The sequence below is a fragment of the Leptinotarsa decemlineata genome, unplaced genomic scaffold (assembly GCF_025532065.1).
Source record: "Leptinotarsa decemlineata unplaced genomic scaffold, Ldec_3_MD MMD2_tig00026282_RagTag_RagTag, whole genome shotgun sequence".
Classification (NCBI taxonomy): domain Eukaryota; kingdom Metazoa; phylum Arthropoda; class Insecta; order Coleoptera; family Chrysomelidae; genus Leptinotarsa; species Leptinotarsa decemlineata.
In genome coordinates, this window is record NW_027412668.1 from 3,053,380 (window position 1) to 3,197,558 (window position 144,179).

The 144,179-nt window shown below is 35.9% G+C and overlaps 3 protein-coding genes across 3 annotated transcripts in view; all 3 read right to left on the reverse strand.

The window, feature by feature from the left end:
- The window catches only part of lms (lateral muscles scarcer), a 17,548-nt gene extending 5,734 nt beyond the window's left edge, over positions 1-11,814 (reverse strand). The window contains exon 1 of the mRNA XM_074179618.1: positions 11,175-11,814. Coding sequence (XP_074035719.1) covers positions 11,175-11,490 — 316 coding nt within the window. The 5' untranslated portion in view covers positions 11,491-11,814. The remainder of the gene's footprint in view (positions 1-11,174) is intronic.
- A 12,240-nt stretch (positions 11,815-24,054) lies between these two features.
- Positions 24,055-34,349, reverse strand: LOC111513719 (uncharacterized). The gene is made up of 5 exons (XM_074179619.1): positions 33,990-34,349; positions 29,498-29,625; positions 28,824-29,033; positions 26,093-26,170; positions 24,055-24,937 (listed from the first exon to the last, which is right to left on the reverse strand). The coding sequence occupies exons 1-5, from the start codon at positions 34,030-34,032 to the stop codon at positions 24,737-24,739; spliced, it is 660 nt and encodes a 219-aa protein (XP_074035720.1). The 5' UTR covers positions 34,033-34,349; the 3' UTR covers positions 24,055-24,736.
- Positions 34,350-62,246: 27,897 nt separating this feature from the next.
- On the reverse strand, positions 62,247-116,689 carry exex (motor neuron and pancreas homeobox extra-extra). Its single transcript, XM_074179620.1, is given in 4 exon segments — positions 62,247-62,929; positions 68,572-68,741; positions 116,060-116,436; positions 116,438-116,689. Coding segments are annotated over 4 exon segments (876 nt in total). The 5' UTR covers positions 116,515-116,689; the 3' UTR covers positions 62,247-62,677.
- Positions 116,690-144,179: the final 27,490 nt, after the last annotated feature.

Here is a 144,179-nt window from a genome sequence, read left to right on the forward strand (position 1 = left end):
ATTGTATACTGCTGTGTCCTGTAACTGGGTCTAACGCCTGTTTGGACAATAAAAGTATTTTTTTATTATGCCGACTTTAATATTATAACATAAATCTACAGTTTCGAACTAATATCAGACAATATCATGAAATATTCCTTTGAGAGTTATGTTAGCTGAAATATCAACCTTTGATTTGTTGTTGAGTAACAGTTGGAACGTTGTGGATCGAAATTTATAGTTGATCTCACCCGAAATGTTTTTATGTTATCACACAAAAGACACAACATAAATATCGTAGTAGTTTTTGTCGCAGTCGGTATCTCAATTTCCAAGCATAGTATTTCAACACACATCCGAAACTCGTATCCAGTCAAAATTAATGAATGGGACAATATATTAATCTCTGTTTAGACAGAAGTGTCGTGTAACGGCAATTAGTCGACGGGACGGATTGCGACCGATAACGGCTACAAGTCGAATGTAAAAATAACATTGAAGACCGATGCTAGCAACGGAAGCTCTGGAGTAGAGGAACAGTTGACAAAATTATAGAAATTGCAGTGGAATCAGAGTTCATTCCATTTTGAAGTAGACAGACACTAGGGATACAAATTAGATTCCCCAAAAACAAATTATTTGCGTCATATAACAACTCAAATATTGTGGTTTTGATAGTGCTGCCTTATTTCTCATCTGGTCTTATTTACTTGGTCGATCCCAAAAAGTTGTTGATGGTCATCCCTACTTACCCTTTGATTTTCTATCAGGAGTACCACAGGGTTCCATTTTGGGACCTTTATTGTTCATTTATACTACTGACATTATCTCGACCATCAAGAAATGTAAAATACAGGCGTATGCTGATGACATAAATGCACTTTAAAATCGATAAGTATGCTGAGGCACAAAATCTCTTCAACACTGATCTTGATTTGATCAATGGACTATCAAGTGAACATGATTTGAAAGTTATTCCTAATAAAACACTGATGATGGATTTCGGATCGCAGAAGAATCGTAAATTTGCAGAAAACAATTTCAATTTAGAACTAGGTCATACTATTTTGACTCCTGTCAATACAGCTGAAAACTTAGGGGTGATGCTTGACACTGATCTTAGATTCACTAGTCACGTTAAAAATTTGATGAAAAAAGCTTGTATATCATTGAAACTGTTATACTGTAATCGTTTTATTTTCAGCCAACCTCTAAAAAGAATGCTCTGTGATAGTTTGGTACTAAGCCATTCCAACTACTGTGACTTCATATATGGGCCATACTTATATGACTCAAATAAAAAAAGAATACAAAAAGTGCAAAAATTCTTGTTGCCGCCTAATTTAAGGACTTCGTAAGTATGATTCAATTTCTGAAGTCTTTAAAAACTCTCGCTGGCTCAATATGAAAAACCGTATGAATCACAAATTATCATTTTTATTTATGTTCCTATTTCGTGGTACCAACAATTGTCTTTTTATTAATGTATGTTCGTCTGCATCATGGAGTGGTGCTTGTTAGAGTAGCTCATAGTTTGGAAGCTGAAAATTATTTGAGTTTAAAAGGAGCCACCCTGTATGAACTTCTATACAATCTGTTACCTATAGGTTTCACAGGTGTTTTTGTAAAGTATACTTTAAAAAATCTAGTTAAGTTTGAGTTCAATATTCTCTTCATTTTGTATTCGTCTCATTCTACAATAACAATTACCTACCAAGTGAACTTAGAATTGGTGTTTCTGTTTTTGTGTGTCAAGTTCATACTCAACGACCTAAAACACGGAATCGATGATAATTTGACTGATGATACATATTTGGATATATTGTAGAATCGAATAATACCGTGCATCAATAGGGCAATTGAGAAGGATTTAAATTTATTCGAAAACGAAATAGTTTTTCAGCAGGATGGTGCACCTCCTCATTATGCAGCTCCAGTGCGACAATTTTTGGATGATCATTTTCCTGGCCGGTGGATTGGCAGAAGACCTACAGAATGGCCAACAAGGTCTCCTGATCTCACTCTTGTAGATTGATTTCTATGGGGTCATTTGAAGTCTAAAGTGTATGAGATAGAATCAACAACATCAGAAGATTCGAGAAAGAATATCATGATGCATTGCAGAGAAATAACTCCCGAGATTCTCAACTATGTGAGGGCGGCAAAGGAAGCTCGTTTGTACCATTGTATGGAAGTTGGTGAAAACGTTTTTGAACATTTACAATAGAAATGTTTTTCTCTTCTCATTGTCCAGTCATCAGATCTTGATTCAAGAATTAATAAAAAATCTCTTTTCCTGATTTATTTTTTCCCACATTTGTCTCTAGAACGAATATTTCAAAATGTGACCTCCTGTATAATTGTTGACCTGTTTTCAAGCACTTGAATAACTTTCTTACCGGTAGAACCTTCGTCAATCAGGTTTAAAATCTGTTTAAAATCTGTTTATCAGCTGTTAATCAGCTGTCACCCCCATACGAACGATAACTCTCAGAAGTTGAGAAATTTGCGAGCCAAGGACTAACGGTCCATGCAAAAACGGCTTTTATCGACTTTTTCAAATCCCGAGCACAAAAGTTTTATGCTGACGGAATCATTTGACTTCTATTCTTCAAACGGCATTTTTGGTGGAGGACTGAATATTTTATACTGTTTTTGTGGGTTTATAACCTTCCAGAATCTAAAAAAATGAAAAAAGTTATTTAGGCGAAACTTCAAGACCCGTAGATGTAAGAGAAAATGAACATCGTGAATATATAAAAAGAAGGCAGATGGCAGGGTCGGGGTTAGCGTAACATATTTTGAAAACATCTGTTGGTGACGCCATAGAATGGAATGGAACAAAAATCATCACAAAAGAAACTCATGGAAAAATTAGAAAACTGAAATAATCCTATATTCTCTTAGCAACTAACAAGTGTTTTCGAATAGTCCTGTGCAAATTTATCGTACCTGGTTGCCATTACTGAGAAGGGAGCTTGAAAATATGAACCTTAACTGAAATGAATTATCAAAAAATATCCAGTATGTGTGTTTATGTAGACTTGTGTCAAAAGAAAGTAGTTTGAGGCGAGGTTTTCAATTTGTACGTAAAATTCATGAATACGATACGTTTTTTTAAGAACAAAACACAAGCACTACATATATGGTAAATAAAATTGGCCCCAGAACTGTGCCTTGGGGGACTCCTATAACAGTTTCTTGTGTATCACTCAAAATGTCATCAATTTTTACACACTGAAGTCTATTGGCGAGAACAAGTTCAGATTATTGTTTTCAAGGACAAAACACAAGCACTACAGGAAAATCCTTAAGGCACTCCCAGAGCGGTGCCTGTGCTGGAGATTCGAACCATTTGGAAAAACATTCTCAGGAAGTTTATTCCACATAAACGCAGTTCTCCACATGAAAGAGTTCTTGAACAGTGAATTTCGAGGTGTACTGAGTTGAACCTCAAATCGATGAGCAGTCACAGTCCGTCGCGTATAATCTCTTAAAAAAATCTGTTTTTCCGTTAATCAGCTGTCGCCCCCATACGAACGACAACTCTCAGAAGTTGAGAAACTTGAGCGAGCTGAGGACTAACGAGGTCTTACCTTTTAACGTGTGATTCCTAACGCGGTTGCAGAATCATCCCGGCTTTAACCAGATGAATTCTCCTGAGAAAAAATATCTGGTCTAGGCGGGAATCGAACCCACGTGAGTCGGGCGCACTACCACCGCGGCCATATTAATAATAATAAATGGACTTTATTCATCAACATACATTGTTTATAAAGAAGAAGTAGATACAAAAATCAATGAAAGGGCGAAGTTCAGCCGATGTATTATAAAGAAATATAAAAATAATTACCTAGTATACCTACATTGATAAGTGAGTAGTTCATGAACCTTTGTAAAACTAAGAAATAAAAACAAAGGCTATGTGAAAGTAAATATTAAAAATCTATTTAGCTTAACTAAGGTAAAGTATATAGCAAAACATACACAACATAGCAAAGCATAACATGAAAATATTATCTATCCAGAAGACTTCAGATATGTTTTAATAATAATAATAATAATAATAATAACTTTCTCTCTCTTGAAATTATATATGCAGTAGTGTCTGAATTCACTGGGCAGAGCGTTATATTGTTAGATAGTTTGTTTGTAAATAAAACTACGAGAAAAGCAGGCTGTCGAGTGTTTTGGAACGATGAAAGTGTGACGGTTTCGTGTCCTCGAATTATTCTGAGACTTGAGAGTTTTATATCTTTCATAAATATGGAATAAATATGGAATAAATGAGGAATTTATGTGTATTGACGAGCAGGTGGAACTGCCAGGTTTCAGCAATCGGTAACCAACCTGACTCCTCGAACTTGAGGGATATATGGTCGAATTTTCTCACACCATAAGGAAGACGAATGCAATTGTTTTGTATTTTTCGTAAGCGATTTACATCAGTTTGTATCAGAGCAGGCCCGTAGATTATATCGCAATATGCTAATCTAGATAATATGAGGGTTTCGCAAAGTTTCAACTTCAATTTGGAAGTCATAATATCTCTACTTTGATAGAGTTGACGTAAGATACTGTATGAGCTACGACAAAGTGAATTTATATGTTTGTGAAATCTCATCTCAGCATCTAGCCACAAGTTCTTGCTTTCTGTAATTATTTGTAGTAAGTCTTGTCCAAGTTTGATTTCAATTCTTCCTTTAATTTCCCACCTTTTGTATTTCGGGCTAAAAAGTATCAGCTGAGATTCTTTAGAATTCAATTTCAGGTTATGGGCTATAGATAGATCCAGTAACTTCTGTAGATCGCTGTTAATTTTTTCCATTGCCACCTGCCAGTTATTTGAAGGGGATCGAGAGGGAACTGAGTGTCATCTGCATAATGATGAACTGTGTAATGATCAATTATCTTATGAAAATCAGATACATATAGAGAGAACAGAATGGTGCCAAGGATAGAGCCCTGAGGTACTCTATAGTTAACAGGTGAAGCACTAGAACACTTTCCATCCAGAAATATTGACTGAGTCCGATTTCTGAGGTCACTTTTCAATAGATTTGCAGCCCCTTCACTAAATCTAAGCTTATTTGAAAGTTTTTTTTCAACTTTTTAGTTCGATGTTCTTTAAAAGCGTGTTTTTTTAGTTTTTTAAACTATATTGATTTTTCAGTTTCGTATGCTATAAAAGTGTGTTTTTTAGCCTTTTTGAACTATATTTATTTTATCTGAACTTTGGGATCAATCAGCCGTATATTGTTTAGAAAAATGACCATTGAGTGAGTTCGAATTATATCAAGGAGGTTACGGACAGCGCCATCTGTCCGCGAATAGATCAATCAATAATGTCAATATATCAAGGAGGTTACATACAACGCCATCTGCCCGCGATTAGATGAAGCAATAATGTCGATAATCCTGTCAAATACAGATCCAGAGCTTGAGAGTTACAAACAAACATACATACATACAGGGGAAGCTAATATAAAGCGTGTAAAAACGGACAACATTTTTTTAAAACCTAATATGTTATCATTGTCTTTCAATAATAATTTTCAATTCCATATTGACTCAAAAATGCTATTACACTTCAAAAAAATATTAATCATCGATATTTTCATGCCCAGAAGTTACAAACGACAAAGAAAACTCCAAAGAAATACCTCAATCATCGCTCGTATCGGTTGCCAAGACCTCTCCGAAAAAACCGAAACAATTGCATGCAAATAGGTTTTAAATAGCACAACAGAGCAAGAGTTGACTGCTAAGTAATTAGACAACGTTTAGTGTCACTTTGTCTTCTGCTACGCTTCTTGCCAATTAGGCGTTGATGTATGGAGGCAGGAGGTGTGAGGAGAAGGTCTGGCATGCGAGCGGGCTTGGGGAATTTTCGAATTTGTCTGAGGTTATTTTTATTCCCGATTTCGAGATTGTGAGTTATTTATGCGTGGCGTTCTGGTAATTATAGGGAGATAAGGAGGCGATGTGATATTTTTTGTTGTGAACATGATGAAGCTGATAGTGGACGTTGAAATAAGTAGTTTTAGCATTCGGAGTAGTTCTTCGATAGTAAACTGTAAGGCTGGTGACATACTTTGCGATTTTCGAGCGGTTTTTCCACCGCGGTTTTTATTTTTGAGCCAACCCCTGCATTTGGATGGAACATGATAGTGTTTGCGATTTCTATAATCTGTTCAGAAATGAGAGAGACTACAGCAGTATATATATATATATATATATATATATATATATATATATATATATATATACAGTGTGTCTCACTTCTCATGGAAACACCTCCGTATCTTCCGTAATCTTACTACTACTACTTTACCTGAAAAAATTTCAGCTCTGAAAAATTAGAATTTGTCTCTCTTCTTATGAAAACACCCCCGTATCTTCCGTAATATTCGAGGTGAAACGATGAAACTCTCAGGACTGATGGAAATGCTCAAAATACCTGATGACCTGAATGGGGTTGGCTAAAGTGATATACATTGTCCGCCACTCGCGATGGAACACCCCATTTTTAGGTAAAACATATTACGACGCAAAATAGTTCGCTTCCAATACCTGAACCCCTTCATTCTATCTGGAGAGTATGAAGATTCTGTGAGATGCTATCATCCATTTTGAGCCTATCTGAGGAAAATGTCACAGCACCACATTCTCAGATTATCGAGAGAATCTGAAGCAGTATATGAAAAATTATCGATGGCGGCATCTATTATAACTGAAGAAGATATATTTATATATATATATATATATATATATATAATATATATATATATATATATATATAATATATACTGTATTTAATCCAAAAGTAGCTATAGTGTCTTGGTAGAAACCCATATCCTGTCTGAAGAGAGAGAGAGAGAGGTAGTCTTTGCTGACTATAGTTACGAACAATTCCTTGGAGTTATTTGGGATAGCAGCGAAGCGCAAGTGTACTCTTATAACATTATATTTCCAATATTTCGACAATGGTTATTGTCATCATCAGGGAGCTGAGATGATAGATTTTGAATTAATACAGAACTTAAGTTAATAGACGAATATGAATACGAATATGAAACAATGGTCGAGGATCAAGAAAAAATTAGCCAAAGAATACAACCGTAGATGCTTCCTCCTTAGATGCAAATCACTAAGATTTCTCCCAGAGTATATATATATATATATATATATATATATATATATATATATATATATATATATATATATAATATATATATAAAGTATTGGATAGTGGGGTATTGCAGCAAGTAAATGAGTACTCTTTTAAGTTAGTCAGGGAAAATCTTTTGTGAGGATGGTTACATTGATGTTGAAGAAAAAATGTTGATACATTGGAGAAGATGAAACTTGATATACAATTCTAAATGCTTGAGATGCACGCATGATGTGAATAAGGGTCTGACGAAAAACAATATTTTAAAAAAATAATCTCAACCATTTAGAATTGTATATCAAGTTTCATCTTCTCCAATGTATCAACATTTTTTCTTCAACATCAATGTAACCATCCTCACATAAGATTTTCCCTGATGATGGAAATAAAATTTTCCGAAAGCTTGGACTAACTTGAAAGAGTACTCATTTACTTGCTGCAATACCCCATGGTCGTATTATCATAATCTAATGAGTAGAGCCTCTCAGACAATACTGAACGAACAGCAGCGATTTTTTACAGCTCCTCGGATTCCGAGCGACAATCGGAGTGCAAGGGCGACCAAGTATAAGTAGGACCTAGGTAAGCAAATGGGGCCTGACGGTGTTGGCTATTTTTCAGTTGCGTTTCGAGCATCGAAGTGAAAACTTTAATTCGTAGCGTAACAAATCACCCTTGTTTGTGAGACAAAAGCGAGAATGTACTACAAATATGTATTTTGTTTTTATGTATTTCCCCTTCAGTTAGAAACCCGGAATGTCAGAAAATCGCTCGGAAATCGCGGACACTGTCAGGTAGGTACTCACTGTAGCGATTTTCACCCAGCAATTTCCGCTCGGAAACCGCGCTGGAAAGAACCGCTCGGAAATCGCGACGTATGTCACCGGCTTAAGGCGAAACTGACAGGGATCAAACTTTCCGTTAAAATACAAAAACACGTCAATTTTGTTTGTGAAGGGTATAGTCTAATTGACGAAATCTTTTTTTCGAAGTGAAATTTTGTTCAGATTGAAAGTGACATATTTTTGGGGAGTTTAATTTTTGTATAAAGATGGTAAAGGAGAGATACAATGTAAACCGCAATGACTTCATCTCAACGTTTGTGAATAACCGTTAGTCTGTTTATCAGCCTCTAGAGTAAATATTACTAAATATCACTATCATATAATAATAAATGACAGTAATATGATATTACAAAACCATCTACTGAATAATTTCAAGATTATAAAACATAAATGTGAAGACAATTACAACTGAAGGTATATATTCTGAAATGTATATTACTATTGGATGCAATTTTTTTGAAAAGAAATTAAGATAGACCGAAAACAATATCTCAGGCACTGGTTACTATTGGTATTCCACAAGGGTGCATTTTTGGACCACTGTCTGTTGTAATATACATCACCACTTATCTCTGAACACTTTATTGAAAACTTTATCGGAAATTACTTTGGATTTGGTAGCCTTCAACTCTAGATTATGCGGGGAATAAATGTCAAATAACTTCTTTGAATCATCATTATTTGTATCAATTTTCTGCAATACAACTAAGTATCATCAGCATATTGTTGTATGGAACAGTTCTCAACAAAATCCCCATATATGTATATTGAAAAGAGGAGGGGACCAAGTATCAAGCCTTGGGGTCTCAGTAGATGTATATATTGTGAACAATTTTTTAGTAATTCTTAACTGGCGATAATGAAATATTATCAAAGCCAAAATTCTGAGAGTTTATGGAGGGTAGAAAGGATACAAATGGGTCAAAGATCTGATATTTCTGAGACGTTATTTACCTACTTCAGGTATGGGACTTAGCTGTTTTCCATTGAGAGGAAAATACTTCTGCAGGTTTATAACAATTTTTTTTTAAATAAACAATTGAAAAAAGAATGAAAAAAATTTTTTCAAAACCTTCAAGAAAAATAGAATTTGATTAAAAAACGGTTACTTAATTTTAATATTTAATCACAAAAAATATTTTTTAATTAACAAACGCATATTACAGCAACAAAGAAATTTTTTTAGGAAATCATTTTTTTAAATAATGATTTTTTTCAATTAACATAATTTAAAAAAATCGAATTGCTCACAAACAATGTATTCGTTTATAATAAATTTATTAACAATAACAGTAAAAAAAAAGTAAGTAGTTTTTAACCATGAGACAATAAAAAAAAAAAAAATGTGTTATTTTCAATTTATAATTTTCAATTGTTGAAAAAAGTAGAAAATAGTATTTTTTTTTATTTTGGCCACGTAATCTATTTTTTAGCCTATTGAGAATAACTTCAAAAGAAAAAACATGCCTGATGAAACATTATGTTTCATGGGCAAATAGTACAAAGGATTTTATTGGTACGTGCAATAGTTTGGAAGTTATTATAATTATAAAAGCGGAGTAGCGGATGAAAAAGACAAGTATCAAGGTATGACAAAATTAAAAGTTTTGTAAAAAAATAAAAAAAAATGTAAAACACACATTGCTACTTTTATTACAGAATGGAGTATTGAAAAAAATTAAATGAATTGAATTGTTTATAACAATTTCTTTAAATAAACAATTGAAAAAAAAACAATATTTTTTTCGAAACCTTTAAGAAAAATGGAATTTATGATCAAAAAAACGGTTACTTAATTTTAATATTTAGTCACAAAAAACGATTTTTAATTAACAAATGCATTTTTCAGCAACAAAGAAATTTTTTTAAGAAAGCATTTTTTTTCTAAAAATCATGATTTTTTTTAATTAACATAATTTAAAAAAAATTTCGAATTGCTTATAAACAATGTATTCGTTTATATTAAATTTATTAACAATAACAGTAAGAAATGAAAAAAAGTAAGTAGTTTTTAACCATGAGACAATGAAAATAAAAAAAATTATTTTTTTTTTTCAATTTATAATTTTCAATTTTGATAAAAAAAGTAGAAAATAGCATTTTTTTTTAATTTTGGTCACGGTAATCTATTTTTTAGCCTATTAAGAATAACTTCAACAAAAGAAAGAACATGCCAGGGTTTTAGTGGAATAATTATAGGGGTTTTTATATTAACTTTCAATTCAAAAAAAGTTATTAATTAACAAATGCATATTTAATGTTAAAATTGAGATTAAAATTTTTTGACTGCGGATTATTGTTTATTGATGTATACCAACATCACATGAGTTTTTTCATTCCTTAATATTTGCATTTAGAATGTTTGAACAATTTTTTTTGTTTTTATGTCAGAGTGACGGAATGCGTGCGGAAGCCATACTACCCGTTTTTGCTCTATTTTTAGGACTCTGTAAAAATTATAATTAACTGGATACAGTTTTCGGAAGTCGGGACTTTTTTTACGCAAATTTATTGATATTTTCAGATCTTTCAAATTTCCAAAATGTTGAAAATTTTCGAGATATCCAAAAAAAAGTAAAGCTCAATTTTTTTTCACTTAATTGCTTATAACTTTTGTAATTTTTTTCAGCGCCTTTTCATACGAATCTAATGAGACCTCGGTCGTAATTTTTGGACCCGTCTGTAAAATTTCACAAAAATAAGCAAAAAAAGTACATGTGAAGCAGACTATCATGATGGTATTCAGATTTGCTGCTGAAGAGGCAAGTGTCTTAGGTATGACAAAATGGTTTAGACTTTCACGGCTGAGGTTTTCAGTGTCGTTGCTTTTCGAGTTTGAAAGCCGTGGGTTTTTGGAAGAAATTCCAAAAACCCACGGCTTTTAAACTCGAAAAGCAACGACACTGTCTTAGGTATCCTGAAACATCGGATATCCACCAGTGAAAATGACAGTTTTTACCGAAAACCTGAGCTTTCCTATGATATATTTACTCTTTACCAAGTTGAACTCAGATATATTTAAGACAAGTTTGACAAAGGTGACCCCATAATTTGTTTCGTCGAATGCCAATATTGCCATTTATCATTAAGATTTTTGCAGATTCGAGCAGATAATAATTGCCTACAGACGAACACAAGTTGTAAGTTACTCTTTTTTCCTCATTCAAAAAACTTACCTTCCGTGATTTCTCTCCGATAAAAATCCTCAGTGGTGGAAACTTCATTGTCTTCCATCTTCCTCGAGTCATCACCACGCGTTCTCGTTTGTTTTTCTGCACTAACAAGCCGACTGTCCAAATCAGTTTGAAAACAAAAGCCATGTTCACTGGAAACTTCAAAAGGTTTTCCCAACTCTTCGATTTTCGCTTCAGGATTTCCACCACCACTATCAGTGGTGGAGAGCAAAGAGTCTATGGAAAACTTCACGGTGTTTTGCGATCCCCTTTTCAGTTCACTAGAATTTTCCGTTTTGTGGTCACTAGATATTTCCATGTTTTCACTTTTGGAAACCCCCACAAGAAACCTGTTACTTTCACGCCAATTATGTATCTGAAACAATTTTTAGCGCTGAAAAGCCTGTGGGCAAATCGTTTCTCTCTGTGACTTAAGACGACTTGAGCTGAAACCGTTGTTGGGCCAATAGAAGCTGACGGGGCGGGGTTCACAATGATTTGTTGGGCAGGCGTTTTATAATTAAGATAAATGTGGCTGCAAGCACATGTTAAATTTAAACATAATTTTGTTTAGTTTGTTTCAAAAGTAAGTAGTGCGTGGGGAAATATCTGATCTATGACAAGCGTTTGATAGATAGGCTAGTTGGATTTTTGTTTCATATAGAGCGCCAGTGAAACATATTAGAATGTTTAAAAGTTCTGAACGATGACAGACTATGAACTTTTATTCTGGTTATTTCTTTCAAACCGATAATATTATGAAAAAATTCATTGCTAGGCAGGCCACCAAAACAGAGTTTTACAGCTATGAAACGCTTCTTCCCACCAGCGATAAAATCAACAGCTTGAAATTACTATCTATACCCTTTCCATCCAAAAAATAGAAGTGCTACACGTGATCCCCCAGACAAGGCTGCTTGTACAGAGTCGCACTAAGGAACGACCGATTTTTTAAACATAATATGCGACTGGGTGTAGGAAAATTATTCAAAGTTGAAGTTATGAAGAAAACAAAAGCAATTTTGTGTATTCAGAGAGGATCATACGATTAATGTTCAACCTAGACCACAGAAATGGGAGTTTGAAATGGCTGAAAGCTTATCTAGAACAGCGCAAACAAATCGTTCGACATGGTACGGAGTCTGAAGTAGGACACATTCAATATGGCGTCCCTCAGGGCTCGGTTATTGGCCCATTACTTTTCTTACTGTATATTAATGACATCACTAAATTGAACATCTCGGCAAAAATTACCCTCTTTGCGGATGACACCACTGTACTGTGGCATAGTAAAACACCACAGCAACTGTTTAATAAAATAGAAAAGGATATGATAAAGCAATGGTGTGACTCAAACTTTCTTGCTCTGAACTAGCATAGTCACTTTCCGTTGCAGTCTTCCTGATATACCAATGTCAAATGAACTAATAACTAATAAATCACAAACGAAATTTCTTGGGTTCGAAATTGACAATAAATTGAAATTTGAATGTCACATAAAATCTTTGTGTAAAAAACTCGCATCAGGTTGTTACGCAGCATTAATTATTCAATTCAATTACTTCTTGCCATTAAATCATATTGCCAGTTATTCAATTATTATGGACATACATTCAGAGTGAAATATCAATTTTGCACCCAGAAACTAGAAAAAAATTAAACCATTTTCCACAAATATCGATATATTAGTTCGAATAACAAATTGGACTAAAATTTGCATTGAAATATTATTATAGTGATATGAGAGAGGCGTTTAAGCGTAGAAATTAAAACAATAATGATAAAATGATAAATTCCTTTCATCATTTTAGACCGATTACTCAGATTTTGAATCACTGCTACTGGAAGAATCTTCATTAAGATTAATAATAATCGCAACATTTTCATTTCTACTTTTTCTTTCAAATGCCTTATGAAATTTTTCCATTTTTCAGCGGTAATATAGGAAATAGCTTCACTAAAAATAGTTTTGAGATAAAATTTTCTTTTTGGCAACATAGTTTTTTATGTCCGCCAAATAAGCAGTATAGGATTGAACTCGCAGTGGTAAGGGAGAAGACGTAATACTATTTTTTATGTGCTTCAGCAATTCCTTCAACAAAATGTATTTATTATATTTGGTTTTATTTTCATTCACTATCCTTAAAAGTTCTGCCTTTTCCATGTTATCTTCGAATCGTATACTTTTCAAATGCCTGTAGTAGGAATTTTTTCAGATTTTCTGGAGCGCGGTCTAAACAATAACACAATTTTCTTCTATAATCTGTTCAGAAATGAGAGAGACTACTACAGCAGTATCTGTGTTTGACGAATGTCATACCTTTACATAAATGTCATTTTTCAATGGGTAGGTATGATGATTTCATAATCTTTAGCTTTAAGAAAGAGTTATTGATTGATACAATTTTCATTTTTTTATTTTCATGTTTAGAATCTGTTTTTCCGTTAATCAGCTGTAGGCGGTATAAATAGATATTCCTTTGAATTATACTGTAAACAGACACATCGTACCCATCAATAATAAGACCTACTTGGCTTTTTAGCGGGGTTATTCGTGATATTCTTCATTTTACTTCGAGAGCGCGTTGAATAAACAGCTATACAACATGGAAGCTAGTTGTTCGGGAATCGTGAAGCATCCGAAATTGTCACCATTAAATATAAATGAAAAATGTATTATGAATGTATATAATTATTTAAGAATACAATATCCGCCCGAAATAAAAAGTAAGGAGGAAGTAGTGCAAAAATGCGCAAGTATGACCGGTGTCAATACATCGACAATTTTTAGAATTCTCAAGGAACTCAAGGAAAACAACAACTTTTTCAACCCGAAAGTATCCACTGGTAGAAAGTGTTTGGTTATCGATGAAAAAGTGAAGAATTCTAATAGGAGAACAGTACCCCTCTTTTACATAAAAAACGAAATACCTACATTAAATAAAGTTTCGTCAGTTATTCGTGAAGACAGTTTTTTCCTGATATAAGAAGAACTCGATTATGGAAGATATTACACGAGCTGAATTTCATTCAGCAATAACTTCTGTTGTCAAAATCATCGATGATATCGTCATAAGTAATCTTGTTCATTAATTCTGACTCTATGCAAAAAAGAGCAAAGATGTTCAATTTTTCTTGGCTCAAGGTCAATCTCAGATGATTTCTTAGCCTTTTCAGACAAGAAAGGCTTCTCTCGTTCAAAGTATTCGTGAGAGGAGTCATCTATTGTTAGCATTTCGTTTCGAAAAAAATTATAAGCTCTCCTTCTAATAGCGTTTAAATCAAAATCGTCTACCTTATCTTTGATTCTCTTTCGTTATTGTTTTGGAGCCAAAAAAGAATACTTTTGTTTATACCCTCTCGTAACTCCAAAGAAACTTGAAGGAAACACTCCAGCAATGTTTCTTACTTTCCCCGCGATTTCATCAACGGACAATGAAGGATTTGCTTCAATTTGATTTTTGTAAATGTTCATAATAAAATTTCTTTCTTTCAATCACCGTGTGGCACTGTCAACATTTCAAGTGTTTTTGAGCACTTTAATTCCAAGACCTACTCAGACCTCTCGCCGATCGACCACCATTTTCTCAAGCACTTCCATAACTTTCTCACATGTGGAATCTTCGCCAAACATGAACATGCTAAACGGCCTTCGTCGACTTCATCGAATTCCGAGCACACAATTTGGTAAATATTCGTTTTGAGGGCACCCGGCGATTTTGAAAAAATTTTTGAGTGTACTTACTTACGAATTCGAAAGAAGAAAGCGGCGCTCTCCCTTATTTACAAAGATACCACCGTTCAAATTTCAGAAAAGGGCAACTTTTCAGCCTTTTTTTTCACAAGATAAACTATTTAAAAATACAAGCATTTATTCACTATGCCACCTTTACACCTTATTCCTCCTTCCTTGACACTTTTCACTTCAATAATAAACATTTTTCTTGTAAAAAACTTAATTTAAAAACGAATGCTTCTTCTGATGACATTCTTCTATTTCTAGGTTAGTTACTAGTGACATTTCAGAAAATAGCAGTTGGTATTTGCCGCCGCCTACTATTTCAAATTCGTAATACACCACCAAAAACCAATTTACGATCTAAAGATGGAAGGCAAAAAACATTTGAATTACTTTAGGAATATTGGCAGCATCAGTCGTACCAACTATGCCATTAACCTTAAAAACGTAAAATGTAGAGGTATATAACAAAAAAGCAGCTCCATACATTTTTTTAAATTTTTATTGAAAACTGTCGATTGTTGAAGTGAAAAGTGTTAAGGAAGGAGAAATAAGGTGTAAAGGTGACCTAGTGAATAAATGCTTGTGATTTTAAATAGTTTATCTTGTGAAAAAGGAGGCTGAAAAGTTGACCTTTTCTGAACTTTGAAGGTCCGTGACTTTGTAAATAAGGGAGAGCGCCGCTTTTTTCTTTCGAATTCGTAAGTACACTCAAAATTTTTTTCAAAATCGCCGGGTAGCCTCAAAACGAATATTTACCCAAAAATGTAATATTATATCATCAAATGAAGTAATGACAAATAGTTGCATTATGAGATTTCGTAAAAATCACGCGAAACTATTTTGTTTTTTGAGTAATGTATATTAGGGTTTAAATAAGCTCAGCTGAAAAAAACATGACTAACTTAACTGTTTTCTCACACAGCAGGACACTTATATTGAAGCATGTTTTTCAAATAATTAATACAGTTTATCGAATGATTTTTACTTTAAAGGGTTTTACAAAATCCGCCACACGTGTTTCACTATTCAATTATTCAAGCATGTTTTACAATCCAAGTTGGCGTTGTTAGTAGATGGTCCAAATATTTGTAAACACCTTATTTTCATATAAATACCTACTACTTTGTTTTTCGTAAACATAACCAGGTTTTTTTTCTTGTACCTATTGCTCAGGGTCTATTCGTTTTGAAATCAGTTCCAGATGTCCCTGTAAATCAATAGAAAAATAAATCAATGATAGACAACTTCTGTTAAGGTGGTTGAAATGGGACCAAATTGTCTAGGAATGCCGATTATTTCAAAGAAATTGCAGGAATTTCACCGATCTCGAATTCACTTGATGCCATCTGGATCGTTGGCGCCTCTTCCCCATTCATTCTTTTCAAACTTGAGTTTTCCATTCATAATTATTTGCAGAAGATGATTCATCTTTTTTCCAAATTTATTTCTAGGTAGGTATATCAATTTCAAGTAGTAACAGAAATATACATTATTATACATGTTATATCTGAGAAAACTCGCGTCCTTCATGATATTTTCTAAATCCTAATCAGTCTAGAAAGGATGTTTCATACAAAATAAAAATGATTCGATTAACTTTGAATGGACATTGTTTTTGTTGCATATTGTTTAAAATTGTAAAGCAAATGAAACAATTAATTCTTTACGTTCATGCAAGAAAATAAAACTTGGTTGGACTACATTCTATGAATAAACTATTCTTTTTTTATACTCATAACATTTTTATTGCACTTTTCTGTCATTCTACTACAATATTTCGTTATAATCGCAAACATAAACCTAAAGAGCAACGTCATATTTATAGCAATGTTAGGCTTTTTCTAAATACATTCTACATTTTTCTAAATGAATTAACATTCATTGCCTTTCATTATCAAAATCAGTCACAAAAGTACTTTTCAAAAATGTTACATTGAATGAGTATAGTCTTTTGTCATCTGCAGCGTTACAGTGAACTTGTATATTCAATTTGTAGGAGTTCCTTCCGAATTGAAGTTGTTTTTGGGGGCCATTCTTCTGAAAATCAATATTTTTGGCGCAGTCGGTAGGATTTACCTCACTATTTTAACAACAATAATTGCATTTTTCCGATCTGTATCAACAGTTTATTTACAGGGATAAACGAGAAGCGGTTGGAAAAAAACAATTCGAGAATATCCAGAGCTATCCGATTAAATTTGTGTTGTTCTGGTCTGTATAAATAGTTCATTGACAATAAATACAAAAACCGGCTTGAAGGAAACAATTTGAGAATACCTGGAGTTGGGGAAAAGCATCGTAGAATCTCCAGAACCCTTATGGAGTACTACATCACCAAAACCAGCCTAGGATAGAAATAATTAAAATTCCTGAATGAGACTGGTCGATACCTGATGAAAATCCATATAAAAACGTAGTAATTAGATTCATAGTGGAAATAAAATGGAGTAAGTTTTTTTTGCTTGTTCACAACAAGATTTCCATTGCTCGAAAAAAAAAACACTGTTCAAATAAATTGTCATAATATTGCATAACATCGTTGAAATTGAGTAACATTTTCATTTGCCACGTAACCTTTCAATCAAGCCCAAACCAACTCAATTGGATCCAAATCCGGGTGACATAGCTGTAATCGTACAACGTTTTGTATGAATTTTGCATATTGCATTCTTTGGTCAATGTCATTGTTATTTTGACGATTTGTTTATTATGATATGGAGCACTATCTATACTTAACGCTTCTCAACGGACAAATTCCGAAACACGTTTCTTATAATTATAAAAATTCATCTTTTTGTGATACTCACCTGTATTGAAATTTGATTTCCTTTTTTTCAAGGGCATAACACAAGCACTGCAGGAAAATATTTGAGGCGCTCTTCCTCTTCAAGAGGAAGTTTAATCTTCCTATTGAAGATGATTACTTGGCGATCGAAACACGTGTTGGTGTTGGGAAAGAACTCCAGTAATATTTTTTTCTCAATATATTGTTCATAATTTCTCTTCTTTGTCCACTAAGAACTTTTTTTCTGTTCACTGTTCAAAGGCATTTTTGAAGACAACAAATAACTCACAGTTCACCACACAGAATAATTTCTGCACTTACTGTACTGAGATGATGTGCGCTACATGAGTTCCTCGATGTTGATGATGATCATTGGTGAGTGATCATTGGAAGTTGCTGTCAAAGTATCAGCTACATTTTAAACTATGTGCAGCACTTGATGAGATCAGTCAAATTCCCCGTTGTTACCACCAATACAGTGCATTTTTTTAATGCCCCCCTTCCTTTTTATTTTTTTAACGTGTCAACTTAAAAAATTGAAATTTGGGATGATAATAATAATAATAATAGCGTTTATTGCCCAACAGTTTCCCATTTACAGAGCAAAACTAACATACCTGAAGGATTGATACTATTTGATATAAGATAAATACTATTTGATATAAAAAACAAATGACTTATAGGTACAAAAAATATCGATGTTAGTAGAGAGCTTGTTCGCATTACGACACATCAGATTGATTGGCGATTTCAACATTGCGTTAGTTTGTGCCCTCTTCTTCTTTTTTCTAAGGCTACAAAGTCAAATCTGCATAGCAGATCAGGATAATCAAAATAGATTCCTAGATTCCTAATATCCTCAACTCTTTCCCATACAATGGTGTCGATGTAGTAAGGAAATTCCAGTGTATTAAATTTTCTACTGAATGTGACAATTTTACATTTGAATATATTCAAATGGGAGCGATTCTTGAGACAGCAATTTTGTAAAAGATCAATCTCCTTTTGCATACTGTTACCATCATCTAAACTGTTTATAGATGTATATAGTTTCGAATCATCAGCAAACATTAATTTATTGCAAGTTATTGAGTTGCACAGATCATTAATAAATGGTTAAAACAATAAGGGACCCATATTGGATCCTTGCGGGACTCCGCTGGTTGCTAAATACACATCTGAAGAGAAGCCGCGATAATATGCATCAATTATTGCATGAATGCTGAATTTTGAAGTGAAATTGACAGATGAAACTTTCAAAATGGCGACTGGGCGCCATCTGGAAAAAAAATTAAATGGAAAGGGGGTCTTGTGACACATCATTTCGAAGCTCCTGACGAATACTTCTCAACCCTAAAATATGAAGTCAATATCTTCACCTACTACAAAATGGCGGAACAGTCAATAATTTCCTGAAGACAAACACATTAATATCGATATTTCTAGAAATATTCCTTTTCATATGCCAACCCTATAAGGTTTGTTGAGTTATTTTTTGTTTATAAAAACGACAAAAATGACAGTATGACAATGAACATAATTATTCAGTTAGAATATTCTCATTTAGTTTTCGGTTCTACTAGTAGAATGGTACCACGTCAAAAATCTATCAATATCAGGAAACCATATTGTAGGACCTCTATTTATTGATAAAAATTCAACAGGGAAACTGTATTTGAATATGCTGGAAACTACTGTTGAAGTAAGAAACTATTTGGATACTACTTTTCCCAGTCGTTGGATTGGCCGTCGAGGTCCTACAGAATGGCCAGCCCGCTCGCCAGATTTCACACCTTTGGACTTTTTTTATGGGGCTATTTGAAGCGAAAGGTGTACGGCTTCAATACTGGATATACGGCAGAGAATAATACATATTTGTAGATATATTGATGTTACTGTGTTCGAAAATGTTCGGCGTGAAATATCGGATAGGCTGTTCATATGTCAAGAAGTTCAAGACAACCATTTTGAGTATCTTCTGAACTGACCTCAAGGTTATTACCTCATATTATGTAGTTAAATGTCAATATATTCAGGCAATTATTAAAAGTTCCCCATTTTGTAGTAGTTGGGGTTGTACTATTCTGGGGTTTTGAAGCATTTGTCAGGAGCTTCAAAAATATGTGTCACAAGACCCCCCTTTCCCTTTAATTTTTTGCCCAGATGGCGCCCAGTCCCATCCTGAAAGTGTCATCTATCAATTTCACTTCAAATAAATTATTCAGGCATTAACTTCATTATCACAAATTTCAATATTTTGAGTTGACAAGTTCAAAAAATAAAAGGGGGGGACATTAAAGAAATGCACTGTATACCTAACTGTTTCACATGAAGTTCAATAAAAGTAACACCCCGTATACAAAAAACCAACAACCCACGATCATTTGCCAAAATAATGAATTCCACCCAAAACACGACACCTCATTATAGTGAGGCCGTAATTTCGAATCATTTAGCAAATATTTTTGATGCAATCAATCATCAATTAACATAACTCTCGACAGTTTCTTGGCATGGCAAAAGATGCGACACACTAAAAGGATACGCTTGATTAGCATCCGAGAAGGCTTTTGTTTCCATCGCTTGCAGATGTCAAAGGAAGACCTGGGAAATATTCTCGTCGGGGTGCTGAAAGTCAGATTGGCGCCACAGGGAGTTGTACAGGGTGTTTGGGAATTGAGGGGTAAGTTACTCGTTGTCAGTATGTTGATAGAATTATAATTAAAAAAAAGAATTGTGTGTATAGTCGAAGTAACCGGTATTGAAATGAACCGCTGCGAAATAGTCCACGTGGACTGCAGAATTGGCGGTTCGTATTGAATATTTTTTACCAACCGAGTTACGGTGACGAATAGATGGTTATCGGGGATGGTTATCGCCGTCGCGTTCAGTTCAGGAACTGATCGCGATTTAAGTGTTGAAATTTGATATTGGTGCAGTTATGATTACTTATCTGTTTAAAATGTGGCGTCCTTGGACGAGTACTAATAATAATAACGAGGATGATAACAACGCAGACTTTTTCCTGTGTAGTGATTCCAATAGCGATGGTGAACGATGCAAAAAAGAGATACCAGGGAAACAAACTAGGGGAGACCGGGGCTACAATTAACAAAAAATATATTTTTTAGTTGTAGCTAAGAAATAATTCAACATTTAGACTTGATTTTTGAGATACATGATGCGAAAATCATTAACGTATTACGCAATGATCTCAAAACAAACTTAATAGTACGATGCCGTACATAGAACGCTTTTTTCCCAAAAATGGTGGTTGTTAATTGTTACCTCAGGTTTGGGGCTAGAATTAACAGGTATGGGCAAGTATTAACAGAAGTGGTGAAAATTAACATAGGTTATGCTGACTAATATAAAGAAAAATAAATATATCGAGGACATATTTTTTTATCAATGAAAGTGTTAATTAATACAGCTTTGCATGGAACTCGTATTCCTATAAACTCACAGTAACAAAATCACAAAATATCTGAACATAAACGAAATCTCAAAATACGGTTAAATATCTCAACGTAACAAAGTGAAATCTCTCTTAAATAACTATTTATCAGTCTTGAACAGGACATATTTTTCATATTCAAACTTTATTGGACATATTATTTAAACATCATATGATGAGGTAGAAAATGGCACATTTTTTATCTTTTTCATCTGCAATGAACATCGTTAAACTTGATTATTATCGTCTTCAGACTTAAACAAGGTATATAAAATGTAGTTTAATAAAAAATCAACAAAAAATTTCAAGGATTAGGCACTATTTCAAATACCTACGAACTGAAAGAGTATCTATTCGTATTCATCATCTGAATTACAATTCAAACAACAGAATGCTGTGATATCACCTTTGATATATCCTGCTTGGGTCCAGTCCTTGCAAGAGATACATTCGATCCATTCACGACCTGATGTATCTTCGTTATAGGAGGAACCGCAAATTATACAAAAATAGTCATCATCATCAATAGAGCTATTGCTTTCATGTAATATCCTTTTCTTCCCTTTTCCTCCTTCACCTTTTCCCTTAACTTTTTTGTTTTCTTTATTCTGGTGTTCTTATGTGATCTTCCTTTTTTTCTTGTTTCTAATATTATGTTCTTCTTCTAGAGCAGGGGTCTCCAAACTTTGAAGCCTTCGGGCCATAATGATTTTTTCAGTTTGTTCCAAGGGCCAAATTCTGCCCTTAACTATATTTCTAGACTAGGATAGTCGCAAAGTGCGTGACCTAAGCAAACTTACGCTTTTTTTGCATTTCAATTATTATTGTGTATTGTGATACTTAACGACATCTAGTGGCGAGTAGTGGTACTATGTACTATCTTTTTCAGCTACCCGCTAGGTGGCATTAGGCGTAATTAAATATTTGGGATTACCGCGTTGGATCGAGAAAGTTCTGGTTCTAGCTAGTGTATTCCGATCACCTCGAATGGCAGTAATAATTGCATATAAAAAGGCTAGCGGCGCAACTGTGAGTTAGTCTGCGTAGGAAAGGCGAAAGAAGCGAAACTGTCTATTGTGAAATAAAATAACACCCTCAATGAAAGTATTTTAATTTGACATATTGTTTTTATGTGTGATTTGTTTTATGTGATGTGTGATTTGTTTGTAGTGTAGTTGTTTGTAGTATGGAACTTTCAGTATTTTGTGATTGAGTCCAGTAATAAGGCACTATGTTTAATTTGTAATGAAACCATAGGTGTTCTCAAAGACTATAACATTAAATGACACTTCCTGTTACTCCAAGTATACAGGAAGTTTGCGTAAGAAAAAATTGGAAGCTTTGAAACGCGGACTCAAATCGCAGCAATCTTTGTTTACCAAAGCGAATACTGAACAAGTCTGCAACTCGCGCCAGCTTTCGTGTGGCTCTTGAAATCAGAAAACGTGGCAAACTATTCACCGATGGAGAAATGATGAAAGAATGCTTGATTGCAGTAGCCGAAGAAATATGCCCCGAAAATGCCATTAATAAAAAGAACCTTCGATGGAGAAATTTGAAATCTATAACAACTGATGGAGGTAAAAATAAACGAGTGGTTACACTTGCGTCAAAGGCTGTAGAAAATGATGGTGGTTCAAAACCATTAGTCTTACATTGTATCATTCATCAACAGTCCTTGTGCGGAAAATGTTTGGATATGTCTGAAGTTCTAAAACCAGTCATATCAATTGTTAACTTCATCAGATCCACTGGGCTGAATCACCGAAAATTCCGCGAGTTTGTTCAACATATTGGAGAAAATGATTACTAACATATCACACATAAAAACAATAAGTCAAATCAAAATACTTCTATTGACGGGTGTTACTTTATTTCATAATAGACAGTTTCGCTTCCTTCGGCTTTCCTAAGCAGACTAACTCGCAGTTGCGCCGCTAGCCTTTTTATATGCAATTATTACTGCCATCTCGAGGTGATCGGAATCACCTCGAGATGGCTAGAATCAGAACTTTCTCGAACCAACGCGGTAATTCCAAATATTTAATTACGCCTAATGCCACCTAGCGGGTAGCTGAAAAAGATAGTACATAGTACCACTACTCGCCACTAGATGTCGTTAAGTGTCACAATACACAATAATAATTGAAATGCAAAAAGCGTAAGTTTGCTTAGGTCACGCACTTTGCGACTATCCTAGTCTAGAAATATAGTTAAGGGCAGAAATTGGCCCTTGGAACAAACTGAAAAAATCATTATGGCCCGAAGGCTTCAAAGTTTGGAGACCCCTGCTGGAACATCGAAGAAAGGTTAGAGATTTGTTTCTCTTCTATGGGTACTTTCATGGAATGTGTTCAAGCGACTTGGCATATTTGATTCCACCAAGAGCGGTACGTATCAGAAATACGCGACGGACTGTGGCTGCTCTTCGTTTCAAGCTTCAACCCAGTACACCTCGAACTTCACTGTATAAGAATTATTTCATTTGGAGAACTGAGTTAATGTGGAATAAACCTGAGAACGTTTTTCCAAATGAATTTAATTTCCAGGGATTCAAATCCAACGTGAATCGCTACTTTCGCTCTACAAGCGCGTCAAGGATTCTCATGTAGTACTTGTGTTTTGTCCTCACAAAAAAATGTGTTTGTTTCTAGTGCACATCAACACCAGGGTAAATACCGCTTTTTTTTGATTTCCCTATCCCTACATCTCTCTTAGCTTCTGCGATAGGAATCGCACGTTGAAAGGTAAGACCTTGTTAATCCTTAGCTAGCAGAAGTTTTGACTTTTGAGAGTGTTCGTTCGTAGGGAGACGACAGTGTTTTACGGGAAAACAAATTTTGACAGATTCTTCAACGAATTTTTGTATGTTTTCAACGTAGAGGAAAATGAGACAACATTTTTAATATAAATATTTATTCACTATCCTAAAGTTCGTATAAATAATAAACATCTCTTGAACAACAATATCTAATCAAAAGTTGACAATACCAAAAAAGAATATCAAATCGATCATTGCAAAATAATGTTAGATATAGTAGATAAGTAGATATGTGAGTTAATTGATTGATTAACCAATAATATTACACAGCCATCAACTCTGCGTTATCAAAATTCCCGACAAAAAACTAATCACAATTTCGTCTTGATTAAAAGAGTCAGGGGCGTGCGATATTATTTATAACGGGGTCAAATAATACAATAAAATGAAACTGATTTTTATACCAAATACATTTTGTACAGTTACATACAATTCTTGATACAATTGACAATTCATCAACATAGTTATTATAATGATAGTCATTATTTTAGTAAGTCAAAATAAAATTGAAAATATATTTTTTAACAACCTAACAAGTGTTTGTCTTTAGTTCTAATTTAATATATTATTTTACTAAGTCAGAAACTTATACTTTAACGAGCATAAAAAGTGTGATATTGACAAAAAGCCGGGAGTTATACAGTTTCAATTAAATTCGGTTAACAAGTACAAAAACAGTAAACTTCACCGAAAACTTCTATACTTACAAAAAGTTTGTTTCTAACCTCCCTCATGAAACAAATAGAATACTAAAACAATATCAACAACATTTTGAGCTGACCGAATTACCGTGGGCGATACTATTGATGCTTAAATTAACAGTCTCTTCGTTGGCAGTGTCGGTTGCTTCTAAATCGCTAGACTTGGCCATAATGTCATCATCGTAAACCTTGAGAGTTTGAAGTTGTCCCGACAACTTCAACAGTTCTTGGGCGATTTTTTCGAAAATCAAGCCGACGCCCTGCAAATGATAAAAGTTTTGAGTACATTCGAAAAACAGACAAAAACTGACTTATCCTGATTTTTCATTATTATCATTTTCACACCAGAAGACTAAATGAAATCTAAACACTGACTGTTTTATTGAAATTGCAACTTTAAACTTGGACTTTAACCATAAATAGGCTTGTTTCATGATTTTTGCTTTACAGTTCATTTGATAGTAATTTTGAATTGAAAAATAGTTTAGTTTGTTTCAGCTCTCTAAATAGCGTTGTTTTCCCGTAATTAATTATTAAAAATCGGATTTTCTAGGCCCGTGACGTCACGGGCCTAGTCCCGCTTCTTGTTCGATGGACCAATGGAATAATACAAATAATGAATATTGCCAAATTGTAAAATTCACGGAGCGTATAAACAGTTTATAATTCATTCGTGATTCAAAGTAAAATCATACTCACTTCCAATAACTCAATCTAAGAAGAAAGTGTAAGAAATGCATTGAAAGTGAGAATTAATTATATGCTGAATTATATGCTGAAAGCGAATTCAAGTATGATAGGAATAGAATGCAAATTATGAAGTTCCAGTGATAAGATTTTTTTTCAATTGATATTTAAATTTTGTAATGGAATAGCGCTTCTTTATTTTCTCCGGAATTATTGTTAGAGAATTTTCACGGTACTACAATGGACCAACTCGGGAAGACTACGAAGTGGGACATCTAGATTTTCGAATTCAAACCTCAAACTCAGGGATAACACTGATTGTTACAAAAAAAAATATAGTCATGAATATTGAAGTTTCTTGATTCATTTGTTGTCATATGTTCACACAAATAAAAAAGTATGCTCTTCATAATGTCTAAAAGATTTAAAAATATTTAATTCAAACCTCAACTCAGTTGCATGCATTTCCATGAGAAAGATCAGCTTTCTAGAGAATCCGAAAGAAGCGAAGGAATGAGAAATGAAATTCTTCAACTCAGATGATTTCACTCGTAAGTATATGAATTACTTGTGTTTATGTATTACATTTCTATAGGATTTTCTTGTTTTCCCTTAGTTTGGCATCGACGCCAGTGCCACCTTACGGCAAGCATTTCCCGGAATAACAAAACATGAAACGAGCGATTAATATAGCCTGTCATTTGAAGAATTTTGTATAGTTTACTTACCTGATCAGTCATGGCGGAACTTTCGAAATAGAAGGCTCCTATACTTTTAGAATATTGCAAAGCTTCCTCTCTTGTCACCTGAAATCAATTTGACAGTAGCAATACGCAATCTATGGATATTAAATTTTTATGAATAACGGAGCAAATCAAATATTGACCCACTTATTATATCCAATATTATCCATCCTTGCACTTGGTTGCGCCGATGGGGCGTAGAAAAACGTGTACACGATTAGCTTTGAAGTGATGTGCCCACAAACACTTCCTTTTTTGATTTATACCACACTCGATAACATCTATGTCTCAATTTATACCCTGGACCCGGAAATCACACAGGTAGCTATAGCTTCCTACGTGTTTTATTTCTTGGGTAGTAAGGGTATTATGACGTCGAGGTCTCAATATTACTACTCACCAGGTCTCGGAAAAGTGTGTCACTGGATATTTTTCTCATTTAGATGGGAATATGATCGAATAGTTTTTTCCATTATGACATAGTAAACTCCTGATGAGTGATGTTGAAGAAATAGGGAGCGTGATATTGTAAGTGGGACGAGTATCGTAACTTGACCGTAACTCAAAATTTTTCTTGTAATTTTTTACGAGGCAAAATTTCTCTAAAAAAAACAGCCCGTTTTTGAAGAACGAAAATAGAATTTATCGATGTAAATAATGTCTGATCTTGTTTAGTCTAGTTCACATGTACTTTTTTTTAACATTTTTCAGCCCTGTCCAAAAATTACGACCAAGGTGTCATTCGATTCGTATTTTTGCCTAGAAAGTTTAAGGAAAGGTCCGAAAACGCGCCGATGAAAATTAGAAAAATTATAAACAATTAAGTGAAAAAAAAAATGGGGCTTTAGTTTTTTCTTAATATCTCAGAAAATTTTCAAAATTTTGTAAATTTGAAAAAGATTTGAAAAGAACAATGAATTTGCGTTTAAAAAAAATCCCGACTCCCGAAACTGTATCTCGATTATTTATAATTTTTACAGAGCCCTGAAAATGGAGCCAAAAGCGGGTAGTCTGGCCTCCGCGCGTTTCGTCACTCTGACATAAAAACAAAAAAAATTATTGAAACATAGTAAAAGGAAATATTAAGGAATGAAAACATTCATGTAATGTTGGAATACATGGTTTCTTAAAAAAAAAACTTTGTTGTTAAAAAATGCGTTTGTTAATTAACGATCATTTTTTGCAACTGAATATTGAAATTAAGGAACCGTTTTTTTTAAATCATAAATTCTATTGTTCTTTGAGGTTTTGAGAAAACTTTTTTTAATCTTTTTTTAATTGTTTATTTAAAAAAAATTGTTTTAAACAAATTATTATTATTTTTTTTTGAATGAAAAAGACAAGTACAAAGTATCACAATATTGAAAGTTTTATAAAAAATAGAATAAATTAAAGAAAAATACATAATTACTTTTATTATAGAACAAAGTATTGAAAAAAAAATTGTTAATAACAATTTTTTTAAATAAACAATTAGAAAAAGAATAAAAAAAGTTTTTTCAAAAGCTTAAAGAACAACAGCATTTATGATTAAAAAAAAACGGTTTTTTAATTTTAATATTTAGTTGTTAATTAACAAAGGCATTTTTTAGCAACAAAGAATTCTTTTTAAGAAACCATTTTTTTCTAAAAATCATGATTTTTTTCAATTAACATAATGCAAAAAAAAAATCGAATTGCTCATAAACAATCTATTTGTTTATAATAAATGCATTAACAATAGCTGTAAAAAATTTTAAAATATTATTTTATTATTATTATAAAATATTAAAAAATATTATTAATTAGTTTCCAGCCATGAGACATTGAAACAATAAGAAATAAAAAAAAAATATGGAATGTATTTTTTATAAAATTATAATTTTCAATTGTTGATAAAAAAATAGAAAATAACAATTTTTTTTAATGTGGCAACGGTAATCTATTTTTCTGGCTATTAAGGATAACTTCACCAAAGGAAAAAAATGCCAGGGTTTTAGTTTAATAATTATAGGGATTTTTATATTAACTTTCAATTCAGAAAAAGTTATTAATTAACAAATTTATAATTAACGTTAAAATTGGGATAAAAATTTTTTGACTGCGGATTATTGTTTATTGATGTATCCCAACATTACATGAATTTTTTCATTCCTTAATATTTACATTTAATATGTTTAAATATTTTTTTTTATGTCAGAGTGACGAAAGGCGCGCGGAAGCCAGACTACCCGCTTTTGGCTCTATTTTCAGGGCTCTGTAAAAATTATAAATAATCGAGATACAGTTTCGGGAGTCGGGACTTTTTTTACGCAAATTCATTGATCTTTTCAAATCTTTTTTCAAATTTCCAAAATTTTAAAAAATTTCCGAGATATTAAGAAAAAACTAAAGCCCCATTTTTTTTCACTTAATTGTTTATTACTTTTGTAATTTTTAGCGGCGCGTTTTCGGACCTTTCCTTAAACTTTCTAGGCAAAAATACGAATCGAATGACACCTTGGTCGTAATTTTTGGACAGGGCTGAAAAATCTCACCAAAAAGAGCTAAATCGAGTACATGTGAACCAGACTAGTTCGACTTACTTGAAAAAAGAGGAGGGGAAGTTTTAGATCCGCTCTGTGAACAAGGGCATAGTTCGTCAATAACCATTGACTATCTTTTTTTACTAGTCGTGGTTTGTGTCAATAGTTTCCAGATTGTGTAGAGAAAGGAGTTAGTACGATAAGATACCTACTGTTCTTTGATCGTTTAAATCGGTTTTGTTCCCAACAACACACAGCACCATGGTCTCTTCGACATTTCTCTTGACTTCTTGCACCCAAGACTGCATGCTTTCAAAGGAACTGGCCGACGTTATATCGAAAACCAACAGAGCTGCGTTTGCGTTTCGATAAAACATGGGGGCCATCGCTTTGAATCTTTCTTGTCCGGCTGTATCCCATATCTGAAAAATACAACAAAAAAGATTAACCATTTGGTCTTCCGCGGCTGAGGGTTTCAGTCTGTCAGTATCTTTATTCAGGTTTGAAGGCCTTCTATTTTTGGAATGTCTTCCTGACATTTCGCTGGCGTGAGTGACTAGCAGAGGTTCATACATTTTCAGTTTATTTACGATGACAGGAAGTCGGAACTGATGAAATTCACCAGGAAGAGACTTCTCACGCCCCTACTGTATAATGTGGATAAACTAGTTCGTTGCTCATAAAGCACTCATCATCGGAAATTCAAGACATTCTGTATATTAGTGGTTTGCTCATCAAGATCTGATCTAGCTTCACGGACCTTGATGTTATATTATTCACGTTGAATTGTATGAAACACTCGATCTATGGATTTTGCCATCGTCTACTCCAGATCTGTCACCTCTAGATTTTTCATGCAGGTATATTGAAATGCATTTCACCTTACCTGAAGTGTTACTAAATGATCTTCCAACTTTATCTTAACGCTAAAGAAAGAAGCACCAACTGTCGGCGCATTGTTCTCAGTAAAAGTATTTTCTACATATCGTGTCACTGTTGCAGTTTTACCAACACCTGAAATATAAAGAAAGATCATTATCATGCATGTCTCCAAACTTTTCTCACAGAAGTTTTTCTGTATTGCACTATGCAATTAACCGTTATACAAGTTATGTTTGAAACATAAGGAGAATTTTAATTTTCATCAAAAAAACATTATTTATTCATCAATTTCCATTTTGTCCCCTTCAAAGTAGTCCCCCTTAAAGCCCCCATCCATCAAACAGCCCCCCGTCGGTGGGACTGTTTGATGGTTGTGCAAACTGTTTGAGTAAAATCGATCTGAACTGTTCCAAGTTCCAAGGTGTTTCAATTCATCGTAGTATGTTAATGGTCGAGTAGAAAGTTATTTTTCTACTCCCGTACGTGAAATAGTACTTTCACACACCGTTCACGAATCGTAAAATGTAATTTCGCGCCCTTGTGCGTGAAATTATTTTCACGCCCTAGGGCGTGAAATAAACCCATAAGAATAACATAGTACATTCAAGTGTTTTTATTACCAGTGCGTGAAATATACTCATAAGAAATACATTGTAGTCTATCCATAAGACCTAATACATGAATATTTCGCTGATAGGCGGCCTTAGTGCATCTTTTGTTTAAGAGCAGCAATAAATCATGAATAAACTGTCAAAATAGCTTGATCATTATTGTTGTGAGCTCATTGTTGAGAGTTAATTATTAATATTTTAACATTATATTATAATGGATTCTGATCATTCAGATATACGAAGTACCCCGCCGGATGTTATGGATGCAGCCAATGAGGCTAGTAAGACTTTATTACCCCAAAAATCATTGAGCGTGTATGAAAATACGTATGAGAAATTCATGGCATGGAGGAAAACAAAGAATATCAATTCATTTTCTGAAAACGTAATATTGGCATATTTGTCAGAATTATCCAAGAACTTCAAGGCAGCAACACTTTGGAGTAATTTCTCAATGCTCAAAAGTACCATCAGCATTAAAAAAACATAAATATTGACTATCCTAAGGTACGTGCTTTTTTAAAAAGGAAGAGTGAGGGATACGTTCCCAAAAAATCCAAACTTTTGGAGAAAGAACAAATACTGAAGTTTATACAAGAAGCTCCTGACGAAAAATTTTTATTGACCAAGGTAAGTTTAATGTCTCACGGTAGTATTAAATAAATAGAAAATAATATCTATAAATAAAGTAGATCCTAATAAGTATAGTTGGCCAAATCAGATATATTATCTAAAACTATGTTAATGTGATATCTAACTATGATCTTCTAAATTATTTTAAAATGGGCGTTGAGAATCGCGTTTTCACACATATATTTGTAAATACAAATGGTTCAGCGGTAGTGCGTCGGCCTCGCGCGCCCAAGGAACTGGGTTCGATTTCTGACAGCCATTTTTTTTAGTTTCTATATTGTAATTTCTTTTTCTTTTAGGTTATACTAATATTTGGACTTGCTGGAGCTCTTAGAAGAGATGAACTGTATAAACTGAAATTAGATGATATTGAAGATTTAGGTACAATACTCATAGTAAACGTTCATGATACAAAAACCAAAATCTCAACAAAATTTACCATCACGGAACATCTTGAATTATACCGAAAATATACGCACTCCGTCCGCAAAAATACGCAGAAAAAAAATTATTTATTAATTATCAAGGTGGAAAATGTACCTGCCAGATCGTTGGTATAAATAAAATTGGTGAAGTTCCTTCGGTAATCGCAAAATACCTAAATTCACCTCATGCTGAACAATATACAGGCCACTGTTTTAGGCGGTCATCCGCCACGTTATTAGTAGAAGCTGGAGGCGATTTGCTTACCTTAAAAAAACATGGAGGTTGGAAATCCTCTGCAGTGGCAGAGCATTATATAGAAAACTCAATTACTCAGAAAATTGATGTGGCAAATCGCCACTACTTCTATCATCTCAACTTCCAAGTCAAGAAACACACTAATAGAAAAATCAAATGCTGCAGGTGTAAGTTTTGGAATGGTCACAGGTTCCAATATTACTATTAATAATCATTATTATTCCACATCAGAATGAAAACCAAAAATAATAATCTAAGTATAAGAATTAATTGTTAATTTTATAATATAGGTACTTACTAATTATTCTGAAATTCAATAAACCTCTTTAAACTAATGGTGCTTAATTTTCTCTGTATGGTCGTAGAAAAAGTATAGTGTGCAACATGTGCGTGAAGACTTTTTTACACTCGCGTTGTTTGCGACACTCGCCTGAGGGCTCGTGTCGCAAATTCCACGCTTGTGTAAAAAAGTCGATTTCACGCACTTGTTACACAATATACTATTTTGATTTTTATTTCAGTTTACTGACGTTTACTTTTTCAGAATATGACGACAAAAGAAGGTGAACGGCGAGAATTTTAGAGGGAGTTTATTGAGTGCTATGGCGGTTCACCCGAACTACGGAAATTTAAAAGTGACGAGTATAAAGTTCTAAATAAGACTCCAGCTGAGCTGAGATGGCAGTTTGTAATTTCAGCTCTTCAAAGGAGGCCCCGCTTACAAGGCTTCTCATAGTTGCCAATAATCTCAGTTCTGGAGATATTGCTTCTCTCAGGATGGTGGTGATTTTCTGTATGAAGGGAGTAACCATTTTGAGTAACTTGCTGCACGTAGCTGCATCCATTCTAAGGTAGTTTCTGTAGTTCGCAGCTGAGATGTGCCTGAGCTCTGTGACCTAGCATGACCAAATTTGTTCCTCTTCAGAAGCCAACTCTTCACTCACATGTTTGGTCTTCTTCTTTTTTTAGCACGTTTTTCTGTCCCCATTGCAAGGATAATCGCAGCACAACAATCGTCCGTGTCTGACATGCTCATAGGATGTTGAAAACGAAATTGATGTTGGCTTGCACATCGGGTTGTAACGTGGATGGGTTCACGTTGGTGCAAACAGCCATTTGCAAAAACACCAAATTTGCGCAAATTGTTTGACCCCAACCAAGGGGTTTTTAGATATAATACACTTCTGCCAGTGTTTTTTCCAATCCTCAAAGCAGTTTTGGTATGCACTTTTTGGTATGTCCTTAAGCTCTCTCAGTATTCGGTTCTTACATGGGTCTATTTGATCTTGGGAACAGGAAAAATTCGCAGGGTGCCAAATCTGGTGAATACGGTGGCTGAGGTGTTGTTTTTGGCCAAAAAAATATGAACAAGCAATGCCGAGTCAGCAGGTGCATTATCGTAATGCAAAAACCATGAATTGTTTTTCCACAAAACCGGACGCTTTCTTCGTATTGCTTTTCGCAAGCGGCGCATAACACCAAAGATAATACTCCTCAATGATCGTACAACCATGTGACAAAAACTCCTGATGCACTACGCCACGGTAATCGAAGAAAACGGACTTTGGTTTCGATGTCATAATCATATACCTTCTATTTGTCATCAGTTTTCAACCTTTTGGGCAAATCTGGTTCGCCGTTGACGTCATCCAACAGTTCCTGAGTGATACTCATGCGACGGTTTTTTGGTCAAAATTCAGCAATTTTGGAATGGACTTCGCTGCCACACGCTTCGTGCCCAAAATTTCCGAAAAAATTTCATAGTATGAGCCAACCGATATGCCGACATCTTCAGCAACTTTACCACTAGTGATTCGACAATTCTCCACAACAATTTTCTTCACTTTCTCAACATTTTCATAGGTTGTGTATATGGTGGGGCGTCTAGGGCTATCATCGTTATTTACATCTGCTCGACCTTCTGTGAAAAGCGTGTACCATTTGTAAACATTTATCTGACTCAGAGAACAATCATCGTTTGCCAATGTCAAAATTTCAAGTGTTTAAAGCACTTCATTTGATTCAACTGATGCAAATTATTTGATCTAGCAAGGTCAATTGGAATCAAAATAGTGTTAACCACATTTTTGTGCTATGAAATTCATTAAAGAATTATAACTGACCTGACTGATATTGTGAGCACTTGTGTTTGACTTATTTTGAAAAGATTAACTTCGCCATTTTGTATATAACATTATTTTTGAACTCTCAATATTCCCCACAGTTCATCAATTAAGTATTACTTTTACAATAAACAATTTTCTTACATAAATAATCCTACATCAAGTGAAATGTTTTCCGTTAACAACTAGGTACGCAATCATTAGATATCAGTATCTAACGATTTCTAAATTCCTGATAATGAAACGGTCATTTATATGATTTGCCACTATAATCTTATCGGTTTGATATTGCACCCATTGAAAAAAATATAACCTCAATTGGATTTATTAACAATGAAAGTCAACTTCTTCAACAGGCTTCAACAATTACTGTGACTGAGACATATTTCTCAAATTCTATCAAAAACAATTTCCTAATGAACCAATATTTCGAAAGTAAATCACTCACCTTGGTACCCTAGTACCACAACTTTTCCAACGATGTGTTTCATTCTTCGCTAACATCAGTTTCCTGGTCAAATTGTAAAAGAAATCACTTTTCATCTGAAAAAACTTGTGAAATCCCTTCTCACTCGAGGGGGTTCCTATTGTTTATTTACATGAGTCAAATGTTCCATAACCACTAACTTTCATTGTTTTGACATTTCCTACCACAACCTGTACTTGAAGTCACCGAATCATGTAGTCACGTAATGAAAACAGATACCTCCACCAAATTCATTTAGGTATTCAGTGTCAGTTTGCTATAACTTGTCGAACTAGGTTTCGAACTGTATACTATTATTTAGGTAGTGTAAAGGAATTCAGGAATGATAATTGAATGTATAACACATGACATACATTATGTGTCTACCATTTCGTTACCTTTTTCACAATTCGTTGTTGAAGTTCCTTTCAGTATTTAGTGCCATCTTTGACTGACGTGCTGAAGCTTTTTATGGAGAGGTTTATGTGTCACTGTAGCTATCAGTTCATCTGATGTACCATAGATGGCGACAGTGATACATAGACTTTAGACGTATTGTTCCGTATTTGATCAATTTGTAAGTAAAGGAAAATTTCAAAATAGTTGATGTGGCTCTGACATACATCAAACAGTGGAAAAAAATCCTGGAAACTCTTCAAAATAGCATACAATTTGAATAATCTCTAAGAAGCCTGGGATAATCAAATTTCAACACTGTACCGCCCTCTCTGTGCAGAAGTGGAACCATGGGTTGTAATTATCTATTTGTCAGCCAGATACCGCCCGGGGTCTGCTTTCTAGCGGGTTCAAAAATTCTACATTTACAATTTTGTATTACGGAGAAATTAAAATTTAATTTTTAATTTCAAGCAATGCTCACAACCTACCTGATTTGTTTTCTGTTTCTCATTAATTTTGCGGAAAATTCATCAGCAATAATATCGATGGTAAGTGCTTATTCACTGTTATTTCAACTATGTATGATATAAATCGAAAGGGGTATTAATTTTTAGCAGAGATTAGTTTTCGAGTACATTTCCAAATAGAAATGGAAAAGAAATCTCAAAATACTTATCTCTCCCAACTTCCTACACGATAGGATCTGGTAAATGTTTGCCGGAAAACAACTACTTCCCCGGCTAATACCACGCTGGATATTGAATCATATTCGAGGTTAGTCTCGTAGATGTTTCTCCTTCATCCAGTAGCAGGACCGTGGTGAAATTATTTGATTAGATCACCGGTTTCGAGGTATTATCTCTCATCAGTGCAGGAAAGGTCCGACCCAAACAGCAGAGTGCCTAGGCCTGAAATAATGTCATCGTTGAACTGAGAGAAAGATTTGTGAACTTATAACAAGACATCTCAATATCTTAATCGAGACTTAATAGAATGATAGGATATTTTTGAGTCGAAATGAAACATTATCCTGATTAGTAGAAACTTCATTGAAATCAGAAAGAATACGCGACGTGCAGTTAATTTATCTAGCCGTGTGAAGCAAATTGGGTGACTCGAGTGCCTGCTCTATGGTCAAGGTACGATTGATTTCAACAATGAAATCCTGATGTTGAAAATTCAAGTTTAGTCATTAACTTGCCGCAACGGATATTCCAATATAAATTTTTTTTATCAAGCTGAAAATCATAAAATCGTATAATGTACTTACATAAATAATAGTTTTAAAAAACTAAAAAAAAAAAACAGGCTTTAATAGCAACACGAACTAAAAAATAAAAAATAATTCGAGACTGATTTAAAATCATGTTCAACATCGATAATAAGTTCTATGTTTTGATGTAACTCATGACTCTCAATGAATAGATTCATTCTTATTTCAGACAAGAATGAATCTATTTACAGAAAAATTATTGTGTTGTGAAAGAGCGTGGGATGCTTTAAATTATATTTTTATTATGGCTCCAAGTATTTACAACAATCTTCCTCTTGAAGATGATCACTTGGTGATCGAAACGCTTGTCGAGGTTTTAAAATAACGATTTGGTGTTGGGAAAAAACTTCAGTCAAGGGTTGATATATTTCGGAGCTTGCGAAACCTGGTGAAAATAGCTTTCACACAATGAGTTTATAATAATAATAATAATCTCGAATGTATCGCGGGTTTCGGGGGCTACGGTTTAAAAAATAACGTGCGAGTAACAGAGTTGACATGAGCGTCCCATCTAAGACATTGGTCTATACTATAACAAATTTCAATTGAAGGTGATTCATTAGCAACGTCGCACTTAAAGTAACCAACGGATAATCCTCTTACCAACCCTGCAGAGGCGTACCAATATGATATTTTTATTTATTTGAACACATAGGTAATTACGTAAAACTTGTTATAGAAGGTGGCGCTATCTGGTGTCAATGGTAAAACTGATTACATTTTCTTATTATGCCTAATACAGTACTTCAAAAGAACAGAAATAGTTACAAAATAATTATTATGTTCCTTTTATATAGAAAGAGAAACTACAAAGCAAAGAAATATGTTATGCTTATGAAGTTTCAGAATCCATTGACTCGTCCGAAGAGGAATCCCCAGTCACACTTACATCAATTATTATTAGGTCGAAAACAGTGTCTACCATCCTGTCCAATCTTTACATTATCTCTTCTTCCTCGATCATATGGGCTACAGCATTAGCCCAATCTTCTTTCCGTATCCGTTCCATTGCGAGTTCTAATGAACGTTGGATATCAGAAATTTTATATGTCACGTTTTCACGAGCTACGTAACCCTTAATTTGAGCCCAGATTTATTCTATCGGATTTAACTCGCAATGGTGAGGATAAAGTCTCAAAATGGTGATGCCTTCAGCACGAGCTATTGTATCCACCACATGCTGGCGATATCTGTCACGATGCTGTTTAATGACACTCATAAGCTCGGCCTAACCAACTCTGCATGTCTGATTTTCTGGTGGTCATAGTTGGCAGCTGTTCTACTAATAGGCTGTGATAAGAAGCGTTATCCATTACTATATTACCGAATTTGGCTCGACTCGTGAAAGAAGGGATTCAAACCATCCTTCAAAGCGTTGAGCGTCCATGTCTTCGTGATATTCCTCCGTTTTTTTGGTAAAAAAATTAGTGCACTATCGTCTAAAAAGCCACTCTTGCTACCTATATGGGCAACAATTAGTCGTTGCCCTTTACCCGTTGGTATGAATTCTACATACATTGTGATTTATATATCCTTTTTGAAATATTACTATCTACCTAGAAACTAATAATATTTCAAGAACTAATTAATGACAGTTATACCTGAGTTTAACGAACATTTATACCTGAGTTTAATGACTAGGTCAACTAATTATCTCACAATAAAGAGTGAATGTGATGAAAATCTATGATAATGTATTTTGAAAAACAAGTATCGGCCAACTCTATCTTATATTTCAAAGTTAATAAATATAACAGTCTAATAAATATAATAGAATATATTTAATAAATACAAAACAAAGTCACCTTCACAAGAAACAGAACACACTACGCCTATGCAGATAAGGACGTTTGATAATGAAGAAACCGAATGACTAGTTATGGCATTTTAAGGACGCAAATACGATAGACCTGCGAAGTATTCAAAATGAAAATCAAAATCAAAAAATTTTTATTTCCGTAGACCTAGGGAAGGCATGGAAAAAGTCACATAACTCAGTACAATTACAATAAGGTCACAATCATAAAAACAACATCATAAGACATATTATATAACATTTAGACCATAGAAGGGATACAAAAATTAAAATTTAAAATTCCAAATCAGACTGAAAAAATTCATCAAGCGAATAAAATACCTTTTCACATAATAGTTTCCGAACTTTTTGTTTAAAGAGCTTTACACTAGTTATTTTTTTAATGGATATTGGGAGCTTGTTGTACAGTTTTATTGACATGATATGAGGTCCATTAGTCACCTTGGCTAACTTATGACTAGGAATTAAAATGTTATAGTTTTTTCTCAGGGTGAAGCCCGAAAGAAGACATGTATCATCTCTGTTCTGAAACTTGGAGCAATTTGATTTAACGTAGATTACGCAATTAAGAATATACATGCAAGTAACAGTTAATATATTCAACTTTGCAAATAGTGGTTTACAGGAATCGAGTGGTTTTTTTAAACAAATTGTTCTAATAATATTTTTCTGGAAAATTAATAAGTCACTGATTCTATTGCAGTTGCCAAAACAAATAATACAGTAATTGAGGGCAGAGTAAACATATGCATAATAGTAACTTTTAAGAATTTCAATAGATACAAAATTACGCAGATTCCATATAACGAAACAGTGTGTCGCTAATTTTTCAGTATGAAATCAATATGATGATTCCAATTGAGTTGGGAATCAATAAAAACTCCGTAAAATTTTTTATAGTTTACCTGTTCAATACTTTCAATCTCAGACTTAACCAATACACTACAATCAATTTCCTGAATTGTAAAGAGAATGGTGTTGGTTTTAAAATTATTTAGAATCAAGCCATTCTTAGAACAATAATTTTGCATGTTGGATACAGCATCATTTGCTCTTACTGACAATGTTTCACATTCCGAACCACTGACAGTAAAAGATGTGTCATCAGCAAATTGTATAGAGCACTGTGGATGATTAATTTTTAAAGGTCATTAACAAATTGTGTTGATCAGTTTACCGATGTTTCAAAGTATTTAACGAACTGGTTCACCTATTCGCTCGTACATCCTATCGATATGCAGAAGCTAACTTGTTACGGGTGGTAAATCTTACGGAATCATCTTACTTTTCAATTATTTACAATGGCGATGCATAAACAATAAAAATGACCCCGGTGAGAATTTAGATTTCAGTTCAATTTGTATATGAGTTACTTTCAATTGAAAATTGTCATACTAGATAGTTATACCTAGGTATTTTGTTTTCTCAACACGCATTATCACGCATTATATAAAATAGTTTTCTTGTACTTTACTGTCAGAAATTGGTGATCAAACCACGTTACTATTTTCTTGTGGTCATTTTCAACTATTTGAGATTGATCCGGTTTTCCCAATGGTATACGATAGCTGCGTCATCAGCAAAACTTAATTATATTTTCACATGAGTTTAAAGTGATCAAATTGTTATTATACAGTGTGTACCAACAGAGCCGTTTTTGAATATAAAAAGTAAGATTTTTAAAAAAAGCTCGGACACGTCGATTTCTAATTAAAGGGGGACACCTTTCAGATTAATCAGATTTTTTGTAGTATGTCCCCCCTCGGAGAGGTGCGTCCGACGACCCTTATTTAGATAGGGAAAGTAGGTCGAGTGGCACCTTGTTTTAAAGGTCTTTTGAATACCTTTACATCTCTGTTAAAAGAAAATTTTTGTTACGATTAGTTTTCGAGATAATTTGAAGATTTAAAGGTATTTTTATTGAGTTCAACTCTTTTTAAAATAAAATCAAATTGTTTTTTGCTTTTTATGACAACCTGCTAATACGTGTCCATTTGATTTCATAAAAAAGTAAGAATTATTTGTTTATTACGAGAAGATTTTTTCGGGGGATGGGTTTTAGTTACCACCCTTACATTTTTGGTAAATTGAGTGGCACCTTCTAATAAAGGTTGCCTTTTGACGTGGACATTTTTGCTTCTGATAAAAAAGTGAATCATACTAAAAACATACCTACACAACGAATACAACCTGCTGATTTCCTTGAATGCTGATGACACAGAAAAGTTTAAAAAACTGTTTTTGGGTTAATAAATCCCAATAATTGTTTTTAAAGCACACACAAAAAAAGTAACACCTAATAAGGGTAACTCACATAGGAAATTTAGAGTAAATAAATGTTCAAAATGTGCGCCATTTTGCTCCATGCAACAATAAAGATTTTGTTCGAATTTTGCTCTTACATTATTCAACATCTCAGGAGTTACGGCTCGGCATTCATCAATAATTCTACGACGTAGTTCATCCAAATTGGCTGGCTGTGTAGCATAAACTTTAGACTTCAAATATCCCACAAAAAGTAGTCCAGTGGTGTTAAATCTGGTGATCGTGCTGGCCAATCAATTGGACCTCTTCTGCCAATCCATTGTCCTTCAAAAAAATCTGTTTCCAAAATCGAAAACCCTCAGAAGTCGAAACTTGTGCGAGCTAAGGATTAACGAGGTCTTACCTTTTAACGTGTGATTCCTAACACGGGTTGGACGATAGCAAGTGAAGATCGATCGTTCAGACTAGGGCTTGAACCACCGACCAACACGACAGTCAATTCAAGTGAGTGAACAAAGCACCCACGCCAAACCGCTTGGCTACAGACTTCAAAATGATTATTCAAAAAATTCAGAACCTGCTGGGCATAATGGGGTGGTGCACCGTCTGGTTGAAAATGGATAAATTCATCTTGACATCTTGGATCCTGTTTAATTATTTCAACTATTCGAGGTTGTATTACCTTGGTTGGCTACGCTTACATGAACCATTCAGTATGTGAAAAATATTTCGGATATAGTTTTGCTTGATATCTATGCACAAAGAATTGAACAGATCTAACTTTGGTACGCCTTTTTTCTACTTGGAACCCTTAATGTTGGAGAATATTTCAGAAGAGTCAAGTACACTTTTTCACGAAAAGTTTTTCGAAATTCCACTTCTTTATCTCAAAGACCTAAAGAGTATAGTGGAGGTAATATTCCGTTCCTCTTTCCATACCCTCAAAACTCATACCCGATTCCTTCCTCGTTCGACATTAATATCATCATCTGAATGTAAGTAAAAGGGATCGTCAAGCACATTTCCCTAATTCGATGAAACAAATTGCGAAAAAGGATCCCCGAAATGCGTCTCCCAGTCGAAAAAAGACTCGACGAGCATCTCCCCAACGCCGACTTGGTCCTTATAGGCAGCCGAAAGAAGCGCCAAGATGGTTCGACAGCCTCGTCAACCCCGTCACATTTCCACGGAGGAAAATCTAGCGTCCCAGGGCGTAGGTTGATTGGTAATTGTTTCCCGGCGGCTCTAGACGTCCAATCAACGAGCGAGAGTAGTGGTGCAGAAAACGGCACTCTGGATCCACTCCTTCGGAATAACAATGACCGTAGATGACTATGATCAGGGTGTAGATGGCAACTTGAGAGGATTGGATATTTGATAATGCCTTTAAGACATCGGAGAGAATGTATTTCGAGATGATCGAGTGAGTGGTTTTTTTTGGATGAATTGTGGTTTTGTATCATACTCGTATATGACGTTATTATTACTTTTGAGATACATTTTTGCTGTTGTGTTACACGAAAAGAAGCTGAATAAATGGAGGTTTATATTCTAACACCACGCTATTCGTGAAAATTCATTACTTGAATATTCAAATGGTCTATTGAGGCTGGTTACTTGTTTCTTGTAGATGTCCTAACTGTCAACTACGAACTGCCATATAAAGTACAATGTGTTCCCTTCATTATTAGAAGAAGGACTCAATCGGTGTCTCCCCTTGCAAAAAATCAAAGAAAACCCATGGAAAACATGGATAACTCCCGGAATTAGAACCTCAGCTGCAAACTTGAGATAATAATAAGCAGGGATGGCCACTAACACCCATGGCCTTTGGTGAGTTGCGACACCACTTACCCGAGCAACTGGTGCAAAACCGGACCGACAGCCCAGGCGCACCCGGGAAGGAGAACTCTATTCTCCCTCCGAACACTTGGTTCCCAGTGATCAGGGAAGGGGCCCCCACAATCGACCCGCTCGGAGGGGTCAGAGGCAAGGTGGTGGGGCCCATAACGATGATTTGCCTACTAATGACAACCTTGGCAATGAAAACGGACGCTTTGAGTGAACGCATGAGCTGAGAGATAGCCTTATGCATTGCTACGAGAGTAGTGAGCCCGCGCAAAGAGGGTACATAGCGAGATTGCATGCTCTGTGGTGTGAAACACATCCGGAGCCTTCTCCGCCCAAAACCTCAGGGATTATGTATCTTATCTTCGGCGGTAGGGCTATTTAGCTCCTTTTCAGAGTGCTAACGAAGTGGTAGAAGTGACAGTTCTACCACCCGTTGGCACGGCTGGAGAGGAGACTCGCGTCATACCACCAATGGAGACGACAATCAGAACACGCAGGGCGCTCCACAGGATTAAGCCCCTGAAGCCACAAGAACTGGCTCGTTTGGATGCGGAGGTTCATAGTGTTCTAACAGAAGAGGCTGACATCTGGCAAATCAACCCCGCCGTGTATAACGTCGTCCAATCGCTTTCCGAATCGGAAGGACGAAATCCCGGCCTTGCGGTTCGAAAGATTGAACGGCGTGTACACAAGATGGAGGCTAAGATTACGTCGGCGAGACAACACGCGTCTCGTATCCAATGTGTGATAGATTACAGGGCGGCCAATAGGCCTTTCACGCCCGCAGTGCGGCGAATAGCCGCCAATCTACGACGTATCCATCACACTTTAAGCCAAGGCGTGCTGCTGACCACCAAACAGCACTGCCTTGATAGGATACGAATGCTAGTGGCTGCTAAGAAGTCACTAGTGAGGCGAGCGAGAAGTATCGCGGAAAACCTTAGGTTCCGCGAGGAACCTTCTCGCTTATTCCAAGAGCCTCCACGTGTTGAGGATAATCCGCCGACCGCTGATCAGGTGGAATTCTTTTGGAAGGATATCTATGAACACCCGCAGCCACTCAACTTAGACACTCCAGCCCTAACGCAGTTTGAAGCTTTCAACAGAGAGTTTCGACAGCCTGAGTTCAATGAACAGCGCAATCCGATAACCCCGGATGACGTTCGAAGGGTCCTTGTTGGTTCCAAGAACTTTGCTGCTCCAGGCCCAGATGGGCTGAACATTTATTGGTGGAAAAAACTACCAAGTACTCACCACCATCTGGCCAGAGTTTTCAACTCATGGCTGGATGGAGAGCAGCCAATTCCGGATTGGTTTGTCGAGGGGCGGATCGTTCTTACCCCTAAAAGCGAAGATTTGTCGATTCCTAAAAATTACAGACCGATAACATGATTGAATTCGTGTTATAAGTTGTTTACAAGCATCTTATACACACGAATACTCACCGCAGTTGACCGAGTGTTCGAACGGATATATGAGCAGAGAGGGTCGAAGAGAGGAGTCGCTGGATGTGAAGAGAACCTGCTCATCGATAGATGTGTAACTCAGGACTCGATACAATATAAGCGTAACCTCTCCATGGCCTGGATCGATTACCGTAAGGCAGATGCCTTGCGGTACCCGACAAAATAGTGAGATGAATTGAACAACTGATACCACTTTGGCGAACTCGCTTTACCATAACATCTGGTCAAGCAAGAGTCCAAACAGGGTGGGTCATTTTCAGAAGGGGTGTATTTCAGGGTGATTCCCTCAGTTCCCTTCTCTTCTGCATCTCACTATTGCCATTATCCGTTCCGCTCAGAAACACTCGAGGGTATAACTGTGGCATCCCCGGAAACCGGCGGCACAAGGTCACCCATTTATTTTACATGGATGATCTTAAACTTTATGCCTCTGGAGAGAAGGATCTCCTTCAGTCCTTGAGGGTGGTGGAAGAGTACACGCATGCTATCGGTATGAAATTCGGGATAGACAAATGTGCAATGGTCCATCTCAAAAGAGGACGATGCGGGGACTACGGAGAGGATGTGCATGTTACACCATCTGGATGCCGGAGAGACGTATACTTACCTCGAGGTGGAACAACGCCACTCACAAGAGGTAACAGCAGTGAATAACTCTCTCCGCGGCAAGTATCAGCACAAACTTCGACAGATCTGGTCATCGGAACTGTCGGGGAAAAACAAAGTTGCTGCAACAAATATGCTTGCCATTCCAGTCTTACTCTACTCGTTTGGAGTAGTGAAGTGGACTCGGGAGGAGCTGTATTAACTCGAAGTAAAGACCCGAAAAATGATGCATCTCAATAGGAGTTTGTATCCCAAATCGTCCGTTTCACGGTTGTACTTCCCCCGACAACATGGAGGCCGTGGACTTTTGAGTTTGAAGTGTCTACATGACAGAATGGTGCTGGATACAGCCTGTAAAGTCGTCAGGAGTTCGGATCCCCTTCTCTGCATGGTCCGTGACCATGAGAGAGCAGGAATTGGAGCATTTCTCTTTAGGGCAGCTGCCCGAGCAGCTGATGAACTCGGTATATTTTTCGACACTAAACGAGGTGACCGTAACTCTGTCACCGAGTTGGAACCTGTTCGGCAAAAAGCTCAGATAAAAGCCGCAGACTCTTTCCAGATCACTCTGTCACGATGGTTGTTCTGATTATTGGAGTCCTTGGTGGAATGATGTCCTCTCTATTCTCTAATTTTAAGATCATACCGGCTTGCCGCAGTAAGGCAGAAATCTTAGCCGCACAGATGCAGAAGGTTGTCATTCTTGGCTCACTGCGCTTGCTCAGGACACATGATTCTCGAACCCAGTGATCACTTACCCCACGGTGTGGGAAGTGGTCATTGGTTGATAATGCTGGCGCGCCCTCCCGAATGTATCGGGGCTTCGGGGGATGGGCCTGACCAGCGCACACTACGGTGAGATAATAATAATAATAATAATAATAATAATGTTTATTGTGCAAAAACAAGTTTTATACACAAAGAGGAAAGGGTTCTCCACCACCACCTATAATTAAGAAAAAAAATAGGCATACAGTAAGACTATAAGTAACAGTTACAATAGACACAAAAATAATATAAAAAATCTATTGGAGATAATATAAAAGATTACAATCATTTTTGAACATCTAAGAAATGAATTTTCAAAGATTTTTTGAATTGATATATAGACAAATGAATATACGGTAATAAATTATTTAGATACTTCGGTCCAAAGTAGGAAAAACATTCCTCAAATTTGGTGGTAACATGATATGGAATGGTAAATGTATCTTTTATTAAATTGATAGGATGATTATCAGATCCATTACTAAATAATCTGAACAAGTAATTAGGAGTTTTGCTTTCCGATTCCGATTAGTTTAAGTAAACGATATAGTGCAACCTAGCTTCCAACAATCATTTCTGATCTGTATCACAATAACTATATATACAGTGTCACCATTAAAGTGCGCGCAATATGAAAAACTTTTTTTCGAAAAGTTGCAATAAAGTTTAACTTCGGCACTTGTTTGTGCTTCAAACTTAATCTAAAATGATGCGGCCAACTGCGACCCACTGACGTTCAGTGTTTGTCAAATTCAACTTTTTTTTTGAAAAAAATTGAAAAACTGCATTTCTAGATCGAATTTAACAAAAAGTTACTTGAAAAAGTTGTGTCTACGGCAATTTTATATGCATATGCCAAATTTTATGCAACTAGGATAAAGTTTCAGTTCGTGTTTCAGCGTTAATAAAACCATTGTTTGAAGAGAAGTTTCATTCGATGGTTGAGGAGTATTTTAATGATTATCTTTTCATTTTATTATCTGTGACTAATTGAGAAACATCAAACGAAATCTGTTTTACAAAAATGAGTGATGAACAAGAAAACCACGTCAGTTTCCGTTTGAAACAGTTTATCTCGAAAACGGTTCAAAATAGAAATAGTATTATCTGAACAAAGTTAATCTAAAATTGGATGTAGAGCTCAAAAATGTTTAAATATACAGGTGTTCCATTTGAAAAAATTGAGTTCCACTCATTTTTTCATGAGATCGAAGTATCTGCAGTTTTTGATGACCCTGTATGAGGCAAATGAAAATATGACTCGGAGAGAAGATCCGCATAGTATCACTCCACTCCATTTCAAATTTGATCGTTTTAGTGGAAGAGAGTTCAAGATTATCAGCATTTATAAAAGTTCATGTTTGGTAAAAAAAATATCGAAATTAATTTATATCTTCTAAACGGTGATAGGTAAATAGGGAAATAGTATATGAATTTGTTGACAAAGTGATGATGAATCATAATATGATATTATATACGGGGTGTTCCATTTGAAAAATCAAAGAAGCCGCTACTTTATAGTAGAAGCAACAACGCCGCTTCGTCTGAAATATTTTGGGCGTGTAGGTCATATTGATTTATGCATACTGTGAAATTTTCAGGTTGATCCGTTGAATAGTTTGTCAGAAACGGCTAATTAACGCTCATCATGAAAAGCCCTCTATGTTTATTTAAGAATGCTTATACACCTGACTTGCTACAAACATGAGAATGTAATGCAGTTAATAAACCATTCTATTCTAAACTATTCTATTCTTATCTTGAAGTTGTGGAAAAACAGTTCATGGCTTTTGCATCACGATAATGCACCTGCTCACTCGCCATTGCTTGTTCGAATTTTTTTGGCAAAAAACAACACCGTAATCATGCATCAGCCTTTGTATTCACCAGATTTGGACTACTGCCGCATTTTTCTGTTCCCAAGATTGTGTTTTGCGACGATCGAGTAGATGAGAACCGAGTTCAAAGACATGAAAGGACGACAAAAATGAGAATTCACTGTATTTTTCGAACAGACCTCGTATGTGAAAATCGTAACGATTTTCAGAAACATTTACTTATTGCGACCGTAATTATTTAGAACTATTTCAATCCATCTACAGACGTCTTACACAAACCATTAGATACATGACCGATGTTTTGCAAAAACGCAATGTCTACCGGGCAATGTCGCGACGAATATTCATTCCATCACATAACTATGAACGTTCCCGATATCCCATCTCTCAACCCGCAACCGAACATCAGGATAACGAGTCGAGAATCAATCTAGTTGAAATCGCGAGAAAAATACCCCGGAACGATACTCTTCAGCCGGTATCGTCCCGTTTTTCCTCGAGGAAAAGCGTCGGGCCGAAGTACATTTATTCCGAATAGCAAACACCGATTCGTACATTTCCCCGGAATGAATTGTATGTATTACAAGTCCATATCGTTCTCGGCGTAATTTGCTAAAAGGTTTTGTATAAAGTGGAGTTCGCGCTTAACTTAACAAGTGATTCGATATCATGTATAAATGCATGAAGTATACTCCGAGAGAAAAGTTTTGAAGGGTGGCGCGGATCTTCGTTTAGGAGATTTTTTTTCGTTGAACTCTTTTGGTGGAATGCATATAAATATACTGAAAGATAAAAAACTTCATCGCTACGAAATTAATTGGGAAATTTCATGCTGTAACAAACTCAAAAGCTGATATACTAGGAGAGACCGGGGTTGGAAGTCACATTTTTTGTCTTTCGTATTTTTAGTGTACTTTTTTATAAATAATCAATGATATTTTTACATCAGTAGATAGTGTTTTTATACTCTTTTGTAAAGAAATGATTTTTGTTCTCCAACATCATCCATAGAGGAAATATAACAATTCTTATGGAAGAGGAAAACTGTGACTTTCAACCCCGTGCCAGGGATGGTTGTGACACTATAATAATAATAATAATAATAATGATTTTCACTAGTTCCGACTTCCATTGTCTACTATATAAAATGATTTGAAATCCCTGAAACAAGTAAAAAAGAATAATTAAAAAAGAATAGTTGAAAATAACAATTATATTAAGCAACAATAAACCTGAAATGAAATGATAGTGAAATAACCTACAAGTAAAAATATAATAATTGAATAAATAAAAATTAAAGGAATGAAAAAAGAAAATAATAAAAAAAAATAAAAAAGTGTAGAGATTCCAAGTCACGTTAGTTCACGACGTTTCGATTGTTGGTATCTACAATCGTCTTCGGGTGATGACTGGGCCAATCGAAACGTCGTGAACTAACGTGACTTGGAATCTCTACACTTTTTTATTTTTTTATTATTTTCTTTTTTCATTCCTTTAATTTTTATTTATTCAATTATTATATTTTTACTTGTAGGTTATTTCACTATCATTTCATTTCAGGTTTATTGTTGCTTAATATAATTGTTATTTTCAACTATTCTTTTTTAATTATTCTTTTTTACTTGTTTCAGGGATTTCAAATCATTTTATATAGTAGACAATGGAAGTCCGAACTAGTGAAATTCATCACGAAACATTGTCAATCATCTTCAAACAAATAATAATGATAATACAACACAACAAAAACATTTTTTTTGAATGTTTCCTACACTAAATTAGTCAATTCCTACTAATTTTGGGGTGATAAAAACGAAAATAACAATGAAAAATTTTTATTAGCTCTGGTTTTTGAGATACACAGTACTTAATCTTAAAGAGTAGTTATACTATACTTGAAAAGTGAAAGTACATAAAACAATATTGTTATGTTTCTTTTAGAATATTTTAAGTACAAAATTAATAAAAAAAAAACATTATTCTTAGTGTTTTGACAAATAAAAGAAGTTTGTACCACCAAATTTCATTAAGTAAGTCCATCCGATTTTTGACGCTGTCTGTACTGAGATATTTTCACATCATGTTTTAGAAGATTCCACTGTTGTAGTCTTGACCCTAACAGCTCAGCCTTTTCCTTAGACAAGCGAAGATCTCTTATAAGGTCACTCAACTCTGCTTGACTAATTCTGTGCGGATCACTAGACCTATCGCTTACCTCAAAATCAGGGTCATAGGATGTAGAAGGATGGGTTGCTCCTTCTAAACAGTCTTCATCACCTTCCTCTAAAATTTCATAGTTTTGGGATGGAGAAGGGACTGGCAAATTGTCTGAGTGTGGTACAGGCCGAAGAGCAGATGGGAGATTAGGGTATTTAACCGTTCCTCTTTTCTTCATAGATAAACCTTGCTTAATGGGAGGAGTTACGCAGAAATAACAGTCGTCTGTATGATTGGTAGGCTCACGCCAAACCATAGGTACTGCAAAAGCCATTGCCCGGTTTTTTATTTTTCAGCCACTCTCGCAATATGACGGAACAAGAATTACAACATATATGAGGACCCATGATTTATCTTGGTCCCCAACTTTCACACTAAAATAATGTTCATAGGCTGTCTTAACGATAGGTGTCATTTTACGTTTCTGAGCCTTAAATGTTATTTCACACACATATATAGCAAAAGCTATCGACAGAATTCACACACTTTCGAGGCATTTCAGATCAGCACTTAAATTAATTTAAAAATCAACTTCACACGATAATTTCAATAGCAACCACGTGCGTACAATTGACAAACTCATATAGGTTATGTTTACTACTTAAGAACAGCTGATGAGAGGGATGTTATGTAAACAAACATGTGTACCAACTGTTGGTGATGAAATATTTCATTTGTTGAAAACTCAATATACATATATATATATATATATATATATATATTATATATATATAATTATATTATATATATATATATATATATAATATAATGATACTATATCTTGAAAACAAGAGCTAATATATAATTTTTATGGTCACTTTCGGTTTTAACACGTGGAAATACATTAAAATCATCTAATTTCAACCCCGAAACAAAAACTTTGTTGTGTTGTATAATCGTTCTTTATTACTTTCAAATAAATATATACAAAAAAATAGATGAAAAATACTGATAACTTTCCTAAGTATCAATGAAAATAAAAGGCGAAGTTTATTTTTGTGAAGTGTTGAACACCATCAAAAATATTCTGGGGCAGGTAGTCACATAGTTGATTGAGAGGTATAGTTCAAGTAAACGATATAGAGCAACAGCTCCCCTTTAATAATATAGTTGGGGAGCTAACTAATATCGTTATTCAATAATCATTTCTGGTTATATACGAATCACAATAACTTTATAATATATATATAATTTTTATTTGTGAAATTATGAAACAACAACATAAATTAATTGGCGCTCCGGGGCGCAACTGGCCTAATCTGGCTGGTTTAATCTTCCTTTTTGAAGATGATCACTTGGTGATCGAAACACGTGTCGAAGTGTTATAAATAACGATTTGGTGTTGGGAAAAAACTCCAGTAATATCCATCAATTTCACAAACTACACTTAAACGATTTGATCTCCACTAACTTTATTGAAAATAATCATAACATGTTTCGCTAAAACATTAGCTTTTTCAAATGATTAATCATTTGAAAAAGCTAATGTTTTAGCGAAACATGTTATGATTATTTTCAATAAAGTTAGTGGAGATCAAATCGTTTAAGTGTAGTTTGTGAAATTACTATGGATCTTCATCAAGTAACGGCCGAATCAATCAGAAAAAAAAAAAAAAATATCCATCAACTTTTAGACATAAGTATTTCAGGAACTTCCTTTGCACGCTCTCAATTGATGTTTTTTGAAAGTCGTAAACTGGTTTCCATAACACAGAGCCATACTCTCTGTGTTATGGAAATGTTCCAAGTTCAAGTGCAGGAACGAGTACAGGTACGAATGAAGGTACAAATACAGGTACGAATACAACTGATTGCCTGACAAGGCATCAATACGCTTTACGAAGCCTAGAAGGTAGTCATCGGAGAGCAATCCATGATGGTTGTTGAACTTCTGAAGAAGCTAGCCACTTGCGCCAGCGAAACATCAGGAAGAAATTCCAAAAATCCACGGCTTTCAAACTCGAAAAGAAATGACACTGTTGATTTACTGTCGTATGTTATACCAAGATCTTTTATCCCATGTACACGGTTGATTGTAGTATTATTGATTAAATAATCGTACATTAAAGTTCGCTTTTTTGTTGTAAATGATATTATTTTTCATTCGGATACGTTCAGTAGTAGACGATTATTATTACACCAAAGTTTGATTACATCTAATTCATGTTGTACACGTTGGAAGTCAGTAATGTCGTCGATTTTATAATATAGCTTCAGGTCGTCTGCAAATAGTAGGCTAGGAATATTCAAAGAGGTTGCCAAGTCATTAATGAAAATTAAAAATAAAAGATATCCAAGATCAGAGCCTTGTGGTACCCAGATGTAACTACATACTGAACACAATTAGGAGGTTCATCAAGATCCATACCCAGTGGCGTAACTATACCGTTCGAGGCCCGTGGCAAATTTATCGGATGGGCCCCCTCCCCCCAATATGAAGAAGCTGAACCAACAATAATAATTTTTTTGATTTTATAGTACTTATTTATACAGTTTTACTTGTAATTGTACAATAATAATAAATCACTACATCAAGTAGGTACATACAAACTTTATAATTATACTTGACTTTCTAATAATTCACTTTATATAAAAGTACCTAATTTAATGTACAGTCAGCATCTAATTGATATGGGCATATAGAGTAGTCAAAATTATTTGAAAAACAAAAAAGCAATTTGATATATTTGATGTTTCTATTCCGTGTCTAAAAAGCGAATCGAAAACTAAGAATTTCCTTGGAAAACGAGATGGATATATCTTCTTTATATAGATGGACAAATGCTAAAGCCTTTTCCAGTAAATCAGTATCGTTCAAATTTTGCAAAGTGGCAGGTTGCAGGACATTGAAATTGGAAACAATTTCATTCATTTCAGGGAAACGCAATTTCAGTTGAATAATGATTATGTCTAATACACGATAGAATACGTTCACTTTAAACAGGCTTCAAGGATCTTGAAACGTTATCCTCACAAATTTCATCAAAATGACGTTTTGGGAAATTCAGGGTTTATAGACCATTTCACTGCAATACTATTTGCTTCCGTTTTTAAATCTTCATATTCATGTCGATACTTCTCAAGTTGTTCTAGACAGACTTGCAAACGCTTTGAAGCATTTGACAGATCGATATCTTTAGACTGAAGTACTTTAGAAGCCGCGTCTATAGTTTGTAAGACTTTGCAAAATGGAAAACCAACAACATAATAACATTGTAGTTTCCTATCTTCTTATTCAGCAAGATAGCTTCATTTCTCTCATCTGTTTTGGAATTTAATAAATAGTTTTTGTGAGCGTTTTTTGAACATCAAAAAACCGAACTTTTAAAGCAAACATGGCATCAAAGCGTCCTGCCCATCTAGTTGGTGGGATTCATTGTTTTTATTGTTACTGAATTTGATGATACCCCGGCCTCTCCTTTATTGTCAGATATAAAACTAGATAATATATTCCATCGTTTAATGCTATGGCGAAAAAAATTATAAATTTGTTGTACAGTTTCGAATAATGTTTGTATTTCTATGACCTCTTTTACTGCATCATTTACCACCAAATTTAAATTTTAAGTAGCACAATGAACATAAACCGCATTTGGCTCTATATCTCTTATGAGTTTTTGAACTCTGCCATAAGTGCCTTTCATGGTATTAACTTCATCGTACCCTTGTCCACGGCACTTACAGCAGAAATTCTCCGAACATCCGCAGTAATACTCGTACCAACACGCGTGGCGAGCATTTTATTATCTATCGGATACGTTTTGAAACTGGGTTACAACTTTTTAAAAAATACTTTGAATTTTAAATACAATTTTTTACTTGTGTAAACAACTGAGTAGGTAACAAAAATAAATCAAAGACAAAACTTTTTTTTACTTAACATGTATAATAATAAATGTTGGGAGTTGGGATTCTCCTCTGACCGGGGGCCCCTTTCGGCTGGAGGCCCGTGGCATATTTTGCCAACTTGCCACCCTATAGTTACGCCACTGTCCATACCAACCATACAATGCAGATTGTACTTTGTGGAATAGTAGTATTCTGTTTTACCTGTATCAAAACAAAAAAAACAGTGTTTCATATATTCTACCAATATTTCCTGCTGCACTTCTGCAAAATCCTGCAACCTCTTTCACCGACTGTACTCTCTGTTACAAACTCACCAGGGCAATAAATTATGAGTTTCTCGACCAAAATTACAAAGATTGGGAGCAATCTAAAAGTTTTCAACCAATCAGTAGGGAACATTACCCCTTCCAGGGCCAGCTCGATCGAATCACCCTCTCGCTTCGATTGTTTTACGTATGTTTTATTTGGCCGGAGACGGTGGCGCCAAACTACCGCCGTGCTCGACGGAGAAAGTGGCTTTTTCATCTGTTTTGATCTGCCGGAATGGACGGCTACTTGATTGATTTTGCCTGATTAGGTGGATGGTTAACGATTGTTTTCGGGGATTTTACGGCGACGTTTGTGGATTGGGTTTATCGGGAGATTATCGCATGATTTAAGGGGAGGTTGAAGAAAGCTATTCCGTTGAAGGGACTTCCTTGTTTGTCGTGGTCGTGTTATGGATGAAACGTGGTGCCCTTTGCTGAATTGAACATTGCAAAAGTGAAGGAAATGGTTACTGACATTTGTCGTTCAGGTGTGAGAGAAATAGCTCCTGAAATCTCTACGTCTTACGAATCAGTTCGTACAATACCTGCCAAAATTCCTGAATTTTTGGCTAAAACTCAATCGCGTGAAGATCTCTAAAGAAGACATGTTAGAACAAGTTAGTTCCGACTCCAGATTCATAAAACGTATTGTAAGTGCTGTTGAGACATGGGTTTCCGAATTTGATATGCATATTTCATCAATTCGGACTTCCATTGCCTACTATAATATAATATATATTAATTTAAAATCCCTGAAAAAATCTGTAAAAAAGTTAAAAAGATCAATCAAAAAAATAACAATTTTATTGAACAACAAGTTGTGATGGATACTGGTCTCTACGAACAGAAGATCGAAGAGGTGCTTCAGGAAAGAAAATACACGAGGATCGTAAGATACCCTACTGCATCAATTGAAAGGAAGTTGTAGGTACCAGACTTTAAAAAACAACATGTCTATTTTTCGGAAAAAAAGAAGATCATCGCTAACACCGCATCACAGTAAGCCCCCCCACTTGTATGGACTACTCAAAATCCACAAAAAAGATGTTCCGCTCAGACCGATCATTAGCTCCAGAGATTCAGCCACTCAGCACTTGTCCAGATTTTTACTACCAATAACTAAACCACTGCAAAGTAAAACATTATCTTTTGCGATGAATTCAAGGCATTTAGTTTTACTACTATGGGAAATCGAAGTCAAAGAGCAGAAACAACTAATCAGTTTCGACGTGGAAAGCCTCTAGACCAACGTTCCTGTCAAAGAAGCACTTCAAATCATACAGAAGAAGCTATCCAAAGATGGGGACCTGAAAGATAGAACAAACTTACCGATACAAGTAATCAAGGAATTATTAGGATGCTGCGTACGAAACTGCTACTTCCAATTGAAGGACGAATTCTTTACGCAATATAAGGGACTGCCAATGGGATCGCCACTTTCACCGGTTATAGCCAATATAAATATGGAGTGATTTGAAACTCTGGCCATTGAAGAAGCCCACAAGAAGTCCCGAGACTTTATGGTATGGAACGATGGGAATGCAGAACTAGACACTTTTCTGAAACCCATCAACAACGTAAGTCCTCCCATCTGGAGAAGGAAGTCCACAACGAATTGCCTTTCTCAGACGTACTGGTGAAGAGGACCGACACTAAATGGGAAACATCTGTATATCTAAAACCCACTCACACAGGACAGTATCTGAACCAGAAATCCAACCACCATCAATAGACTAAGAGAGGAATCATCAAGACTCTACTAGACCGTGCTTTCGGGCTCTGTAATACAAAGGAAGGTCTCGAAAAAGGAACTAGGCATCATCATAAATGACCTTCAACGGAATGGTTACTCCATAGTGATAGTAGAACAAGCTTAAGCTAGAAGACAGCAAGAGCTCCACAAGGAAGAGAAGCCGTACTTGTACTTCCCTACATCAGAGGATTATCGGAAAGGATAAGAAAGATTGGGCCCAAGTATAATATCAGGGCTTCAGATCTGGGAACACTATCCGTAGCAGCCTCACGAAAATCAGACCACCAAACGCGGACTGCGATTCCAAGAATTGCATTTACGGATACCCTACGAGTGCGGAGAATCATACATTGGTGAAACTAAGAGGCCATTGAAAGTTCGCATTGCTGAGCACAAGAAACATACACAGCCAGGAGAAACCAGCAAATCCGGAATAGCAGAGCATGTTTGGGCTCATCAACATAACATCAAGTGGGTTCAAGCTGAAATCATCCACAAGGAGGAACAGTGGTTTAGGAGAAAATTCAAAGAAGCCACGTATATGTTTCCAACAACGCATTTAGTCAAGCTAGTGTAGAGATACTCAACTTATGGAAACCTTTAAACAAGCTGAAAACGACCAACTCCCGCTAAACGGTCATCTCCCGCTAAAACAATGAAGCGGGTAGAGGGAAGAGGGGATAGGTGAAAGCACTCGAATGCCCTATAAATAGTCAGATCTCGGAGGAATAAGTCCAGTTGTCACCCGAAGACAATTGTGGATACTAACAATCAAAACGTGACGTAACTTGGTTTGGAATCTTTTAATTTTCAATTTTTTTCAAATAGTTTTGATTTTTTAATTTTCAGCTTGAATTAATAATTCAAATTTTTTTTGGTTGTTGCTTGGATGTTATTTTTATAATATTTTTGATTTTTTCATTTTCAGCGTGTATTAATATTTCAAATTATTTTTTTTGTTGTTGTTGGATGTTATTTCTTTGTAATTTGAGTTTTTTATTTAATAAAATTGTTATTTTTTCGGTTAATCTATTAAATTTTTTTTCACAGATTCTTTCAGGGATTTCAATTCAATTTATATTATATTAGACAATGGAAGTCCGAACTGATGAAATACACCACGAAACATTGTCAATCACCTTCAAACAAGCTTAGTAGTAACTACGCCTCTCCAGTCCACCCCCCCTCCTCCACTTTTCGACATTACCCAGTCGACCAATCACGCGCACAGCGGGAAATTTGAATTGTTCTTGGTTCATGGTTTCAGTGACCAGCGACTGCTGGAAATTTCATGGAAATTAAAATAAAAAATTATTGTTTAGAGGATTGAACCCAGGTCGTTGGTGCGGTAGGCTTGTTCGTTAGCCTCGACACCAACGTGGGATATTGGCGTGTAAATGACGTCATTCAACCTAGCCATAACTGAGAAAAGATGGTCAAGATCGATTAAAAGTGAAGTCCACGTATAATTGCGACTAAATATTAAAACTTTGCAGAAATGCTTCTACAGATATCGACAGGTTGATATTATGATTATGATAGTGACTAGACACTAACTTAAATGAATATGTAAATCAAATAACAGATACAAGATACGGAAATGAACAATGACTTGCGACACTTCACTGATTTACTTAACTTTACTAAAATAAAACAACAATCATTTAATTCAAACTCCACCTTGAATACCAACATGTACACAGTGCATTTCTTTTATTGTTCTCCCCCCTTATATTTTTGAATGGGTCAACTCAAACAATTGAAATTCGGGACAAAGACATTAAGGCATGAATACTTTATTTTGAAGTGGAATTGACAGATGAAACTTTCAAGATGGCAACTGGGTGTCATCTGGGAAAAAAATTAAATGGAAAGGGCTGTCTTGTGGCACATCATTTTGAAGCTTCCGATGAATACTTTACAACCCTAGAATATGAAGTCGATATGTACAATATTCACCTACTACAAAATGGCGGAGCACTTAATAATTTCCTGAAGACAAACATTAATTATCAATATTTCTAGAAATATTCCTTTTTATCTGCAATTCTAACAACCCGATAAGGTTCGTTAAGTTATTTTTTGTTTATAAAAACGTCAAAAAATGACAGTACGACAATGAACATCATTGTTCAGTTAGAATATTCTCACTTAGTTTTCGGTTTTACTAGTAGAAAGGTACCACGTCAACAATCTCTAAAATGGTCAATTGTCGTCCATTGGGAGAAAAAAATTTAAGGCATTCTTCTTATCTCCACAATATTTCTTCAAGTGACGAATGTATATTTTTTTTAAACAGCAATTTTCACAGACAAAATTGCCGTTATTGGAGCGACACCATCTCTCACGTTTTCCGGGAAACACATACCCAATATCCAGTAAAAATTAACGTATGGGCAGGAATATTCAGAAACCATATTGTAGGACCTCTACTTATTGATCAAAATTTAACAGCGGAACTGTATTTGAATATGCTGGAAACTACTATTGACCCTCTTATCATTGGAATCGTCGAAGCGAATCCTAATGAATTCGATATGGATATTGTATTCCAACAAGATGGAGAACCACCACACCTCCAGTCAAGTAAGAAACTATTTGGCTACTACTTTTCCCGGTCGTTGGATTGGCCGTCGAGGTCCTACAGAATGGCCATCCCGCTCGCATGTTTTATTTGAAATTTCCCGTTATTCAGATTCAGAATACCACTTGACCTGAAATTGTTTCACATAAATGCCCATTTTTGTAAACTCAAACTGTTTTGAGCAATATCAATGCAGCCACTAGCAATTGATAAAACTATTCGTCTCACGGACTTATGCTGTTTGCTGAATTTCACTAGTCCGGACTTCCATTGTCTACTATATAAAATGATTTGAAATCCCTGAAAAAAGAAGAATTGAAAATGAATAGCTGAAAATAACAATTATATCAACCAAAATAAACCTGAAATGAAATAATAGTGAAATAAAATACAAGTAAAAATATAACAATTGAATAAATAAAAATGAAGAAATGAAAAAAGAAAATAAAAATAAAAAGTGGAGAGATTCCAAGTCACGTTAGTTCACGACGTTTCGATTGTTAGTATCTAAAATCGTCTTCGGGTGATGACTGGACTGATTCCTCCGAGAGATGACTATTTATAGGTCGTTCGAGTACTTTCACTTATCCCCGCTTTCCATTTTCCGCTTCACTGGTTCCGTGGGAGATGACCGTTTTGGCGGGAGTTGGCCATTTTTCGCTTGATGATGGGTTTACATATGTTGCGTATGTCTACGCTGGCTTGGCTGAATACGTTGTTGGACAACATGTATGCGGCTTCCTTGAGTTTTCTCCTAAACCAATGTTCCTCTCTGTGCAAGATTTCAGCTTGGGACCACTCGATGTTGTGTTGATGGGTCCAAACATGGTCTGCTATCCTGATTTGCTGGTTTCCCCTCGCTGTGTGTGTTTCTTGTGTTCAGCAATGCGAACATTCAATGGCCTCTCAGTTTCACCAATATAGGATTTTCCGCACTCACAGGGTATCCGATAAATGCAATTCTTGGAATCGCAGTCCGCGTTTGGTGGCCTGGTTTTCGTGAGGCTGCTACGGATAGTGTTACCGGATCTGAAGCAGGTTCTGATGTTGTACTTGGAACCAATTCTTCTCATCCTCTCCGATAATCCTCTGATGTAGGGAAGTGCAAGCACTGGTTGTGACGGCTTTTCTTCCTTGCGAGGCTCCTGCTGTCTTCTAGCCAAAGTCTTTTCTACCATCGCTTTGGAGTAGCCATTCCGTTGAAGATCATTTTTGATGATGTCTAGTTCCTTCTCGAGACCTTCCTTCGTATTACAAAGCCCAAAAGCACGGTCTAATAGAGCCTTGACGATTCCTCTTTTAGTCGATTGATGGTGGTTGGATTCGTGGTTCAGATACTGTCCCGTACGAGTGGGTTTTCGGTATACAGATGTTTCCCACTTAGTGTGGGAAACATCTGAAATTGATGGAAGGTATCACGCTGTTGATGTGTTTCAGGAAGGCATCTAGTTCAGTATTGCCTTGGTTCCATATTATGAAGGTGTCGTCAACATATCTCAACCAGACTCGAGGTTTCTTGTGGGCTTCTTCAATGGCCAGAGTTTCAACCCACTCCATATATATGTTGGCTATGACTGGTGAAAGTGGCGATCAAGTCCGAACTAGTGAAATTCATCATGAAACATTGTCAATCACCTTCAAACAAACATGCTGTTTGCTATCATGATATTGCTAAATAACGCGATATTCGTTAAAAAATTAAAATTAATTAAAATTTCATTGATAAAAATGTGAAGACTTCTGATAAATTCTCTCAAGAATGGATTATTTCTTGACGTATCAGAATATTAATTGTCCTACAGTTTTTCTTCAATCACCTCAGTCCGCTTTTCGACATTTTATCGAAAAACATCCTGGTTATAACGATACCCGTTCTTTCCTTAATCTCGTATAATATTATCTATAATCCCTAAAATCTCGAGTTACAACAATCTTATCAACGCATTATTTTCCAATCTATTTTCTATATCTTGCTATGGTCGAATAAAAAAATTAAATTCGAAACTCAATAAATGAAACACCAAACATTTCTCATAAAATTTTATTTTATCTATACGTTACCTCTGCTTATCTTATTACTTGTAGGAACTTCAAATATTTACATGGACAAAACACGTAAAAAATAATGAGGTAGTACTTATAACTAAAGAGATCCAAACTCAATCAAGTCGAATATAAATTAAAATACGAACTATTTACATATATTACAAAATATTCTACAAATGTTGCGAAAATCAAGACGACTGTCAATTTGCTGGAATATCCCGTTCAAAAAAGGGAGAAGCCAAAGTGTCTGTCATTTCTTGTTAGCAAATCCTTTATGCACCAATGGATTTATTAATGTTCACATCCAATAAAAACCAAACTGCTTTTCTAGGATAATTTGTCATCCAAATATCAAAACATCCAAATCCCAAGACAAACTAATTTCAGAATATTCTGTAGCCAAATCTCAACGCACCTATTCCAATTTATGAGTATCCGAATCGAATGAACTAATAGTCCAGGAGCCAGTGTCACTTTTTCATGAGTCATTTTATGCACAATGCAATTCAATCGATAAAGTAGTGTTTATGCTACGGAATACCGAGCGTCAGATCGCGCGACCTTAATAGGTTGAGTCGGAGGAAGCTGCGGAAGACAACCACTAATTAAAAAAGAAAGTGATTTTCTGCACTCCATAATTTTCACAGTTCTTTATTCTTAAGGTATATTCAACTAAAAAAGTCGTCAGACCCTTTTTTTTTTCAGAGATAGATTTTTGAGTATAGAAAATAAATCGCCAGACGACATGAACGTGGTGGAAAGTCCGTCAGTGGGACCGCAAAAGATGCCGCGCGCTTGATTCTTTCCCAGAGCTGAGATCCACTTAGATTGCCCGACTGACGGGTTTTCCACTATTTCCATAACGTCTGACGATTATTTTTGTACTTTTCATGCTACACACTGTCAACTAAAAAAATTCAGACTGCATACTATTACCTCCTTTCAAAATTCAGGATTATGTTACTACGCGTGACTGACGAACAATCCACCCGCAGATCAAGGTCTGACGACTTTTTTAGTTGAATATTCCTTGAGAATAATGAACTGTGAAGAGTATGGAATGCAAAAAAACACTTTTTTTTTTTAATTACTGGTTATCTTCCTGCGCCTTTACTCACAATTACTGGGGAGTCTGACGGTCGGTTTAGTATTCAGGTATATGGGAACAACTTTAATGAGCGAATTGCATTGTGCATAAAATGACGACGTTCAAACATTTCCAATATTTCATTTCGGACAATGATTAGACACCATACAAGTTATCAACATCTATTTTTGTTTTGATATCAGATTCTTTTTTCGTAAACTAAAGAGGCCATCTACTACATGGGCAGCTTCCACCAAGGCAATTAGGTAAAACCCATATTCCAAGGAAACATTAGTGATCCAAGACCAGAGATAATCCAGTCATTTAAGCTTAAATTAGGTAAGTATCTCGGAATTCGAGATACCCAGCTGTAAGTCTGTAAATACTTGTATATTGACACCCTGAAAGTTGTCTCAAAACCTGCATATGGTAGGGTGTAGGCAACTATTAAATTTCAAGGTCAAAGGTCAAAAAAATCGGTTTTTTTGCGCTTTTTTGGAAATATCTCATTTCCTATGGGTTTTTTGCTATTTGTATTTATTATCAATATTGTAGAATACAAAATTCTCTACAAATTTTGTTGAAAAAAATTTTTTATACGGTGAACCGTTTTCGAGATAGAGGGCGGAGAGCGCGCGGTCACAGCATCACTTCAGGTCAACCGGTGCCTCCGGTCGAAAACGCACCATATATAGTTGATGAACTATCGATAAATCAATGATTATAAATATTTGTCAATTTTTATCAACTATTATATTATATTTTTTCATTTTCTTCATGCATTAAATCTATATCTATTCAATAATACTGATAACCGTTTACTAAAATTAAAAAATAATTAAGAGAAAAACATCAAGTGGCTGTGACACAACTTCTGCGCTTTTTAAAAAGGGAAAAAAAATCATTTTTGAAAGTTTTTGAGAAACTGACAAATTTGGATGAACTAGCTGCAGCATTTGAGGAAGAAAATTGTTCGGCCCAGAGATTATTAGAGAGTTGAACTCAAACCTTATTGGCAGTCTATAATGCCCCGAAATCTGTGAAAAGTCTCGATCATCTTCGTTATATGCATTACGTCAAGTCTACAAAACTTAATAAACCTGTGCAGCTTTCAAATATTCCACCAACAAGTGCAGCTGCTCATCAACATTTCAACCGTGTATATTATCAAGTTCAAACTTGGTTAGGACAGTATTTGGAACCCCAGGTATGGGGTTGGGCAATGCGAAACGATTTTCTGGAGCCTATCATGACAATTTTACCACCTGCTCCAGAAGATTTGCTAAATATAAATTTCTGCAACTGCAAGAGTGGTGTGGTTCGCGATGCGGATGCAGGAAAGCGGGCTTGCAATGCTCTTTAGCTTGTGGCCAATGTAATGGGCAAGCTTGTCTCAATGCTCTACCATATCAGAGCGACATTAACGAAGATGGAACCTTTGACCCCGAAATCATGGAAGAACTTGAGACAAATGTCGTTGAAGACGATAATGAAGACCAGTTTGAAATTTACCAGCAGCCAGAAGACGACGATGAAAAGGAAGAAGATGATTAAAATTATAAATTGTAGTTTTTGTACCCTTTATTCCATTTCTTTACTTTCAATAAAAATAAATGTATTCAATGATATTTTTTAATAAAAAGATTAATTCATAATTTATTTTTTTTCATCATGTAAGAAGTTATAAATATCAATTAGGTTAAAATTCAAATATAATTCCTATATTTTCATTAACAATTCTGCAATTACATGGGCAGGTAAGTGTTGTTAAATAAATTAATACTGAATAAAAAGTGGATGAGTTAGGAAAAAAATGATAAAATATAATATAATAGTTAATAAAAATTGACAAATATTTATAATCATTGATTTATCGATAGTTCATCAACTATATATGGCGCGTTTTCGACCGGAGGCACCGGTTGACCTGAAGTGATGCTGTGACCGCGTGCTCTCCGCCCTCTATCTCGAAAACGGTTCACCGTATAGAAAATTTTTTCAAACAAAATTTGTAGAGAATTTTGTATTCTACAATATTGATAATGAATACAAATAGCAAAAAACCCATAGGAAATGAGATATTTTCAAAAAAAGCGCAAAAAACCGATTTTTGTGAACTTTGACCTTGAAATTTAATAGTTGCTTACACCCTACCATATGTAGGTTTTGAGACAACTTTTAGGGTGTCAATATACAAGTATTTACAGACTTACAGCTGGGTATCTCGAATTCCGAGGTGAACTTACTATGATGACTGGACTAAGAGCGCTGTTTTGACCTACTACAGATCTCATCAAATGCAGTCTTATTGGACATTGATGTTAGATCAATACTGTTTCGTTGGTATCTGGATTCATCAGCTTAAAAATCTATTCCCGAGTCTGCTTCATCACTGAGATGGCATTCAAATCAGCTGCCATGAAAATCTAAAAGCTGTGTGATATTTGAATGATTCTCGAGATTTGGATGTGTTGGAGAAGTCTAGTCATACGAGGAACACATCCCGCGACTTGAGCAAAACACACTAGATCTGTAGTCCAAGTGATTTTAAACAACGTAAGGTCTGTAAAGAGTTTCACTTTCTTGAATTTTCCGAACTTCTTGGTTGGTTTCGATGGGCACTGGACTTTCCGTGCTTTCCGGACTAGATATTGAAGGACACGATTTGTAGTTGCTTGGAGGTGAGTTCAAGACGGTTTGTGATTTGCTGGAATCAGATTCTTTGGAGGATTTGGCTTCTTGGTGGGCTTTTTTGCTTCGCTTCCACTTCATTCTGCGGTTTTGGAACCATATTTTCACCTGAAATAAAAATGGATACTATGAGTCTTTATTCAAAAATGTTGGTTAGGTTATAGACAGATAAATATACAGTATTTTCATATTTCTTATTATGTATTTGGTAACGCAGTAGATTAATATTAACTCTAAAGAAGCTAAGACTTCATCTCGTTCGTGGTGCAACATCAAAACCAATGTAGCGGTAATAAATATAATAATATTCCTCATTCCAGTATAATCATAATAGAATGACATTGAAAAAATCAGTAGCAAACATAATGATACAGAACTATAAGTAAAATTATCCAGTTGTGAAAATAAGGTAACCATGAATAGAGTAGAAGGTGAAACCAGAACCTCCAGAAAAAGCACTTTTCTCAAACACCAGAACTGCAATATACTATTCCCGACGCGTGGTCCAAAAGCCGAGTTGATGTATTCAGGAGAAAACTTGATTTTTCAGAGTTATCATGGTTTTTATTCGCAACTGTCAAATCCTCTACCTTATGGAACATGTTGAAAAGTACCATTTCAGTGGAGAAAACTGTAAACGTGGCCACTTTCTCAAAGGTAATTGCATTTGTTGAAAGGTAGAATATTGAGAGAACTTTGGTTTTAACAGAGCAAGAAGACCTGCTGTAGTAAAGGCAATATATATTATGAAAAAGGAAAAAGGATTCAGCTTGTTGGTATCCATAATCCAAAGTTTTGGGGATTTCAGTATTTTGAAATTCAATACACCCATTCCTTTAAACTACACAGCTCATAGCATTCGTCGAACTTCAGCGACGATATTTGCTGATAATGGTGAAAACATCCCAAATTTGAAAAGGCACGGTGGCTGGAAATCTACCAATGTCGCTGAAGGATATACAGGAACTGCACTTACAAACAAAATCAAAAGTTCCAAAATCATTCCGAAATTATCAGATAAAAACAATCAATGTGAAACAGAAATGTTCTTCTTGCTCTGACTACAACAGAAGGCAACATTTGAATATACCAAGCATTCCAAAAAATTCAACCTCTTCAATACAAGCAAATGTCTGAATGATCATTTCCACCGCTCTGTTGGCCCAGTTAAGACTCAATAAAACCGAGTTTTGACGCCGATTAATTACTGCAGATGAAACTTGGATACACCATTATACGCCCGAAACAAAAATACGGTTCAAACAGTGGATTGCAAAGCAGGAACCGGTTCCAAATAATAGAAAAACTGTTTTTTCAGGTGGGAAAATGATGGAGATTGTTTATTGGCATAGTTATGAGTGATATAGCTGCAAGAGTTCTGGCTGATTTCTTATGGAAAAACACGTGCAAATTTGAGTAGGTCCATTCTGTTGATTTTTGGATCCGACCCAGTTCACACGGAAGGGACAAAGGGTCGCGCCTCGTCTCTCTCAGACGTCCATTCCGTGTGAACTGGCCCCGATAGGTGAGACAGAGTCCCAAGGGGGTCCATGCCCTTTGAATATCTCCGATACTCATTCCATCCTGCATCGATTACGTCACACATGTCTCTCTCCCACTCACTAAAGTCTGTCTCTGAAACACTTACCAACGACGCGCGACCTTGAAGTGGGCTTGGACCAAGCTTGCCTATCTACTGATTTGAATTTCCCGCTGTACGCGCGGTAGTTTCTGATTGGTCGACTGTATGACGGCAAAAGTGAAAGAGTAGGCTCTGAGAGTCTAAGGCCCAATTCACACGGAATGGACGTCTGGCAGAGACGAGGCGCGGACCTTTGTTCCTTCCGTGTGAACTGGGCCTAAGGTCCAAAAATCCCCAAAATGGACCTACTCAAAATCGCACGTGTTTTTCAGTAAGGAGTGAGCTGGAACTCTTGCAGCCATTCTACTGTCATGAGGTTATTCCATTCGATTATCTTCAAAAAGGAAAAACCATTACAGGAGCATATTACGCATTATTTCTTGACAAGTTGAAGAGAGAACTTGCGAAAATCGGCCACATTTGTGGGAAAAGGAAATTCTGTTCCACCAAGACAACCCACCATGGCGGATGCCATGGTATAAATTCGGGCATCACGGTTTGAACTGCTTGACCATCCGCCTTACTGACCAGATCTAGTCCCAAGCGACTTTTTTGTTTTCTTATTTAAAAATTGCGATCGGAGGACAGAGATTTTCGTCGAATGGAGGAGCAATCATCATTTAATACAAATGGGAATCAGAATGTTCGAAATTTTGTTTTAGAAAGAAATATAAATAAAGATTTGTGTCTCATCGATATTTTGTTCTACACGGTTTCCGAAAACAGATTTTTTTTGGGCTCGCAGACTTCCAGGACCCGTCTACTGCTCGTCCTAGAATTTTATCTTCTCATCCAAAAAACAGTGTTTTTCGGACTTCTTGCGTAAATTACAATTGTTCAATTATTGTTTCAAAAATTCACTATCTGTCATGTCTGCGGTTTGATTTTGTTTTCTTTAAAAAGACATAATATATTTTCTTGCTGGGCGTTTTTCTGCAATACGACAACCATTTCATTCATCATAAACATATGCACGATATTTTCATATCTGCAAACTTTCAGCGAATGGCGTGGAAAAGTATTTTCTTGCTCCTAAGATTAATGGTGGCGCTGAGAACAAGTACAAACAAACAGACAGAAGGTATATTTCAGGATCAGCTTGACTTACTGCCTGGATGTGACGCCGATTTATCAAATTTCTGCCGCATTTGTCGTGAAAGGGATTCTTGATGAAAATTTAATACGAAATCGGAAAATATATCTCACGTTCGTTATTTTAATTCCAGTTCTGACTGTTTCTAAAGTTTGGTCATAGATTTGTCGAAGAGTATTGGCTCTCTGATAGGAAAGAAACACGCATTACATATTTTCATTTTCAGTGACGGAATGATTATATTCTGAATTGCAGGGGTTATATTTTTAGGAGTGATTAATTTTTGGAAAAGAAAGTTTTTGGCTTTCTACTACTCCATCTCGATACAAAAAAAGATGAGGGAATCTTCCAAAGAAAGAAAGGAAGTAATCAATTTGAAAATAAGTAACTCTATACATGGATGTGTAGATCATGCAAAGAAGTAACTTTCAGACACAAACTGAAAGAAAGTCCTCCTGAAACAGCTACTTTCATATAAACGTTGAATTACACGAAAGAAAAAAATCTTTCGAAACAAATACTTCTATATGAACACTGAAAAGTATTTTTTTCTTTAAGAAAAGTATCTTCTGTATAATTCAGTGTTCATATAGAAGTATTTGTTTCGAAAAAATGTTTTTCTTTCGTGTAATTCAATGTTTACATAAAAGTAGCTGTTTCAGGAGTACTTTTTTTCAGTTTGTGTCTTAAAGTAACTTATTTGCATGAACTACACATCCATGTATAGAGTTACTTATTTTCAAATTGATTACTTCCGTCCTTTCTTTGGAAGATTCCCTCATCTTTTTTTGTATCGAGATGGAGTAATAGAAAGCCAAAAACTTTCTTTCCCAAAGATTATATTCTGCTATTCAGCTAATGCTTTCCTCAGTTTCGACCGGTATTGAACGATTAAAAATACAAATACTATCACTTTGAAAGAGAATTTCATATAGGGCGTTGCGACGAACATTTGACATCTCAGTAACTACTATGAGAAGACGTATGGTCTGAAATAAAAAAAAATGACGGTAATTTTTGAAGAGATGGCTTCTTATGTCCCTTTCTCTCACGCATATGTCAGCGGAACGCAGGCTTCTCCTTTCTCGTCGGACAAACGATCTATGTTTAGTGTGCGTGTATGGGGACTTATAAAACAAAATTAAACAGTTCTGAATCTGTATCTGTAGAGTAGGGAGGATGAGTGTAAGCTCACAGCACTGAGGCCACATGTGACCCATTGTACATCCTCCCGAGGAGTTGTCCTCCTAGGTCATCGTCCATCCTGTCCTTTCCAGGGAGGTGGACAGGTCACTGGGAGAGATCTCTTTTATATCGGCAGGTGAAGGCCAAGACTCGCCGAACACACACTCTCTTACTGACGATAACACCGGGCACTCGCATAGGACATGCCTGCCAGTCTCATCATCCTGTTCACACATCCTGCATAGCGGTGTGTCCACTAGCCCCATGTATTGTGGTTTTCCTTGGTTGACAGTAGCCAGTCAGAAATCCTACTGTTAGGCATAGATTTTTCCTGGTCATTGCCAGATATTTCTTGGGCGCCAGCTTCCCAGGGTCGCCCAAGGTGATCCTGGCAAAATTGCATCCTTTGATTCCATCCCATCTCTTCAATAATTGAGCATGGGTGTAACCTTTGGTTAGTTTCACAATTGTCGACGTCATCAGGCCGTAGATGCCACTGGGTCCTAAAATTCTCGGTCCAGCCGCTTCCTTGGTTAAAGAGTCGGCAATGCGATTATCTTTACTCCTGTCGTGCCCTTCAACCCACCTATAGGATAGTACCAAGGTATTTCACCTCTTCAGAGAAATCTAGTTTGCTTTTGAAGATTTCGGGAGGTTTGAGCCTGATGAACTTCTTTTCCTGGTGAAAAGGACAATCTCAGTCTTGGGATTGATCGACAGTGAGTGTTCCTTACACAGTTATTTTCTCCACTAGTCTACCAAAAACACTTCTTCCACATAAGAATAAAAGTACCGTCTCTCGACACTCGTAGAGCTAACCAAGTTAGCATCCTCAGGAGATGATCAAAACTACGATCAAAAAAAGAGCGTTTCGCCAACCAACTTGGCTTCTTTGTGATATGAAGTAGATTTCAGTGAGCTGTATGGAATGAAACCTTAATTCCTGTTCATGGTTCTCATGCCATGCTTTGTTATTTCCAGAACTTCGGAAGCTTCGAGAAGCCTATTATCATAGCCTTTCTTCGAAGCGTATTGTGCAACACTAGACTTTTCTGGTCTCCAAAATCAGATATGTGACGTGTGTTCTTTGAAACGAATTTTGATAAATCGTTCAGTCTGACCGTTATATATTTTCTCACAGTCCTCACAGCTATTTTAATATATTCCTGATCTTCAGTTTCCCAACATCTTGTCTTCAAGATTAACATTTGTTGAATTTAAACAAATTCAGTGAGTCCCCATCGAATATGGTTAATAAATGGTTGCGTTAATGACCAAGTTAATATTGCGTACGACTGATGTAAACCTCGAAGTAGGAAGCCAAGGAAGCGGCTGGACTAAGAATTTTAGAACTCAGTGACACCTAAAGAGATGGAATGAAATCAAACGATGCAATCTTGCCAGGATCACCCTGGGCAACCCTGGGAAGCTGGGGCCGAAGAAATATTTGGCGATGACCAGGAAAAACCTACCCTTAACAGTAGGATTTCTGACTGGTCACTGTCAACACCTCTACAATATGGGGCTGGTGGACACACCTCTATGCAGAATATATGAACAGGAAGATGAAACTGTCAGGTATGTCCGGAGTTATCGTCAATAACGGCGAGTCTTGGCCTACACCTGCCGATATAAAGGAGATGTCTCCAGAGACCTGTGCACCTCCCTGGTAAGGACAGGATGGATGATGACTTAGGAGGACAACTCCTCGAGAGGATGTACAATGGCTCACATGTGACCTAAGTACTGTGGACCTACACTCACCCTCCCCCCTCTACTGATACAGAGATACAAATTATTTCGATGTATATTTGATTTGATTATACTTACTTGAGTTTCAGTCAACATAAGATTCGTAGCCACCTCGAATCGCTTTGGCCTAGAGAGGTACTTGTTTTGTCTGAATTGTTTCTCCAGTTCCAGGAGCTGCTGAGAGGTAAAGGCTGTCCTGGGTTCTTGTCTTCTTGTCTTGCCAAGAAGGGCGTGACCTGGACCACAACCTGCAACAAATATTTAGGTTGAAGAAAATTGATGATATAATACTAGAAATTGTAGTCGTTCATGAATCGAAAGTAGAATATTTTTAAATAGATTTGTTTTTTCTATTTCCCCAATTTCATACAATTTCCAAATGGTGCTGATGAGCTGATAACATAAGTATTTGTCCCGAAACTTCGAAGTACACAATTGAGGATGATAGTTTTACACGTGAGTGATATTCTATACCAGTTTGTATCTAAAAATATATGTGCATATCTTTTTGAAGACTTTTTTGCAGTTATTTTTTTCCTTTCTTTGGAAGAAGATGGAGAAGTGAAAATACTGATTTTTCCCCGGCTAACAGAGATACCAAACAACTTTGGTGTCGTTAAATAAAAACACCCAAAAAATAGTTAGGTGATTTGCATATTCTAGCAATAGCTAAATTGCATACAGCCTTTAAAGTTAGGTTGATCAATTGATTGATTGATTGATAGCAATTCATTCCAACAGACATTCACCCAATTACAGGAAATGTACAGAGGTGTTGATGAAAATATATGCAAAACAGTATAATTAGTTAAAAAAAAATTGCTACAACTAAAAGAAAAATAAGTAGAAATAGAGATATATCACAAGAGAATACATTTCAAAATAAAACTTTGAGAACTGTGATTAATATCGTACATATCACATATTGAATTATAGTTGTTACAAAGTACTGACACTGGTGCTTTAAAACTGTTATTCTGACAAGATCACAGTAAAATGTCGTTTGGTATCTGGAATTAAGGCGTGGGGTGCGGAAGTTGATCATTTGTAAAAGAGGGGCACACGAGATGTTATTGTTTAGCAGTTTGTGAAGAAAGGAGATTTGACAAAAAGTCGTCGTGTATTCACAGATATTACATTAAATTGATTCAGAAGGATAGAATAGTCGGTTCCCCTCTGAGGATATATTCCTGTTACCTTGAAAGACAGATATTTAAAATTTTTTTTTGAACAGCATCAATATGATGTATGTGGCAATTGTAAATTGGATACCATATTTAACACGCCGTATTCTAGTTTAGACCTCACATAGGCATTAAACAGTGTTATATGCTTGAATTCTCTGGTACTCCTTATAATAAAGCCCAACATTCGATTCGCTGATGAAATAGCCTGGTCTATGTGGGAAGTGAAAGTGAATTTATAATCAAAAGTGATTGGTTGGATTAGATTCAAAATCAGACTGAGAATGAATCTCTATTTATCTTCAAAAATATAATTTCACCATTTTGTTTGCGGACGATACCTTGTTGTCGATATCAGATCCTAACTTGTTGGTTGCAATCAACAAAATGAGCATATCATTAGAAAAAATAGCCACTGATTCCAACATGGAAGAGTTGTAGGTGATAAAAAGGTCTACAACTTTTGTATCTACAATGTTTTCTAATAACTTTAAAATTTATCTTAAAAATTCTAATAACCAAGGTTTTGGCTTTTTATTTTTATTTTCTCAAAAAGAAATTTCAACGAAATTTAATGAAATCTTATCTTTTTATGTGTCAAATACACTGTAATTTTTTTGATTTGAATTATTTATTTTGTCACCTTATTTTGACTCAATTTTATTTTAATCATTATGTAAAATTTCATCAAAAATGTGATTGCTGTAATTTCATTCAGTTAAGAAGTTTATTAATTGAATTCTAATTCTATTCAAATCATACAAAGTCTCATGAATATAAATATAAATGTAAATCGTACTATTGAATTCAGATACTTCATTCTGATTACGTTATCAATTATAATATTTTTGAAAACGTTAATTTTCTCATTTATAAATACTTTATTTCGAATTGTAATCACTTATCCATTAGTTTTTGTCTCTTTGATAGCATTTCTTTATCTAATTATAAACCTATCGAACATGGAGTGCCCCAGGGCTCAGTCCTCGGCACACTATTGTTCATCATTTACATCAATGATCTACCTAATTTTTTACATCCCTATAAGTCAGTTTTATGTGCTGAGGATACTACGCTCATCTTTTCAGGTGACACCTTGCCGGATTTGCAACAGTCTGTAAAAATTTCACTCTCAAGTGCTGAAACGTAGTTTTCATTAAATAAACTAAAACTGAATAATGAAAAAACAAAGAATCTCACCTTTTGTTTGTCTAGCACTATGTCGAGTGATAACAGTGTGAAATTGTTAGGCATAAACATAGATAGTAAATTATCTTGGCAAAATCATACGGATGACCAACGAGGTAAATTGGCCAGCTCAATTTTTTTGCTCCGTCAACTGAAGCCAATTACAAGTTTTCCAACACTCAAAATGTATATATTTTCATTATTTCACTCTGTCATTACTTATGGGATTGTACCCTGGGGAACGCCTCTAGTGCTGTAGATATTTTCCGACTTCAAAAAAAAGCAATCAGGATACTTGCCAATGTGAGTTTTCGTGATCACTGCCAGCCCCTTTTTGCACAATTACGCATATTGCCTTTGCCTTCATTATTCATTTCTCGGTTCTGCTCGAGATCCACAAAAATCGAATGTGTCTGCGCAAACAATCCGATATACATAATCATTATACCAGAGCTGCATGCAATATTCGTACTGATCGTTTTCGCTTAACCAAATCACAGAAAAACTCTCTAAATTATAATCTTTACAACCTGTTACCGCAGGAATACAAAATCCTATCAAACAATAAATTCAAGAAGCGCTTGAAAGAATTTTTACTAACTAATTGTTTTTATTCTGTCAGTGATTTCATGGAGCATTTTCGACATCGCTAGTGTATTTCTATGGAGTGCACTCGCTACTACGACATTTTACAATAGCTAGTAGCAGTGTACTATATTTTAAAATTTTATTTTATTTTATTTTTGTTTCTCTATATGTTGTACTCTTTTTAGACTAACTACAAACATTATGTAATGTAAGGTAGTCAATAAACTTTCATTCATTCATTCATTCGTTAGATTCGATTTTTGCAGTATGTCATTCACTACCAAAAAACTACTTCGATAGCTGAACATGTCGTGATATATTTTTTTTGAATAGAGTTCGTGAAGATCTTCATCAAGTAACGGCTGAATCAATCAAAAACGTATCCAATATATTAGCGAAACAGCTAATAATGTGCTCTCTATACACATCTAAAACCTAATCAATTAAACTCCAACTGAAACAAGTTTTCTCCGTTGAACACAACCAATCGAGAACGACCCCCAATAATCCAGTTAGGCCATGCTGGAACACGAAGACCCATAAACAGAATCAACTTAATTTTCCGTAATTGCATCACTTCGGTCCCTTGCGTCAAAAATGCATAAAAACTAATTGCCTGTAAAAATATTGACTATAATTCTTATGTACCTATTCTTATTACATGGTGCTTTAAATTAGAGTAAATCGTGTTTAACTCAGCTGGAGGGTGGAACGACTTGTGAACAGACTGGTATAAATTAGCAGTGCACTTGGTGTCAATATTTTACAAAAATAACACAGGCCAACAAAAAAAAAGTTTTTGAAAACTCTGTTTACCTTAATACCTGGTTTTTATAGATTTTTGTGTACTGAATCCAAATCTGGTCCTAGTTTTTTTGTATCTCTCATAATTTTTGAGAAATTGACTGTTTTATTTAATTTAAAATCTGTACGCTATATTGTAAAATTATTGAAACACTGTTAAATCACTGTCATGCTTTTTATTTACAGTAGGTTACTTGAAATAATGATACAGTGTTGTAATGTAGGTTTCACTAGTCAGATGGAATTGGTTTATACTTCCTTTCTCTTTTTTCTTTGAAGTTTCTTGTGTAGCTTTTCCTGCGATGAGTGGCTTGTTGAGCTTCACGGTGAAGTGACCAACAGTAGTCTCCCATCATGTTGATGTTCCAGCGGCCCTAGCAACGTTGTTCTATCAATTTAATATCTTGGTGAAAACCCTCACCCTGCTCACTAACATCTCCCAAATTTTCCGGGAAGTAATCAAGATGACTGTTCAAGAAGTGGACTTTCATGCTCATCAAACATCCTAGGTTCTCAAAATTCTTCAACATATTAGCACAATGGTACTATATTCTGGGTCTTTGCATTTCCTAAGAATTATGTAACAACTTGCTTGAATGATAAACATGCTTCTTTCTCATGTATGGTCAATGTGGTTTCAAAGTTTACGTCGAACATCATTTTTCGAATGTCGGGTCCTACAAAAACGCCTTCTTTAAGTTTAGCCTCTGAAAGGTTTGGAAATTTCTGACAGAGATACTTGAAACAAGGTCCATCTTCAGGCAATGCCTTTACAAACTGTTTCATGAAGCCTAACTTTATATGTAGAGGTGGTAAGAAAATGTTTCTGGGATCTACAAGGTTTTTGCGGAGAATGTTTTTCCCGCCAGGTTTTGAAGACTTCCTCACAGGCTAGTTCTTTCTGCAGCAATGTTGATCCCTTGCTCTACTGTCCCATTCACACAAAAACATGGACATTTGTTAAAACCGCCTTGCTGACCAAGAAGCATGCATGTTACTTTAAAGTCACTACATATCATCCAACCATGAGCCGAATAGCCAATTTTATTCAACACTATTTCCAAGTTTTCATAGGTTTCTTTCATATGTACAGAATGGCCAACAGGTATAGATGCATAAGTGTTACTATTGTGTAATAAAATAGCTTTAAAACTAGTTTGTTTCGGAAGAATCAATAAACAGCCTCCAGCCTTCTTTTTTGTATTCAACACCAAACTCTTTGATCAGACCTGGAATGTCTTAGCAGTACATTAAATCATCTTCTTGTTCAAAACATTTCGAAAACTGCTGCTCTGTCTTCCTATATATGCTAGTTCCAACTGCCAACAAGTTCTTTCCTTTTAGTCTAGAACCAAGCAATTCAGCTTTTTCTTTTGTTAACCCAAGATCCCTAACTAAGTCGTTGAGCTTAATCTGAGTAAACAGTTTAGGCTCTAGACTTGCTGTAGCACATTGGAACTCGTCATCATCTTGTTCATCAGAAAACATTTCAGTTTGAACAGAATTCAAATCTTCTGGAGGTCCTTTGTCGGCAAATCTATATCGTGCCCTACTGGTCGGATGGCGAGAATTAGGATAGGGTAGCTTATCTTCTTGTTTTTCGAGTTATCGCCAATAATTTCAATACTACAAAAGAAGAAATCATCAGTGGTTTCTAGGTTCCCTCCATGCCATAGGAACAGTGTACTCAAAGGCTTTTTTCTCTTTTTTTGTCCATTTTCTATACTTGCTCGGCTAATACCAAGCTGGACATTGAATTATATACATTTATTTCTTTCTTCGTAAATTGCATCAGTGATGTAGAATAAAATTCAATGTAAACTACATGAAACTCAAACTGGAAATGGGGCTATGAAAAATTGGTCACAGATGTTACCTCATACAAAACAAATGAACTTTGCAACGACTGTGATAAATTGTTAATAGTTCTATTGCAAAGAAAACGTCTGGAATTGAGTATTATTGAAGGTTCAATCGAGTTTCAATTTGCTACCTTGAGCTGTCTCGGCAATTCTGCGTCCTTTCATGGATCTCGTCAATATTAGGAGCAGGAAAAAGTTGTAGGGGGCCAAATCCGGTGAATACTATGGCTGAGACATGATTATGGTGTTTTTTTTTTGGTATATTTTTCATCACCATCAAAGCAAAGTTTGATGCAAATTTGGAATAAAGCTATTAATTGAATAAACTCCCATATGATACGAATCCAGCGTTTTGTTGAGAGGCAACAAAAATTTTATTGGGCAACACATTCACTTTACCATTCGAATTCGAATGTTATGAGAACGGGGAAAATTCTGAAAATATTTTGTAATATATATGTCTTCATACTTTGTCTTTCTGAATGTAGAATATCAAATTTTCGATAACTGAATATTTGATTTGGAGTTTCCAATTCATTTTGGAGATCAATGAATTTGATAGAATGGAACAAAATAAATAAATTTATCAGGTATACAAATACATATTAAATATAAATCTCAAATCTATTGCTATGAGAGTATGAAGAAACAGCCTCCCAGTTATTTGAATAACATATTTTTCACTTTGATATCAATTGATTTGAAATAATTGAATAAATAATTGAATAGGGAGTTTAAATATCTGTTCAAAATCTGTTTTTCCGTTAACCACCTGTCGCACCCCTACGAATGACAACCCTCAGAAGTCGAAACTTGTGCGAGCTAAGGATTAACGAGGTCTTACCTTTTAACGTGTGATTCCTAACACGGGGGAGTAACACTGGTATTCACAAATATGTACTTACATAACATAATTTGTGAATCTATATATAAAAAAAAATAAATAAAAACAGAACACTCAGTTAGCTAAGAAATGTCTTTTGATTTCTATAATCTGGCAGTTGAATATATCTAGGAAATGACTAATAGAATTAGAGGTATCGCACATTGTATAAACTGGAATTTTTTTCATTATATTTGTACGCGGAGTGTTGAGATAAAATGTGACACTATTCCTAGATGACCGTCTAGGAACCCAAAAATTCAACATATGTAACAGTTGAGAGCAGGTGATGATATTGTTTATGACCTTGAATAAAAAAAGAAATGAATAATATTTACACCTTACCTCGAGACTACAAAAATTGTGAGTTACAAACAATTCATAATAGGGTATTCCAACAGTAGGATACGCGCCTTCAAGTTTAAAAGAGATATATTTTAGGAAGCGCCTCTGTAGGGCTTCTAGTTGATTTATATGAACCTGATGGTAGGGACGACAGATGCATATTCCAGCCTAGATTGACAATAGTGAAATAAAGTAATTTCATTGTTGAAGCCTTTTCGAAGTCTTTTGTATTTCTAACTAAGAATCCATACATGCGATAAGCTGCTGTTAGAGTAGTGTCAATATATTTATTGAAATAAAAAGATGAATCAAAAGTAACACCTAGATCAGTGAGTATGTCAGGACGCTCCAGAACTTGATTGTTTATGACGTAGTTCTGTAAATTCAAGTTCGTTTTTAGTGAGTAATGCATTACATTACATTTGGATATGTTGAGAGATAGATTATTCATCCGACACCATGCAGCAACGCGATTTAAATTCAGGGCGAGACGTTCGCAATCATTAGAACATGTTATATTGTGATAGAGTTTCAAGTCATCTGCGTATAAAAGGAAATTGACATCAATCTCAGCTCCGATATCATTAATGGATATATTGAACAGTAGGGGTCCTAGATTTGATCCTTGTGGTACATAAGATGTGGCTATATATTCGATAGACTTGAGGCCATTGAGTTGGACATACTGCTTACCGTTGTAAAAATACTATTTGAAGAGGGTAATTAATTCGTTGGATAACCCAAAAGTCGAAAGCTTGTTGAGCAGGATTCTATGGTCAAGTCTGTCGAACGCTTTAGAAAAATCAGTGTAGATGATATCAGTCTGAGACTGACAATCAATACCCTCTGCAATACATTGAGTGATTGTTACAAGATTCGTGATGGTTGAACGTTCTTTCATGAAACCATGTTGATTGGGGCTAATAATGTTGCTGACATGACAATAGATTGTCTTCTCAATAAGCATCTCAAACACTTTACAAAAGTTGCATATGACAGAGATTGGTCTGTAATTTTGTATCTCACTTTTATCTCTTTTTTTGAAAATTGGTCAGAATTTCGACATTTTACATATTGATGGTACAGTTGATGTTGTTAAGGTTCCTTGAATAGAAACAACAGCTGGAGATAGACTGGCTTTTATTTTCTTTTCACACATTTTCGTTATCACTTTTTACATACAAGTACAATCCATGGACAAAGCAACTAGGTACAGTAAGTAGCAGAAATAATTACATTCATGACATCTCCTTTTTTATATATATAAGAAAGGTAACTGAACAAGTTTAGAAATACATTAATCATTCAAATAAAATAAAAACATACATGATCATATATTATTTTTTTCAATCAAGATTAACCAAGCCCACAAAATAAGTTATTATTAATATTTCAATCTGTCTGGTTTTTTTATTCTTCGACCATACATTGTTTTCTCGGGTACTTCATACACTGTGTTATCAGACGCGGTCATTTCCAAATCATCATCAGAATCAAAATTATCAACATCAATTTCATTTCTACTATTGACTTCTATATTTTCTGTATTATTTTCACTTTCCATCGGCAAAGTTTCGTTAGACATTTGCTTGCGCGTAAAAAAATTATAACGTTCGTAGGAAAGATTTTTTTTCGGCAAAAAATGTTTCTCGAACATTGCCAGTACAGTTTTTATTGTTTTTTTTCGGTGTCATTCTCAAATGCGAAGGTATTGTAAATAACAAAACCTTCCTCACCTATGTAATGGAGGAGTTGGGCTATTTGAATTTTTTCATCCTTTTTTCCCCTTTCCAAGGCAACTAAGTAATTTTCAAATTTTTGTCTCCATAATTTCCAGTTTTCGGAGATATTTCCCGAAAAATCCATGGGAGCCATCCCTCTGAAATCACTCATATCAGAACTGTTATCAATCACTAATATCACTATTAAATACTACTTGTAATTACCGACTGCGCCATGTTAAGGTTCCTTGAATAGAAACAACAGCTGGAGATAGACTGGCTTTTATTTTCTTTTCACACATTTTCGTTATCACTTTTTACATACAAGTACAATCCATGGACAAAGCAACTAGGTACAGTAAGTAGCAGAAATAACTACATTCATGACAGATGTTTCCAGGCATATATTCATTACAGTTGTTAGTGGTTCAACCAGAGCTGAGGCACAATCTTTAATGATGAATGCTGGAATATGATTAGGTCCCGCAGTAAATTTAGGCTTTAATTTTTTTAGGGCATGATAAACATCTTCAATACTAAAGTTTTTGATTGCTAAGCTGGGAATATCGCTACTATTGTTCGAATGGTCACTTAATGTTGACACTATATAAGAACCACTGAGGGATTATCGAGTAGCTTGCCTTCATGTAATATTTTATCTCCGATTCTATTCGTATGTTTTGACTTGTTAAGGTTAAAATCAATATCAGATGAAACAATTGACAATTCAACTTCTTGATGGTGCTTGGAGTTTTGTTTATACTCATTTTGCGGGGTTTTTGATAATCTATGTAAGCTTATGAGTTATAGAACCACCCTAAAATTTTCTCGAATCCTGCTCAAACGATAATTACAAGTAAACTGAAAGTTACGTTGAAATTAATTCCCAAACCTGTCTTGACTTTCCTGTAACTAAGCAACGTCTGAGAAAGAAGTTGTTGGTGCGAAACAGTTGAACACTGAACCAAAAATGAAACTTCTCCGTGGCAGACAAAGATAACTCCGGATTTCACTTGTTTTTCGCTTCCCGGTCTCTGTGTTTATCTAATTATTCATGACCTTCTCGAATTTGTCAGCATATTGCGCGTATAAAACCTGTGGCCAAAAAGGGCCGTATGTTTGCAGTGTATTTATCACCAAGACCCCTGATTGTGCCATTGTCATGATAATTTAATATCCTAATACATTTAACGACACCCTAATTTAACCCTCGGAGATAGTAACAGCCGCGGGGATAGAGGGAGAGTCGACAGATTTCACGGTAGTTGCACTCTTTCATTGCGATTGTTATCGATTGATTGTTGTTTTCGACACTAATTTGGGAGGTTTTTCCGAAATATACCACAATCATTTTAGCGTTTATTTCTCTGTCTTCTACCGAATCCTTGAAATGTTTCACCATGAGAATGCTATGTGCAGTAATAAATATAAGTCTAGTGGTTCGGAGATAAAAATAAAACATTTTAAAATCACATAAAACAGACAGGAATACAAAAATGAACATTTTGAAATAAATTCTCGAAACATTAATCTGTTCCAAAGTACCTACACCGTAGGTTCTGGTGAATGCCATCCGAAAAACAACTACTTCTCTGGCTAATACCACACTGGATATTGAATTATATCCGACAAAAATTCATGCCTGACCTCACCGAAGTTAGTTAGTCTTGCAGATGTTTGTCGTTCATACATCAACAACACCATGCTGAAATCAGTCGAGTAGATCACCTACAGACCGGTTTCGAGGTATTGCTCTTCATCAGTGCAGGAAAGATCCGACCCAAACAGCAGTGTGCCTGAGACTCGATTAATTTCAACGCCCAAAGCGTAGAAGCCCCAGAGTAGAAATAAGTCAAGAGTTGTAACAAAATGTAACATTTAAACTGTAGAACTTTTATTGAAACAAATTGAAAATGGCATCCCTTTTTGAAGGGTTAAAAGTTTTGCGATGGTTCAAAGGTCAGAATTCCCCCCATTACAAATAAATTTGACGTGTTACTGGATTTTTCGAGAAGTTCTCTTTCTGTCAGTTATACCTTGCGGTAAGTTTTTGATGATACACTCTGTATATGGTTTTACAAGGTCAGCTTAGGTTAGGTCAATAGTTAGTGAGTCTGTTCGACTCTCCACCGCAACCAACAAGAGTATATTGTGGTTCATACCTATTCACACTCAACCAAATAAAATCAATTTCTTAACGGAGCCAATTAATTTATATGATGGTCAGATGGTTGCAGTGCATCTCTGCCGAACTATGGAAACCTAATTCAGTCCTTAGTGGGGCACAAAATATGTGCTCTGCTGTTTCATCATTTTCCAAACAGAGGCGACATACACTGTCTTCCGAGAGTCAGAGTCTCTGCATATGATGATCAAGACAACAGTGACCTGTGAATAGACCTGTCAGATATTGTAGTTCATCCCTATTGTAGTCCAACAACTGTTTGGTTTCACGCTTCGAAAGGTGAATGAACGCCTTGGAGCCAATCCTGGAAGATTTTGCTAGGAGCCCATAAATCTTCTTGCCATCCAGGTGTTCAATATTTGTTTGGCAAAGCCTAAAGCGATGACAATGACATGTTCTGGTCCAATGAAGCTGCTCGCATCACCCTTCTTTGCAAGTGAGTCAGCAGTATCATGGCCTTCCAGGCCAGTATGGCCAGGAATCCAGACCAGAGACAATTTGCTGAGTCTTCCTATTGAAGATCCTCGTTTTTGGCAATTTGCTACCAATTTAGACGTTGCTCGGTAGGAATCAAGATCTTCTTACGCCGCTTGACGGTCCAAGAATATTTTTATTGTCTATCAGGTTGGATTCCAATCTATCCACACATAATTTGAAAGCATATATTTCCTCTTAGGTCCCTAGGCAGGTTGATAACTCTGTCCTGGGTCTGCGACTGAAAACACCTGTACCAGAACCTGAAGGTGTTTGATCTATCTGTTAACCAACAACTATCTGCTTTGATTTTACAAACAATAGAACAAAAACTGTTCAAAGCTCCTCAAACTTCTTGACAAAAGTGTTCAGTTTGATTGAATCGTTCTGGAAAAAAATTGGAATCATCACAAGTTTATCATAATTTTTTATAGTTTCAAATTGTATTTCAAACATTTTTTCGTTCATTTCTCATCCTGTTGTTGTTGAACTTTCTCCCTTGCAATCATGAAACACAAGACTCAAACACATAATCCAAAATGGCCTTTTTCACTAAGTGCATCCAGTCTTAAGCGACAACTCTGAGCAATAAATTTGAGATTTTCTTCGGAAATATCAGTATTCGTCCAGCATTACCAAGAACAATAAATAAACCAGTCCTATTCGACTAAACAATTAGCTAACTGCTTCCCCGTACAGTTCCTCCTTCTCCGGAAATCGTCTCTCAAGTCCGATTGAGCGTCCTAATGCAGGCAATTTATAGGCATTGAGCGTTCCCATATCGCCATATATCAGAAAGCAATCGCTCGAATCGCAGGAGAGCTCTAAAACATTTCGATGATCGTTCAGACCTGATTTACAGCCCAAATTCCACGTTCTCCTGCCATTATTATACTCCGTGCTCCTTTATGGATGTTGTGGAACAATGATTCAAGAAAATTTTACGATGTGCGGTATTTTTATCCCGCTGTATTTCATAAGTGGGCGTAACTCTTTGAGATCAACTCGGGGACGTTTCATTACCAAAAGGTAAACGTTCAAATTCAAAAATTCATTAAGGAAATGTGATTACTGACAAATTATGGAATTATTGAAAGGTCGGTTTTGTTTGATGAAATGCCTGGAGTAAAAAGTTGTCCCAAATAATCACTAGTAGGTCGTTTCAAATGTTTTGCCCTTTTCAATGCTATGTATTTTTGTAACTTCATATCTCAATGAATATTTATTCAACTGTGTTTTATCTCCATAATCAATCATTTGTGAAACTATTATTTTATTCCGATAATCTAATCATTTGTCTCGTAGGTTTCCAAAATAAGTATAGATCTACTTTTGATACAGGTTTTTTATTTCGTCCTTTACTGTCCATTTGCAGAACACCTGAATGAAACAGAGAATGGACCACCAAAACCAGAAAATTACAACGAATATCAACAGAAGACCCAGAAATTAGTACAAGGAACAAGATTATTGAAAAGAGTGTCATTGAAAGATAAGAAGAAGACTTTATAGACGTGAACTTAATAACTTTATAGATGTGGACTTGTCAGATGTCTTCCAAGTAACAACAAATGTATACTCGGAGGGGTGAAGAAATGAAAAATACAAGAATATGATGATAAATGAGCCAGATCCGATCTAAAAATCCGAATAAAAATCAAAGAGCCGAACAAAACAGGCCTAGAAATTAGTACAAGGAACAAGATTATCGAAAAGAGTGTCATTGAAAGATAAGAAGAAGACTTCATAGATGTGGACCTGTCAACTTTATAGATGTGGACCTATCAGATGTCTTTCAAGTAACAAAAAATATATACTCGCAGGGGTAAAGAAATGAAAAATTCAAGAATATGATGATAAATGAGACAGATCCGATCTAAAACTATTAAAGAGCCGTACAAAACAGACCTAGAAATTAGTACAAGAAACAGGATTATTGAAAAGAGTGTCATTGAAAGATAAGAAGAAGACTTCATAAATGTGGATCTGTCAACTTTATAGATGCGGACCTGTCAACTTTATAGATGTGGATCTGTCAGATGTCTTCCAAGTAACAAAAAATATATACTCGCAGGGATGAAGAAATGAAAAATACAAGAATATGATGATAAATGAGACAGATCCGATCTAAATCTTTCAAAGAGCCAAACAAAACAGACCTAGAAATTAGTACAAGGAACAAGATTATTGAAAAGAGTGTCATTGAAAAATAAGAAGAAGACTTTATAGATGTAGATCTGTCAACTTTATAGATGTGGACCTGTCAGATATCTTCCAAGCAGCAGAAAATGTATACTAGCAGGGGTGAAGTAATGGAAAATACAAGAATATAATGATAAATGAGCCAGGATCTAAAACTATCAAAGAGCCGAACAAAATAGATCTAGAAATTAGCACAAGAAACAAGATTATTGAAAAAAGTGTCATTGAAAGATAAGAAGAATACTTTATAGATGTGGACCTATCAGATGTCTTCCAAGTAACAAAAAATGTATACTCGCAGGGGTGAAGGGAATGAAAAATAGTAGAATATCATGACATATGAGCCAGATCCGTTTTAAAACTATTGAAGAGCCGAACAAAACAAACCGAAACCCAAAAAAACGAAACGTATTCAATTAATCGGTCCATGGCATAAAACCCTCCATCGAGCATGCACGAAATAGAGGTGGAAGCACATTATCCAAGTAAATGACGTCAATTAAAGTAATTTATCGCAGAGAGGAGTAGCCATCAACATAGGCAAATTGCAGGGGTCGCAACGGGCTTTAACACCACCTTCATGCGGTTTACTCGGATTTTCTCCGCTTAATTTATGCTCCGAATGCCACATGTGTTATTTGCTTCGACGACGATCTGTCACATGACGTTTTATAACCCTCCGATGTTTGGTTTGGAAATTTAGACTCCCCTGCGATGACGCCCTGTTTGGTCTTTCGATAATTCCTTCTATTGGATTATGACTTGTTAAGTGCTCGGCGGGTTTTACACGGGTTTTCATTGATGACAATGAAAATAACTTTTTCTCGCTTGGTTGTGCGTGAAGAAACAATTTACGAAACAATTATGAATATGAAAGGGGAGCTCATGCCGAAAGAGGTGACACGTTTGAAAATCATATGCTTGTGAATGACAAAGTCAGTAGTAATCTATGCGATAGAATGGGCTTGTTTCATGCTATGGAGAATGATACCTAATGGTTTGCTTACAGACTGATCGAGTTAGGGGTATATTATACTTATCAAGCCTAAACGGTCCCAAGATCTCTTTATATTTGCAGAAAAAAGAACAATTCGAAAAACAAGAATTTAAATTGGCCGCGTGTCTGTTGACCAATAAAATTGATCGTGTCTAGGGGGGAGTTGCCAAGTGTATTGGTTTTCAATATCCAATCACAGATCTGATGATCCAATTTGACAGACGCCATTTTTGTTGTTATTGTTATCAACTCGGTGTGAATACAACTGTTACAATTATCTAATTGAAGAACGTTTTTACTTGTAAAATGTAGGGTCTGTTTTGCTGCATATTCCGTGTCACTAGTTTACATTCCAAAAAATATTTTCTCAGATTAGTTTTGGATTGAATTTCACCATGACTATCACCAAAATGGTTGAAATATGTTTTATACCTAGTTGTGAAAACAGATCATCCATATTAGATAAAAAACTTTTCAGTGTTCCAAAAAACGAAACTGTAGGAGACCTATGGTTCTCTTCAGTTGGCCGAGCTAAAATAAAAATTAAATCAAAACTTTTCATCCTTTAATAAAAGACAAAGTCTGAAATGAATGTCATATAAATAAAAGGGACCTACTAAATATACCACCTATCGTTTAAATTTTTCATTCTTCACTTCGGTACCAAAGTATTGCAAATTTTTCAAGTAAAATTCATTGATCATTTCAAAATCGACTTTTGGTAAGTTGTCGGAGTCAGCTTTAACAAAACTATGTGTGGAAATCATTGACATTAGAAAGAGCATACTGTCGCGTACACTACAGAGGGCGCTGGCTGACTGGATGACAATATGGCTAATATACCAGTAACGTTGAATCTCTTATTTTTGGTGGGTGGCATGAATGTATAATTGATTTATTTTATTAGGGTTGATTAGGATTCAAAAATCATTTGAAAATACAGCTCGTTAAATTTTATTCAGAATCATATTCAGATATAACTTGTAGTATATCAGTTATCAAGGCAGATATTATTGTCCTTTTTTATGCTTGATTCGTGGATTCGGGCGATCTTATTATTGAATATTTATTTGTTTGTTGGCTTTATTCCTAAATAAATGTATGAATAATTACAGAAAATTTTGATTGATCGTTCATTTTCTATGGAAAATGGAGTACCCATATCACAATTTATTGGTTTATTCGGCATTGAAAATGTATGTCATATCGGATCTATTCTGCTTGTTTTTGCAACATTGAGTTTCAACCTTCTCTTAGTTTTTTTCATCGAATTTAGTTTGTGAATGTTTTCAAAGTGTTTCAGAGATATATTTGAATATTAATATAGTGCATTCTTGTGCAAATTTTACTTGCGCGGAAAGGCACACGAAAACAGAAAGCGCATTGGTTTATAGGTGAGTTTATAGGTGAGTTATTTCATATAATGAGTTTAGGTTCCCAAAGGATAAAATTATGAGGAAAAAAGTGAGTGGAAGTATTCAAAAGAAAGAACTACAATCCTTCTACTCTTCCAAAACTTTATAGAAATCATTTAAAAAGTGACTATGAATGAAAGGGGGACGAAAATATTGAATTTGATGACAAAGTTTTTTATTTCAACTCCAAGTATGTTCCACAGAAAGTATTATCTGGAGTTAATACTCTTGCTGAAAGCGTGAAACAAAATGAAGTGATTTTTGTAAAAAACTCAAATGCTTTTCATTTTACTTCATTAAATTTTATCATATGATTTAATGGTATTACCTCAGAAGCTTTTGTTGGATCAGTAATGTTAATAAACTTTTCAGTAGTTTTCTTGAAGATCGTACCCAAAGAATCCAGATAAATGGCGAACTGAGTGAAAAAAGAAATGTATCTTGTGGTGTGCCTCAGGGAACCGTCTTAGGTCCTATCTTATTCCTTGTATATCTGAATTCATTATTTTCTCAACAATCTTGTGGGAAGATAATTTCATTTGCTGATGACACTGTTATAGTATATACCGCAAATGGATGGGAAGAAGTTAGAAATATTACTGAACGTGATCTGGAATCATTAACTAAGTGGTTAGAGCAAATCTGCTCACAATCAACGTTGAAAAAACTAAAGTACTTCCTTTCACTTCGTATGAGTCATATTTACCAGAATATATAAATATAAACATCAACTCCAAAAATGTCAATTTAGTTAAATCAGCAAAATACTTAGGTATTCACATAGATAGCTTTCTGAGATATTCAAGTGCATAACTTGAAAAATAAATTGAGAGGACTTGTATACAGATTTCGCCAGCTACGAAAAATACTAACCCTTAACAAATTGAAAATATTATACTACGCATTTGTAGAATCTCTTCTACAATACGGTGTAATTGGTTGGGGTGGTATTAATGCTACTGCACTCGATCCACTAGAAAAAATACAGAAGTGTATTTTAAAAATTATATATAACAAAAGCTCTCGTTATCCTACAGAACAACTCTATGGGGAATTAAAAATTTCAGATTTAAGGCAACTGTTTTCTAAAACGATTATCACATTTCTCCTGAAAAATAGAAATTACTTGAAAAACTTACCCCACAATCGAATAACACGAGCTCAAAACTCTGCAGCAGTGTACATACCAAGAGCAAAAAAAACAATTGGTCAAAGATGCTTCACCTATATTGGAGCTAAACTCCTGAATCATGTTCCTGTCTCAGTTAAAACACTTAATAATATTGGTCTGATGAAGAAACGCATTAAAAAATGGATTCTTGAACAAAGTAGACAATTTGTCAAAAACATTGTAGACCCAGCAAATTGATTCATTTATTATTTACTCATTTATTTATCTTATTTCTTTTCTTCATGATTATTTTAATTTCCTCTTATAAGCTTACTCATAAGACGAAACAAAAAAAACAATTGTTCCCACAGGCAGGTTCCATGTGAACCTAAGTGGCAATCGTTTTTTATTTGCACACTCTTATGCTTTTCAATATTCAATGTAATACTTCTAAGAAGATTTGGCAAATAAATATTATTATTATTATTATTATTAGTTCGAGTACAATTCTGTACATACTTGACCTCTTTCAACCTTCCTCTCAAGATTTGAAAGACTCAACAGACTACCCAAGCGAGCATATAACGCTTGAATTTAGTAGCAATATTAGAAAGAGGTATGTATGTAGGAATCGTTTATAATAAATTGCAGTTGTACAAATTGAGGATTGTAGAATGAATTGAATATTTGAAATGATTCTTCAGTCCAGCTGGCTATATTTTTTGATTTTCATAACTGTATATTAATAAATAATCCATAAAATCATAGTTTGGGTAAATATTTTGTGATCTTTCGACTTTGTGTACTGATTTTAGATAAATAACTTAATTTTTAACATGATTTTTCGTGTACATTTGATTCCATGTGGGAAATTTTTCATTAATTGAAACGTTAACGGGTTCATATACACTTCCATAAATAAATTTATAATTATAGGCTTCGTAAATTTATGATTTGGCAATGTTGATTATTTTTACTGTTTCTATTGGCCAATCGAACAAGAAGCGAGAATAGGCCCGTGACGTCACCAGCCTACTACATTCGATTTTTAATAATTAATTACGGGAAAACTACGGTACTTAGAGAACTGCAAGAAAGTGCACTGTTTTTCAATTTGAAATTTCTATCAATGTGAACTATAAAACCACAAAAATGATGAAACAGGCCATTGGCAGATACTTGATGAAAATCCACAGGATCACTTGGTGATCGAAACACGTATCGAAGTGTTGAAATAACGGTTTGGTGTTGGGATAAACTCCAGTAATACTCGTTACTACACCAAAGCTTTCAAACAGTGCATCACAAATACAAAAGTTGAGTTGGAGTTTTAGGTATTCATGATCGAGTTCTTACTGATGATTACGTGGAGTATATGGAAACTAAGACACAGATTTGAGTGAGCTGAAGTTAGTAATATAAAAGAAATAAAAAACAAAAATTCTGCTGGTGAAGACAACCTATCAGCAAAATTGTTCTCGTAATTGCCTGATGGAGCTTTTCAAGCTTTAGTCGTCGTCCTTCTAGTTTGAAATCAGCAAAAGTGGTACCGCTTTACAAAGGAGGTACCATTGATGACCCCAGCAATTTCAGACCGATCTCAATTTCATTAACGTTATCAAAAATCATTGAAAAACTAGTCAAAATTAGGATAGTGGGTTTCTTGAAAAAACTTAAAATTATAGCTCCCGTACAGTTTGGCTTCCGAAATAAAAAAAACACGGATGACGCCAGAAATACTGGGCCTTTCTAAGGCATTTGATTGCGTGGAACATGAAATTCTGCTGTAAAAACTCTTCATCATGGAATCCGGAAAACATCCCGGTTCAGATCTTGTATTATTGGTAGACGTCAAAAAATAACATTGAGCAACAACACTTCTGATAGTGGAAAAATTGTACGCGGTGTTCCTCAGGGGCCAGTCCTAAGCCCAATTTTACATGGCCAAACTTGATATATTTGGAGCATTTATTTTGTTTGAGGATGACACTACGGTACTTTGGCGTAATAAAGATATTGGTACTTTGACTCGGTCTGTCCAGTCAGATTCAGAAAACATTAAAAAAAAATGCTGTGAATCGAATATACTATCGCTAAATGTTTCTAAAACAAATCTGATAACATTCAAGTGGGACTTGAAAGTACTACTAGGTGAGCCTGTAACTAAATTTTTTGGTATATTCATTGACAATAATTTAAAATTTGATACGCAAGGATATGCAACTGCATATCCGAAATTTGCCCGATTCCTCTGAATAAGGAAGAAATACTTTTTTATTAGTCTGTGGGCTATGCTTGAAACTAATTTAGATTTGTTTACTGCCAGTCTTCAGGCATAGCCGACTGACTGATAAGAAAATACTATATATGTCTCAAAAAACAACATTTTATATATTTTCAACATGTTATGTACTTATAAACATAACACCCTTCGTGTCACAAATTGTATTACATTTTAGACAATAAAGATCTATCTGTCTATACTTTATGATATTTTTCAATGCATAAAATAGCTCAACAAGCTAAATAAAGTTATTCAATTCGATCATGAACTAGCTATTAAAACTGTAAGCTTTCAAAGCATCGCACTTATTGTACATCACCGACCGAATCAACCCTGTTAATTAGGGCGCATCTAAAGTGAAACGGCAGTCAACAAACAAAACACCATCGTGCATAATGGCCTGCGACTGTAAGCACCCCTTTATATTTCACAGCCTGTCCCATTATGATTCAATGGTTTGTTGATATTGGCCCTGTTTAGAATCACCCTGTATTGATATAAGTTATATTAGCAGGTGGCCATCTGTCGCGATGGCTAGTGACAAACGACAATAGCTCTATTTCGCTGTGGGTGTGCTATTTATTTTCAACTCGAGCTAATTTATGTATTTGCCTTTTATGTGTCTTCAATTATGCTTATCATCATGACTCGCATGCTGTTGCTACAGTTAATATTTGAACCCCGATGAATGTACGTTCGCTGGTCCAGTACATGCACTTTTGTGTGCCTTACTCTTGTAAAACGAATATTTATTCCTCTCTTATTTTTCTCAATAGCGTAGCGACTCGATTCTGCTTCGCAATGGTAGCAGAACATACTAGATGGTCTAAAAAGTTCGTAGGTTAACACACAGATGACGCTACTAGTATTATATCCACATGATTTTTAGGTGGGCCTAACCTTCAAAAGTCACATGTACAAAATGCGCAGCTTCGGACTATTAGTTTGTGGGATAGAATATTTTGAGTGGAGCAACTTTTATTAGTTTGAAGAGAATGGTTAGCAAATAATTTCGTGTGTTAATAAAGCATTGCTTTTAGGCGAAAATAAATACTAGCTTGACTTGATGAACATTTGGACCTTGCACCTGGAAAATCAATCGGTAACAGCCTTCTTGGGGCACTGGACGCCTCAAGAAGGCTGTTACCGACGAAAACAACAAGGAAGTCCACAAAATAATTTTGGATAATCTCAGAGTCAAGTTAATCGAGATAGGTGAGGCTCAAAAGATATCAAAGGAACGGAATTCTCTCTCTAACCTCAATGTTTTTTTATATCATTACCAATCACCTCTCGAATCCCGATGAAATAAACAACTATTTTGGCCATTTCGTACAAAATGTTTCTAATAATTGTGATAGAAAAATTGAATTTCATAGCGATAATTATTTAAACTCCAAAGTCAAAAGTCCACGGCCTCCCTATTGTCGGGGGAAGTACAACCGTGGAACGGATAATTTGGGATGCAAACTCCTATAGAGATGCATCTTCTTTCGGGTCTTTACGTCGAGTTGATACAGCTCCTACCGAGTCCACTTCACTACTCCAAACGAGTAGAGTAAGATTGGAACGACAAGCATATTTGTTGCAGCTACTTTTTTCTTCCCCGACAGTTCCGATGACCAGATCTGTCGAAGTTTGTGCTGATACTTGCCGCGGAGAGAGTTCTTCACTGCAGTTACCTCTTGTGAGTGGCGTTGTTCCACCACGAGTATACGTCTCTCCGGCATCCAGATGGTGTAGGATTCTTCCACCTACGAGCTGCACATCCCCTCCGTAGTCCCCGCATCGTCCTTTTTTGAGATGGACCATTGCACATTTGTCTATCCCGAATTTCATACCGATAGCATGCGTGTACTCTTCCACCACCCTCAAGGACTGATGGAGATCCTTCTCTCCAGAAGCATAAAGTTTGAGATCATCCATATAAAACAAATGGATGACCTTGTGCCTCCGGTTTCCGGGGGTGCCACAGTTATACCCTCGAGTGTTTCTGAGCGCAACGGATAATGGCAATAGTGAGATGCAGAAGAGAAGGGGACTAAGGGAATCACCCTGAAATACACCCCTTCTGATAGTGACCCACCCTGTTTGGACTCTTGCTTGACCAGATGTTATGGTGAAGCGAGTTCGCCAAAGTGGTATCATTTGTTGGTTTCAGTTATTATTACCGTAGTGTGTGCTGGTCAGGCCCCGATACATTCGAGAGGGCGCGCCAGCATAATCAACCAATGACCACTCCCCACACCGTGGGGTAAGTGATCATTGAGTCCGAGAATCATATGCCCTGAGCAAACGCAGTGAGCCAAGAATGACAGCCTTCTGCATCTGTGCGGCTAAGATTTCTGTCTTAGTGCGGCAAGCCGGTATGATTTTGAGATTTTGAGCACCTTGTGTCAGGAAACTCTATACCCATCACGCGACTGCGGTAGACTAAGGTGTTGAAGACACCATCCTGGCAAGCCATGATGAACCCCTCAGTTTCCGACTTCAGCCCACTCGACCTGAGAAAAGCGAACGTCAGGCGCTTTGATAAGCTAAGGTCTTCAATGTTATTGAAGAAGACCCCATGCATCGGCTATTATTACTATTATTTTCATTATTATTATTATTATTGTTATTATTATTCTGTATGTTACTGTCCATCTATCGTAAAAATATTTGGAGAGACCAGATTATTGGAAAAGCTAATTACAACAATTATTTTCAAATGGTGCGCATTATATGTGATAATTAAATGCAAATTGTAGCTCATCTAGACGGCATTGCTGAAAACAGGGCACTCTTGATGAAGTGTAATCAAATTACCGGCAACAATGAACGCTAGCGATTCCCAAATTAGAGCGCTCCCTCCAGCTTTGTTCTGCCGTGATAAGGCTCGTTCACAAGACGATTTGTTCATAATTGGCTCCTGTTTAGGTTGAATTTCCAAGATGGAGGATTCTGAAATAGATTATGATCGCTACATGTTGATGAAATTTGATCATCTTGGTTTCAACACAAATCTAGTATACCGGGTGAAAAACCAAATCATTGTACACGGCGTCATTCGTTTGTTTATTATGATTATTGGAGTCCTTGGTGGAATGATGCCCTTTCTACTCTTGAATCTTAAAATCATACCGGCCTGCCGCACTAAGGCAGACATCTTAGCCGGGCAGATGCAGAAGGCTGTCATTCATGGCTCATTGCGCTTGCTCCGGGCACATGATTCCGTGGATCCACAGGGCTAACCATCCGGTGGACCCGAAACTTGGTTCCTAGTAGTCTAGGAAGGGGCCCCGCACAATCGACCCGCACGGCGGGGTCTGAGGCATGGTGGTGGGGCTCATAACGATGATTTGCCACCGATGACAACCCTGGCAATGACAAAGGACGCTTTGAGTGGACGCATGAGCTGAGAGATACCTTTATACATTGCTAGGAGAATAATGAGCCTGAGAAAAGAGGTAACATGGCGAGAATGCATGCTCTGTGGTGTGAAACACATCCGGAGCAAGCCGCCTTTTCCGCCCAAAATCTCAGGGACTACGTATCCTATCTTCGGCGGCAGGGCTATATACCTCCTTCCAAGCCTGCTAACGAAGTGGTAGAAGTGACAGTTCTACCACCCGGTGGCACAGCTGGAGAGGACACTCGCATCATGCCACCAATGAAGTCAAACAGAACACGCAGGGCGCTACACAGAATTAAGCCCCTGAAGCCACAAGAACTGGCTTGTTTGGATGGGGAAGTTCATAGTGAGGAGAAGAGGCTGACATGTAGCAAATCAACACCGCCATGTATAGCGTCGTCGAATCGCTTTCCGAATCGGAAGGACGAAATCTCGGCCTTGCGATTCGGAAGATTGAATGGCGTGTACACAAGATGGAGGCTAAGATCCCGTCGGCGAGACAACACGCGTCTCGTATCTAATGTGTGATAGATTACAGGTCGGCCAACAGGACTTTCACAACGTATCCATCACACTTTAAGTCAGTCGTGCTGCTGACCACCAAACAGCACTGCCTTGGTAGAATACGAATGCTAGTGGCTGCTAAGAAGTCACTAGTGAGGCGTGTGAGAGTATCAAGGAAAACCTTGGGTTCCGCGAGAACCCTTCTCGCTTATTCCAAGAGCATCCTCGTGTTGTGGATAATCCGCCGATCGCTGATCAGGTGGAATCCTTCTGGAATGATATCTATGAACACCCGCATCCACTCAACTTAGAAACTCCAGCCCTAGCGCAGTTCGAAGCTTTCAACATAGAGCTTCGACAGCCTGAGCTCAATGAACTGCACAACCCGATAACCCCGGATAACGTTCGAAGGGTCCTTGTTGTTTCCAAGAACTTTGCTTCTCCAGGCTCAGATGGGCTGAACACTTATTGGTGGAAAAAACTACCAAGTACCCACCGCCATCTGGCTAGAGTTTTCAACTCATGGCTAGACGGTGAGCAGCCGATTCTGGGTTGTTCTGTCGATGGGCGGACCTTTCTAATTCCCAAAAGCGTAGATTTGTCGATTCCTAAGAATCACAGACCGATAACATGCTTTAATTCGTGTTATAAGTTGTTTACAAGCATCTTTTACACACGAAAACTCACCGCAGTTGACCGAGTGTTCGAACAGATATATGAACAGAGAGTGTCGAAGAGAGGAGTCGCTGGATGTAAAGAGAACCTGCTCATCAGAGAACCTGCTCATCGATAGATGTGTAACACAGAACTCGATACAACATAAGCGTAACCTCTCTATGGCCTAGATCGATTACCGTAAGGCATTTGATACAATATCGCATGAGCTCATCTTGCCTTTGCTCTGATGCCTTGAGGTACTCGTCAAAATAGTGAGATCCATTGAACAACTGACACCTCACTGGCGAACTGGCTCCATCATAACATCTGGTCAAGCCAGAGTCCAAACGGGGTGGGTCACTTTCAGAAGGGGTGTATTTCAGGTCGATTCCCTCACTCCCCTTCTCTTCTGCACCTCACTAATGCCATTATCCGTTACGCTCAGAAAAATCTATGGTATAACTGTGGCACCCCAGGAAATCGAAGGCACAAGGTCATCCATTCGTTTTATATGGGTGATCTTAAACTTTATGCATCTGGAGGCAAAGATCTCCATCAGTCCTTGAGGGTAGTGGAAGAGTACACGCATGCTATCGGTTTGAAATTCGGGATATACAAATGTGCAATGGTCCATCTCAAAAAAGGATGATTCGGGGAATACGGAGAGGATATGCAGCTCCTAGATAGAAGCATCCTACACCATTTGGATGTCGGAGTGACGTATACTTACCACTGCATGGAACAACGCCACTCACAAGAGGTAACAGCAGTAAAGAACTCGCTCCGCGGCAAGTATCAGCACAAACTCCGACAGATCTGGTCATTGGGCCTGTCAGGGAAGAACAAAGTTGCTGCAACAAATATGCTTGCCTTTCCAATCCTACTCTACTCGTTTGGAGTAGTGGACTCGGAAGGAGCTGTATCAACTCGACGTAAAGACCCGAAAAATGATGCATCTCTATAGGAATTTGCATCCCAAATTGTCCGTTCCACTGTTGTACTTCCCCCGACAAAAGGGAGGCCGTGGACTTTTGAATGTAGCCTGTAAAGTCGTCAGGAGTTCGGATCCCCTTCTCTGCATGATCCGCGACCATGAGAAAGCAGGAATTGGATCATTTCTCTTCAGGGCAGTTGACCGAGCATCTGGTGAACTCGGTTCTACCGAAAAGAAAGTTATCGAGGTGTATGAACAGATGGTGGTCGTTTTGTGAGAGGTGTGGGAATATGGTGGGTGAGGTAGAACTTCGACGCTCAGTTCTTTTAAATTTTGGACAGCGAGTTTTCTCCTTTGTCCAACCATTGTCCTGAATCCCTACTGTTGTCGTAGAGGATCCGCTTTACATCACACCTGATAATCAGATCTAAAAAAGTATCGTTTTGGTTGCGCAAAGAAGAACAGACTCTGAAAAGTAACGATTTTAGTCAAAAGAATGGAAAAAAAAAACAACAATATGAACTTCTGCATAAAATGTGAAAAACGGTTATTACTTGTTCCATTTTTCAAAATTTGTACATCGTCGAGCTCAATATCTGTATTTGCAATCAAATTTGATATGACAATAATAACCAATTTCCCTTATCAATAAGTTAATCCTAATCAATTTTTATTAATCTAGTTATTGGTCCGGAATTCAATTATGCGCCGGTGCTAAGCCACATTGACACTATTTCTGAATTATTATCTCAATCCAAGACATATGGCCGCGTGTCTAATTTGGAAAATTTCATATGGAACTACATCGAATACTAATTTTAATGAGGTGCGGATGGATATTTCATTGTTGGGTGACGAACATCGCTCTGATATTAATCAAGATGAATTTATTGGAATGATATTCAGATAATTAGGTTTGTGCAAATGGCATAATGCGACAGATGCCAGGAAGGTGGACTGATATCGAAAATCAAGTGGGATGGGGAAGGAAAACTACATTGAGCACCACCAGGCTCAGTTTTATCACATATTCATATTTTTTTATTTGTCGAGTAGTAGCACAAACTGGTGCTTTAAAAATAAACTTATGATTAATCATAATAAGATGGAATATATAGAGTTTTACAGCAAACACAGAACACCTTTGCATTTGAAGGAGTGTCAATTGAGCAATTCATAATGGAACATAATTCGACTGCAACCTATCGTGGAACTCGCATGTCGATGTAGTTTGTGGCAAGTTGAACAAATGTTTCTATGAGGTCACTACACTCCAGAACATGCTGGAACGAGAATGCCTGCTTGAAGTGTACTATGCATTGGGGTACTCCGCTATTTCATATATACTATAACAATTTTCAGTTGAAGTTCATTCATTAGCAACGTCGCACTTGAAGTGACCAACGTATAACCCTCTTACCAACTCTGCAGAGGCGTACCAAAATAATATTTTTATTTATTTAAACAATTGTTGCAGTAGGTGGCATTACCTGGTGTCACTGGTAAAACTGATTATACACACATTGGAAAAGTCTAGGGATACTTTTATAACATACTAAATATCATAAAAATAAATGCATGAGGTCGTTTAATTTCGATTAAATTGGTACACTCGACCACCCTGTAGATTCCTATGGGTTAAACAAAGCCTGCAAAAACGGTAACTAATCTTCAAGTTTTTTACAAACTGTAGGTTTTCGGCTAAAATGAATAATCTGAAAGTGTCGAGTTTGTACATTCTATGCAGTTCTTGCTCAGCAATTAAACTGGAAATATTGTGCTTTGACATGGAACGCCATCACTTACCATTGACTGAGATGAATAGAGCTGTAGGGCTTCTTCAAGGTGGCATGCGACAAAATGATGTAGCTCTTCGTTTGGGGGATCTCCCAAAGTGTTATCAGTCGATTGTGGCGGCGTTTCCGTGAAACTGGCAGTCCAGCCGAACAACATCCAGGGCGAGAACGCGCTACAACTGCAGTTCAAGACCGATTTTTGGTCTTAACAGCAAGAAGACAACCGACAATCACAGCACCTGAGTTGGTTAACGTGTTGCAGCAGACGCACCAGGTAACCATTGGTCGTGATGCTGTCAGAAATCGACTGCATGAAGCAGATCTCCACAACAGAAGGCCACTTAGTTGTCCACCTTCGTCCAGAGGCAATCGCGGTAGAAGATTAGAGTGGTGTCAAGAACATCAAAACTGGGATGCAAATGATTGGGCCACAGTTTTGTTTACAGACGAATCCAGATTTGGATTTCATCCAGATTCTCGTCGAGTAAGACTGTGGAGACGACCTGGAAATAATGAACGTTTGAGACACGCCCAGAAAGTCCACATATACAGAGGTGGTACAGTAATGCTATGGGGCGGAATCATGATCGGCGGCAGAACCGATCTCGTTTCTCCAAATCGCTCCCTCACAGCTCGACAGTATCTCGACACCATTCTTCTACCTATCGTCCGTCCGTTTGCTGGTGCTGTAGGTGAAAACTTCCACCTAATGCACGATAATGCTCGTCCACATGTCGCGCGTCTAGTGACTGACTGGCTCACCAACGAAGGAGTTGATGTATTGCCATGGCTAGCACAATCACCGGACCTGAATCCTATCGAGCATGTGTGGGACATGCTTCAACGAAGAATTACTCCGCATATGGGGAACATTCACACAACGTTTCAATTGAGAGAGATAAATACCTATGTTATGCTTATGAAGTTTCAGAATCCATTGACTCGTCCGAAGAGGAATCCCCAGTCGCACTTAAATCTATTATTATTTGGTCGAAAACAGTGTCTACCATCCCGTCCAATCTCCACATTTTCTCTTCTTTCTTGATTACATGGGATACAGCATTAGCCCAATCTTCTTTCCGTATCCGTTCCATTGCGAGTTCTCATAAACGATGGACATCAGAAATTTTATATGTCACGTTTTCACGAGCTACGTAACCCTTAATTTGACCCCAGATTAATTATATTGGGTTCAACTCGAAATGGTAGGAGAAAGTCTCAAAATGGTGATGCCTTCAGCACGTGCTATTGTATCCACCACATGCTGGCGATATCTGTGACGATGCTGTTTAATGACACTCATAAGCTCGGTCTCAACCATGTCCTCGGAAAATGGAATTCCTTTTTGTCCTAACCAACTTTGCATGTCTGCTTTTCTGGTGGTCATAGTTGGCAGCTGTACTACTCATCGGCTGTGATAGAAAGCGTTATCCATTACTATTAAAGAATTTGGCTCGACTCGTGAAAGAAGGGATTCAAACTATCCTTCAAAGCGATGGGCGTTCACTATCGTCTAAAAAGCCACTCTCGCTACCTATATGGGCGATCCTGTTGATAAACCGTCCACAAATGCTTGACGATAACTAGTTACAGTAGTATCTTGCCGGATCTTAGATACTGTGTGACCAGCATTCACCCACGTTTCGTCCAGATAATAAATCTTTTTGTTAGCAGAACGCATTTTTCTAATAGAGCGAAGATATCTCCGTCGCCATGAGACTATATCTTCTCTTTCTATTAAGACAGATATACGGAATCGTTTGGTATATATAAATTTTAAATCTTTTTCATTATTTTCCTTAAGTTCTGTTTGTTCATCCTAACGATATGCAGAAGCTATCTTGTTACGGGGGGCAAATTTTATGGAATCATTTTACTTTTCAATTACAATGGCGATGCATAGATAATAAAAATGACCCCGGTAAGAATTTAGCTCTAACATTTAACATTGTTGCCGTTAGCTCTCAGTTCAATTTGTATATGAGTTACCTTCAATTGAAAATAGTTATACTATAGTATAGTTGTGTGGGGTCAAGCGTCCGAACTGCAAAGAGTGTTTGTGTTGCAAAAACGTATCATTAGACGTATTTTCTGTTTACCTCATAGAACATCATGCAGAGACACTTTCAAAAGTAAAACATTCTCACGGTGCCCTCTATTTATATATCAAAACTGTTGACTCGCATTTTCAAGAATCTAAACAGCTTTAGAAGGCATTGCGATATTCACATGTATAACACCATAAACAGAAGAAATATTTTACCGAAAAAAATGTGTCACTCCCTACAAAAAAAGCTCCAGTGGATACTGGAACATGTCTATTTAACATCCTGCCCCTCAAATTGAGAGAGAGCAGACGTCCAGATATCTTCAAACGCAAATTAAAGAAAGACCTGACCGAAAGATGCTGTTACTTCCTCCGTGAATTCGAACTTTTCTGTGGTTAGTGTTTTTCAGTACTGACCTTCTTATGCTTCTTCATATATTGCTTTATCTTTGTGATGGTCCTTCACAGGTGGTGAAGTATGCATCACTGAAATACCCGATTGAAATTCGGTTTTTGGGTCGATGTTTCATGACATTCAAGAATGTTTTATTTAATAGGCTTTATTTTCGAATATAGAGTGTAAAATCATTTGTATAAAAAAAAACTTGTATTTTTCGTCATTCTTCAGCAATCGTGGATATTATAAACATGTGCAACTAATGACGACAAAATAATACCTACTTACGTTTTATGGCACCTCAAAGTTTCTAGAATAAGGTTATGAAGCAAAATCATTCACAAGTATTCACATTTCATAGAATTTTTTCTGTTGAAATTAACACAAAATTAGAGTTTTAAGTGATATTTTATCAATTGTTACAGATTGTGGAACTGCTGTTATATTAATGACAAGAAAAAACTACACGAGCTTGTTAGAGCAAGTCCACAGCCACTGCTTGACAGAAATCTCCAGGATTTGGAAGAAAAATTGGTTGAAATAACCAAGTGCCCCCCGGAAAAAAGAGATGAGCTTCAAAAAGTCGTTGAGACTTTTAAAGTGGTATATAAACGTAAATAGCACAGCACTAGCGCAGAAAGTCCTTAGAAAAAGACCACGAATGGCTTAATGGTGAGATTTTACTACATAGTAAAGTCTACAAGAGTGGCGTAACCGACAAAAATGATAAAGAAAATATTCAGAACAAGAGTACGTCAGAAATGTACATAAATTTATACTCTTGGCAAACTGTTGCCTATACAGTACACAAAATATTGGTCCACTCATCAAGCGCTATAGCTCATACCTTGTTACCGATTGGACAATTATCTGCGGAAGCTGCGGAAGCTCGAAATAAACACTTTCGAGAGTACAGAAAGTTTTCCAGAAGAGAGTGTAATGAAGATATACTTAATCGACTTTTGTTTACTTCGGATCCATATCTAACATATCTTATATCCATATCTTACAAAACAAACCAAAGCAACCATTTAGTGCTGAGGCTAAGAGTTTTCTAAATTGGATGACGGCCTTCCTCAGGAATAATATTCATTAAAACTTATGTGGAAGTGAAATCTGTTGACTATGCTACTAATAAGATCCATATTTTTTTGTAATTTTATTTAATTATAAAAATGTTATTATTATTTTTAATACAGAAAAATATTTTATTTCATCTTCATTATTGATTTGTCTTTTTTTATCAAGAATATCATAATATGTCAATTTCTATCCATAACATGAAAAAATAGTGAGAATTTATTTTTGGCCACGTTTTAGGTGCTTTTACCGCTCTGGCCATCGTTTATGAAACTAGTGGACTAAAATGTATCCACCACGTTGCAAACAGTGCTCTCGGAAAGACGATTATAGCGACCGTAAATAGAATAGAACACTCATTTTGATAAAACTTTTTTATTATTTGCACCTGTACCTGTTGGAAGATCCTCCACTATTATAATACAAGAAATATCTGTGCTGGCAGAACTACAAACATCATAACCTCAGTTGTCTTTGATAACTGTCATAACCTAACAAACTAAACGTCATCAAATTGCTTCATCTTCATTTTTCAATCACTGTGCTATTTCAGGTGGAGATAAATTATTTTCCGATATTTTGACAACTAATTCTACAGTTTGCCGTTTTTATAGAAATTTCTGAACATATGATTTCAATCTTCCTGCACACGAAAATTCCAGATATCATTCAAACCGTCCACATTTCCAAACAACACCCAAATAACCGCATAAATTCCAGCTCGAAACTCGCGTCACGGAGCTTTCCATCAGGAAATTCCTCTGCCGTCGTCGCACCGGAATTTTCCAGTTAGTTTGTCAGCGTAACAGAGCCGCCCGGACCTAATGTAGTGCTGATCATGTTAGAATGTGTTTACAAGCCCAATTTACAATCGTCGTCCTCGCCTTGCGACGGTTCGTCAGCCCGTCTGTTTGTCTTGCCAATAAGATGACGCCGAGCATTGCCAGCCCTAAACGCGGCCTTGCTTCGCTCCCTTTGCCCTTCGGGGTTTCGAAGGATCTTAGAATCACGTGAACAAACTCTAATACATTTCAGGGTGTAATAGTAGAGTGGGTGGGTGTACCGCAAGGATCAACTATGGGGCCTGTTCATTTTTCCTTCTGTGGCAACAAAAGCTGTCACTGAAAGAAGGAGGAGGATGAGGAGGCGAAGATCATTAGACTATTCTGCTATTCTTTGGACCAGGAATATGTGGCTCGGGTATATCCGTTTATATGATCCTCTTTCGGGTAATGTAGCAATTACAACTTAGTGTCGACATAGGAGATAAAAATTCAGATTTCCAGTATTGATAAGATCAAATATTTATAAATTATTATGAACAGTTACCTATTATGGGAACAATACAAACAATATGTTATGGGAAACTTCTTAGCCCTCACACGACTATCGAAAATATATTTTAGAGTGCCTTGTAGTTATGGCAGTTAATCACTGAGACCCAAATGATAGATGCTCGCTAATCGTTTTGCAAAAATATCATCCTAAGGCAACAATTTAACAAACATGTACTCCTCATTATTGAACACACTTACTATACTTCGTTTCGTGGTTCTAATGTAGACTAACCCGCGGCTACATGGAATCCGTATACCCCTGGCGTTGCTAGAGGTTTCCAGGATCCTTTGTCGACTTGAGACTCTGTCTGATGGTTTTTGTTGGCCTAAATATTGGTTTCACGTTTAAATGCATTTCTCAGGTGATTCAGTTCTTCAGGCAGAGCCTTAGGTTCACAGATTCATCGTGATGTTTCAACCAACATTTCAATTACCCCTCTCTTTTGCTGTGGCTGCTAGTTATACTTTTTATTTAGGCATCTGTCTGTGTGCAATTTCTATACAATCGGTGGACCAATGTGAGGTTTACATGTTGTAGTTGGATGAGTGTGATACATTATTCTCATCATCCTTTTTTGAGATACAAATGCCCTTTCAAAGTGACAAGAGGCCCTCCAAAAGATCACGCCATATTGCTGAGTAGACAAAACCATCCCAAAATATAATAATTCCATGATGTCTGCTGACACAGTATCTCGCAGATTTTTCATAATATAACATGTAGTGATATTTGAATTGAAGGGGTTATATTTTTTAGGAGTGATAAATTTTTTGGGAAAGAACGTTTTTGGCTTTCTACTACTCCATCTTGATACAAAAAAAGGATGAGGGAATCTTCCAAAGAAAGGAAGGAAGAAATCAATTCGGAAATAAGTAACTCTATACATGGATGAGTAGATCATGCAAAGAAGTAACTTTCAGACACGAACTTGAAGAAAGTCCTCCTGAAACATCGATGTATACCAGTGAGGATGACAGTATTCCATGTAAGTGCAATTTGTTACCATTCATTTAAAGTAGAACTCATGTGAATGATATCTGACTTTTATTCCACAACGAATGTTTGAAATACAAGCTGAGTAGAGAAAAGTATCTTCTGTATAATTCAGTGTTCATATAGAAGTTTTTGTTTCGAAAGAATTTTTTTTTTCGTGTAATTCAATGTTTATATGAAAGTAGCTGTTTCAGGAGGACTTTCTTTCAGTTTGTGTCTGAAAGTTACTTCTTTGCATGATCTACACATCCATGTATAGAGTTACTTATTTCCGAATTGATTCCTTCCTTCCTTTCTTTGGAAGATTCCCTCATCCTTTTTTTTGTATCAGATGGAGTAGTAGAAAGCCAAAAACCTTCGTTCCCAAAAAATAACATGTAGTGTTTAGTTTTGGACATACAGTGTTTATGTGTGCTTCTCGTGTTAGCTCACTATCCAAAGTACCATCTAAGAATTTGATGGATTCCATAGATTCTGAGGCCATTTTCAAGGCTATATATTTCTATTTCATTAGATGCCTTGTTACTTAATTTTGGTAATTGACCAATTTCATTGTGTGACATTAGAATAATACTCTCATCAGCATATATTATCATTTGATGAATACAGGTGTCATTAATGTCACTAAGAACAATAACCACTAACACTAGTGGTCCCAAGATTGAACACTGTGGAACTCCTGTATTTATTTTTCTTGAACTTGATTTCACATTAGTCACTACTATCGTCTTGTTTTGTTTTTCAGGTATGATGTTATCCATTGGAGCGGAACACCCCTAATTCCTAACCTAACGGTCGGCAAACGCGCGGTCGCAAACGGACCACGCAGTGGTATCTACAATCGTCTTCCGGCGATGACTGGACTGATTCCTCTGAAAGATGACTATTTATAGGTCGTTCAAATACTTTCACTTATCCCTGCTTTCCCTGGTTCCGTGGGAGATGACCGTTTTGGCGGGAGTTGGCCATTTTTCGCTTGATGATGGGTTTCCATATGTTGCGTATTTCTACGCGGGCCTAGCTGAATACGTTGTTGGACAACATGTATGCGGCTTCCTTGAATTTTCTCCTGAACCAATATTCCTCTCTGTGCAAGATCTCAGCTTGGGACCACTCGATGTTGTGTTGATGGTTCCAAACATGGTCTGCTATTCCTGATTTGCTGGTTTCCCCTCGCTGTGTGTGCTTCTTGTGCTCGGCAATGCGAACATTCAATGGCCTCTTAGTTTCACCAATATAGGATTTTCCGCACTCACAGGGTATCCGGTAAATGCAATTCTTGGAATCGCAGTCCGCGTTTGGTGGCCTGGTTTTCGTGAGCTGCTACGGATAGTGTTACCGGATCTGAAACAGGATCTGATGTTGTACTTGGAACCAATTCTTCTTATCCTCTCCGATAATCCTCTGATGTAGGGTAGTGCAAGAAATGGTTGTGACGGATTCTCTTCCTTGCGAGGCTCCTGCCTCGCAAGGAAGAGGCAGGAGCCTCTTGTAGTTTATTTCCCTTTTATTTCATTTCAGGTTTATTTTGCTCAATATAATTGTTATTTTCAGCTATTCATTTTTAATTATTCTTTTTTAGATGTTTCAGGGATTTCAAATCATTTTATATAGTAGACAATAGAAGTCCGAACTAGTGAAATTGATATGGTTTTATTAGTTTCCTATCTACCCTGTGTGTATGTGAGTTTGTGCGCGCTTGCCACTATTTTTTTTTGTTGAAACAAGCGCGAGCGAGTATCGAAATCGGGGGTGCAGAGCAACCATTCATTTGTTTTGTGATTTTTTGCTAATATGGATTCTAAAAAGCGTGAAGTGGACAGTGCAAATAGGAGGTTTCTGGTAGAATGGAATGCGTCCAGCACACACTCAGCAGCGCTACGTGTGTGCTGGACGCTTAATAAACAGCAGAAACCATTTTCAGATTCTGAGATGGTGAAAAAATGTATGATAGAAGTAATCACGGCACTTTTTGAAGAGAAAAAGATTTCGCTGCATTTCAAAGTATCCCATTATCAGCAAGAAGTAATACACGAAAAACGGAAAACACTCATCTTGAACTTCTGCAAAAAGCCCCTTACTACGACGTAGCATTCGATGAATCATGTGTCATTGTTGATAATGAACAGATTTTTTGACATTGAGTGTCAGAATTTTAGGAAAGAGTTGCTAACAATATTGCCGTTGAAAGTTAACACTCGAAGAGAAGACTTATTCAAGGTCATTGATGAATTTATTACTAAATCTAACATTAGTTTAAATAAAATGGTGTCGCTTTCAACTGGCGGGGCCCCACCAATGATTGGCAAAGAAAAAGGTGAAGTAAAGAGAATCAGGGATGAAAACTCAGGTCTGATATCGTTTCAGTGCATAATTCACCAGGAAGCCCTTTGTGGAAAACTTAGTGCTACACTGAAAGACATTTCAAGGAGTATTTTTCTGACATCGTATTCTGACTTACTGCAACAAATGTTTGTTGGCTAAGTAAAGGTCAATTTATTGAAAGTTTCTGACTGAAATGGAAAAGTAATATGCTTTCTGATACATAACGTGTCTGCTTTTTGTCGCAAGCTGGATATCTTTGAAAAGATATTGCAAGACAAGAATTTATTCATATTTCGACAATTGTTTAATATAAATAGAGCTCTGAAGAAGACATTGCAGTGTTTGTAAAATTTCTGGCCGATCTTAGGAACGAATTTGCTACAAGATTCCAAGACTTTCCAGAGATGGACAAGCTATCTCTGTTTCTTAAATGGTCATTTGAAATTGATGTAGCAGCAGAATGGACAGATGTGGCTGCCAAAGGCATCACTTCAAATAGAGGTAATTGATTTGCAAGAAGATGTGTGTTTGCAAATGTATAAAACGGTATCCACTGAAGAATTTTGGACCAAACATTTTCCAGAAGAATATGAAAATTGCAAAAAATTAGCTATGAATTTGGCCACTATGTTTGGCCCGACTTATGTATGTGATCTTCCTCCAAGATTATTTTTTGAAAAACAAATATCGTTCGAGATTAACGGGCTCCCACCTAGAAGACACACTTTGAATTTGCTGTTCCTCGAGAACCAAACTATAAAAAACTGACTCAAGACCGTCGGTGTAATTTCTCACATTGATAATACGTATTAATTAATACACATTGATAATACATAAATAGCACTGAATTTTTATTATTTTATCAATTCGGACTTCCATTGTCTAATATAATATAAATTGATTTGAAAACCCTGAAAAAAATAAAAAGATTAACCGGAAATAACAATTTTATTATAGCAAAAAACTGAAATTACAAGGAAATAACATACAAGCTACAGCCAGAAAATAAAAAATTCAAATAATAATAAAAGCTGAAAATTAAAAAATAACATTAACAAAAATGAAAAATAAAAATTAAAAAATTCCAAACCAAGTTACGTCACAACGTTTCGATTGTTAGTATCCACAATCGTCTTCGGGTGATAACTGGACTCATTCCTCCGAGATCTGACTATTTAAAGGTCATTCAGGTGCTCTCATCTTTCACCTATCCCCTCTCTCCTCTTTCCGCTTCATTGGTTTAGCGGGAGATGACCGTTTGGCGGGAGTTGGTCGTTTATCGCTTGATAAGAGGTTTCCATATGTTACGTATCTCTACGCTAGCTTGACTAAATGCGTTGTTGGACAACATATACGCGGCTTCCTTTAATTTTCTTCTAAACCAGTGTTCCTTTTTGTGGATGATTTCAGCTTGAGCCCATTTGATATTATGTCCGAACATGCTTTGCTATTCCGGATATGCTGGTTTCTCCTCGCTGTGTGTGTTTCTTGTGTGCTCAGCAATGCGAACTTCCAATGGCCTCTTAGTTTCACCGACAGCAAGAGCCTCACAAGGAAGAGAAGCCACCACAACCAGTACTTGTACTTCCCTACATCAGAGGATGAGAAGGATTGGGTTCAAGTATAACATCAGGACCTGCTTCAGATCTGGGAACATTATCCGTAGCAGCCTGACAAAAACCAGGCCACCAAACGCGGACTGCTATTCCAAGAATTGCATTTACCGGATACCCTGCGAGTGCGGAGAATCATACATCGGTGAAACTAAGAGGCCATTGAAAGTTCGCATTGCTGAGCACAAGAAACACACACAGCGAGGAGAAACCAGCAAATCCGGAATAGCAGAGCATGTTTGGACTCATCAACATAATATCAAATGGGCTCAAGCTGAAATCATCCACAAAGAGGAACACTGGTTTGGGAGAAATTTCAAGGAAGCCGCGTATATGTTGTCCAACAACGCATTTTGCCAAGCTAGCGTAGAGATACGTAACATATGGAAACCTCTTATCAAGCGAAAAACGACCAACTTCCGCCAAACGGTCATCTCCCGCTATAACCAATGAAGCGAACATTGATGATAAACTGAAATTTGAGAATCACACAATAAACTTAAGCAAGAAGCTTGCCTCAGGTTGCTATGCACTAAGAGTGATTTCTAGAGAACTAGGCTACTCCCATTCAAGAACAGCTTATTTCGCTCTAATAGATCCCCATATTGAATATGGAATTGCCTTCTGGGGAGTCTGTTCTAGAGATTTATCTCAAATGATTTTTGTGCTCCAAAAAAGGGCTGTTCGATATATGTGCAAAGCAGCTCCCAGGGATCCATGCAAGCCTCTTTTCATATCTCACGGTATTTAACAGTAGCTGCCCTGTTTATCTTGGAATCAATTTACCTGATAAAAAAATTTATACTTGTGCATCTTCCCCTTCCTCATATAATACTCGTAGCCACAATAGTAACATAGATCTGCCTATTCCTGCGAGCTTCCTTGTTAGGGATTCAATTATATTCAACGGGATCAAACTGTTTAACCACTTACCAGCCCGAATTAAAGAAATTATAGTGCTAAACAAATTCAAGGAAGCAGTTAAAATGCTACTTGTTGATAGGGCCTATCATTCAGTTCAGGAGTATCTTGACGATTCACTTGAATCTTAACTTTTATTTCTATGTCCTGTTATTTCCAGCTGGATATCTCAGTGTATTTCACATTTTTAGCTTATGTTTATTGTATTTTGTTTAAATTGTGTATGTTTTATGTATCCCGACCCCTGACCTAACCCTTTCAATTTCATGGTTAACAAATTTTGATCAATAGTATCGAAAGCACGACTGAAGTCACAGAACAGTTCTAGAACATTATTTCTATGATTAACTTTTGGCAATCAGAAACTGTCGAGCTGATTGATTTGTGCCTACGGAAACCACTCTGATTTGCCGAAAGGAGCTCAAAGTGTTCAAACAGTTGATATTCACTATAGAGAACTTATCCTATGTGTACTTTTGGAAAAACCTCCAACGGGCTCGCATCAAAAATCACCCTGTAGAACTCCCACAAGCGCCAACTCCATTTTTCCCGGATGTTCCCAACAGCCAACTACACCACACCGATCAATGGTTCCATAAAAAACTCCGCCATTCCGAAAACATTACTCTCCCCATGTAGCCGAATTAAAGGCATATCCATCAGGCAATTTCCTTCTCCCGCTCCCCCCCTCCCCCATGCCGCCTCTTGCCAGACCTCTCTCTGCAATTAGCTAACTTGATTTGAGAGATCCCTTTCGAGAGCGGATCCGTTCCCAATGTGTTGTCGAATGTTTTGTTGAGTTGCCTTTAGCCCACGGCCTAACTCGATTTTCTGCCGCTAAATTTTATGCTTTGTTTTAAACGCGGCACACGCGATTTGAATTAGAGATTCGTTTTGGGCAACTGATGGAAGGTCGTTAGAGAAGATCGATGTGAATGTACCGGGAGAGGGAATGATTACAATGAAACTTCGGCTTTGTTGGAAAACTTCTTCGGGTTTTCTCTAAAGAAGTATATGTATGGTCAAGGTACGTAAGGCTAAAATCTGTCCTGATAGAGGTATATGAATCTCTTACCAAAGTCTTGAATCACGCAGAAAACTTGCTGGAATAATCTTTCTGTGTAAATTACTGCATAACAATGTGGATGCTGTGGAGGTGTCATCTCTTATAAATTTCTGTGTGCCTCATTTTAGAACTAGAAGTACAAAAACTTTTTACAGCCGACTGGCCTGAACCAATTTGTATTTCAAGTCATCTACCTTTAGCATTTCAATTTAATTTCAAATTTGTGTGACATCAATTTTGATTCCCTAAAATACATTGTTGACACTGCATTTCAGTATTTCATGGAGAATTTTTGATTTTCTGGTATAGTTTTTTAATTTCATTTTATATTATAATTTTGTTATTGATTTTCTCAATTTGTGATTGGTAATCATATGAATCTTTATTACTTTTGGGTAATAATAGTATATTATGCAACGATCATGTGATGATGGTTATTAAGACACGAGCATTAACCGGGATACGAAACGAGCCGAAGGCGAGTTTTGTATGGTATATGCGAGTGTATTAATAACCATTACATGAGAGTTGCATACGCTATTTTTTCTAAACCCGATAAATAATGAAAAACTATAAATATTATATTTGTATTGAACACATTTACAGTAATTAACTCATATTTTTTAAAAAAAACACAAACTTGATGGTATTATCATGGATATATGAAAACTATAAAGATTCTAATTATATTTATATTGAATATAACAACTGTAATTAATCTGATCTTTTAAAAATATTGGAGTCGATGGTATTCCTTCTATATCGCTGTTTTCAGACATTTTGATAATATAGGTAGGTAATATGAAAACTGATTTTGACAAATAAAGCAATCAGTTACTTAGGTTAGAATCTAGGACAAACAAAGGAACAGGATTCTTGATTGAAAAATTATGGGTTTGTATTGGTTGATAATCTGTATCGTTATGAAAAATCTGTATCATAATGGATATCATTATGAAACGGATTATGGTCATATAAGTGTATTGTTAGAGTACGGGTGTAGAAAAAGGCTATTACACTGATTTTTATAAAGCGTTCGACAGACTTGATCAATTAATTACTCTCTTCAAATCGTATTTTTACAACCGTGAGCAGTACGTCCACCTCAATGGCCTCAAGTCTATCGAATGTATAGCCACATCTGGTGTACCACAAGGATCAAATCTCGGAACCCTACTGTTCAATATGTTCATTAATGATATCGGAGCTGAGATTGCTGTCAATTTCTTTTTATACGCACATGACTTGAAACCCTATCTCAATATAACATATTCTATTAATTGCGAACGTCTCGCCCTGAAGAGCGTCCTGACATACTCACTGATCTAGGTGTTACTTTTGATTCATCCCTTTCTTTCAATAAACATATTGACACTACTCTAACAGCAGTGTATTGCATGTATTGATTCTTAGTTAGAAATACAAAAGACTTCGAAATTTATACAATGTGCGATACCTCTAATTCTGTTAGTCATGTCCTAGTGGTTCATAAAGATCGAATAAGGCGTTATTTGGAATATTTATTACATATTTGTAGCTTGGCCCCAACAATATCAGCCGTCCGTTTCATTGGAGACCCAAACTTCAGAAGTAATCTTCATATCTGCCATATTTGCCAAATATAGGCGGATATGGCTCAAGAAAATATAAGCCATTTCATTTAACGCTTCCAAAATTTCACTTTGAATGAAAAAAAGTGTGTGTGAGATATAATAGAATCAATCAGATATAATTCAGGTTCATTCAAAAGTATCTGTTTCAAAAGTATTTTTCTTTCGCGTAATTGAATGTTTATATGAAAGTAGCTGTTTAGAGAAGGCTTTTTTTTCAGTTAATGAAAGACCACCGTAAACGTCGCCATAAACGTCGTTGGTTGGTACCTTTTTGAAATTTGCTTCTTTCCTTTCATCGGAAGATTCCCATATTTTTTTCTGCAAAAATTGAGAAGTAGAATGCGGGAACATTTCTTTTCCCTTCTCTCTTAAAAATATTTCCCTTTAAATTCAAATCTAGTTTCACAAAATAGGAAACATCTATCCAATTCAACCTACCTTGTAAGTCTTACCGTTTCTGAGATTGCAGCTCAGTTGAAAAAACGGCCTGTATATTTCGTTCAATCAGCATTTCCACAACTACAAGTCACCCAAAAATATATCAATCAATCAAGCGGATAGAAACTGTGAAACCCTGTATATGTAAATATTGTCACTGGGTTTATCGAAATTTGATTTTAATGGAATTCGAATGGCGATTCTATATCTGTTTGTTATTCACTATCGTATTTCACATGATTTATAACTATTGGAATATTGACGAGGTATTCATTCATTGCGAAAATTGCCAGCAGCGTAAATATTATCCGTTCAGATAAACTCTCATACGTATTAAATGTTTGTTTTGTAAGTCGTCTACTGGACTAATCGAAAGATAGCCGAAAAAGCTGATTAATGTTGGAATTTTAATTCGAGGATTCATAAAACGTCTTAATAAATATTTCTGATTTAATATGTGTTCATGAGAGAAATGAAGGTACAAAATGGAAATACATTTTATCATCCATAGCTTTGTTATGTTTTCCTTTAGTCTAGTTCACATGTACTTTTTTTTGTAACATTTCTCAGCTCTGTCCAAAAATTACGACCAAGGTGTCATTCGAATCGTATTTTTGCCTAGAAAAATTGAGGAAAGGTCCGAAAACGCGCCGATAAAAATTACAAAAGTTATAAACAATTAAGTGAAAAAAAATGGGGCTTTAGTTTTTTCTCAATATCTCGGAAAATTTCCAAAATTTTGGAAATTTGAAAAAGATTTGAAAAGACCAATGAATTTGCGTAAAAAAAATCCCGAATCCCGGAACTGTATCTCGATTATTTATAATTTTTACAGAGCCCTGAAAATAGAGCCAAAAGCGGTTAGTCTGGCTTCCGCGCGCCTTTCGTCACTCTGACATAAAAACAATAAAAATTATTTAAATATATTGAATGTAAATATTAAGGAATGAAAAAATTCATGTAATGTTGGGATAAATCAATAAACAATAATTCGTACTCAAAAATTTTTTATCCCAATTTCAACGTTGATTATAAATTTGTTAATTAAGAACTTTTTCTGAATTGGAAGTTAATATAAAAATCCCTATAATTATTAAACTAAAACCCTGGCATTTTTTTCCTTTGGTGAAGTTATCCTTAAGAGGCAAAAAATAGATTACCGTTACCAAAATAGAAAAATTGTGATTTTCTATTTTTTTATTGACAATTGAAAATTATAATTTTATGAAAAATACATTACAATTTTTTTTTTAATTTTTTAGTGTTTCAATGTCTCATGACTAAAAACTAATTATTAATATTTTTTTTTCAATTTTTTACAGCTATTGTTAATGAATTTATCATAAACAAATACATTGTTTATAAGCAATTCGAAAAAAATTTTTTGCATTATGATAATGGAAAAAAAAATAATGATTTTTAGAAAAAAAGTGGTTTTTTAAAAAAATTTCTTTGCTGCTAAAAAATGTGTTTGTTAATTAACAATCTTTTTTTGCAACTAAATATTGAAATAAAGGAACCTTTTTTTTTAAATCATAAATTCTATTGTTCTTTAAGGTTTTGAAAAAACATATTCTTCATTCTTTTTTTAAAATGTTTATTCAAAAAAGAATTGTTATAAACAATTTTTTTTCAATACTCTGTTCTATAATAAAAGTAACTATATGTTTTTTTATTTATTCTATTTTTTATAAAACTTTTAATATTGTGATACCTTGATACATGTCTTTTTCATTCGCTCCTTCGCTTTTATAATTATGATAACTTTCAAACTATTGCAAAAAAGAAGCATATTTGTCATAACTGCAATAGTTTAAAAGTTATTATAATTATAAAAGCGAAGGAGCGAATGAAAAAGACAAGTATCAAGGTATCACAATTTTAAAAGTTTTATAAAAAATAGAATAAATTTAAAAAAAACACATAGTCACTTTTACTATAGAACAAAGTATTGAAAAAATAATAATTTGTTTATAACAATTTTTTTTTAAATAAACAATTTAAAAAAATTAAAAAAAAGTTTTTTCAAAACCTTAAAGAACAATAGAATTTATGATTTAAAAAAAAAACGGTTCCTTAATTTCAATATTTCGTTTCAAAAAACGATTGTTAATTAACAAACGCATTTTTTAGCAACAGATAAATTTTTTTTAGAAACCTTTTCCTTTCTAAAAATCATGATTTTTATCAATTGACATAATGAAAAAAAAATTCGAATTGCTCATAAACAATGTATTTGTTTATAATAAATTTATTAACAATATCTGTAAAAAATAAAAATAAATTATTGATTAGTTTTTAGCCATGAGACATTGAAACAATGGAAAATTTGAAAGAAAAACTTCGTAATGTATTTTTTTATGAAATTATAATTTTCAATTGTCAATAAAAAAATAGAAAATTACAATTTTTTTATTTTGACAACGGTGATCTATTTTTTTGTCTATTAAGGATAACTTCACCGAAGGAAAAAAATGCCAGGGTTTTAGTTTAATAATTATAGGGATTTTTATATTAACTTTCAATTCAGAAAAAGTTATTAATTAACAAATTTATAATTAACGTTAAAATTGGGATAAAAATTTTTTGATTACGGATTATTGTTCATTGATGTATTCCAACATTACAAGAATTTTTTCATTCCTTAATATTTACATTTAATATGTTTAAATAATTTTTTTTGTTTTTATGTCGGAGTGACGAAAGGCGCGCGGAAGCCAGACCACCCGCTTTTGGCTCTATTTTCAGGGCTCTGTAAAAATTATAAATAATTGAGATACAATTTCGGGAGTCGGGACTTTTGTTACGCAAATTCATTGATCTTTTCAAATCTTTTTTCAAATTTCCAAAATTTTGAAAATTTTCCGAGATATTAAGAAAAAACTAAAGTAATTGTTTGTAACTTTTGTAATTTTTATCGGCGCGTTTTCAGACCTTTCCTTAAACTTTCTAGGCAAATATACGAATCGAATGACAACTTGGTCGTAATTTTTGGACAGGGCTGAAAAATGTCACCAAAAAGAGCTGAATCGAGTACATGTGAACCAGACTATAAGAGGAAAATATTAAGAAGTATTGAGAACAAATCCAATGATTCGTCCAGATTATTGATTCAGTCGTAGGGATTTAGTTTCAGTTATCTTCTGGTGATGTTTTCCGTTACTTCAGTTGACGAAACGCGTATCGAAAGACGGTGTTTTGGTTCTGGTGTGGGAAACGTTTTTTATTGGTTTGGCAGCTTGTAGAAATCATGGAGAAATATTCGAGGAAGGGCGATCCGGCATCAACGCATAAAACTGTAGAGTGAGTGACCATTGGGTTTGAGAACCGTGTGACCAGAGAGAAAGAACCAATAATATCAACATCTTACATTCTGCTGCTTAAAATTAGAATAATAATAATAATAATATCGTTTATTATGCATAAAAATACATTTATACATGAAAGGAAAAGGGTTAGCCAAAGGCTATCTTCCTCCTGTCCTCCCAAAAATTATACAGTGACTGTAAGAAAATAATTATAAAAATATTCATTTACTATCATAACAATGATAGAGAAGAGAAAAAATAATGGATCATATAGTTGCCAATAACTCTTAATATTCTTGACATTATTTTGGTCAATTCAACAATTTCATTGTACTACCATACATTGAATTTTGAATTTTTTGAATCAGCACCGAGTTGTAAGCATCTGTGATTTTATTTCTTTCTTAAATTGATGAATATTATGATTTGAAAGGGGTAAAATTTCATTCAGATAGGAAGGGGCTATATCAGAAAAACATCCTTGAAATTTGGAAGTACGGTGCCTAGGTATGTTGAATGAGTTAATTCTCAAATTGACCATATGTATGTCAGAATGCCTGCTTAATAAACTATATAAATAACTAGGATTTTTAGTTCGAAGAAACTTACACAAAACCATTTTTATCAAATCTTGGACTCTATACCTCACATTCAGCTACTTCATTTTTAACAAAAATGGTGTGACATGGTCACCATATGGTATGCATCATACGAATCGCATTCAAACATTTTGTATACGTTGTAACTTCTGCTTGTTATATTATGGGGGTAAATAAGAGTTCTAACTAACCTGAGTTTCATTTCTTCTGATAACTGATACTTGAATTTTGTAGCGATTTGAGTTTGAAGAATGATACTTTGAAACTGTTTGTCACATGTTCATGGAAAGACAAATAGCTATCTATGGTTACTCCAAGATTTTTAGCACCGTATACCCAGTCAATGTCTGCGTTATCGAGAGTGAGCCTAAAGTTACACTGAGTTTCTGCTATTTGCCTTTGAGACCCTATGCTTAAGGCCAAAGTTTTATTTGGATTGATTTTCAGTCCATGATTCTCCGAGTATAGGAATGTTTTATGCAAATATGTGTTTATATTGGCCACGCAACTTTCTGTATCGATTTTATGAGAAGACAAATATTACTGTATATCATCTGCGTATAGATGTACTTGAAAATGTGATGAGAAAGTGGGGTAATCACAAATAAACACTGAAAACATCAAGGGTCCTAAAATACTTCCCTGAAATTTTGATTCCAAAATCGAACAATTTTGTATTTGCTACTTCAAACTACTTTCTCGAAATAATTTGACTCATCATGAAGGATTTTGAAATAACAAAAAAACCCTATTACGAAAAATATATAATGGAATATTTCCTTCAAAATATCAATTCTTATTGGAATTATTTCAATTCCTTGCCTTCAAAATATTGATTATTGCATTGAAAATCATTGATTGATGGATTTGTATTAGGAGATTAGCTGGTTCATAAGAATCGGTACGGAAAGTTAAGATAAAACATTTTTTTATCACACATACTTCATGAGTTTTCATCTCGATGACAATATACAGTACGTTATTCAAAAACTGGCCAATACTGAGTTACCTCTAAAAATATTTGAAAAATCACAAGGATCTGTGTATTTTATATCAAAGTTAATATTTTGGAGCTTAGTATTAATAATTCTTCCAAAATGAAATAATTTATTTGAGTACCAAGATAGCAGAATTAACCTATTGATGCTGATTAAATTCGATTTAATTAGTTTATAAAGTATTCAACGTATTCAAATTTCGCGGGCTATAAGTACATTCGATTAGTGATTTTTGAATTTTTTTACGTTAGTACACTTGTTTCAAACATTTGTAAAGAGTTTCAGCTGTTTGACATGTTTAGTTTGCTGGTGAGAGGTATGAAAGTTTTGCGTGTATGAGAATTTTCTGCTATCGAAGAAATTTATTCAAAGAATTTGCATCGAATTTTCTATACTCGTTATTGCATGTAGTTTTTTCGCCAAGAACAACGCCGTAATCGTTCCTCAGCCACCGTATTCACCAGATTTGACTCCCTGCGACTTTTTTCTGTTCCCAAGATTGAAAAGACCCATGAAAGGATGGCGTTTTGAGACGATTGCTTCAAGTATTCCAAAAACCCTGCCGCAAGTGTATTATAGCGGAGGGGGACTACTTTAAAGAAGACAAAATAGAAATTGATGAATGAATGAATATTTATCGAGAGAAATGGAAATTCACCTTATTTGTTGAACAACATATACAGCTTGACTCACGGTCGATGGTAGGTTACACGTTTCTGGAAAACGCAATGCATGATTTTCTGAAAATTTCACCTCTCACATTTCCTTACTTGTTCTATCGATCTAAAATATTTTCAGCATTGCGGCGTTGCCACTTCCATCAAAAAGTCCTAGAAACTTTATTTTTTCAAATGGAACACCCCGTATATTAATACATTTTTGAAATAGCTCTGGTATTTCAATACTTTTTTTGTTAATGATATCCTATACCTATCTCTATCTGTTTTCGAGATAAAAAATAAATTGTGCTAAATATGGTCCAAAACATAGCCTTAATTGAAATTAAGTACATCAGTACTCTCAATTCATGAACAGTTGATATTTTGATGATAGTTTGGACAAACTCGAAATATTCAAATAACACCAAGAAATCGACTCCATATCCTACAGGGTGTGCTAAAATTACTATTATTTCCATTGTGCATAAAAGTCATCAAAAATTCATTTTTTCAAATAAAACCCCCTGTATATTACTCGATAAATTGAAAGATGGAGAAAAATGCTTCAATCTGATGTATCATGTCCCTATACCTAAATCGTCAAGTTTTCTCAATAAAGTCGCTTCTTCTAGAAACATTATTTTTTTTAGAATTTGGATTTAGGTAGCAGTGGAATTATCAAGCTTATAGCAGTTCGGTTATTTTTATAAGTAATTTACAAAGAGTTATCGACGGTGTTTCGAATCATCTTCCAAAATGAATGCAAATATCGATTATTCAAACGAAGTTCTTATGAAATTATTTATTATACACGGACAGTGTGATCAAATCATTGCCAGAATTGTGAAAAATCACGGAATGCCACGGAATGCAAAATCCAAAAAGACTTCCTATCATTATTTCATTCAGTTCCAACTAGTTTGAAAATTGAGTGGCAAAAAAATTCGAAAAAACTGTATTTGGTTTGATTTGACCTCAGAATCATTAGTTTACAATCTCAGACTTCGACCACTCATCTACCAAACCTCTTACAAATTGATGTGACAAAGCTATTTGGGTCCCAAACTACTCTACTTTTGAAAAATACCAATGTCTTTGTCACATTACAAATTCCTGGGAGGTTTTGTTAGAAACTACCAGGGTGTCCCGAGAAGTACTCGGCCTGACCTAAAAATGACGGTAGTTATTTGGAAAATATCACTGTATCACTATAAAGCATATGTTTCAAGTTAGAAGACGCTGCGTTGTTTAGTATTTGTTTGGCAGGCATCAATAGCGAAGTTTTTGGCGAATTTGTGAAAATGGAGAAAATTGGTTATCGTATATGGCACAATACTTTTATTTGGAAGGCCTCAGCCCAACCAATATGAAAGCTAAACTAGTTTCTACTCTGGGTGAGTCTGCTTTTTGGTTTAAAACAGTAAAATATTGGGTAGCAGAGTTTTAAGGAAGTCGTAGGAGCTGATGTCAAGACGAGAATCGCAGTGGTCTACTAAATGAGGAGACGACTCCAGAAACGGTGAAGAAAATTCACAAAGCGTCCCCTGCGTCATTATCTAGTCACCTGTGAGTGGTTGCTGCTTGTTCAATAATCATTGAATATTTTTTCACTGCATGGCTTAGAACAAAGTACTACAACTCACCTGAAAGATCTGGCAACCTCGGATAGAACATTCCTGTCCTCGCGAACCACTCCAGCTGCATCTGGTGCAGATGGCTCTGATTGTGGGGGCCTACAGGCAGGTGAACCTTCTGCACCATCCCGGCATCCAAAGAATGGAACGCAGAACCTTGAGTCTGCCCTTGGTACCCGTAGAACCCTCCCCCGTTAGGATAAATGTGGTTCAGGAGCCCCGGCCGGGGAACGAAGGTTGTGGGAGGCACGTCCTCGCTCCCCGGAGAAATAGGGGGGCTCCTACTCCTCGTGGAGGTCGGAGAGATGCTTCGGGAGGTATCGGGTGACGTCGGTCTATCTGTGGTTCTCGATAGAAGCGCGTCAATGCAAAACGAGGGTTTTGTTTTCCGGTATTTTGGTATCCATGTTCAGGGGCTTGTTTTGGTACATCATGTTGTGGTGGTCCTCCAAGTACTGGGCCATCTGGCGGGAATTGTGCTCACTAAACACACTTTAACCGACTCTTCGCGGTCACGCCGCACTGTAGACTGTCAATCGTCGATTATGTCAGCGCCAGCTTCCTTGTCGACGAACTAACCGATTTGAAATGTATTATACCAATAATACCCAACATTACAGCTACATTAGAAGTGTACATTACACGGCGAGCGCGATGCGCGTCGCTTCTTAGATCCGATTGGGCTGCGGCCGCTAGGCCACGCCTCTCACCCCAATATTAGGAGCCAGTTGCGTGGCAACGAGTGTACTCCTTTTGATAGGATTCTCGACTTTTTGATTGTCAAGTTTTCACGCTGATTGCCGCTATCGCGTTTTTAAGGTCTGCTGACGATTTGTTGGGATTGTGTTTGCGATAGTGAGAATGACACTTCGGCGGGGTGGCTTGGGTGTGCAGATACAGGGTGGAGAATGGAGAGTGTCCAAGGGATGCTTGGATGTTTGGGGTTTTGTTTTGTGCGGTTGAAACTGGATTCTAATTTCATGATCTCAACTTTCCAGCAAATATAGAGTTACTGAAGAATTCGATGACCACGCAAAAATTATACATGACTACCACAAAGTAGAAAACTATTCTAGGATTGGAAAAGATTGGTACTGACTTCATTTTGTTCTGTTTCCAAATAGTCTGTTGAATTGATAAAAAAGGACAGTTTGAAGATTTACTCGAATCTCTCTGATAAAAATAGTACCTATTCAATATCATTTTGGTTTATTATATTGGTATGATTGTTGATTGTCAGAAAAATAAATTTGTATCAAATCTAATGAAGGTTCAATTTAATACAATGAAAACCCAGGCATCGGTTTTCTCCAGGACAGACATGTCCGCTTTCTGCTTCGATAAGTTTGTTGGGGTCAAATTAAACACTAGTAGGTATCTCCTGGCACAATCATGTCGCTAGAATTGCAAAGACTGCTTTTTAAAAGCTTGGAAACTGTTGCGAACCAGAAAACTGTACACACCTCGGCAACTTTTGATGCTTTATAGAGCTCTGATTAGACCTCTTTGGAGTATTGTTTCATGTATGGAGCTCCGCCTCTAAGCATTTTGCAGCCAAAAATAGTTTTTTAAACGGTTGATTATTCAACAAAAAATATGTACCTACTTAAGTCTTATTAAATGTTTTCAAAAACTAAGGTGAACTGAAAAAACATTAGGTACTATTTACAAAAAAGATGATAACTCATTGTATAATACTATCGATAACATTAAAAAGACATATTTTCAATCTGATGAGCTATTTCTCCGATTGCTATCAGAGTGAACTCCTCCAGTTTGTCTAGATGGACATAATAGATCAAATGCCTTGGCTTTAATGTCAGGGGTGTCACAAGGATCCATACTTTGGTCATTACTATTCTCTTTACATTTCAGATATCTATCATTATTCAAAATATGGTAAGAGAGCAAACATCAATTCCTATCACAACATTTCAAGCGTATGACTCTAACCAAAATAAATCATGCAATACAATTTTTAAAAGAACTAAATTGCACATCTGAACAAAATTAAAAAACTAATATGCAATCATAACATTGAGATAACAATCGAAATTAACAAGAAATGGTTAATCAATAATTTCAGTTATGAAATACCAGGTAATGTTCAACATTTACTTATCATGGGCAAAAAATTCAACTTGCCGTGTCAAAAAAATAATTTTCCCCTTAGAGAAATATTAATAGATGTTGAAAGTGTCATCAATGTCCTGCAATCAAACGAAAAAAAAAAATGAAAAACGCAATAAAAGAGTTAACATTTCAACCAACTATACAAATTGTAACAAACATTTCAATGATAACAATAATACTCATAAAAAACGTTTTAATGATATAAGAAATACACGAATATTTTCGAAAGAACACCTTGATAGTCATAGTCATAGTCATTTATTTTCACCCTTTGTCATACAAAGTACATAGGCACGTCTTACAAGTAACATTTCATAAAGGAACACATAAATATGTAGGTATATACAAAAAACATAATTATGATTTGTCGAATAAATAACACAACACAATTTAAAAATATAATTGAACAATTGAAAAATATAATTGGGCAAAATTACCTGTTTAAGAATTCTTTCACACTATAAAATCCTTCCGACACCAAGTACCTACTAACGCCAGTTTTGAAAGCCTCATAAGTTCTCAACATTTGTAATGGTTTTGGTAGTGAATTGAACAGAGTAACTGCCGCATAGTGCGGTGATTTTTCATAAAATGATGTACGATGTATTGATACAATCAAATTATTGTTTCTATTACTAATTGTAACTCCTCTTGAACACTTTTGACTCAAGTGACACATTTCAAAATGTAAATGCACGGAAAAGTCAAAATTTTATTTTCCGTGAAACAATTTCTACAACTTTCCCGATAATTTAAGTTGAAGATCAACCGCACTATACACTTTTGAGCACAGAAATCTCTGTTCCAGTCGCATGCCCCTCCCCACGATGCCGTATTATAAGCTAAATGACTTTAGACAAAAGCGTAATACATATCAAGAAGTTCCTCTCTATTAAGCACATACTTCATCTGCAAGATCATATAAAAGCCTTATTTATTTGAGAACATACATGGTCTATATATGAACTGAATTTTAGGTCACAATCTAGATGGGATCCAAGAAGCCTCAAAAGGGACATTTGGTATAACCAGGTTTTGTGGCATAGATCTAGAATAAAAATGTTTGTACTCAGTTTTATAAGTATTTAAGACAAGACGATTTCTTTTGCACCAGATGTCCATCTCTTCTAATGTGGAGTACACTTTTTCCAGAAGTTCCGTGGTCTGGCCTGATATAGTGACGGTGGTGTCATCAGGCAAAAATAACTACTCTACCGCTACTGATGTGACACGGCAAATCGTAAATGTATAATAAAAAAATTAGCGGGCCTATAACAGATCCCTGCGGAACTCCCAACGGAATATTTGATCTACTAGACAGATGTGTGCCCATCTTTACAATAAGAGATCGATTTTGCAAGTGAGATTCAATCCAATCCAACATGCTTCCTAGGTGATAAAGTTTATGTATATGAAATTTTATCTGATGACCCTACCATAAAAATACAAAATAAGTCTAATAAAATAATTAAAGGATTACTAGATCATAAATATATTGATAAAAATGTGCTGACTACCTCACTACAAAAAATGTAGTGTTTCCCAAAATGTATTTTCTACCTAAAATCCACAAAGAAGGGATGCCTTTAAGACCAATTGTCAGTTTTATAATTCCCCTGTATATAAAATGTCAAAGTGAGTTAGTGGAATTTTAAAAACTAGTTTTGAAAAAGATGATCATCATGTGAAGGACCCTTTTGATTTTTCGCTTTTATTCAAGGACAAAAATTTTTTGATGACTTTATTTCAATATCTCTAGACGTAGAATCCCTTTTCACCAACATCCCTGTGGATATGACAATTGAAATTATTATTAAAAGATGGCCTAAAATCTCAGAATTCACTAGTTCACCTAGTATTTGAATTTTGCATTAAGCCGAACTAATTTAACTACGACGGAGTTTTTTATGAACAAATATACGGACTAGGAGTGGGAAACTGCATGTCGCACCTATAACAACGTAGTCCAGAACAATTGTCTTTTTCAGTTCCGTATTTCAAAAGATACGCAAATGATATTTTCACTTCAATACCCAAGAATTGTATTTATGTTTTGTAAAATTATTACAATGTGTTAAAACAACGATAAAAATAAAATAAATACAACAATAAAAATTAATTGGCGCTCCGGGGCGACTTCATTGATTCCAGTGGCGCATTTGCTTTTTCAGCTGCAGGAAAACTCGGAAAAACCTGCAGCACCACACATCATCTGAAGATTTTGATCTAACAATGTCCTCTCTCTCATAAAACAAAATGAAGGGTGTCTCCAGAGCTCCATAAATTCAATGCATCGCCAGAACACTTCGTGACACGACTATCGTCAAACTTAAAGCAGTCCGTTTGTTCTTTGACCAAGGCGTAATAATGACCAAATTCAACGCCAGAACCACAGTGAACAATGACTGCATGAATATTATAACAGTGGTCTGCTAGGTTAAAATGTTCATCTATTTCGAACCTTCCAAAGAGTTTCTTGCTTCCGTTAGAGGTTGAGTCTTGTTTGAAAATCATCAGTGTTATTGTTAGATTGACTGGTGCCTCAGCTATAATTGTTTCCTTTTAACAGTCAGTTAGTTTGGCGCATGTTGGACAATACAGTCGATCATCACCTGTAAAAATTCCATTTTCAGATGATTTAACAATAAGCTTTGCACGGACTGGTAATTAGTCGTATTAGGAAAAGCTAGATGAAGTTCCAGAAATTCACATAAGTTTTCAGTACTTCTTGAACATTTACCACAAAGTAAACAAGTGAGGATTTTTCCAGCAAAAGATTTACAAACACAAGACGAGATGGGTTGTACGGAATCATTCAGTCCAGAGCGGCTGGGAGTTTCGATTTTGCTATTGTTTTGCTCACGAAGAGTATTCAACAAGAACCCCAAGAATTCGGAACAATCCTCTTGTTGTCCTAACGAGTATCTAGTGGACTTCAAAGACTCCAGGAAATCGGTTGGAGGAAAGATGATACCTTCTTACGAAACTGCAGCTGCATGAACAGTTGTTTGTGTTTGATGAATAAGCAGGAAACATTCCCGTTCTCGTTCATCATTAAAACTTCGTTCTTGAAATTCTTCGTCATGAACAACACTTGTAAAATACTATTCATGTAGCAAGTGTTTCCTAAATTATCCAATCCAATTTTCTTCTCTAGATTTTCAGGACAACTCTCTACTGATTCGTAAGGAAGAATACGTTTCACAGAATCTCCAAGAATAAAAAAATGTAAATTATTGTTGTTTTTCGAAGCTTCCACCAAAATTTTAAATTTACAGCAGAATTGGAAAAAGACAATTCTCTAGCCTTCTTAGACACCAAGATATCGAGAACACCTAACCAGATTTTAAAAGTCGACTGGTACCAACAAAACTACTTTTTCAGAAAGGTTTATTAATTATTTTTCACAACACAGTTTTAACAATAAAATCAATAGAAACCAGCAAATCCGGAATAGCAGAGCATGTTTGGACACATCAACATAATATCAAGTGGGCTCAAGCTGAAATCATTCACAAAAAGGAACACTGGTTTAGGAGAAAATTCAAAGAAGCCGCGTATATGTGGTCCAACAACGCATTTAGTCAAGCTAGCGTAGAGATACGTAACATATGGAAACCTCTAATCAAGTGAAAAACGACCAACTCCCGTCAAACGGTCATCACCGCTGAAACCAAAGAAGCGGAGAGAGGGAAGAGGGGAAAGATTAAAGTACTCGAATGACTTATAAATAGTCAGATCTCGGAGGAATAAGTCCAGTTATAACTAACAATAGAAACGTGGTGACGTAACTTGGTTTGGAATCTTTTAATTTTCATTTTTCAATTTTTGTTGATAAAACACATATTTTAATTTTTTCATTTTCAGCTTTCATAATCATTTCAATTTTTCATTTTCCTGGTTGTTGCTTGTATGTTATTTCTTTGTAATTTCAGTTTTTTGTTTGATAAAATTTTCAATCTTGGTTCCTGTTTCTGAAACGAAGGGAGAATAAAATAAAAATTATTGCTAATTATCATTGCAAAATATTGGTTTACAAACATACCGTGGAGAAAAATACGTTACGTTACGTTAGAAAATACTTTTTTTTTTTATCATTCCCAATTTTGAATGCGGCACTGTGATAATTTCCAAAAGCCGTCGATTTCAATGATTTGAAAAATATGTCAAGTTAATAAACTAAGAAGTCACATAAACTGTTTCCAGTTTGTGTGTGACTGTGAAAATTACAATCAAAGTTAAAGTCACTTAAAGAAAACTAATAAAATAATAAAAATACAACATTCATATTCAACCCTAGATATATCCTTATTTACTCTTACATTAGCTAAAATACATATATACACATATATACATATATACATATATATATATATATATATATATATATATATATAATATATATTATATATATATATATATATATATACACATACACACATATATACATACATACACATATACACATACATATGATCAGTTTGTTTTTCGATTTAAAGATATATTTATATAATAACGGAACACTATTTGAGGTTATAGACACAGAAATATTATCAATACACTATTTTATGTATCTCTGTACGTGGCAAACTGGTAATGTAGTCATTCGTGATGGTTTCATATAAAAATATTTCGAGCTACCACTGGCCCCGTCCCTCTGACATTCACTGCTTATTTGAACAAATGAATTGTCCAACAAAATCTCCTGACTTCACCGATGCATTCAATAATGAGCAAACAGCTCATTTCCTAATTACCTCTATTAGCGTTACACCAATTCCAGTTAGGTAAAGTCTATAGATTCAGTGAACAACAGTAAGAGAAAAAAATGAAACTTGTTCACTCTGAACGGCGGTCGTTAGATAGACTTTGAAAGATAGTTGATGAAGTCATGTTTTAGATTTTTTAGTTGTCAACTTGATTTTCATATGAATTGAAAGGGTATTTTTTGAAAGTTGAGAATAAACTCTTTACCCCTTTTTTGAATATTCTTTTGAGAACAGAACACAAGCACTCTAGCACCTCTAGATCATGAGGATCTGCAACCTCTTGATGCTGGTGAAGATGTGCAACCGTATTCAATGTTCTTGTGAAAGTAGTTATTTTGGGAAGGCTTTATCTTCCAGATTTTATCTAAGAGTAACTTCTAGTTTATTTTGAACTCGACTGCTTTCTTCATACTTCGGAAATTTCTCAAAATTTTCGTAGATCGATGGAGAAATAGAAATCAAAACACTTTTTTCGAAAAAAATCATTCCACACATATCATCTGTTCAAAAAGTTCCAGTTATTCGACCCAGGGCAAATTCATAATCTATTGCGAAACAAGATAGAGAAATCAAACTAGAGCAAGATATTCTGTGGGAAGATTGTTTTGATTTTCTTTGGTAGGAACTATTCAATAAGCTATTACCATAGATTATTTAAACTGGCTCTTGATATGTTTATATCGGTCAGACTAAAAAGAGGATTGGTACCCGCTCAGTCGAGCACAAGCGCAATGCCCAATGATTAGTCTCGATCCTTTGTTTCCAGGCGTGTAAGGCGTACACATTTTCGAACCATCAGTCCACCCTTTCGTAACTGTGTCGTGTCATACCAAGTTTCGTGCGAATAGAAAATTTGCTGTTGTTCTTGTGTACATTTAGTCATTTGTTCTAAGTATTTGTTACGCAATTCCACTATTCTTCTGCGTTCCGTAACTGCTTGACGTTTTTCATTATTTTAAATCTAAATCTGAGTTTATTTACCCAATTCTGAAGAGTTATGGCCGGAAATATTCAATTTCTTCCTTATGATTTCAGTTGTAGAAATCTCATTGCTTTTGTAAGAGTCGTAAATTGTTTTTTTTCAATGATTTTATTAAATGAAAATCTACAGGTTTTGAGAAAGTTGACAGTTGACAGTTGAGAAAGGAATTTCGATGAAATCTGATGTTGCTTGTAATAGTTTGTTTTCCTCGAAACCAAACTTGGGATGTAGATTCTTATATACAGGGTGTAATATAAGTACTTTAAAATATTCAAGTGACGTATTCCTGAGACAATTTTAAATAAAAAAGTCTATATGAACTTTTTTGACAGTAAACTTTTGGTACTTTTCATGAAAAACCTAATTTCCACACCTTTTCCAAGTGAAAAAGGTACACCTCCTCAACAACGCTGGAGGAATTCTTGGAAAACGTTTTCTCAGACAAGTAAGTAGTACCAATAACAGAAAACAACCTACGAGCAAATTTATGCAAATTATCAAATTGTTCCAGTGGAAGACTCTAATAAAATTCCAACAAAGATGAATTTTGATATTTGTTCTTAAGCATATCACTGCACCGTAAATCAATAATTTCCATTTGGACTTCCGGAGCCAGGGTTTCAATGTCAGAATCAAAAGGATTTTGAAAAAGCTTAATTCATTCGCAATGCCATCAAAATATGAAAAACGAGTATCAAAATTTATTTTCAAAGCACTCAGTTTCGATTGCAAAATTGACGGGAAATTCAGTCTCTGTAGTGTGGCTGAATATTTCACATGTTTCAGAATGTGTGAAACATTTTTTACGTAATTGCGATTGAAATAGTATTATTTTCTGCCTGAAGGATTTGATATTGGTATAGATCAGGGAGAAGCTGATTTTCTCCTTGCAATCTCAAATTCAGTTCGTTCATATGATTTGTCAAATCGACATAGAAGGCTAACTTCCATATCCATTCACTATTTTCTGAATCGGCAAAAGGGCGCTGCTTCTCATTTAAAAAAATTTCGATCTCAGCTCGAAGTTCAAAAAAGCGCTTAAAGACTTTTCCGCAACTAAGCCAGCGTACGGCAGTATGAATGGTTAATCATTTTCTCCAATCTGTTGAATAAACTCGCGGAATTGTCGGTGATTCAGCCCAGTGGATCTGATGAAGTTAACAACTGATATGACTGGTTTTAGAACTTCAGACATATCCAAACATTTTCCGCACAAGGACTGTTGATGAATGATACAATGTAAGACTAATGGTTTTGAACCACCATCATTTTCTACAGCCTTTGACACAAGTGCAACCACTTCTTTATTTTTACCATACATATTTTTGCCTCAGTTGTTGTAGATTTCAAATTTCTCCATCGATGGTTCTTTTTATTAATGGCATTTTCAACTCCCTTAAAAATATCTGCCCCAGTTGTCGTGCCGTGAATACTATCAATATCAAAAAGTTCTTCATACACTTCATAGCTTTTATCTACTCCGCGAATAAAAATCAACACCTGAGCAGTACCTGACACATCCGTTGACTCATCCAATGCTAGAGAAAACTACTCATGATGTCCATTTTTGTCGGACAGTTGAGATGATATATTTACTGCGATGTCTTGCACCCTCCGAGCCATGGTGTTTGCTGACAACCTGACACTTTTAAATAAATTTACCTTTTCGGGGCATATTTCTTTGGCTACTGCAATCAAGCATTCTTTTATCATTTCTCCATCGGTGAATGGTTTGCCACGTTTTCCGATTTCAAGAGCCACACGAAAGCTGGCGCGAGTTGCAGACTCTTGTTCTGTATTCGCTTTGGTAAACAAAGATTGCTGCGATTTGAGTCTGTTCAAAGCTTCAAATTTTTCCTTCCGCAAACTTCCTGTATACTTGGAGTAACTTTGAAGATATTTCTATTCATAGTGTCGTTTAATGTTATAGCTATGGTTTCATTACAAATTAAACATAGCGCCTTATTACTGGACTCAATCACAAAATACTGAAAGTTCAATTTTTCTTGAAACATTCTGCGTTCACTGTCGATTTTTCGCTTCTTTTTCATACTAACAAATCACACATAAAAACAATAAGTCAAATCAAAATACTTTTATTGACGGGTGTTACTTTATTTCATAAGAGACAGTTTCACTTCCTTCGCCTTTCTTACGCAGACTAACTCGCAGTTGCGCCGCTAGCCTTTTTATATGCAATTATTACTGCCATCTCGAGGTGATCGGAATACGCTAGCTAGAACCAGAACTCTCTCGAACCAACGCGGTATTTCCAAATATTTGATTATGCTTAATGCCACCTAGCGGTAGCTGAAAAAGATAGCACATAGTACCACTACTCGCCACTAGATGTCGTTAAGTGTCACAATACACAATAATAATTGAAATGCAAAAAAGCGTAAGTTTGCTTAGGTCACTCACTTTGCGACTATCCTAGTCTAGAAATATAGTTAAGAGCAGAAGTTGGCCTTTGGAACAAACTGAAAAAATCATTATGGCCCGAGCTTCATAGTTTGGAGACCCCTGATATAGAAAATTGTAAATATCTCGAAAACGATCACCTCTAGCGTTGTTGAGGAGGTGTACCTTTTTATACTTGGAAAAAGTGTCGGAATTAGAGTTTCTCATGAAAATTACCAAAAGTTTACCCTCAAAAAAGTTAGGGCAATTTGAAATAAATAATGACAGCGTACGCAGCGCCCTCTACATTTACATGAAAATTAATACGAAAGTATGATTTCCCACGTCAAAAAAACCCTGGGTGCCGAATTTCGTGCAAATAACTTATTTTTTGCAAGAGTTATTTTTAAAAAGCGAACAAAAAAATTCAATGTCAACATCCCGTATCTCCGAAACGAAGCATTTTCGAGTTCATAACGCATTTTTTTCTTAAATTGTCTCAGGAATACGTCACTTGAATATTTTAACGTACTTATGTTACACCCTGTACATTGAAACATACTTTCTGTTATTCAAATGCATCTGAATCTGATTCACTGGTATCACTTTTTCGCATGGTTTACCATCACTATGGAATCACTCCACTGGAAAAAGTCTGCGTTGTTATCACACTCTTTATTATTATAATTATTACTTGCCCAAGGACGACACATTTTAAACAGATAACAAGCATTTTAGGTAATTATAACTGCACCAATATCGAATTTCAACACTCAAATCGCGATCAGTTCCTGTCCTGTACACGACGGCGATAACCATCCCCGCATTCTCCGTTTTCTATTCGTCACCGTAACATGATTTCAAATTTAAATTTATAACTCTTCAGCCAATCATAAAACTCGGCCAGTAGATAAAAATTATCCAATACCTGAGCGATGCTCATACGACGGTTTTTTTGGGTAAAAATTCAGCAATTTTGAGACAAACTCCGGTCCCACACGCTTCATACCCAAAGGTAATCGATATGCCAACAACCTCAGCAACTTCTCGAAAAGTGATTCTATGTTCCCCTATAACAATTTTCTTCAGTTTTCCAACATTTTCATCGGTTTGTTGTTGTGCTGGACGTTCAGAGCGTTTCACATCTTCTCGGCCTTCTGTGAAAAGCTTTTGTCACTTGTAATCATTTTTTCTGACTCAGGCTACAATCACCGTTCGGTGATTGAACTATTGCCTACGGCTCATCCTGAAATTTTGTCCACTCGTCCAAAAAACCATATTTTCCGAACTTGTTAGGTAAATTACTATTTTTTAATATATATCTTGAAGAAACCCTCTCTGCCACACCAATGTTCACTCATTGGAACTCAATTTACCCATTTAATTGTATGTCAATACCTCACGACGACTGGAAGTATTTTGTTATTCAAATACGTTTAAAATCAAATCAATTAACTCGGTGTATTTGCCATGTCGGAGAAGAAGAAGCCAATAGCTGAATCAGTGTTTTCTTTTGTCGGAGATCGTGCCTAAGTGGACAGATTCGTATTTAGTTTGGATTTTTCGAACACCTCGACGAAATTTAACAAGTTGTCTGTCAACCAATTCGATGCTGTGTACGGACTGTAAACAAGAGATAAGTTATTTAGTTGTTTTTGCTCTCCTGCGTTTTTTGGAAAATTATTATCCAAAAGAAAAAGAAAAAGTAGTCTTTAGGCCTTCTTCATTGCAAAAATGCCGGATTTCCAGTAATTGTATTGAATAAATGAAGGCATATGGTAAAACAGACTTATTTTTCTTAATTGACACGCTTTAATTACTTCACCTGTATGTATTTATAATAATAATATGATAATAATAATAAAAATATATTCTCCTTCCGGTGCCGGCCGTGGGTCCGAAGGCTAACCACCGGTGGACCCAACATTTGGTTCCCAATAATCAAGGAAGGGCCCCCACAATCGACCCGCTCGGAGGGGTCAGAGGCAAGTTGGTGGGGCCCATAACGATGATTTGCCTACTGATGACAACCCTGGCAATGAAAACGACCTTTTGAGTGGACTCATGAGCTAAGAGATAGCCTTATGCATTGCTACAGAGTAGTGAGAGTAGTTGTTTACAGCTGATTCTCGCCTCCCCCCACCACTATGACGTATTAATTGCTTTTTTTATTGGTTGTTGTTTGGTGAAGTTTTTTTGTTGTGCAGTGAAGTCAAGGCGTTGTGACCTTGAAGTGTCTGGTGCATGGATCGTTCAGATTTTTTTTTCATATGAGATTTTGTGTGTTTATGTGTGTGTGTAGGAGAATGCACGGTACAGGGTTTCATCATGTGCTTGTTTGTCTATGTACAAACATACGTCTGCATACTTCGAAGATCCTCCAAGTAATAAATGCTCCATCGGTGTTAGGGCACCAAGTTAGTAGTGGAGTGACGTCACAGCAATAACCGTTCAACGGCTAGAGAGCGACATGTTCACTCCACGACGTGTGGCAGAGTAATGCGTATTCATCGGTCTGCCCTCACCTCTCCTGAAGCGATGAAGGTTCGCTCTAGCCCCGCTATCGATGGTGACACAACGGCAGCCGAGGACTGTTTGCCTAGCGTCTACCCTCTCCGAGACCGCAACGACCACTGCTTGCTCGTATATCGACATCTGTTATCGCATTCAGTTGGGAGGTAATCTTGGCGCATGTAGTTGAGAAGTGGGGTTGGCTATGACGTCTTGACGGGTCCTATCAGAGTGTATTTAAGAAGCGTACGAGTGTTGGCTATGTCAGTTTACATCAAGTGAGTTAGTGAGAACTATTATATAAAATGTATTCCTGTGACTGTGGTAAATCTTTCACTCGTAGTGATAATCTTCGTCGGCATCAGCTCCAGAGTTGCCAAGGAGGGCCTGCAGTGAAACGGGTGAGAGTGGATAATGCAACACCTATGTATACGTGCAATTGTTGTAATGTGACAATTCCTATGAGCCAAGTGAATTCTCACCGAAGAACCATGAGTCATAAAAATAATGCATGTGTTCAATTGTCTGACGGTGTTCAAATTATAACGAATGCATTCAATTGCCGCATTGCTACATACAGGGTGGAGAGTTCGATTGTAACCAGTGACTACATTTCATTTTTCAATAAGATTAGGCAGAAGGTCATTGAATTACTGGAATCAGCCATCAGGATCCATAAAAGCATCAAGGTGAATATGGAAGTTTTTGGGAATTATATTCTTCAGACTGATGATTCGAGGGACACGAAGTCATTTAATTCCCAAAATAAAATAGTGGACCAATCTTCAGATTTGAATGCTGTTTTTGATGGATTCCGTGATGTAATTGTGGCACAAACGACTGAGTTCCAGGATCGTGACTCAGGTATTTATTTTTTAAAAATTTCAATAAGATTGAATAGTAATATTTTTTTTTTTTATAATTCAGGTTGGACTTGTGAAAAAATATTGTTTCTCGAGGTCAACATTAATAAATACAGTCCACTGGAAGGACGTTCATATGTGAAGCTGCCTCAATGTATTCAATGGAAGAAAGCTGTTGTGAATGTTCGTAATGAAGATCAATATTGTTTCGCTTGGGCTATAACATCAGCATTATATCCTGCAGATAGTCGAGTGTCCGAACTTACGTCATATCCACATTTTTCCACTGTTTTAGATGTCACAGGTATGGATTTTCCGGTTAAAGTTAATAATAAGAGTATCGAAATATTCGAAGATAGGAATGATATTTCAATTAATGTTTACGGTTTAGAGAGTACATTTGAGAAGGGTAAAATGAAGTATGAAGTGATTGGTCCATTGCGATACTCACAGAGAAGACTCCGGAGACATGTCAATTTGTTGTTTATAACTGATGACTCCGGTAATGGTCACTATTGTTGGATCAAAGATCTTTCAAGATTAGTTTCTAATCAACTATCAGCTCATAGACAGAAAAAATATTTTTGTGACGGATGTTTGATATATTTTTCTGATGAGAGATTGCTTTTACGTCATAATATGTATGATTGTAATCACATTAGTACCACAACACCAACTACTAATTTAAAGATCAATAAATATGGTAGAATGGTTGCGGAAAATAAACTAATGTTTGAAAACTTTGAGAGGCAAATGAGGGTGCCATTTGTAGTGTATGCTGATTTTGAATCAGTGCTTAAACCGATTCATGTGAATGAGCCAAATCCTGGAAGTTCATACACGATTAAAACATTCAAACATGCCCCATATTCATTTGCTTATTTGATAAAGTGTTCATATAATGATGATTTGACAAAATTTGTTACATATAGGGGTGTAGATGCAGCTCAGAAATTTGTGAGTAGCATTGAAGATGATTTGAAAGAGATACATGAAAATCATCTCAGAAACCCTAAACCAATGGATACACAAACTGTCGAAGAAGAAGAACAGTTTGTTGCAGCCAGAACTTGTGGTATATGTAATAAAGCATTTACTGATGGTGACGTCAAAGTAAGAGATCATTGTCATGTCACAGGAAAGAAAAGATCACATGCCGCTCACTCGAAATGTAATTTAAATTTCAAAATACCAAACTTCATACCTATCATTTTTCATAATTTAAGTGGTTATGATTGTCATTTATTCATAAAAGAATTGTATAGGAGTAAAGAGAAAGTTGATGTTATCCCGCAAACTAAAGAGAAATATATATCTTTCACGAAGCATCTCTTTACACACAGCTATACTGATAAAGATGGTGTGGTTAGGAAGAATTATCTCAAAATGAGATTTATCGATAGTTATAAATTTATGACTAATTCGTTGGAGAAGTTGGGTGCAAACTTGACCTCCGATCAATGTTTGGAGATGCACAAACATTTCCCACAAATTGAGAAATTCAATTTGATGAGACAGAAAGGTGTATTTCCATATAGTTTTGTTGATGACATTGACAAATTGAATTATCCATTACTTCCGACAAAAAATCAGTTTTATGACACACTCAATTGTGAACATATATCGGAAACTGATTATGATAGGGCTAGAAAAGTTTGGAATTTATTCGAGTGTCAGAATTTGGGGGAATACTCTGATTTGTATTTGAAGTCGGATGTATTGCTACTATGTGATATTTTTGAAAACTTCCGCACCACAAGTTTAGAGATATATAACTTAGATCCGGCACAATATTACACTGCACCTGGATTATCATGGGATGCCATGTTGAAGTTCACTAATGTTGAATTGGAATTACTAACTGACATTGATATGATTCACTTTTTTCAAAAAGGTATACGAGGTGGAATTAGTCAATGTAGCGAGAGGAAACATATAGCAAATAATAGATTTTTACCCAATTATAATCCCAACGAACCTTCCACATTCATTACATATTTAGATGCAACAAATCTATACGGTCACAGTATGTCACAACCTCTACCAACAAGTGAATTTACATGGTTGACACCAAATGAAATTCTTAATCTCGATGTGATGGATGTGAGTACTGATAGTCCGTATGGGTATGTATTTGAAGTGGACATTCATTATCCACAAGAGTTGCATGATAAACATTCTGACCTTCCATTTTTAGTCGAAAAAATAATACCACCTCGTACACAATCGAAAATTCCCAAATTAATTCCAAATTTGAATGATAAAAGAAAATATATTGTTCATTATAGGAATCTACAGCAAGCTGTCAAAAATGGATTGATTGTAATGAATACACATAGAGTATTGAAATTCAAACAATCATGCTGGATGAAACCCTATATAGATCTTAATACTGAAATGCGTAATAGGTCTAACAACAAATCTGTTAAAGATTTCTATAAACTAATGAATAATGCGGTGTATGGAAAGACAATGGAGAATGTAGATAATCGAATTGATGTTAGACTCGTTACACATTGGGAAAATATAAAGAAAAATATAGGTGCCAGCACTCTCATAGCCAAACCAAATTTCAAAAATTGTTCAATTTTCACTGATAATTTCGTTGCCATTCAATTGGGTAGAGTGAAGGTTCATTACGATAAACCATTATTTTGGGATTTTCCATATTAGAATTATCTAAAACAGTCATGTATGACTTTTTCTATGGATGCATCAAACAACACTTTGATGAAAATGTCTCTTTACTTTACACAGATACCGACTCGCTCATTCTTAAAGTAAACACAGAAAATTTTTATGAATTCATAAAAACTAACATAAGTAGATTTGATACATCCAATTACAGTATAGTTAACCAATTCAATATTCCAGTAACAAGTTCAGTCTTGGGTAACTTCAAAGATGAATTTCCAAATGATCCAATCATGAGTTTTTATGGTACAGGTGCTAAAGCATATTATGTGAAATCTGTTGATGGTGAATTAAGAAAGCCAAAGGGGTTAAACGATCTGTAATAAAGAATGAATTGACATGCGAAGATTATCAAAAAATCGTCGAACAAGGTGGTATGATATTCAGAAAGATGAATTCATTTAGAAGCGTGTTACATGATATGTATACTGAATTAAAAAATAAAGTTGCATTATCATATCACGATGATAAACGATTTATCATTCCGAATACTACCCACACTCTTCCTTGGGGTCATAATGATATTGAATTTTATGAAAACGATCCAAATGAGAACATTCGTTGGATAAGTAATATTATTCAACAATCACAATCTCAGGAGACTCCATTGGATCAATTGATTAATTTATTATCTGCCGAGATCAATGATTGAAATATCATTCAATATCTTCAAAACCGGAAAATTCAATATTGATATTTATGTAGCCATTTATAATTAATAATATATGATAGAAGTAATGTGATATTAATGTATTATGTTTATGTATGTATATGTATTACTGTAATGAATATAAAATGATTAAAATTTTATTTGTATTATTTCTATTTCCCTAATCAATTACTGCAATATATAGTATAATGTAAATGACAGAAATATCAGTTTGAAGAGAATCATCGTAGAGTGCACAATGTCTAAAACAATCGATAAGTTTGGTAGAAAAAGAAAATGGGGGTGGTAATGTCATTCGAGGTCCTCCTGGGAATGGTTTTAAATTAACAAAAGATGGTCATTATGACATGCAAAGGAAAATATTGAAAAATACAAGTGAACCAATTGACAAGAGTGATTGTGTAACTGTATCATATCTTGAGGGGGAAATTAATGGAGCAAAGGAAGTTATACTTCTAGCCCTACAAGCTGCAATACAATCCACAATAGGCAATATTGCTCGGGACGCCCGGCAAGCATTTAACGATAAAATTGCAGAGGCTCGGATAACTTTCACTCGTAAATTTGACAAACTTACAAGTGATGTAGACATAAAAATGTCTCACATAACAGCGTCTACAAATAAAAAATTTGATGCTATGTCAAACATAACAGGGACTACAATGAAAAAGTATGATGTACTGGAACAGAGAGTTGAAGTATTGGAGAAAAACCATAAAGAAGTTTTGGAGAGAAACTATAAAGTCAGGCCATCATCATCAGGTGGACTGGGATATCCAGGACTGAACATTAATCCAAATCATAGAATAATACAACCAAAACCAAAACCAACTGATGATGTATTAATGGAACCAACATGGTGAATGTATTCCCTCGTTAGGTTAGGTTAATAGCTACGTTAGGTTAGCTGCATACTTACGTTAGGTTAGGTGTTAGGTTAGTATTCCCTCGTTAGGTTAGGTTAATAGTTACTGTAGGTTAGGTTAGGTTAGGTTAGGTTAGGTTAGGTTAGGTTAGGTTAGGTTAGGTGTTCGGTTGCATAGCGGTAGGTTAGCGTACTAGGTTAGGTTACGTTAATACATACGATAGGTTAGGTGTTCGGTTGCATAGCGGTAGGTTAGCGTACTAGGTAGGTTACGTTAATACGTTAATACGTTAGGTTAGGTGTTCGGTTGCATATTATGTTACGAACGCGCGCGCGAAGAGGGCGTAGATGTCTCTCCAGATGTCCCGCCTACCTGGGGCCGGAGGCCCCACCCACCTGGGCGGAGCCCAGGCAGTGGGCGGGGCCCGTTAGGGCCACGCCCCCCCCCCCCCCCCCCCCCCCCCCCCGTCCCACCAACTTTTCGGATACCCCGCCCCTTTCCGAAGCCCCGCCCCCTTTCCGAAGCCCCGCCCCTCCCCTCCCCGAAGCCCCGCCCCCCCCGACTCCCAACATTTGCGCATGTACACCCCTACCCTCATCGCGCATGTGCGCTCCCACCATTTTCCCACCGCTCACGCATCGAAGTCGATACCCTCCGGAGAGCACTCCACAACATTCAGTTCGAGAAGTCATCTCATCGAGAGCAGTCCACTCCACAACAAGGCAGTACGTTCCAACGACCAACTTGATATTTGAGTAAGTAAATTAGGAATGTTATTTTTTATATCAACTAACTTTGTATTATTTCTTCTTTTTCAGAATGGCAACCAATACACAGGAGGTGAATAATGCTGTGGCGTCTATTCTGCCGGTGTCCGCTGACCAGGAGGAGGCAGCATCTTCGAGAGCGGTGACGGTTGACCAGCCAACCACTTCGCGTTCGCGAGTTAGGTGCAGATCTTCTAGCCCTGACTTATTCGAGGAGGAGGAGGAAGTCAGGGCTGTGAAGAAGGTTTGCCAACGACCTGCAGCAAAGGTTGGTCCTATTTCAAAGTACCGAGCTACTTGCAATAGGACTAATCCTTATGCAGGTAGTTTTTCGACCTCTCGTAAGAGGGCCTCCACACCAGCAGCAGCACCAGCAGCAGTGGAAATTCCGAGGAGTCCTTCTCCGGAGTTGGTGATATTGTCGCCGTTGGTGACGCGACTACCACCGCTGCCAGCGACACCGGCGGATCCTGAGGTGTTGGTGCCACAGCCTATCGGAGAGGTTAGTGAAAAGATGAGTGTTTTTCTGCAGAGATGCAAGAAAGCAGAACGAGCTGCCCGATCTAGCGAGGCCGAGTTGGTTACCATGAAGCGACAAATGGCTGAAATGGATAACCGACGGAGGGAACTCCAAAAGGAAATGGCCGAAATAGATCGGAATTATGCATCTCTGCAGGAAAGGTGTAAAGCAAAGACCTCTTCGATAGAGCTGTACAAAAAAGTAGTGACAGTTATGGACACTCTTTTTGTAGATGAAGTGTAAATATAAGATTAGTTTTAGGTTAGTTAGGAGTATTTAATTATGGTAGTTTTAAGTTTATATTTGTTAAGTTTATATTGAATAAAGGAAAAGGAAGTGAAATAAAGGGTGTACACTGTTTTTTGGTTTGGTACACATTGAACAATGCGATGGTTGGAGCATTTTTCTTCACTTCCTCTTATTATCATTATTATTTTTTTTATTTCAATTCCAAGTTCTTCTAGACAAATACCTCACATCAATTTTTGTGTTCTCTAATCACTTGTAAATAATTTCATGTGAAAAATTTAAAAAATAAAAAATAGACATGTTTCATAGTGAAATCGACAAGTATATTTCATTTGTATTTTATCCATTCAAGTATCTCTTTCATTGAATATGTCTTATGTCACTTTGCAATTTACCCCTACTCATTGAATATGTCTTATGTCACACTACAATTTACCCCTACTCAATGTTCCACTCCTCTCCCACTCCCTCTCGAAAGTATAAAAGTAGAAATCATCTGATGAAACATTCAGTTGATCAGCTAGCATCGAGATGGAACCCGATTCAACCTCCGAACCCTATAGCTGCCCGGATCAGGGTACAACTTCAATTACTGGGATAACAGCCAGGTACAGGTTGTCTCTTCCACCACGGAACCCCACAGTCCGCCATACGAATACCGGGATCACGACATCAGGATGCAAGTTCAGCATGTCACTGGCAGTGACGAAGGACACTTGGATGACTCGGAATATCCAGATCCTGACGGATGGTGGGACCCTGCTTATGATGACATTGTCCCAATGAGTAGCGACGACGACGATGATGACGACGACGACTCTGGTGATGATGCTGATGACGAGCTTGACGTTAGACGTCCTCCACCATCCCCTATCCTCATCGAGGATAGTCCTCCGCCATCCCCAATCCTAATCGATGATGATGTCCTCAATTCCGATGATGACATATAATCATCTACTCGTCCATCATTTCCTTTCCTTTCCTTCCACGGAGTACACACTTTTTGGTTGGTGTACACGAGGCACTGCGAGGCTGGGGCAGTGTCTTCCTCCCTTCCTCTCCCTCTTATTAGTTTTTTTTCCATAATAATCACTAGAATTTCTCCTAATAATCGCTCAGAGTTTTCATTCTTGATGTTTTCGAATCTCAAACACTGTTCTACATTTCACCCCCTCCATTTCATTTCTTCCAATATAAATATAGCAACAATCCCAGTTCTATATCATTCTTCCACAATGTCGAGTACAGGACCCATCCAAGTACATGAAATAGATTCAACGTCTGATCATTTGAGTACAACCTTCGCTCAATTTCTGCAGCGAATCTATGATCTTCCTGATGATTTCGCAGAACGAGTGGAACAAGGTATTCAGGACGACATAGATGCTGTTGACGATAATAATGCGGATGATGTGATTAGTATATCATCTGATTCAGCTGATTATGACGACGACGACATCATGAGTATATCATCTGATTCAGATGACTACTATGAGGATGATATCATTAGTATATCATCTGATTCAGATGACGATACCATAATTATTGTTTCTGATGATGAGGAGCGTTAGTCCATATCATTGCATGGATTAATAAAAAAATAACAGCCCTTTTCAGGGCTACAATTAAAGACTGAAACAATAAAAAAAATAGCTCTTTTCAGAGCTACCATTATACTTTCAAACAGAAACAGATTCATACCATTGTTAACATTATGTTAACATTATAATCTCAAACGAAATATATGTATGTGAAAGTATTCATCATTATATGCATATGAATGATTGACAAATGCCAACTTCAACTTTCATTTAAAGTAGTACTCATCATATGCATAGATATTCAATGACTATCAAATTCCAAATTTCGACTTTTCAGTCAAAGTAGTAATTTATTTGTCATATAATGTATAGATATTCAAAGACTAACAAATTTCCAACTTAGACTTTTATTAATCAAAGTATTCATTTGTCACATAATCTATGAATACTAATACAACTAACTACTGTTTGTGTGAATAATGTAGCCCTGAAAAGGGCTGTTGTTTTTTTTTTGACCAGTAGGTCCACGGTTATTGTGCCACAGGTTGGACATTATTACATATAATACATGTAGATACTCGGGTGAAGTTTGTTAGTGGCCTCTCGCAAGCTTCACACCAATTCTGTCCCATTTCCATAATTGAGACAGTGTTGTGGGTGTTGACATGGGCATACCACCCTCCATTATTGTTTCTATGCGAATAAAACCGAAAGCAGCACCAACATAGTTTTTTGTTCTCTCCATCTATTGTGCTGATCAATACGTATGCATCCAATGCACAATACAAATCCAAGGGATCTTCCAGTGTCTCACTGACATTGAGTGTTCGCATACCGATCCTCATAGCACCATCACCTTCAGTTGTGTCAGCTTCTATCCCTTCATCATCTCCTTCTTCATCCATGACCCTCTCAAACTCCATCACGTCATCATCTTCGTCGCTTTGATTGGCCTCGTTTTCAACTTCGTCTATCTCATCTTCATCGACTCCAACATCTTCTGCTTCAACTATTACTTCCTCTAGCGGAACATTGACATCCTCATCATCTGATTCGTCTATCCAATTGTTTTCATCAACAGCAGCTATTCTATTTAATGCAGCATTTATTTTTGCAGAATTCATCTTGTTGTTGTTTGCTCACAGTTGTAGAGAGTGAATGAATGAACTCTAGGTTTGCAAGTCAACTTATATAGGAGGTGATGCGACTCCCACTTGACTCGTTTAGAGTGGAATAGTAGGAGAAGTTATCCCACTATACTTCCACATGATGTTGATTTGTATAAATAGAGATCGTAGGTATAGGAGAGAGCATTCAGAGTTTCTGTAAGTCATCTCTTTATATTTCTAATCGAATTAGTAAAATGCCGTTTCCAAAAGAGTGGAATGAAAAACCAAAAGTGTGTGTCTACCCAATGATGATTGCAGGGGCTATTGTGTGCTACTTTTGTCAAATAAGTAGACCTAAGGATTCAATCAATCCATGTACTGGTATGTGTAGTGATTGCGTGTTGCGGATTCAACTATCGCCTCCTTCTCATCCACCGAAGCGAACAAAATCGGATTATCGTCAACAACAGTTACAGTGTCTGAAGTGTTCCGAACCTATAATATTTAACAATATAGGTATCTGTAGAAATATTTGTGGTATCTGTGCTGCCGTTCCAACTCCACTGCAACGTTGTTTGCGTTGTGATACATATTCCATGAATTGTTGGAATCATGTATGCAATGCATGTAGAAGTACTTGGGATCTGTGTGAGAAGGTTGGTCAACTCTACCCCAATAGGAGAATCCATTTTTTTCAATGTTGGTGTTTGACGCACGAGCAACAACTATTGAGGAATAGAGTCAAAGAACGTTCCACATCCACAGAGACATATTAACATTTTTCATTTTTATTATCGTTATTGTCCTCTATTATTAATAAATATATATATATTTTGAATTTATTTGTATTATTTTCTAACATTTAAAAATACATGCATGCAACACAAAGTTTTCCTCTTAAATGACAAAGATTGTTACATGCGTGAATAGTTTAGTGAGAGAGCGCATGTGCCAGTTGATGAAAGAGCGCATGCGCTAGTTTATTTTCTTCTATAAATGGTGAGGTCTCAGTAACATCATCACCTTTCCTATCCACATTCTATTGCTATCACATATCATTCCTCAGACCTTAATAATCATGAGCTCTATGCCGCTATTGATTGCTGAAGATGGTCACCACTTGTTGATATCGATCAGACTGATTTTGAAAATATTCCAGTATTACATTTATCGAGTCAAGATTCGATAAATGATTTTGATATTAACGACTTCGTTAACTTTGCAGATGTGCCAGAACCAAATGAGCAAATTATTATTGAAAATCCGATCGTTTCGCAATTATCATCACTCAAACACTCTTCATCTACCCTTCCTCTTGGTGTTGATAAGAAATCTAGAACAATCAAGAGGAAGGTTACTAAGGCATCTTCATCGATTGTCACTGACTTTAAAGAAAAGAAAGAATCCAAAAGTGTTGTGCGACAGAAAAAACCCGCAACGAAAAGTGACAGATCGAAGAGGAAGCCAAAAGGTACTCCTAAAGAAATGAAGAGTGATTTGAAAGCTGAACCGCTATCTTCTTTCAGCCCCCTCCATCGGTTTGGGGAAATGAAAAGGAAAGCAAAATGCCGTCTTGTAAAGGCACAGATGACTATTGCTGAACTTGAAAAGAGTGAGCGAGCTATTAATGCTAATAATGAAACTCTTGAAGCATTAGATGCCAAGATTGCATTAGCGAAGGTTGAATTGGCTAGAATGTCTAAAGATGCTGATGAACTCCGTTCAAAAATTGGTAAAGATAAGCAATTCCATCAACGTTCGAGAATGCAAGCTCAGGCTGAGCTTGAGGAGTCGACTAAGCTTTATGAGACAGCATTATCAGTGAGAGATAATTGGCAAAAAGAGTTGGATACTGCATTTCAAAGTGACGGCGATTAGTTTTGGGAATGATAATGTGTTTTCAATATCGTGAGTTGAAAAATATAAGCGGGAATGGAGTATACAATTAATTTGGTTTGGTATACACAGAACATTGCGAATGGCTGGGGCAATGTTTACCGCTGCAATATTTTTCAGTTCACATACTTATAATTGAAATGAAAACAATAATGAACTTTAATATTACTTTATTCATAAAAGTCACTATTATATACATTTAAACCATATTTGATTCATCAATCCAAGAATTTTGTTCGCTAGGAAGGCCTAACCACTTTACATATACTTTATTTTTTCTTCTCTTCAACACCTTCTCAATCAGATATACGTCAGGATTCTCGGTTCGTAATAACTCTTCTTCGTAAAAACATCCTCTAATCGGCTGTTCATTCATATCTTCAAGATTATAAGTCGTTGGGATGGTTTTATTAATTTTAACAATCTTGAATAGCTCCGTGGTAAAATTCGCAGTGTAAGACTTTTCAAAAATATGTTTGTATTTACTTATACGTACAATATCATTTAATTGGAATTTGGGTTTACTTTGTCTTCCTCCAATTCCATTGATACCCTTGAATTTTAATTTTGTTGTTGAATCAACATTGATGGGTGCCATACCTATTGTACGATGAACTTTATTATTATATCTACTAGTTATAATTGGAAGAATATCAAGCCATTTGTGGTGACCTCTCATCGAAAATTCCTTGTAGAGCCATGCCTTTATTGTACGAATCACTCTTTCTGCTATAGCTGCCTTCTTTGTGCTAAATGTTGAATAATGATTGATATTATATTCTCGCATGAGAGATGAGAAGCTTTTATTGAAAAATTCTTTCCCTTGATCGCTTTGTATGTGTTTGGGGGAGTATTTGGCTTCTTTCAGTACATGTTTCATTGCATTAGTTACTGTACTACCTGTTTTATCTTTAACTGCTACAGTCCACAGATATTTGGAGTAACAATCTATCACTACAAGTATATATCGGTATCCTTCATTACTTTTTGCATAAGGTTGCAGTTCAGCTAAATCTATTTGCCATAGATCTGCAAAACCTTTGATGGTGGTTATTCTTCTACGAAAATTACGTCTTGCAGGTTTATGTAATTCATTAACAACTTGTCGTTTGACATCACTTATTTCATTAGTCATTCTATTTCAATATGATTAAAGAGAAAAGGTGATAATGTTACTGCATTGAATGATGATGTGACAGTGATCATTACATGTGAATATGTTAATATATTATACCTTCTTCACGTAATTCTTCAATTATTGAAATTATTTCATTATCATGTCCGGTATGTCCGGCTGACTTTGAAGCTACCAATAGTCGTAGGCGAGCAACTAACTCTTTCGGTGAATTCCAGTACACATAATTCACAGGTTTAGAATTATATATTTTCTCCATTTTCACTCGTTTGAGTGCTCCACCAATTTTACTTCTACTTCTTATTGGATATTGTCGTGAGTCTAATAGAGGTTTGATAACTTCACGAAATTTTTTAGAATTTGTATTTTTAAAACCATTCTTCAGATGATATTGTTTATATGGAGCATTCGTTATTTTCAATATTTTGGAATATACTTGACGAGTTTCTTCATTATCAACATCTTGTGGATTCTTCAAAAAATCATATCATACAATTCTGGACTACCTGCGCATTCATATTTTTTCACTTTATTAGCATCCCAAAATGAAATGTTTCCATCTTTGAAATTTACCACTAGACTTCCCATTTTCAGCTTTTGTGTAATTGGATCCATACGTACGCCAAATGTTCCATCATATGCTGGATTTCTAGATTTTATATTATTCAAATGTTTCATCAAAACATCTTCACCACTTTCATTCATAACAGGTGAGATGTCAGGATCCGAGGAATCGATGTGGGACGATGATGGTGTTTCGAATAGAGTTGTTCTCATATCGTCTTGAAGTGTGCTCGTGTCACTATTCACAGATGATACACTACCAAAAGATTGTTTTCTTCCTATTGGAGTACTCATGGGATAATTTGAAGTAGATTGAACAGTTCCATGATTTGGTGATAACACTGGTGATTTAGAAGTAGCGTTTGATGATAAAACATTCAATGGTTTCATTATGGGCTCATACAATCTTTCAAGTGTCGTACGATTTTCAATATTATCATTCTTGATAGAGTTGAATTTCTGCCTGACAGCTTCTGTTGTCTCTACTAGTTGACGTTTCAAATTTATTTCATTGTTTTTATTTTCAGGATCTTTTTTTGTATTCATAATGCCCTTTTTTTTGAATTAAAGCTTAATTCGTTGGTGAAGTGACCACTACAATATTCAGTGATCGAATAAGTTCCAAAAACAAGATCATGGGTATATAAAACTATCGAATCCTTTGCGATATCTACCTTCATCTATTTTTCTATCCTTATCAATGACTAGAAATCCATATTGGTCCTCCCAGCATTTAACACACATCAATTGGAATTGTTTGAATGTTACATCGGGTGAAACATGATCTGAATAAATGTGATGTAAATTCGTCTCATCTTGTTTGAACATTATAATGAAATTGGTATTGTCACGCACTAACTGTTTGGGTACCCGTGAATATGTCTGTGCTAGATAAAAACAATCAACATCCTTATGACGTCCCATACAGAAATATGATCTAATAATATCTTGCTTTTCACATATTACATCATCGAAAATGAAAACAGAATTAGGCTTAGCGTCGGAGGGTTCCACTATTTCTGCATTATTGCTGAATGTATAAAAACCTAATCCTTTTATAGGTTCCAAAACACTTCGCAAGTACTGATATTTAGGTTGATTGAGTGATTTCGAATAGAGATACACATTTCTAAATCTCAGTCCTTGTGGATGTGTTAATAGTGATATCATTGCATTCGTCTTTCCACAATTTGAAGGTCCTATAATGAGTCCTCGAACTGATGATGGAAGTAGTGGACCATGTCTGAATACCCTTTGTCCATTCAATCCACAACCAAATTTCTCATCTAGATTATCTACAGCAAACTTTTCTTTCTGTTTTACAATGCGCATCGTGCCGTGGTTGGAGACTATATAAATGTTATTAGCTTATTCATTTCAATGTGTACCATCAAACGATACGGACGTATTGAAAGTGATCGTAAAATTAAAAGAGGTTGTGGTTTTGTTAATGATTTAATAAACAAACTTCCTTTCGAATTACATCTACCGGAGGTTATCAATACTGTGGACCGGGTACAAAATTGAAACAACGTTTAGCTCGTAACGACCCTGGAATCAATAAATTAGATATTGAATGCAAAAAACACGATATTCAATATTCTAAGCATCCATCCGATCTTGCAGCAAGACATTTAGCCGACAAAGAACTTGAATACAGCGCTTGGGATAGGGTTAAATCGAAGGACGCGAGTATTGGGGAAAGAGCAGCTGCATTACTTGTCACCAACATTATGAAAGCGAAAAGACATATGGGCATGGGTTGTAGTACCAATAAGAAAAAATGTAAGAGGAAACAAACGAAGAAAAATAAAATTAAAAAAGTTGCATTTGGTGCTGGGATAGTCCATAAAGTGCGAAATGTATTGAAGAAAGCTGGTGGGAATCAATTTGTGACGAATAATAGCAAAAAAGCTATCACTGTGGCATTGCAGGCGGCACGTAAATACCTTAAAGCTGCCGGTGGAAAGAAGAAAATCCGCACACCACGCATAATTCCTGTTCCCAAGATCGGTGGACTTTTACCATTGATACCAATTTTTGCTGGACTATCCGCACTAGGAAGTTTGGCGGGAGCTGCTGCTGGTATTACCAAGGCCGTGAATTCGGCAAAAGCCAGCAGAGCGGCTTTAATGGAAGCCAATCGTCACAATAAAACCATGGAGGCTGTAGCATTAGGCAAACGCGGAAGTGGAATATATCTCAAACCATACCGTAAAGGTTTAGGACTATATTTAAAACCATACAAAGCCACAAACAAAACAAAAAACTAATTGAACCCCTACCTCAGAGGCCTCTTACTGATCTCGATCTCAGTTATTATGCACAAAAAATGAAAATTCCACATTTTCGTGGTGTTTTTATATGCGTGATAGATTACCATCTTCAGGTCCAAAACAAAACGAGACAGCTATTGTTAATTTAGATGGAATAAGTGGACCAGGAACACATTGGGTGGCA

Coding starts and splice junctions, on each gene's coding strand:
- LOC111513719 (XM_074179619.1), bottom strand. CDS start 34,032: ATGAAACACATCGTTGGAAAAGTTGTGGTACTAGGGTACCAAG. Junction 29,626..33,989: donor TGTGGTACTAGGGTACCAAG/GTGAGTGATTTA, acceptor TTTATATTTCAG/GTGTTGGTAAAACTGCAACA. Junction 29,034..29,497: donor ATCATTTAGTAACACTTCAG/GTAAGGTGAAAT, acceptor TGTATTTTTCAG/ATATGGGATACAGCCGGACA.